Source organism: Delphinus delphis, chromosome 7 (assembly GCF_949987515.2).
Source record: "Delphinus delphis chromosome 7, mDelDel1.2, whole genome shotgun sequence".
Taxonomy (NCBI): Eukaryota; Metazoa; Chordata; class Mammalia; order Artiodactyla; family Delphinidae; genus Delphinus; species Delphinus delphis.
In genome coordinates this window covers 22,490,726-22,634,904 of record NC_082689.1, presented here as the reverse complement: position 1 = coordinate 22,634,904, position 144,179 = coordinate 22,490,726, and the positions used below count along the sequence as shown (strand labels likewise).

The window sequence follows — 144,179 nt, the reverse complement described above, 5'->3', positions numbered from 1 at the left end:
AGAGGAGAGTCTCATCTAAGGTACCATAATCATAGCTTATTGTCACTGAGAAATTACTATCTGTGAAGCCTTGTGGTAAGCAGTTTACAAACATTATTTCTATTGCCCATAAGAACCCTCATTGGTAGGTTCTATTATAATTCCCTTTGCCAGATGAAAAGGTCAAGACACAGAAGGGTTAGGTAGGTAAATTTCACAGCTAATCAACAGAGGAAGCAGAATTTGAATCGTGCTGTTTGAACCCTGCCTTTACCCTTAAGCACTGACCATCAACAAGTTCAACCACCCAGTCATGGTCAAGAAGAAAGTATTAAAATATGCCACTGAATAATGTCTCTCCTATACCTTCTCATTTAACTCATGGAACATGTGTTTTCAGTTCATCCTTGCTTGGAACCATCAGGTTGAATGGATGACATTATATTTTAAGGGTCTAAACAACCAATTAAAAAAACTAAAAGCATCACATACATTTAAAGGTAAAGCTCCAAGTTTGATAGCAGCTGAGCATAGACTCATATCTTCATGGGGACAAAGCAGATATACTGTCTTTTTCATCTTTGGGTCCTTAACACAGTAACTAGTACTACAGATGAGGAAGTCAACAGTGTTTGTTGCATAAGTGATTGAACGAACAAATAAACTAATGAAAGAACAAATTAAATAGCTGTTGAATAGAAAAAGTAACAGTCACAGAAGAGAAACAAGGACATCTCATGATGCAAACAAAAACAAGTAGTGACTTGATTATCCCAAATGATACAAAAATTATATGAAGATCATAGTTCACAATCTTACATTAAGCATATCATATTGTTTGAATTCTAGAATATTCTATTTCCAAGAGACATAGAAGATATCTAGTCTGACTCAATTTGGACCTAACAGGATGTCATTAGACTTTCATTGGAATACATCCAATGGTAAAAAGCTGCTTGTGACCAGCTTAAATCACTTAATATAAAAAACTCTTCCCTATCTTGACCCAATATCTGCTTTTTGGTCCTAGTTCTACTACTGGAAACCTCATAGAACAATCTAATCCTTCTAGCTCATGATAACCCATCAAATATTTGAAGACATTAATCATGTTTTCTTGTTCACACTCACATACCTTTTCTGTTTTCCTAAAGTACCATTTTTTCCTATAGATTTTATGACATGCTCATGTGTGTTTCAACAGAATAGTGACATGATGAATGGAAAGTAGCCACAATTTTGGTTAGAAGCTTGAGAAGTCCTTTAACAGCATATATTTAAAAATTTATAGAGACAAAATTATGTGCTCCTGGAGATAGAGCTTTCCAGGTCTCCAAATTTCTGCATGGAAGTAACAGGTGTGAATACCACCTACCCCTTTTCTCAGAGTGAGGATTCTCCCAAGCATATAAGCTCATTTTTGCATTTTCCTGGGGAAACTTTATGTCCTCATGGCCTCTTCTCAACCTGCCTGTGATGGAATCTTTGTTTATATACTCAACAGGTGCAAAGAAATAGTGTAGCATGAGCCTAAGTGTTTACTGTGTTTACTAAGTGTTTACTGTGAGACTGACTTTTAAAAAGTCAAGTTTCCAGGAACATTCCCCAGCAAGCCTAGGATTCGGGCCTGGCTAAATTTCATTCCTGCATACCCAGATTTTTTTCTCACATTCTGATTTTCCTCCTCTGGTCTTAAGTTTTCCAATATCCAATATCCAGTTTTCCAGTTATCCAACATCCAGTTTTCCTCCTCTGGTCTTAAGTTTTCCAATATCCAGTTTTCCATTCCGGGAGAATAAATGGCCCCAACATGATATGCTAAATCAATACTGTTATAGAAAAAAAATCAATTAGGGCTAAGAATATAAAAACAGGACTTCGCGGGCTTCCCTGGTGGCGTAGTGGTTGGGAGTCCGCCTGCCGATGCGGGGGATGCGGGTTCGTGCCCCGGTCCGGGAGGATACCACATGCCGCAGAGCAGCTGGGCCCGTGAGCCACGGCTGTTGAGCCTGCGCGTCCAGAGCCTGTGCTCCGCAACAGGAGAGGCCACAACAGTGAGAGGCCCGCGTACCGCAAAAAAAGAAAAAAAGACAAAAATAGGACTTCGCTATTTATACAAACTGTCCTGCAGGAAGTAAAGAGCACTCAAAGAATGAACCAACATATCCAGTTTCCTAACACATCTACCTGATAGGCTTTGGTTGGTACCTGACTACAGGCTAAGACCCTCCAAGATTTGCTTTGTAGTCAGCAGGGCAGGGAGGTGACATGATATTCGGTTAAAAAAAGATGAGAAACCATGGCATTCAATAGGAAAGGATGCAGTGTGTACTTAAAAGTGAGCACAGAACACAAAAGCTTTATGAAAGGGGTACCAAAAGCATACATCAGAAGGAGGTCACAGGATTGTACAAGAGGACATTTAGGATTGACAAAGGGTCACCGTGTTTGTCCAGGACAAGAGGACATTGCAGATTTATAAAAGGGTCTCAATATCTGTCCAGGAGGATAAAATATTAATGATCTCTGTTAGCTGAGAATTTTTTCTTTCTGAAACTGACAGAGTTTTGTGGCTTGTAAATCCTGCTTCCCTCTTCAGTACAGAAGAGGCCGAGAGTCTCATTTTTTCTAAAGGGCAGCATGTTCCTTTCCCTCTCCTGAGAGGAGGCTTCCCGCTGTTCACCACGACCAGAGCGGTTTTGCTCATCCTGTCTCCTGCTCTCACTCACCCTTCAGCCACTGGGGACTTTTAATGTCTTAAATGTGGGCAGAGAGTAGTTTCAAACTGTCATTACTGAACTAAAACCCCGAGAAAAAAAAGAAAAAACAATTCTCTATCTGGCTCTTTACATTGAAATTATGTTAAGGAATTACTTCTCTTTTTTAAAGAGTCATTTGTTGCCACTTAGTAATGAAACATAATTGCACAAATCCACGTTAATTTATGACAATGAAATAATAAAATATTGATGAAATAAAAATCCCTAGGCTTCAGTAATGAGAACAGGCATTAAATCAATTCTCCACACCGGCACCAAAGCAGTCTTTCCAAAATACTAACAAGTTTGTGTTTCCTGCTTAAAATACTTTACTAACTTCCTGCCATTTATAAAAAGAGGCCCAAACTCATCAGTAACATAAAATGTTTCCTTCTTGTTGACTCTTGCTTTTTGCTCATATCCCACCACTGATTCCAATCTCTTGTTTCATACTACATCAATTCTAAACTACTTACATTCTCCAAATATAATCATTAAATTCTTCAAGTATTTAAAGGAACAGCTTTATTGAGGCATAACAGACAAATAATGAATGGCACACACTTAACTTTTCAAATTGATTGTTTTTGATATATGTTTATACCCATGAACTGATCATAAAAATCGAGCCAGTGAATGTTCCATCACTCTTGAAAGTTTGCTGGTGGTCTTTGTAATCCCTTTCTCCCATCCTTCCTTGGCCCCCATCCCTAAGCAACCACTGATTTCCTCTTTGTCACTATAGATTAGTTTGCATTTCCTACAGCAGAGTTTCTCAACCTCAGCACTATCCACATTTTGGACCAGATCGTTCCTTGGTGTAGAGGGCTGTCATCTGCATTGCAGGGGCTTTATCAGCATCCTTAGTCTCTACCCATCAGATGTGTGTGTAGTACCTGTGCTCCAGTTATAACCACCAGAGATGTAACCAGACATTGCCTAATGTCTCCTAAGGGCAAAATGGGCTCTGATTGAGAACCACTGTCCTAGAGTTTTATATAAAGGAAATCACATGGTGTATGCATACGCTTTCTTGTCTGGCTTCTTTCCCTCACATAATTATTTTGACATGTATCCCACAGGGATCTTTTTCATCAGGCTACCTGAACAGAAGAGTCTCTGAGAGTGAATGTTTTATTGTCCAGAGGTAGCATACAGAGGATTAGACAATGCAGGGGTCGAAAGTCTTGGGTTCTGAGTCTAGCATTTTCACTCACTGGCTGTTCTATATTAATGACATGAAAATTTTTGTCTAGTTCACTTTGCAAGATTACCATGAAGGTCAAGTCTGTATAACATTAAAATACTAGTATGTGCATTCATTTTGCAAAATCTATGAAAATATATAGTACATGTTTATTGAGTAATCTAAACCGTGTCATCTAATTTATATTTTTTATAGAGTCCTTGTATCTATAGAGTGTTATATGTACTGTGACACAAAAATTAGTTTGTTCCCAAAGAGCTCACAAGACACTGTGGTTAAATGAAACAGTAGAAATAGGAGAATGACAATGACAAATGACAATGACAAAAAAGTCCCTATGGTATGAGACGAAGTGTCTACAATCCTCTCTAACTCAAAAATATCACGCTTGTGAGAGGGGCCATAATCAAGCTTTAGGATGTCATGATCTCTTTGATAATCAACATTTCCTTTCCAAGCATAATCCCTGGCAGGGCATGATATATCACCACTTAAGATGGAAAATAATATAGTAGAATTATATGGAAGATTCAGAGTCCAAGTTCTGAGGGTTTGATACAAGGCACAAGGTGCTTCTTTATATTTCAAACAAACCAAAGCAGTACAGAGATGATGAACATAAACTTCATCCATCTATCATCAGGGGAAAAGTCTGCTGTTCAAACTAAGGACCTAGTAAGTGCCCATCAGTGTGAATGGGTTTTCTGGATCCTAGAGAGCCACCTCCAAGAAACGCCCAGTTGTGAGAGTACTGGCTTTCGCCTGCCCCCTTTCATTGGTCAGGACTGGAACAGTTAGACAACTGGGTAGAATGCTTAATGAGAACAGGTGGTAAATCTCAACAAAATTCATACAATTCTCTTGTGTGTGGTCCAGCCCATTTGTGGTAGCCAGACTCTAAGATGGCCCCCAATGATCCCACCTCTTTGTATTGATGTCCTTATATAGTCTTCTTTCATATTATACCAGCGTTAATCTGTATGAACAATAAAATACAGCAGAAATTTGGCATGTCATTTCCAATATTGATTATAACAGACACTTCTGTTTATATCTTGATCTCTCTATTTCTCTCTCTCTCTCTCTCTGACTCTGGTGTAAGCCAGCTGCCACATAATGACCAGCCCTATGGAGAACCCCACGTGGTAAGGAAATGAGACAGCTGACCAACAGCCAGCAAGAAACGGAGGCCTGCCAACAGCCAGGTGAGCGAGGTACTCCAGCCCATCAAGCCTTGCGATGACAACTTATCGGCAACCTCATGAAAGATCCTGAGCCACGACCACTCAGCTAAGCCATTTCTGAATTTCTAACCCTCAGAAATTGAGTGAGATAATAATAAATGTCTGTTGTTTTAAGCTGCTGAATTGTGGGGTAATTTGTTATACAGCAATAGGGTAACTAATACACCTACCTACTCCTGAAACGTGGGAGTCAGACATTGCCTACATTTCGTACATACATGGTCTTAGGATATCCACACCCCAACATGAGAACTACTTCTGGGATGGCATCCCAGAGCCTAAAGATGATCCAGTATGCTCTTTGGATGATTGAAGAAAAGGAAGAAGGATGTGGGGTGGGCAAAAGTGCAGATGTAACTCGATCGGGACTCTCCGGGTCTGTATAAAGATTCTGCGTAAGGGAAGGACACCCCTCTGATCCAGAACAAATACCTGAAGCTGGTTGAGAAGCACAACATGTAGACTTTAACAGAGGTCTTTCTTACATATTTGTTCCAAGCAAACAGACTGAGGGCTGGAACACGATTCACGAGTTAAGTAGAGACTTATTACCAAATAATTCACTTAAAATCTGTACCATTAGACCCACAGCTTTGGATAGAAATAAGATATTGTCTCCAGAAGACTCCAGTTGAAATGCACATACCACGTGGGAGAGGAGCAAGAACACCCTTCCATTAATCTTATGGCGGAAGTAGGGTGGGGTTGGTAATAAGGTTAACTTCCTTTTTTTTTTTTGCAAAAGGCACAAAGAGGGCTTCCCTGGTGGCGCAGTGGTTGAGAGTCCGCCTGCCGATGCAGGGGACACGGGTTCGTGCCCTGTTCCGGGAAGATCCCACATGCCGCAGAGCAGCTGGGCCCGTGAGCCATGGCCGCTGAGCTTGAGCGTCCGGAGCCTGTGCTCCGCAACGGGAGAGACCACAACAGTGAGAGGCCCGCATACCGCAAAAAAACAAACAAGCAAAATAAAAAGGCACAAAGAGAAGAGAAAAAAACTAGAATAAAGACCAAGGTGGTTTTAACTGAAATGCTATCCGGGGCAGCTGATTTAACAATGAACAAGCAACGATAACAAAAACAAAACCACATAAGTGTCTCACAACCTTAGCTGCAGATGGGAATCATGTAGGGGACTTTTAAAAATCCTGTTGCCCAGAACACACCCTAGATCTATTACCTCAATGTCTTTAAGCATAAGAAGCAAGAACCATGTTATTTTTTTAATTTTTTTTGCATTTTATTTATTTTTTTATACAGCAGGTTATTAGTTATCCATTTTATACATTTTAATGTATATATGTCAATCCCAATCTCCCAATTCATCCCACCACCACCACTCCCCCCCCGCCACTTTCCCCTCTTGGTGTCCATATGTTTGTTCTCTACATCTGTGTCTCTGTTTCTGCCCTGCAAACTGGTTCATCTGTACCATTTTTCTAGAGAACCATCTTATTTTTAAAAGCTCACTGAGTGATTCCTATAGGTAGCCAAGTTTGAGAAGCACTGAGCTGTGAGATATGAGACATCCAAGAAAAACAAAGAAGGAGCAAAGAGGCAAAAAAAACCAAATCACTGAATTCAGCAAATTTGTCCTGTCCCTTTCATGCGGATAACCTAAGTGCTCGAGCTGCTGCTGTTTACTTGACAACATAAGCTCATCAAGCTATCTCAGCATTGTAGTCCTCATTTCCCACAGCACCAAGCATGCTGTTGACATTCTATAAATGCTAAATGATAACAATGGTTTGCTGTCAGTTTTTTTTTTTTTTAAATAGTTGTCATTACTGTAAAGCTGGGTATCAGGGGAGAGGTTTTGTTCAGCAAGTTCCAATTATTTGAACACCACAGTGCTAGTCAAATCAGAGTTTACCATAGACCCCAGGGCAGTGAAGGTACAAGTGGAATGTCAACAGAAGCGGTTCCTGGAGTGTCACATTATTTTTCCCACAACTGCATGGCTCCATTGGCTTTCCAGAAAATCTGGGTCTCTCTCCTGTCCCATCTTGCAGGCACCCTCTATCCCTCCCCAATGCTAACACACGCTGTGACCTGAACGAATAACCCAGCAGACTGTCTCCCGAAGAAATCGTCCTCTGGCTCTTCTCCCTCCTAACAAGACTTTTCTAAGATCACCTGCTCTGAACATTTTGGGTAGTTGTTGTAAAAGGAACACTCTGAAGTATGCAAGGTCTGGGGAACCCTCCAGGTGCTGATAAAGAAAAAACAATTAAGGATCAAAGCCTCAAGAAAATTACATTTCCAGTGTCTTACCAAATGACCTTTAATTGGGAATAGTTTAGAATTATTCCCCGTCTAGGCTCCCATGTGTCTATCTAGAACCTTTACATTACAAAATCCAACCTTCTGCTTTGTTTTAGGCTTCCACTGCGAATTTCTTCAATACACAAAGATATTAATTGGTGAACAAGAAACCTATTTGAAGGACTTCATGCCCTACAATTATTTTGGGGGAGACTTGGGGTTTTCATTAACATATGAAAAAATAGTTGTGCCTCATCTTCTCAGTGATAACTTGCTGTAGCCATAATTCTATCTGCACGAGGCTATCGTGTGTTTTAGAATTGCAAAAAAGAGTTTCCTCTGTCAGAGGTAGCATCCCAAGACAACGTAATGAGAAAATAAAGCAAGAAACATGCAGTTCTCTTGTGACTGCAAACAGCTAATTTAATGAATTACACAGTAGACAAAAATGAAAATGAAAACAAGATTGACTCGATTTATGTGAAACCCCCTCTCTTTTTTTTGCACACACACACAAAAGGCTCAGAGTTTCAAATTTGTTTCTTTCTAATCCAGAGACCAAAGAAGTGGAAGCATGTAATTTTTTTCTTAGTAAAAAAGACTTTTACCACACTAACACCATGTATTATGACACAGAGTCCATTGAGAAGAGGCAGAGGTGTATTACAAAGTAGTGTTCACATTTTGTGGAAATTTGTGCACCTAAATTTCCTTATTAGAATAATCTGAACTGGGGATATGCAATTATTATGCAGCAATAAAAGACTATTGTACTGAAGGCTTACTTGTTCATTACTTGGTTTGGGGTACATTTTTATTGCTGCTTTGTACAATCATATGATGGAATCTGTGGCACATGAAAGCACAATGACATACATGCAAGGCTTTTGATTATAGCACTGTTTGTACCCAAAAATAAACGGGGAAAAACTAAATATCTATCACCAGGAAATATTTTAAATAAATTATGACATATCTGTTTAATGAAATCTAGGTAAACGTTAAAATAATGAAGTGATTTATGAAATTCTCCTTAACAGATCTAATTACATGAAATTAAAAAGGCGCAGTTTACTGTGTATAATACACAATCATTTGTGGGACAAAAGAGGGATTAGATATTTATATATAACTTGTCTATGCATAAGTTAGTAATAAAAAATAATAATCATGCAGAAAAGAATTGAGAGAAAGAATTAGGGGCAGAAAGAAGAATTTTTACCTTTTCTGTGTTGGATGTTGTCTGTACTTTTCTCTAAAAGACTTTAACATAGATAGTGTGGTATACATGTGCACATTCAATATTTTAAACTTATCCCTGTACCCTGGGGGGTTAGTTAATATTTCAAGTGCCTTAATCAGGAATACACACTTAAATAATTATTAATAGTAACTATTATTATTAATCACTTGTATTTTAAAGTATTTAATCAAAAGCCCTCATTCCACAAATAGGCTAATATATCACATCATCAATCTTGCTTTCTGATTAATAGCAAAGGTCATGCTAGTTTAAAAAAATAGTTTGTATTGATTTATTTATGTATTTAAGAAATATTTATTGAGCAACTACATGATAAAAGGCATTTTCAGCACTTGGTCCAAATTAGTGAACAACAACAACAATTAAAAAAAGAGAGATTTATATTCTTGTAGGGATCTAATATACTTTTTGAAAAATGTTTTTCTTGGTAAGATTAGTGGATTTGACTTCTGCTTCCAGCCATGATGGATTAAATAGTACCTGATTTGCCCTGCCCCCAGCACAATCTGAAAACTAAACAATACAAATAAGTGTTTAAAGACACTGAAAAACAGGCAGCCCAGGACAGTGAACCCTAAGGGAAGGTAAACAAATAAAGTGAACCCTACATGTTTCCCTCGCTTTCTGCCTGGAGTCACATTCCAGCCAGTAGCACAGAAACTGGGGACCCCTAAAAAACCACAGTGGTCTTGCTGACTAGAAAACACAAAGATCAGAGTCATGGAGGCAGCTGAAATTTGCAGGGCAGAGCACTGGAGAGAAAGTTTCTACACAGAGAAAGAACTCAAAGAAACCTGCTTAGGCATCCTCTTGAGTCAGAAAACCTATAAGCTGTAAGCTGAATAACTTTCACTGCTCACACAGGGCTGGGAGACATCCAAGTTCCAGGGAGCCAAAGTGGAGACATCACTGAAGCATCTACACATTCAACAGAGACTCCAGAAGGGCCGTGCTTTCAGTAATGGGGCTAAACCAGTCCTATAGTAGGGGCTACACAAGACTCGCTCAAACAAACTTAAGAACAAGCCTCCAAAGCATCACACTATCTCAACTGCCTGCCAAACAAAATTCAAGATTCTTTCTTAAAAAGACAACAAAATCTTGATTCTCAATAATTTAACACGATAATGTCTGACATCCAATTAAAATTTATTATACATGCAAAGAAGCAGAAAAATGTGATCTATAACCCAGGAAAAAAATCAATCAAAAGGAAAAGTCACACAGTGTCAGAGATAATGAAACTAGTACACAAAGACTCTAAAACAGCTACTATAAATATGTTCTCGGATTTAAAGGAAAACACAAGCAAAACGAAGAAAGAAATGGAACCTGTAAAGAAGAAGTAATAAGAACTTCTAGAAATGAAAAGTATGAAATGAAAATTCACCATATGTGCTTAATATCAGATAAGACACATACACTGACTTGAAGTTATGGCAAAAGAAACCATCCAAACTGAATCACAGAAAGAACAAAAAAAACAAAAAACGTTAAAATTAGCAAACAGTGAGTTATGGGACAGTATCAAGACTTTAACTATACATGAAATTTAAATATTGAAATTGAGGAATCAGCAGGGGGCAAAGGAAGAGAAATTAAAGAACTAAGGTCCAAACTTTTAAAAAATTTATTGAAAAACAAAAACCTACAGAAATCCAATATACTCAACAAACCCCAAGTAGGCACATCATAATCAAATTGCTGAAATCCCGTGATAAGAAGGCAGTCTTAAAAGCAACCAGAGAAAAACGACACATCACTTTAAGGAAAACATTCCAAAAGACAATAGAATGACATCTTTAAACTGATGGAAAAGAAACTACCAACCTCAAATTCTATGTCCAGTGAAAGTATACTTTAAAAATGAAGGGAAAATAAAGGCTTTTATCAGACAACAAAAAAAGGGAGAGAATTATCACTAGCATACCTGTGTGCAAGAAACACTAAAGGAAGTTCTTCAAATTGAAATAAAAGGATATCTCATGGAAATGCAAATGTACATAATGGAATGAAGAGACCTAGACACAGTTAATGTGTAGATAATATATGACTTGTATTTTCCAAATTTTTGACTTATTAAAAAAATAATAATATATTGTGGGATTTATAACACATGAAAAAATATAATGAAACAATGATAGCAAAAGGGACAGTAGAGAGAAATGGACATAACTCTGTTAAAGACTCTTACATATGAAGTACTATAATATTATTTTAAGTTAGACTCTGATAAGTTAAAAATAGGTATTATAAATTCTATAATAGGGAGACTGGTTCAAGATGGAAGAGTAGAAGGATGTGCTCTCACTCCCTCTTGCGAGAGCACTGGAATCACAACTAACTGCTGAACAATCATCGACAGGAAGACACTGGAACTCACCAAAAAAGATACCCCACATCCAAAGACAAAGAAGAAGCCACAGTGAGACGGTAGGAGGGGCGCAATCCAACAAAATCAAATCCCATAACTGCTGGGCGGGTGACTCACAAACTGGAGAACACTTACACCACAGAAGTCCACCCACTGGAGTGAAGGTTCTGAGCCACATGTCAGGCTTCCCAACCTGGGGGTCCGGCAACGGGAGGGGGAATTCCTAGAGAATCAGACTTTGAAGGCTAGCAGGATTTGATTGCAGAACTTCGACAGGACTGGGGGAAACAGAGACTCCACTCCTGGAGGGCACACACAAAGTAGTGTGTGCATTGAGACCCATGGGAAGGAGCAGTGACCCCACAGGAGACTGAACCAGACCTACCTGCTAGTGTTGGAAGGTCTCCTGCAGAGGCAGGGGGTGGCTGTGTCTCACCATGAGGACACGGACACTGGAAGCAGGAGTTCTGGGAAGTACTCTTTGGTGTGAGCCCTCCCAGAGTCTGCCATTAGCTCCACCAAAGAGCCCGGGTAGGCTCCAGTGTTGGGTTGCCTCAGGCCAAACAACCAACAGGGAGGGAACTCAGCCCCACCCATCAGCAGACAAGGGGATTAAAGTTTTACTGAGCCCTGCCCACCAGAGCAACACCCAGCTCTACCCACCACCAGTCCCTCCCATCAGGAAACTTGCACAAGTCTCTTAGATAGCCTCATCCACCAGAGGGCAGACAGCAGAAGCAAGAAGAACTACAATCCTACAGCTTGTGGAACAAAAACCACATTCACAAAAAGATAGACAAGATGAAAACGCAGAGGGCTATGTACCAGATGAAGGAACAAGATAAAATCCCAGAAAATGAAGTGGAGATAGGCAACTTTCCAGAAAAAGAATTCAGAATAATGATACTGAAGATGATCCAGGACCTCGGAAAAGGAATGGAGGCAAAGATCGAGAAAATGCAAGAAATGTTTAACAAAGACCTAGCAGAATTAAAGAACAAACAAACAGAGATGAACAATACAGTAACTGAAATGAAAAATACACTAGAGGACAGGTTTTTTTAAGAGCGACTGGTGGGACTTCCCTGGCAGTCCAGTGGTTAAAACTCTGTGCTTCCACTGCAGGGGGCTCGGGTTCAACCCCTGCCTGAGGAACTAAGATCCCACATGCCGTTCAGGTGTAGCCAAAAAAAAAAAAAAAAAAAAAAAGAGAGAGAGAGAGAGATTGGTGAAAAATGGCTTCAAATATGAAGAAAAATAAAGCAGAATTCCTACCTTACAACTCAGAGAGGAACTCCACATGAATTCAAGATATAAGTATAAAAAAACTAGGAAGCTAATGAAAGAAAATGTTGGGGAATAGTTGTGATATAGTGGTGAGGAAAGGCTAAACCCCCACATATCAAAAGGTTAGAAAATGTAATGAATTTAAGTATAACAAAATGAAGAATTTCTGCTCAATGCAGGATAGATTATAAACTTGAAAAACATAATTGCAATATTTAAAGTTGACAAGAAAAAAACATACAAAAAAAATACACTAGAAGGAATCAATAGCAGAACAACTGAGGCAGAAGAATGGATAAGTGACCCGGAAGACAGAGTGGTGGAATTCAATGCTGCAGAACAAAATAATCAAAAAAGAATGAAAAGAAATGAAGATAGCCTAAAAGACTTTTGGGACAACATTAAACGCAACAACATTCACATTATAGGGGTCCCAGAAGGAGAAGAGAGAGAGAAAGGCCCCGAGAAAATATTTGAAGAGATTATAGTCAAAACTGCCCTAACATGGGAAAGGAAATAGTCACCAAAGTCCAGGAAGTGCAGAGAGTACCATACAGGATAAACATGAGGAGAAACAGGCCGAGACACATAGTAATCAAGTTGGCAAAAATTAATGACAAAGAAAAATTACTGAAAGCAGCAAGGGAAAAATGACAAATAAAATATGGCATGACATATTTAAAGTGATGAAAGGGAAGAACCTAAAACCAAGATTACTCTACTTGACAAGGATCTCATTCAGATTCGATGGAGAAATCAAAAGCTTTACAGACAAGCAAAAGCTAAGAGAACTCAGCACAACCAAACCAGCTCTACAACAAATGCTAAAAGAACACCTCTAAGTGGGAAACACAAGAAAAGAAAAGGACCTACAAAAACAAACCCAAAACAATTAAGAAAATGGTAATGGAACATACATATCGATAATTACCTTAAATATGAATGGATTAAATGCTCCAACTAAAAGACACAGGCATGCTGAATGGATACAAAAACAAGACCCATATATATGCTGTCCACAAGAGACCCACTTCAGACCTAGGGACACATACAACTGGAAGTGAGGGGATGGAAAAAGATATTCCATGCAAATGGAAATCAATAGAAAGCTGGAGTAGCAATACACATATCAGATAAAACAGACTTTAAAGTAAAGAATGTTACAAGAGACAAGGAAGGACACTACGTAATGATCAAGGGATCAATCCAAGACGAAGATATAACAATTATATATATATATACACCCAACATAGGAGCACCTCAATACATAAGGCAACTGCTAACATCTACAAAATAGGAAATCAACAGTAACACGATAATAGTGGGGGACTTTAACACCTCGCTTACACCAATGGACAGATCATCCAAAAAGAAAATTAATAAGGAAACACAAGCTTTAAATGAAACAATAGACCAGATAGATTTAATTGATATTTATAGGACATTCCATCCAAAAACAGCAGATTACACTTTCTTCTCAAGTGCACACAGAACATTCTCCAGGATAGATCACATCTTGGGTCACAAATCAAGCCTCAGTAAATTTAAGAAAATTGAAATTATATCAAGCATCTTTTCTGACCATGATGCTATGAGATTAGAAACCAATTACAGTGAAAAAAAATGTAAAAAGCACAAACACATAGAGGCTAAACAATACATTACTAAATAACCAAGAGATCACTGAAGAAATCAAATGGGAAATCAAAAAATACCTAGAGACAGATGACAATGAAAACACCGCAATCCAAAACCTAGGGGATGCAGCAAAAGCAGTTCTCAGAAGGAAGTTTATAGCAATACAATCCTACCTCAAGAAACAACAAACATCTCAAATAAACAATCTCACCTTATACCTAAAGGAACTAGAGAAAGAAGAACAAACAAAACCCAAAGGTAGCAGAAGGAAAGTAATCATAAAGATCAGAGCAGAAATAAATGAAATAGAAACAAAGAAAACAATAACAAAGATCAATGAGACTAAAAGCTGGTTCTCTGAGAAGATAAACAAAATTGATAAACCATTAGCCAGACTCATCAAGAAAAAGAGGGAGAGGACTCAAATCAATAAAATTAGAAATGAAAAAGGAGAAGTTATAACAGACACCGCAGAAATACAAAGCATCTAAGAGACTACTACAAGCAACTCTATACCAATAAAATGGACAACCTGGAAGAAATGGACAAATTCTTAGAAAGGTATAACCTTCCAAGACTGAACCAGGAAGAAATAGAAAATATGAACAGACAAATCACAGGTAATGAAATTGAAACTGTGATTAAAAGTCTTCCAACAAACAAAAGTCCAGGACCAGATGGCTTCACAGCTGAATTCTATGAAGGTAACATTCATCCTTCACAAACTCTTCCAAAAAATTGCAGAGGAAGGAACACTCCCAAACTCATTCTAAGAGGCCACCATCACCCTAATTCCAAAACCAGACAAAGATACTACAAAAAAAGAAAATTACAGACCAATATCACTGATGAATAGAGATGCAAAAATCCTCAACAAAATACTAGCAAACAGAATCTAACAACACATTAAAAGGATCATACACCATGATCAAGTGGGATTTATCCCAGGGATGCAAGGATTCTTCAAAATACGTAAATCAATCAATGTGGTACACCATATTAACAAATTGAAGAATAAAAACCATATGATCATCTCAATAGATGCAGAGAAAGCTTTTGACAAAATTCAACACCCATTTATGATAAAAACTCTCCAAAAAGTGGGCATAGAGGGAACCTACCTTAATATAATAAAGGCCATATATGACAAACCCACAGCAAACATCATTCTCAATGGTGAAAAACTGAAAGCATTTCCTCTAAGATCACGAACAAGACAAGGATGGTGTGATGAATTGGGAGATTGGGATTGACATATATACACTAATATGTATAAAATGGATAACTAATAAGAACCTGCTGTATTAAAAAAATAAATTAAATATTCAACAATTCAAAAATAAATAAGTAAATACATTCTATAATAGCCATTAAAAATTCAGCAGACATAAATCTAAAAAGCGAAATACTATTAATTTAAATAATTTATATTTTATATACTTACATAACATAAATTTATATACGAAGAAATGTCCAAAGAGTCAGGCAGAATATTATATTATTTGCCTGAATTTTTTACTGTTTGTGATACCTGTCAGCTCCACAAAAACTGAATAATTTTTTTTGTGTGATTTCTTTTCTCTTTCTAAATATATACTTATTTTTACCTGTAGTTTTGAATTTGGAGTTTTGTACTATTTTTTTCTTAAAAAGCGCTCTCAGGGACTTCCCTGGTGAGGCAGTGGTTAAGAATCCGCCTGCCAATGCAGGGGACACAGGTCCGAGCCCTGGTCTAAGAGGATCCCACATGTTGCGGAGCAACTAAGCCTGTGCACCACAACTGCTGAGCCTGCACTCTAGAGCCTGTGAGCCACAACTACTGAGCCCGTGTGCCACAACTACTGAAGCCCGTGTGCCTAGAAGTCTGTGCTCTGCAACAGCAGAAGCCACCACAACGAGAAGCCCACGCACCACAACGAAGAGTAGCCCCTGCTCGCAGCAAGTAGAGAAAGCTCACGCGCAGCAGCGAAGACACAACGCAGCCAAAAATTAAATAAATAAAATTGTAAAACAGAGCTTTCAGAAGTATTTAAGCTTTGGGCCACACATGATCTTTAAGCAAGGTGCTGCCCGAGGGCCTGTAAGAACAGAGATGGCTCTCGATCAAGCTTTCAGAACAGGCTGCATGACTGTTTTTGTGCCTGCTTGCTAATAAAAGTTTTTATATGTGACAGAATTGGGCCCAAGACTTGTTTCCAATATAATATACTACCTGGTAAGGAGATTGTTGGGGAGGAGACTAAAGCAGGGTAACCATATAATTTATCATCCAAGCAGGGCACTTTTAATAGTGCTAAACTACTAAACTGAATGGGTCACTAGAATATCAGGCACTAACGGAATCTGGTCCAAGCAAACTGAACGAATAGCCCCTCACCTTCTTTTATCTACTGGATGCCACAGATAACTTCCAAAAAGGACTTTTGACAGATCAAGTGGGCTTAGGTCAGTTCACGACCTAAGTTTGAGTGTATATATGTATGTGTAAATACAGATAAATGTACATATACTTATATATGCATATATGTCTATACAGGTATATATGTACATATGCATATGCATCTATACGTGCATACATGTATGCCTACGTGTATATATGTATACACGTATACACATGTATATATGTATTTTTTTTAGTAACGATCATCATTTCAGATACATAGTCTCTTTGGGAACAATTTAAGATGTGTTTTTAATGTCACTTTGTACTCAAAATACACAGCTATCCAAGAACAAAGTGAGGTACTTTTTTAAGGGCGAATAATTCTGCTACTTGCGTTATTTGTCTTCCTTATGCAGTCCAGTTCTTCATTATGAGGGACAGTAAGAAAACCCCAGATGTCAATGCTTTCTCAGAACCCCATTAAGGCAGAAGTGAGAGGGCGAAATATTTAAAGGCCTCTGAAAGCAGGAGCTACACTAAGTGTTTCTGGGTGTCTGCTCTCTACGTATCTGGTCCCCAAACCTCCCTCTTTATATGTAACTATCCTTAAAAGAAATATGCTACAGGAGCTGTATGAAGTTCCTGTCATTATAATCTCGTGAAATAAGTAAATATAACTAGAATTCTCACAGTCTTCTATTTTGGTCTGACTCCCTTAGACTCTAGAATTTGAAGCCAAACAACTGTGTAAAAAATCATCAGATTTTTGCCATGTTGTTTTCTTTTTGAAAATCTCAAATATTTTCAACTGATGCTCTTTGTCTATTTCCTATTTGGAAAGAAATCTACCATCTCACATTTCCCAAAACAGTCGCCAATAGGCTTTCACCAGAAGAGGTTGTGAGCACATGTCAGTCAATACCCAAGTTTCCAAATTCAAGGTGATGGCAGGGTCCTTAGGAGAAAATACACTTGGTGTGACTTCACACTCGAGTGACTTTTCAGTTTCTCATTTGATAGCACATTAAAGACAGTGAAAAGTGAAGATGGGCAACACAGAGAAAATAAAACACCCATTCTTGGTGCCCATGATTAAATCAACATTTAGATTAAGAACAGTTTTTAGAAAATAGATTCTTCTGCCTATGACTTTAATTTAAAAAAATTCAAAAACAGTACACTTCTAATAGAAGTTGGAATATAGTCAGCAGAATTGTATGATTTTTTTTTTAGCGGCTTTAGTAAAAAGGGTATTGTATTTATTTCCTGTTTTGTCAATATCTCTAATGCTGTTTGTACCAAGTGTACTTGTTGTCATTGTCCCCAGTTTCATCAACAACAAACTTGAAGGAAATTTCTTATGGATTGAATGAATTAATTAAAAGGACTGTAGAAGTTTAGGGAATTATAAACTGATGATTTGCTTGGCCAGTCAGTGCAGTATCTGGATTTTGACTCAAAGTCCCCACTCCACAAGGTCCCTTCATGCTGTTTCACTCTCTCTCCTGCTCTTCTGCTCTTCTTGTCTTTTCTCTTTATTTTCCTTTTTTTTTTTGTCTTTATTTCCTTTATCTTAGGTACACACAATAAAGATAATGAGGCTCTCCTCATGGCCCACCATCATCACTAGCTATTCACTTTGTTTCATTTTATTTTATTACATATCTGCTTTGTCTCTGTCCCCATCCCATTCCCTTTCTCGTCTCTAGTCACCTACTTTACTGTATTTAAAATATACCCCTAATATACCATATTTATGTATATTAGATAAACAGGTACCCTTAAAATATTTTTGTGTTTTGTAAAATTTCATAAATAATATTAGATTTAAATCTTAGTATTTGTTAAATTTTTCTGGTTACACTTTTCTTGAGTTCTAACCCACACTGTTGTTAATCTAGTTAATTAATTGTGACGGTAGTATAATATTGCACCATGTGGTTTTACCACAGTTCGAGTCTGATTCCCCTAAAGACCATCATGTATCAAGGACCAAATTTTGCCCAATAAAAATGCAGCTGTAAGCTTCGTCAAACACATTCCCTCATGGGTCTGGGCCAGTTTCTCTGAGGTATATACACTGGAATGGGCCTGTGGGGTCTACAAGTACATCTGTATTTAATGTCACTAAGCACAGGCAGGACATTTCCCAAATGACTGTATGTGATGCTTCCCTTGAACAGGGCCTCCCTACTCTCATCATGACTTCCTCAATTTTGACGTTTGTCAAAGTAGTGTTATTCATAAATTTAAGTTGCATCTCTCTATTTACTGAAAAAAAGTGAACATCTTTTCATATACTTCTTAGCCATTTGGTTTCCCTTTCTCTGAATTACCTATTCATTGTCTTTGCCCAATTTTTGATTGGGTTTCCTTCCTTTTCCTTGTTAATTTGCAGACATTTCCTCTATGTTCTAGGTTTTAATCCCTTCTTATATTTTAGAAATTGAAAATATCTTCTCTCAATCTACCATCATATTTTAACTTCATTATGGTAAACTTTGTTAAACAAAAAAAAGGTGATTTATGATAAAAGTCAAACATGAAGTTTTACCTGATGGTTAATGCTTTGAGGAATCTGATTTTTTCAAAAATCCTTCCATAATCCAAAGTCATAAAGATGTTCTCATATGTTTTGTTTTATTAACTTTAAAATTTTATCTTTACAGCTAAGGTAACTATCAACAAAATGAGAAGGCTACCTACTGAACAGGAGAAGATATTTACAAATGATATATCCAATGGATTAATATCCAAAATATACAAAAACTCATGCAACTCAACACTAGAAAAAATAAACAAACAACCTGATTAAAAACTGGCCAGAGGATCTGAATATTTTTTTAAAAAAGACATACAGATGGCCAAAAGGCACATAAAAAGATGCTCAACATCACTAATCATCAGGGAAATACAAATCATAACCACAATGAGATATCACCGCACACTTGTCAGAATGGCTATTATCAAAAAGACAACAAATAACAGGTGTTGGCAAGGATGTGGAGAAAAGGGAACCCTCGGGCACTGTTGGTGGGAATGTAAATTGGAAAGCCACTATGGAAAGCAGTATGGAGGTTCCTCAAAAATATTAAAAATAGAACTACCATATGATCCAGCAATTCCACTCTTGGGTATTTATCCTAAGAAAATGAAAACACTAATTAGAAAAGATATATGCACCCCTATGTTCACTGCAGCATGATTTACAATAACCAAGACATGGAAGCAACCTAAGTGCCCATCAATAGGTGAATGGATAAAGAAGATGTGTGTATACACACACACATACGTGCATGTATGCGCACTATGGAATATTACTCAGCCATAAAAAAAGAATGAAATCTTGTTGTTTTAGACAACATGGTTGGACCTAGAGGGTATTATGCTAAGTGAAATAAGTCAGACAAAGACAAATACTGGATAATTTCACTTATATGTGGAATCTAAAAAACAATTGGACAAAGATAACAAAACAGAAACAGAGTTATAGATACACGGAATAAACAGGTGGTTGCCAGAGGTGAGGTAAGAAGAGGAAAGAAATAGGTGAAATTAAAAATAGGAAATTAAGAGGTACAAACTTCCAGGTGCAAAATAAATGAGTCACAGATATGAAATGTACAGTGTAGGGAACACAGTCAACAATTATGTAATGTCTTTGTATGGTGACATAATTAGACATATTGTGGTGATCATTTTGAAACCTACAGACATATGGAATCACTATGTTATGCATCAGGAACTAACATGGTGTTGTATGTCAGTTATATTTCAAAAACAAACTTGAAGAAAAAGAGATCAGATTTGTGGTTACCAGAGGCAGGGGGTAGGAGGAGGGGAATTGGATGAAGGCAGTCAAAAGGTACAGACTCCCAGTTATAAGATAAGTAAGTACTATGGAGGTAACATATAATATGATAAATACAATTAAAACTGCTCTATGTTATATATTAAAGTTGTCAAAAGAGTAAATCCTAAGTTCTCATCACAAGAAAAAATTTTTTCTATTTCTTTAATTTTGTATCTCTGTGAGATGACAGACGTTCACTAAACTTATTGTGATAATTATTTCATGATGTACGTGAGCCAAATCATTATGCTGTATACCTTAAACTTATACAGTGCTGTATGTCAATTATATCTCAATAAAACTGGAAGAAAAAAATAAATACATTTGAAAACAAAAAAGCTGGTGATTTCAATAATAAGGATTGGAAAAAAAATTATCTTTACCAGTTTAAATCTTTAACTCATCTGAGGTTCATATGGTATTAAGTAGTAATCCAATTTTATGTTTTCTCTCTATAGAAGAAGAGTTTCTCCAAGATCATCTATTAATAATCCACCCTATACCTACTGTCATATACCGAATACCCATAAATATGTGGATCTAACCCTGGGATATTTACACTCTTCCATTAGTCAATTCTCTTTTCCTGAACCAGTGCCATCTTGTTTCTATTTCTTTGCACTAGATCCCAAGGGTTAATAGTTCATAGTCCTCAATTTTGTTCTTAAAAAGAGTTTGTTTATTCGTAGACTTATTTTTCCATATAAATTTTAGAAAGCCAGCTTCTCAAATTTCATAAAAGAGTCCTCTAGGAATTCTAATTGGAATTACATTGAATTTAAGATTAACTTGGGGAGAAACTAGGTCTTCACTATATCATATAATCTCATCTTTGAATACATTATATCTATTGACTTATTTGTCTTCTTTAACTAACTTTACAAGCTTAAAAAATTATTTTTACTGAAGATGTTGTGCATTCTGTTAGTTTTATTCCTCAGTATTTCATAGTTTCTGTTGCTCTAATGAAAGGCATTTTGTTTTCTTATATTTTCTACTTAGTTTTTATTCTCTTTTGCAGAAGAAAGTTATTGACTTTTGTATGTGAAACTTGTATCCATCATTATTTACTTAGATATTTTCTCCCCTTTTTTTTCTTTTTGAGATTAATATTAAAGAAGTGTTGGCATTTCTACATCTAGCCTTCATACCTCTTTTCTTTCATTCTTTCCATTTTTTAAAAACCCTTTTCTGATGCCTTAAAACAAAGTCCCTCAACCAGATCTTCCAACTGACTAATTCCTACTTCGATTGCGTTTTCTCTTCACTTCATCTCATTCATCGAGTTATTTCAACAGCTTAAATGTTAACTGAGGACCACTGATTCACCCTCACTGATGCCACATGGTGTAAAAGAATCACCTGGGTGAGCTCTGACCTAATCCCTGATGCACAAGATTGTGAGATATAATAAAATTTGCTCTTAAAAATGCCACTAATTTTGGCCCGGTTCACTGCACAGCAACTGATAACCAGATCGTCAAGAGATGGTGGTAAATGAGGATGCAGCTTTGAGAGACAGATGAATCAAATTCCAGTCTAGATTTTGAAAAGAAAACAAAAATAATCTAAAACTGGTTTAATCTAGACTTTAAAAGGAAAATAAAAGCTGCCCAGATTGGTCCCAGTGCAGACAGTCTTTTCCCTGCTCTTACCTCTTAGTGGTGTCATGGGAGTCCCGGCCCAGTAGAAATGTCGAGCTCTCAGGGGGCTTTCGCATCACTAGATTCATCTGCGTGGACCACTGTGGGGGCGCTTCTATTCATAGTGCTGTGGCCTGTTTATTAACTGAAGTAGCTCACCTCATTACGAATACATCAAAATGTGCTTGTGTTTGCTGTTTGCATTCTCAGAGTGATTTTTAAAACAGCATTTTTACATGCTGAGAGCCTCTAATGAGGAAAACATCAATTCCAAAAAACATTAGGTTTCAAAAGGAACAGCTAACTAACCTTTCTGCTGGTAGCTTACAGCCCACGCATACGGGCTGAACAATAGATTGTCATTCATCTAAAGAAGACAACCTACCACAGATCTTGAAAAAACATGTATTTACCTTTAATTTGCCTCAAGTATGTAAAATTCTAAAGTCACTTGTCCAAGAGAGAACACTGAGTGGCTGTGTGAGGGGAGAAGAGTTGTTACATACAATAAACCCAGTGTACCACGTGGAAAGAGTAGAAAGGTCCTCGGGAAAGTTGTTTTTTTGTTCTTGTCTTTGCTTTTCCTACTTAGCCTCAGTTTTCTCACCCATAAAAGGAAGATAATAGTACTCATTCTCAGGGCCAATGTAAGAATTTAGTGAGAATTTATATCTAAATTGCCTGAGAAGCACTCAATAAATGGTAGCTGTCACTTTTATTGTTATCATCATCATTATCATTAAAAAGGGAGGAATGAACCTCAGTAATTCAGAGCAGGGTTAAAACCTAGAGATCATGGAAAGAAAGTATTTTGTCAAGATGTCACTCCAAAACCAGTGAAGCTTTAGATTAGCTAGAAAACCAGCAGAAGCCCCACAATTACGTCACTTGGGGGTGCTGGACCAGAACCCAAAAAGTCAGTTTAGACAGAGTACTCAAATGGAATCAAGGGAATGAAGACCTCATGTAGAAAGAAAATTTTTGACCCATATAGCCCATCCCACTCTCTATGCCATTTTTAAAGGGCAATATGCCTTGATCAATTCCCATCATAATGTTCAAGAGCAGGGAAGTCTGGTGGCGCAGTGGTTGAGAGTCCGCCTGCCGATGCAGGGGACACGGGTTCGTGCCCCGGTCCAGGAAGATTCCACATGCCGCGGAGCGGCTGGGCCCGTGAGCCATGGCCATTGAGCCTGCACGTCCAGAGCCTGTGCTCCGCGATGGGAGAGGCCACAGCAGTGAGAGGCCCGCGTACCACAAAAAAAAAAAAAAAAAAAAAAAGCAGGGAAGTCTTCTGGTGAAGGGCAATAAGGATAAAATAGGAGAGAAAGATGTCATCAAGAATTCCTCTTGGAAAGGGCAGTCACTATTTGGAAAGAATACTTTGATAGGGTAGCAGACACTGTCGGTGCACAGCCTACATCTTCTTGGGTCCCTCATTCTGTTTCTTTGTGCACCTTCACCCCAGCTTCCACGTGCACTTGCCCCTCAAGGCCCATGGTACTACCTCTTCTTTGAGGGACTGCACTTAGGCTCCTGGAGTCCTTTGCCTGCACATACAGAGAGCCTCAAATACATGACAGTTTATTACCCTTAGGTTGGCCCTTGGCCAATGACCGATGGTGCCTGCGCATGGAAGCCCAGTCTTCTTGCCTTAAGTCACAAACTATGAGGTGTAATTTGTATCACACAGCATCATGTCAAGGGTAAGGTTTCGCCTGAGGTTACACCTTTGCTTGGCTTCTTCCTGTTCTATGTTCTGCTTCCCTCACTTCTCCAATTTCTCCTGGGAGCATCTGAAATAAATCACTTGCACTTGACTTCTCATCTGAGGGTTTGCTTCTGAGAACCCAACCTAAGACAGTGAGCCACTTCAGTGTTGGCTGCAACAAAAAAAGGATGCATAAGTAACAAAAGGCAATCTTCCCTCGGAAACTGGCAGAGCCTATTAATTGGAGAGCCCTTTGTTTCAGTGGATTTGAGAATTTAAATTTTGCTGAGACACAGCTGGTATTTGTGTGATATAACCACTCCCCCACATACACACATATTCAAGTCATCTCCTCTGTAAAATATCAAGTAATGTCTATGTCACACACTAAGATATTCACACACACATGTGGATTCTTTTGAAGAACTGACCACGTGCTGAGTTCCTCATTAGGAGAGGCAAAAAACAAATGCCGAAATTGCTCTTGTGAACCTACACAGGTCCAGAGATTTAGGGTGCATTTCACTCTGGTTACACATATAAAATACAAGAATTTAAGTTGTAACAAACAAACAGAATGGAAAAACAACAGCAATATATTAGTCTTATCCTAATCTATTTGTTCTCCTCTTTCCTTAACACTTTAGTTATATAAAATGCTTAACTCATCTGTGCCAAATTTCCCATTCTGTTATCAAAAGTCGAACATAATTATAACATTTGCTTCCCTCCTTCCTTCAGTGATCAAACACTACTCTTCACCCTCTCAACTCCTCAGCAGATCTTTTCCCACCTTTCCCTGTCTCCTTCCTCTGGGTGTCCTCCCACCTTCCTGTAATAGAAGAGTGATGTCATCCTGAAGGAACACGCAGTCTCTATTTTCAAGGGCTCTGTCATCATTGCAGCCGTCTGACATCCTGTCATTGCCCATCTCTGTCAGTTAATACAGAAACACAAACCTTCAGTGACATTATGCAAATGTGTCACCTTCCCTGGAGAAATTCTGCCTGGATGTCATTGTCTAGGTATAACTGAAATAACACATTGTCTACTTAGACAGCTGTAACCTACTCTACTGTGTCAGAAAAACAAATAAAAATTATCTTGACCTCATTTGCTAAGGGAATCTACAATTTCTAGCATGGAGTAGCCTTCTAGACCAAAGCTCCCACAAGGAAAAAATGCTTTAGCAATCCATAATCCACGTCATCTGGGAGGAGCCCTCAATAGAAGTCGAATTTAAAACTCACTGAGTAAAATTTCTTCTCCTGGGATCCAACAGGCAATGTAGGCTTTTCAGAATCCATACCACACCCAAACGGAAGGGGATGTCACTCCGTTTTAATCGTGTTCTCCTCTCCTTCAGGTTCATCAGGCCAATGCAAGTAACCTACATGCACTAACCTTTCAAGACACTAAAGCATATAAACTCTTGTTATTTAAGCATCCTAATCGACCGGCTCACCGACAATTGCTTCTCATGACCATTTCAGCCACTGACATCCTTAGTCTTCCCTTTCACTCAACAAATAGTCCTTAACTATTAACTGTGTTCACACGCTCAGTAAGTTCTGGGAAAAACACAGCACTCAATCACCAACAGCCTGTTGTCAATGAGCTTGGAACCCAGAAGGGGAACTAAGAAATATATACACACAAAATCAATGAGAGATTGTGCATTGTTTTGAAAACCCAGAAGTGCTTCAAGAAGGTAACATTTATAAGCAAATATAGAAAAGAAGGTTACAGTGATTTTCTAGTTGCAGCTGTAACAAATGACCACAAGCTTAGTGGCTTAAAACAAAACAAATATTGTCTCATAGGAAATACAGTTGTGGAAGTCAGCAATCTACCATAAGTATCAGAGAGCTAAACCCAAGGTTGTCGATAGGACTGGTTTCTTTTTGAGGCCCCAGAGGAGAATCCAGTCCTTGCCTCTTCCAGCTTTTAAAGGCTACCTTGGCATTTTAAAACTCGTAATAGCATCATTCCAATCTCTGCTTCTGTCTTCACATCACCTTCTCCCAATGTGATCTTCCGTGTCTCCCTTATAAGGACCCTGTGCATATATGGGGCACACCTGGATAATACAGAATAATCTTCCCATCCCAAAATTCTTAACTAAACCACATCTGCAAAGTTCCCTTTTCCATATGAGGTAACATATTCACAGGTTTCAGAGATCAGGATGTGGATATCTTTCGGGGCAGGGGAGACATTATTCAGCCTACCACGGAAGTGTTCCAGGCCACAGACGTTTTCCCGACGAAAGGCATGGAAGCAGGTGGGGATACCACCACTGGAGGAATGGTGAGGTAAGGGTTTATGCAATGGAGGTAGGAAATCTCCATTTAAATGGTAGGACAAAATGCTACTACGGAGGCTGAAAACTATTTAAAGACAACTAGAAGAAATCAAAAGTGTAGAACAGAAGAGTATTTTTAAAAATCAATATGACAGTATTGTACAGAATGATTTGGAATAGGAGTCTCAAATATAAATGGTCTAGGGGCCAGTTACCTTAAGTGAATGAAATGCTCAGAGTGTAAAGAGAACCCAGCTGTGGGAGGAAAGGAGCCCACAGGATCCCTTCTAAAAAGCCCAGCACTGGGCAGCCCGAGCCAGTTGCGGCCCTGACGGATGCAGACCCAGTGGTGTCATAGCATCAGATCTTTCAAAAGAAGTGAGAAATCAGGATTTTATATAACATCTCTCAATTTGTAAATATTAATAACTATTCAGAAAATTTTTTTCAAAAACATTGTAATATTGAAACAAAGCATGTCTGTGAACTTGACACACCCACAGCTGGCAGTCTGCAGCCCCTGAATGAGAAGGCAAAAGGAGTCATTCAGTGCTCAGGGCCAATCTCTGGTCTGTACATGGAAGTGTGACTAGTATTAGGAACAAGGTTATAACCTTAAACCCTAAATTGTCCTTTTGCTGATTTCCACATGTCAAAATATTATCCACCACCATTATCTAGTTGGGGAAACAGAACGTAGACATGAGAGGATAATTAACTCCAAAAGTTCAGATATGCTAAGTGTCAGTGAGTATTATATCAACTGTTGCTTCAGAGATCAAAAGGACACTGGTGGTTTGGCCTGACAGAAAGCCTCTTGGACAGAATATTTCCTCAAGTCGGATCTCAGTTATTTGGTTCCAGTCATTACATGTTCAGTCAAATATCTTCATTCCTATAGCAGTTGTACTTGTGGCCTAATCAACAGCCAATCTCATCTCTGACTTCTTGCTAATGAAGTCTTGATTCTGTGCAAGAATCTGTATCCTCATCTTTAGTGGAAGCTGGGCCCCTCCCCAGATCTGTGGGAAAATCTTGTTTAGTATAAGTCTATCATGGCAATTCCATTCCTCTCCCAAGTGACTGGTTTCAGAATTGGTCCAACAATTCAGTTCTGACCACTGAGATGAGAAAGCAATTCTGTTGATGTAACTTGTAGGGGAGTCTTCTTTGCTCTTATAAAGGCACAGACACTCTTCTAGACATAGAAGATTGCTGTGTGATGTCTGGAGCTGCTGCAGCCATCTTGTGTCCATGCTGGGGCAAGCATGAAGCAAGATCCGTCATGTTGAAAGTGGTATGGCCAAAAGATGAACCAGTATCATTCGTGATATTTGCTGCTAAAGTTAAACATGGGAACACCACAAAAGATGACATGTGGCTGGCTGGTTCAAGAACCATAAGGAAGGAAATCCACAAACACTTATAGCAATGGTTAAAATCAGGCCTTTTCAACACCAAAGCCAGATGGGTGGGAAGAACAACGTGAAAAGTAAGAAAGAAGAAAACAGATGAACACAGTAAAGGGTCAAGGGAGCAATTAAGAGCAGAGCTGACTGTAGAGATTCCAGGTATAATAATACAGTGACAGCAGGAAGATACCAAGGAGGGCAGCAGGGGAAAGAGACAAGCTACACCCACTTCGGACCCTGTGGCCTTCACTAAGAGCATGGGTGTCCAGCCAGCCCAGCAATCTAGAGAGTGTTTAGTAAAAAAGAAATAATTTTTAAAGAAAAATTTCAATAACTGCATAAAGAATCTTAAATGGTACCACTCTGAAACCCTACTACACAGTAACAAAACTTGCGGGCAGTGAATGGGCAGTTTAATTTCTACTCATTTAGTAGCAAACTCAATTTTATCAACTCAAACTGAAATAACTGAGATTATAGGGGCTAATATGTGCAATATGATAAGTTAAATGATAAGGAAGTAAGAGGAAAACAATTGGGTGTATAAGTAAATGCACAAAGCAAAAGAAGCAGAAGAATGAAGACAGAAGCAGAAAAAGCTATAGTCATCCTAAAAGAGGAAACATGAGATTGTTATGCAATTTAAATAATGTTATTAGAAAAGAATTATCAATAAAATATAACTCTATGGAAGTATGACCTAAAGATCAGAAAACAAAAGCTAAACTTATGAAAATTATGAAAACTATGAAAATTAAGGCAATTACGGTCAAGTAAAGCTAATAATTTAGCTGTTAGAAACAATTTGAGCATCTTGACATTTTTTGAATGAATCTCAGTAAAAAAGTAGAGAGTAATTCTCTATCCCTGATTTTTGATAAATACACAAATTAATTTTTAGTAATAAATGTATTATTTCTGAGTCATATGTATTTCCTGAAGGTGCTGATATTGTTGGAAAACCCAATATAGCTTTAAGAAGCTACATGTATTTTAAGAGGGAGAGTCAGCAAACTATACCTGTTAAACAATTTTCCAAATTCAAAGATATTTATTAATATTTATAAACATTATTAATATTTAATACTATTTCACAGGTTGGAATGCAATCCATTTCTTTTTTACATCTTTATTGGTTTATAATTCCTTTACAATGGTGTGTTACTTTCTGCTTTATAACAAAGTGAATCAGCTATACATATACATATATCTCCTATCTCTTCCCTCTTGTGTCTCCCTCCCTCCCACCCTCCCTATCCCACCCCTCTAGGTGGTCACAAAGCACGGAGCTGATCTCCCTGTGCCATACAGCTGCTTCCCACTAACTATCTATTTTACATTTGGTAGTGTATATATGTCCATGCCACTCTCTTTCTTCATCCCAGCTTACCCTTCCTCCTCCCTGTGTCCTCAATCCACTCTGTACGTCTGTGTCTTTATTCCTGTCCTGTCCCTAGGTTGTTCAGAACCATTTTCTTTTTTTTAAGATTCCATATATATGTGTTAGCATATGGTATTTGTTTTTCTCTTTCTGACTTACTTCACTCTGTATGACAGTCTCTAGGTCCATCCACCTCACTACAAATAACTCAGTTTCATTTCTTTTTATGGCTGAGTAATATTCCATTGTATATATGTGCCACACCTTTTTTTTTTTTTTTTGCGGTACACAGGCCTCTCACTCTTGTAGCCTCTCCCGTTGCAGAGCACAGGCTCTGGACGCGCAGGCTCAGTGGCCACGGCTCACGGGCCCAGCCGCTCCGCGGCATGTTGGATCTTCCTGGGCCAGGGCATGAACCCATGTCCCCTGCATTGGCAGGCGGACTCTCAACCACTGCGCCACCAGGGAAGCCCATGCCACACCTTTATCCATTCATCTGTTGATGGACACTTAGGTTGCTTCCATGTCCTGGCTATTGTAAATAGAGCTGCAATGAACATCGTGGTACATGACTCTTTTTGAATTATGGTTTTCTCAGGGTATATGCCCAGTAGTGGGATTGCTGGGTCATATGATAGTTCTATTTGTAGTCTTTTGAGGAACCTCCTTACTGTTCTCCATAGTGGCTGTATCAATTTACATTCCCCCCAACAGTGCAAGAGGGTTCCCTTTTCTCCACACCCTCTCCAGCATTTGTTGTTTGTAGGTTTTTTGATGATGGCCATTCTGACCAGTGTGAAGTGACACCTCACTGCAGTTTTGATTTGCATTTCTCTAATGATTAGTGATGTTGAGCATTCTTTCATGTGCTTCTTGGCCATCTGTATATCTTCTTTGGTGAAATGTCTGTTTAAGTCTTTTGCCCATTTTTGGATTGGGTTGTTTGTTTTTTTGATATTGAGCTCCTAAATACCAATGCTTCAAGTGTCTCATAAAATATAGACTTATACATGTATAAGTTTTTTTCTAATGTAAAAGTTATATTCATGTCCCCAGATATGTTTTTTAAAGTATAGCTAATTTACAATGTTGTGTTAGTTTCGAGTATACAGCAAAGTGATTCAGTTATACCTATATATGTATAACCTATATATAAATATAGGATATACATGTATGTGTTTTAGCCTAATTGCCTACATTAGTGGTTCTCAACACTTTTTTTTTCAGCTTTAACATATGTAATGGACAATGTTCACAAATTCCATTCCCTTGGTTACACAGATTTTGCTGACACAAAGAAAGAAATAGCTGGGACCTCTGGATGTAATGTAGAGTTATAATTCACATTTTTATTCATACTTTCTTTATCCTTACGGTCTTCCTTACTGGTAAAACTAAATAATAATAATTGCAATTTATTAGGATTTAAATGATTCATAATCTCTCACATATTATCAGTACATAAGTAGCAGTTGCATTTCAAGGACAAGGCTGTGAAATATGAACATTTACCACTTAGCTAATGAATTACAACTCAACCCCTTTCCTCCCATATCAGAAAGCATGTAAGAGAGAGAGTCTTGGGTATATCTTAATTTTTTTTTTTTTTTTTGCGGTAACTGGGCCTCTCACTGTTGTGGCCTCTCCCGTCGCGGAGCACAGGCTCCGGGCGCACAGGCTCAGCGGCCATGGCTCACGGGCCTAGCCACTCCGCGGCATGTGGGATCCTCCCGGACCGGGGCACGAACCCGCATCCCCTGCATCAGCAGGCAGACTCTTAACCACTGCGCCACCAGGGAAGCCCTATATCTTAATTTTTAACAAAAGGTAACTAACTCACTTATAAACTTTGGTACTCTTGTTAGTAACAAACTACCTATACCTGGGTTCACAACCCATTTTTATCACAGGTGCGTAAGTGTGGCTTGACATCATTTTGGGGAACTGTTAGCCTGTTAAATGCAAACTAAAGTGTTTGTAAAGAAAAAATTCAATTTCATATGTTGTGTCTGCAGAGGGAAAAAAAAAGACATAGTAACTCTGGATCATTATAGAACATGAATTTGGAGAACAGGGTCAGTGTATATTAATAATTTTTATTATTTTCTATCTCCCAAGGTCACAGCCTTCATTCTACCTATGGACCAGAGTTTAATGAAAATACGAAATGTTATTATAAAAGAAACAGCATAAGAAAATTCATCATCATGCAGATCCTATGCATATTTTCAAAATCTCATTATGACCTTAATATGCAATTTCTAATGTTCCTTGTGCCTGGTGTGACATGATGGTGAGGGGGGAGCAGCAGGGAAGAAGTGGCTTAAAGTATTTAGGAGTCTGAGTTGATAGTAAAGCTCAGAATGAGTCAACAGTGGCAGGAGGCAATCAAAACTCTCACACATTCTTTATTAGAAACATAGTATTCAGAATGAGTTCCCTGCCTCACAGACTATGCCTAGATTAATATGTGCTATTTGGACCTCACCTTCTTGAATGGGATGTGGAAAAAGAAGAGAAAATTAAAAGAAAAGTGACTGGGATGGGTTTGAAATCCTGTATAAAAGAACTGCCTTGGGCTTCCCTGGTGGCGCAGTGGTTGAGAGTCCGCCTGCCAATGCAGGGGACACGGGTTCGTGCCCTGGTCTGGGAAGATCCCACATGCTGCGGAGCGGCTGAGCCCGTGAGCCATGGCCGCTGAGCCTGCGCGTCCGGAGCCTGTGCTCCGCAACAGGAGAGGCCACAACAGTGAGAGGTCCGCATACCACAAAACAACAACAACAACAACAAAAAAAAAAAGAACTGCTTTGAGGACATGCTAGGTAAGATAAGCCAGTCACAAAAATGTTATGATTCCACTTCTGTGAGGGTCTTAGAGGAGTCAAATTCATTGCGACAGGGACTCAGGGGAAGGTGGCATGTGGAGTTGCCATTTTATTTTATTTTATTTTTTGCCCACACTGCACGGCTTGTGGGATCTGAGTTCCCCGACCAGGGATTGAACCCGCGCCACGCAGTGAAAGCCCGCAATCCTAACCACTAGGCCACAGGGAACTATGGAGCTGTCATTTTCAATGGGTATACAGTTTCAGCTTTGTGTGATGAAAAAGAGCTTTGGAGATTGGTTGCACAACAATGTGAATGTACTTAATACTATGGAACAGTTGACTTAAAAATAGTTAAGATGGTAAATTTTATGTTATGTGCATTTTACCACAATTAAAAGCTTAAAAGGAAATCTGCTGAAAGAACAAAGATTGTTTAATCAGGAAAAGAGAAAGACTCGGGGTCAAAAGATAGAAGAGGTCAAATCTATTAATGAAGAGTCAGTACATGGGAAAAAAAAACCCAAAAAACACAACTTATTCTTGTGACCTTAAGAAAAAGCCAGCACCAACTGGTACTAGCTACTGGGCTACAAATTTTAGCTCAACATACATAAGAACAATTCAACAGTCAGAATGTAGGACAGAAAGATAGAATAAATGATTGATACCTATGATTCATGATATTAGCGACCCTGAATAATTCACACCCCAGGAACCAGTTAGGAGCAGTGATGTAGTATAAAGAGCATTGGGGAAGGAGTCAGACGATCTACGTGTATGTAAGTCCACCTTTGTTACTAAATAGCTGTTACTATCATAACATACTTTAATGTACCTTAATGTCTTATCTGTAAATTAAGGTCTTGGAAAGAACTTCCAAGTCAAATGGCAACTGAGGTGGGCATTTAACTCCACACCACACCGATTTCTACTCAAATAATCAAAAGAGGAAAAAATTGTCAGAAACGAGGAGATGTGGGGCAGATATAGTGCACATAGGTCAGACGAAAAGCAGACACCAAGATGCTATCTGCAACTCTTACCAGTGAGAGAGCATCTAAAGAGTAGAAAGGACCTTGGAGCATCACGTTACCAACCTGATTATCAATATAATTTAGAGGAGTCAGAAATCAATTCATGGCTGAGCCTGGGGAGAGATGAAAAACATCCCTTTGAATCACTTTGACACTGCAGAGCATCAGCTGATCACTGTTCTAGACTGCGGTTTGACTTTGTCTCCTCTCTTTATTGAACCTCCTTCAAAAGATAGTAAAGGATAAAAGTCCTCTAAGACTAGATGGAGGCCTTCAGCAGATGGGCTGTTTCAACATATTTCTAGAAGAGAAAAAGCAGACAGAAGAGTGCTGACAAATGAGATAAAATTGTGGAAGCTGTAGTCTAGAGTTCAAACAAAGTAGGATTCAGGGCAGTAGAGAGATAATCAAGTCTCCAACTTAAGACCAAGAACAGGTAAGACAAAGGACAGGAGGGGAGAGGGAGCAGACAATAGGGTAGTTGATTGCCTGTCTGTGCGCACCACCGAGAAGTTGATTCACTGCCCACTCTACCCCCCCATCCCACACTTGCATGTAGAGTATAGGTAACTGGTATTTACCTCCAAGGGAAAAAAGTAAAAGCTGATTAAATTCCTAGACAATTTTTTTTGAGATGGGGGGATAACTAAGGTAGCTAGTGAATGTGTGTGTGCCCTCCTGATTCTGACACTTGGCAATAATAGATTGCTCCCTCAGCACTCCTTTTTTTTTTTGTGGTACGTGGGCCTCTCACTGTTGTGGCCTCTCCCGTCGTGGAGCACAGGCTCCAGACACGCAGGCTCAGCGGCCATGGCTCACGGGCCCAGCCACCCCGCGGCACGCAGGACCCTCCCGGACCGGGGCACAAACCCGCGTCCCCTGCATCGGCAGATGGACCCTCAACCACTGCGCCACCAGGGAAGCCCAGCACTCCCTTTGAAGACAAAAAAGGGAAGTTCTTCTTCTTCTCTTAGTTCTTCTCCATGTGGAGGAGAACTAAGACACAAGGAGGTTGTGCAACCAATAACGACTGCCTATCATGTGAGTGACCCATACTGAATGGTCCAACCCAGTCAAAGCTACAGATGTCTGCAGTCCCAGCTGATACCAGGTAGAACGGAACCATCCAGGTGAATCCAATCAAGCCAGAGGCTCATGAAATATAACTTTTAAGCCACTAAGTCTTGTTATACAGTAATATATAACTGACACACACACCCTCCCATGTTAGATTGATGATAAAATATACAATTTGTTTTCATCTGACTTAGACTTAAAATATTTGTTGTCTTTTTAAAATAATGATGCTTAAACTTGTTAAATCATCAGGAAAGGACAATTTCTCCTCATGAATCAAAAACTATGTCTTATCTTTAAGTCCATACTGTCTTGACCAGTAGTACACCTGGTCATTTTGTAAATATTTATTTAAGATATGATGCTTTTCAAGAGATATACATTTATAATGTCAAAACTAAATGGGAGGGGTGGGATAGGGAGGGTGGGAGGGAGGGAGATGCAAGAGGGACGAGATATGGGGATATATGTATATGTATAACTGATTCACTTTGTTATAAAGCAGAAACTAACACACCATTGTAAAGCAGTTATACTCCAATAAAGATGTTAAAAAAAAAAAGACTAAATAGGGTGTAAAGAATGAAAAGTTTTTGATAAGCAGCATAAAAATTTCAATAAAAGACATTCTTTTGGAAATTATTTTGAGCATTTAAGGGAGAATGACATTAACAGATGGAATGCTTTCCTTCAAAAAAATAACCAAAAAAAAAATAGGAAGGAAAAAAAAATAACGTCTAGTAATCTCTCTGTTGGTCATATTGAATTGACCTTTGATTTTTGATTACTTTTGAGAACATATTTCCTGTACTGTCACGTAGAGTTTTGCAAGTTTTTAAGTTCAAAGCCAAATTTCAAATTCACATATTTTTACTACACCATAAAGAACAAAAATACATGCATTTTTTTAGATACCTCTCATGTGATTACTTTGCGATTTCAATAGTCTATGCCACTAAAGTTCCCCTTTTTAATTCTTGAAGGTGATATTGAATATATGCGTGACTGAGAATCCAATGTAAACATTAATCTTGGTTGCAATTTGATTATTTGATCCCAGTGAGTGTATGTAATTATGAAGAATAGCTCAAGAAGATATACTTTCTATTCTGTAAGGTTAAAAAAAAAATGAGATGGGCTTCCCTGGTGGCGCAGTGGTTGAGGGTCCGCCTGCCGATGCAGGGGACACGGGTTCGTGCCCCCGGCCGGGAGGATCCCACATGTCGTGGAGCGGCTAGGCCCGTGAGCCATGGCCGCTGAGCCTGCGTGTCCGGAGCCTGTGCTCCGCAACAGGAGAGGCCTCAACAGTGAGAGGCCCACGTACCGTTAAAAAAAAAAAAAAAAATGAGAATTAGGAATAAAACATTTTTATTTGAGAATATCTCCTCACTTAAGAATGTAATTAACCTTTTCCAAGAAATAACTTAGTACCTTAAATATGAAGGAAGGATAATAAATAATCTGAACTGAATTATTATCAGAACTGCATGATAATTGTATCTGGGTAACAACTAATGTATCTGTGATTTTGATAGAGTGTAAACCATTTATTTGAAAATATCATTGATTTTATTTACCTTAATTACATAACATCTATAAAATATTTCAAATTTAGATAGGTGGCTAATATTCTGACAATAATATTATAATTATTGCAATCCTGTATCTTGAAACTAGAGAGCATCTGGAGGTGTTATCCATCTCTAAAATATCATACCTGTTTGATGTCAAAAACTTCTGATTTCTCCTGACAGCCAATAACTTTGCCTGCCTGGATCAAGTACATCAGCAAATTTCTTCCCTTGATAGAATAAACCCTGAATTTAGAAAGGCTAGTATGGCGTTAAAAGGCTCTTAAATTATAATTTCTTATATCTATAAAGGACCTAACAATTTACACGCACATTATTACTTGATGTGCAAAGCAACCCCGTGGGATAGCCAAAGATGATTATTCTTGTGGTACAGGTCAAAAAAAAGGAGACTGTGAAAAGCCTTGTCCGAGTTGACAGTTAGTAAATGGCGCAGTGGGGACTCAATCCAGGACATGCCTGGTTTAATGCACTTGCTACTGTATCATGCTGTTTCCAACCACACAATATACTTTAACTTGAGGGACTGATAGCAGAACCTACAACTGTTGACTTAAAAAGGAAAGTGTACATTTATTTTATGTTGTATTAGAAATTACAGAATATTGTAAAGGACAGGGACATAACGTGTGGTTATTGTCAAGAAGAGCCCTTGCAAAAACAGCGCCTCAGCAGAACATGTATTTCCTCCGCATGTGTCTTCTGATTCACGTCTGCTTAGCTTACTCAGAAAAAATAAATTTTTTACTACCACCCCTTCTGAGGAAGCAATCTTGCTACAGAAGAGCAAAATGCATGTTATTCTGTACTCATAAATCAAAAATATAGCTGGCTGAATTCTGATTTCAGAGTCACCATTGTTGGCAATGATATATAAGCCAAAAGAAACTTTCTTTATAAAAAAAAAATGGTTTCAGTGCTATGTTCTTAATATGTAAAATAAATACAAATATTTGGCAAAATGTTATATTTGAACCCTGTTTCAGAAATACTTGAATTTGTCCTGATAGAGGCAGAAATTCTTGACATCTTAATTTCTGGATGTGAGAGTGCGCTCTGATGTAAGAGTGGCAGTTGCAGATCTTATTATCAGGAGATGGTGATTTAATTTCATAAATCCTTGACTTTTGTGTGGCAGAAATATGGAGCAAAGCTCCAAGAAATTGAGAAACACTGTACTGGCCCAATCATGCCTAGCAGTGATGTGAAATTAGGTAAAGCAGAATCCTTCAAGCCAGAGAGAGTATATCGACATAAGTAACAGGAGATTCTGTGTGATTGCATCAGCTCTTATCTTTACAATGGCAAACACAGAGCAGCTGAAGCCAGCAAACTCCATCAATGCCACAATGAAATGGGCTTAACTCATAACTGCAGGACACAAATATGCCTATCCTCCTCCAAGGGCGATGACGACTCTTAAACACTAAAGGCTCAGTTCTGGATTTTCTGGTAAGATCCCAAGACAGCCCAGCACTTAATTATTTCTCCAATTTTTTAAATGTTTCTTTTTCACTAGATCGGACAAATTTTGCCTCTTTTCTGCATTCTTTTGTTACTAGTACATTTTGCCTAATAAGCAAGAATCTTCTCTGAAATAGCCTATCTTATGAAAGGGTAAAAATGAATTTTATCGGACCAGAGGCGACAGAAATGTATACGGGTCACTGTCCTCTCTCAAATGCAGGCATATTAAAATCACATTACCTTCATATTTTAAAGCACATAGGGGAAAAAAATCATAGTTATCTTTTTCAGCCAGGCTGTTTCCCAGCTTTACTATATAAGAAATTCACCATTAACAGTGAACCTGGGCATTATTCTTCATGGGTTATATTTCTATCTGTTCCATCCATCTTGCATTGGCACTCTTGAAGATTCCTTTATTTAACCCATTACATATATGGCTAAAGAAATGTATATACCTGTTGTTTATCATCTTAGCTATTAAATATTGCCAACTGAATTATTTGAGTGAAACTCAGTATCACTAAAATTATTACCGTTTTATAGTTACAATTCCCTTGTTTTAAATCAACCTCAGAAATGTGCTTGGCATAACTGTATCTGCATTTACCCTCAGATGAACTTAAGCCTCGTCAAATGAAAAGACACCAAAATGTCATCTAAATGTAATCTGATCATGTATCCACGGTTAAATTAACCTTTGATTATATAATTGTTTGAGCAATGGAGCCTCAGCACTGAAAGTCTTTATTTTTCATTACAGATCAATAAGGCTAATGAAATCAACCATTTGCAGGGCAAATGTCAATCCACTGGACCATGTTGGTAAGGAGACCTCCAATGTGAAAATGTCACTCTAGAAAAGAATACAGTGTGCAGTGGGCTGATGACAAATGGGCCCCTTCTGATGGCTGCAAAGCCCCAAGCCAACCATGTGGCTTCAATCACCACAGACCACCTCTTGTCCTTTAGAGCAAAGATGATGCTATCAGTTCATTATCTACTGAGTGGATGTTTTGTGGTTTGGGTTTGCTTTCCCCATGGGAGACAAGATAGGTTGAAAAAAATCTACATTCATTACTGTCTGGACTATACTCATTTATGAGAAGGTTGGCCAAGGACAGACAATAAGGGGACAGGTAATTAATCTCTGTGGAGTTCAAGCCCAATACAGAGGCTTTGTGATAACTCTGCCTAACCAATTAAGGTAACTTCTTAAGATGTGAATGTGACCTTTATACATATATAAAATGGCATCTGCACACCATTCTTTTGCAAGGGTCAAGCTCATTTTTTTCTGTCTTAATATTTTAATGTTTGTAGCAGGAACATCCTTTCATTCCCTCTCTAACTTATTTCCCCCAGCTTCTACGAGTTGTTGCTGCTTCTTACGTTCGCTGCTGGCTATAGCTTCAACTGCTCCAATTCTTCCCTAGTTTTGTGGTAGTTTGTTCTTTCTGCTATGGCTTCTGGTACATAACACACACATGTAATCGCCATGTATAAATACACATGCACACTCACATACCTATGTTGGCTAGCTCCTGCTTCATTGCTAACAGTTCCATTTTCTTTTGTTGTTGTTAAGGGTCAACACTTTGCAGATGGGGTGATCATGTGACTTTCTGATCAATGAGACAGAAGCAGCAGATTTTAGGTGTGGTTGACAGAGCTGGTAGCTCTCTGGCTCTCTCCTTCCAGTCTAAAATGCAGATGAGATGGCCAAAGCTATAGTGAACAATGCTGTGAGGTGGAGAATGGGACCCACTGTACCAGCCTTGGACCACTTGCCTCTAGATTTTTTTGTTACATAAGATAAAAATAATTCCCTACCTCATTTAGACCGCTGCCTTTCAGATCCATGTGACTGATGTATTCCTAAGACAGATTCCATGTATAATTATTACTCTATTCATGCCAAGCACTTTATATGTATTAATTTAATCTTCATGACCCTTCAAGACATTTTTGTCCCCATTTTACAGATGATGAAACTGAGTGTCAGACACGAATCATTTAAGTTAACTTTATAGTTTAAAGTTAGTCCATTATTAACCACGACACTATGTCCTCTTTCACACTGCTTTTCTGAGTTCATCCTCTTTAGAGCTGTTGCTTCAGTGAGCTTAGGGACTGATTCTTTGCACTAAAAACTCTTCTGGAGCTACACGTGGCTTCCAAGATGTTGTGGAGGGCTGAGGTAGTAAATAGTTCACGCCCTTGAGTGAGATTATCTGGATTCAAGTCTCAGCAGGACTAAAGCTATCTGTAAGGCTTTGGCCAAAGTACTTAAACTTTCAAATCCTGTTTTCTTATCTTTAAAATGGGACAAAAATTGTACCAAGGAAATGAAAGCCATTAAGAATTATTTAACACTTGTAAAACCAATGAAAATGATGTCTAATCATGGTAGGCACGCAACAAGAAAGCATTCCCTGCTTTGATTACTATATAGTCCTGACTTTTAAGGAGCTTATACAAATTAGGTCATGGTTTCTTTAGTAAGAGCCAAAAGACCATTGACTTTCACCAGTAACTGGAAATAAAAGTTTTGGTAATTTTCTGATAGCTACACTGAGTCAATGTTGAAGTAAAACCCAAATTCTGGAGAGAAAAAAAGAGAGAAAGAAAAAAAGCTAATAATTCATAAGGCAAAAAAACCCAAAAAGTAGTGTTTTATTTACTGAAGTGGGTGAACCTCTGATGGCTTTATAAAAGTAGACAATTCCAAGAATCCTGTGGAACCTTGTTTCCTCTTGGATGACAAAGCTAGAAAATCACTGGGGAGCATGGAAACAGACTTTTTGAGACTGAATGCCATTGAACAGTCAATGAGAGGTAAAAATACAGAGAAGGCAGGAGAATGGTGATATGGGGGGAATGGAAGTCTAGCTGAAGCCAAAAAAAAAAAAAAAGTAAACCAAAGACAATGTAATCAGTCTTCTGTTCAAGATGTAGATGTAGGGCAGAGGTAGAGGCAGAGACCTTTCTATTAAGGAAGAATGTATTAAAAATATCTGGTGGTAGAACTGGCAATAAGAAAACACTCAAATATAAAGTGGAGAAAAATGGGGGGAAAAAAAACCCCTTAGGTCCAATTCTGTAGCCTTTTAGTTTATACGTGATGTAACATTTTAAACAAGACAACTGAAGCGACATGCTATTTTTAGTGATCCTTAGATCACCTACAAATGGAAATGATTTATAATGGAACAAAATTTTGGAAAAGGTTCAAAACAAGAGAAGAAAATGGCTCAGATTCTAATTCACAATTTCCTGAAACCCAGCACAAGTTGACAGTATTACTAGGGATGATCCCATCAAGGACATGTTGAACTCTGAATTTTTTTTTGTTGTTCTATGGATTCCTTTCCCTCAAAAATTATTATATAATATTAAGATATTCTCCAGAGATAACCACCTGAATATGATATTTCTATGGATTATTTACCACTCATAGCAGGGTAAGAGGTTTATTGCCCTAAACTCCCACAATGTACAGATATATTGAGAATTGAATGACTATATTTTCTTACAGATGAAAAGCCACAAAACCACAAGCTTACCTTTGAATGAAGAGGTGTAGCTTACCTGCCAATTCTTAAGAAATTATAGTGTAATTTGTGTATTTATTAAAGGAATTATTATGTATGCTTCATTTTGTTTATTCTTTCTTCCTCTTTCCTCAACCATAGTTCTAGGAGATTGATAGACTTTCTACTTGGTATTCCACCCTCCAAAATGTCCAATTGGTCATCATCAACTGGCCTTATCTTTTTGTGTCAGCATTACCTGATAGCTTTCTCTTCTTATGCCCTTTTAAAATCCCCATCACCTCCCCTACATCTAGATGACTTTCATTTCATCTCAGCAGATCTCCTGTGAATACTGCCTTTACTTTTAGGCTCTAAGATTTATAAATCTCAATAGTACTACCTAAAGAAAAACATGCCTGGTCAGAAAACATTAGGTGGGAAGGCTTGCTGCTAAAAAGATTAACCATGAATATCATGATAGTTTGTATACAGAATACTACAGATGGAATCAGTGGGCTTTTCTGGGCAAAGAATGATTCAGCCATTTAAAATCACCATTCAAGGGCCCAAATCTCATTTGGAACTGTTTAACTAAGTTCAGTTAGCAAGTTGCTCCAAGCCCCACATGACTAGCCTGCCTTATTTTGTCAAACATTACTCTAAGAGGGCCAGAGAACACCATTTTAAACAAATTATGCCCAGTTATTTCCAAATGACAAAGTAGTCCAAAGCACCGTTTTATTAACTATATATAAAAGGTAAAATTTTCTGGTTTTCAGAAGAATGAGTACAGATGTTAAAGGCATTGTTCCATTGCTTGCCCCTTTCTTGGCCTGGAAACCACACTGCAAAACCCAATATACGGTGGATGAAAACAGTATACAGTAGATGAAAATGACTTCGTAGATGGGAGGAAGGTCAGACCCCAGTGCCTGCAGAGGGAACACAGACGAGGAGAAAGAAGTTGACTCACCCATTAAAATCCCACTCTGAGGGAAAACCATTACCACCTAAGAATTATTTACCAAGCCAAATGTCAGTGGTGATGGGAGAATAAAAACATTTTTCAGACAAAATACTTAGAGACTGTATTGCTTCTCATGAAGCTACTGGAGGATATCTCCATCAAAATATCGGTATAAAGCAGAAAACAGGGATTCCAATAGAGAAGAGAAGCAGAGGGGTTTCCAGGACCTGGGAGAGAAGAGAAGTCGCAGGATGAAAGCTATGCAGCAGATATTACCAGTGAGCAGTCCACACTGGAGAGGGGAAACCAGAGGGCTTAGGAGGGAAGTGTCCAGAAAAACACTGAAACCAGTCTATTACCCGAACAGGTTCATCTTGGAGAAAAATTATATTGTGAGACCTTTCTCAAAGATGTCAGGAAGGGGCTTCCCTGGTGGCGCAGTTGTTGAGAATCTGCCTGCTAATTCAGGGGACACGGGTTCGAGCCCTGGTCTGGGAAGATCCCACATGCCGCGGAGCAACTACGCCTGTGAGCCACAACTACTGAGCCTGTGTGTCTGGAACCTGTGCTCTGCAACAAGAGAGGCCGCGATAGTGAGAGGCCCGCACACCACGATGAAGAGTGGCCCCCGCTTGCCACAATTAGAGGAAGCCCTCGCACAGAAACTAAGACCCAACACAGCCAAAATTAAATTAATTTAAAAAAAAAAAAGTCAGGAAGTAGTGGAAGATGTAGACATACGTTCAAACATTTGAACGTAAATTTTAAAAACTAACAAAAATTCAAGAAAAACAAAAAGGTTTGCAGAAAGGAAATGCAATCACTGCAAATAACTTGAAAGAGCAGGGAATATTTCCATAGTCATCACGGTGAAAACCCTGAAGAGAGATTTAAGTCACTTATTAGGAAGATTTGGAGAGGAAAGGAGACAGAATGTCAGACTGCCAAGATGACCATGTACCATAAGAGGAAATCAGTAGGTGTCTAGAATGGATGAATCAAGAGAATGCAGGGCACACATACATACTAACGGAGAAGGCAAATACCAAAGTAAACTGCTGAAAGGGTGCAAAATGATTGTTTCTGGGGAGAGGCTAAGAGAGAGATTCAGGAGACTGATGCTTTTTCATCTAAATCTTTTAGTATTATTTGACTTTTTAGACTATGTACACAAATTACTTTGCTACAAAATGGAAATTATTTTAAACGCCAACAATCCATATAAAAAGTCTTTCTTACATTAAAAAAAATCCCTTCTTAATGACTACATCTGAATTCATAGGAAACCAGCATGAATATTAAAAACATGCATTTTTTTGGAAAAAAGGTAGATGACATAATCTGTATAGCTTTAACTACTGTTTAAATTATCTTTAGATTAAATGTGATAACTTAGCAAATTAAACACTGATAGCCAAAAAAAACCCACCTCATTTCCTATTCATGGCTTCAGCAAGATACATTTCCTATTTCTGACTTGACTTTCTAATTAAAAAAAAAAACCTAATAACATATTGACAAAATGTCATTCTTAGAAATATCACTCAAGGGAAATCAAAAAATGTTCTATGGTGAATATTAATTCATCTGGTCCTAAGAATGAGTCCTAGAAACCTTTTCAAAACATACCTGTCTATCCAGAGCAAACGCTGGTTGGTCCTTCTGCCAAGTCAGTCACGTATGGCTGTGTGTGAGGAAGTCTTCTTGATGCCCCGACACAGAAATGCCCACTAGGGTACAGGTCTCCACCAAGGCGTTCTTCCTGCACAGGTGACAGGTGCCAGCCTTGCCAGAAACAATACCACCTGTGCAGTCATCTCTCTACTTGCTGGCTCTCCTGCTGGAGTGTAAGCCCCTTGAGGGCTACGGCCATGTTTCACCTTCGTTGTTCCAAGTGAGCAACAAAGCCTGATATCCAACAGTTTCCAGATAAATATTTGATGAATCAATGTACAAAGTAGTGAGGGAATCAGTATCAGACTCTTGTTCAACCTCCTTTGAAAAGGAGATCTATATTTTTCAAATGGAAAAGCATAAAATGCTATATGTAATTACTAGTGAATCTTTGCATAGCACTTGAAGAGGATACTTACTGAAAAAGTCAATTGCCTGCCCTTTGTGCTTCTGTCATATCTGCAAAAAAAAAAAAGGTCAATGAAAAATAGCTTCACACTTCATTTGCTTTTCACAATGTATTAATTCCTTTTTAAAATAAACATGATATTTATGAATCATTACTTCCACAGCCCAGAAAAATAATATGAATTTACCACGAGGTATCAGAACTCCAGAACTCACAGAAAAAAGAAATGATTATTATAGTGAGAATGATGATTTTAAGGCACATGCATCAACCACATTCTATAGCAAAAACCGCATACCTTAGCTTTAGAAATGCATGTCTTGAGGAATCAGATATATTACATACACAATATAGAGTTACATCTAGTCAAATACAGGCACATTTTGCATTGCAATAGGTGCATGAATCAGAATACAATCTCTAAATGGTGTGACCACATCACAAATAAATTTCCAACAATAAATAGTACCAAAGATGTAACTTGCACTGTGGGAAGTACAGGCATTAAAATCACCTAGAGAGCTTTTTCAAACCATATTCCTCCTTCCCAATTTCTCCCTGTCTTTGAGCTTTTATCCCCCTTCAACCCTCAACTAGGAGGGCATGGCCTCCCAGTTGAGAATTACTTCTATACTGAGCCACAATTAGTGACTGGAATAGCTCCTATACTTCCCATATACTGTGGGGAAAGCAATGCACATATAAGGATTTCTTAAGTTTTTCAAGCATGGCTCAGTTTAGTGATGGTAAATACATCCAAACTGATAAACCAACTTGACCAGTTGGTTGTGGCTGCCTGAAGTAAGAGTTGAGGAAGATTTTAAGACCTTTTTGGTCTCACAAACAGAAGTAATGATTAGTAACCTCTGCTGAGGTAGAGGCTGGTGGGGGTCACAGCATGCAGCGGATGGATGCCATCTACTCTTCTAGATGCTCTACATCAGCTTAATAAGTTCTTTTAAGTAAAAGTCAGATTATAGGCTCTATAACAGCGAGTGCTTTGGATTTCTTAAAGAAGCAACGTACCCTGGAAGGTGACATGGCAGAAATAGAAAAATGCATGCTTTTAATCTGGGCCCAGCCAATAACGAGGTATGTGATCTAAAGGTCCCCAGGCCCGTTTCCTCATCTTAACACAAGAGCTCCTCACTGGCAAGATGACCCGTAAGATCTCTACCAAACAGCCTAAAATTCCTTTTCCGCTTCTTTTTCTAATTAGCTTCTAACCCATAAGAGTTGGAGTGTTCTGAACCTTACATGTAAAGCCTCATCAACTCATGAAAATCATAGCAATCAACGAAGGCTCATTTTCTAATTTTTATATTTTAAGCATAACTATAGGTCTTAATTTAAATATGTAGGGTGTGCACTGCATTTTATAGAGATGGTAACGGTAGATACTGACTTGGCTTGACATTTTAAAGAAAATCTCTCCCTTCCCCCAGGACCAAAACGTATTATAAAGATGTTTATACAGCTTTATCTGTAATGGAAATAACCCCAATATTCAACAGCACAGATTTGATAAATTATACTACATGTTGTTGATAGGCTACTATACAACTACAGGAAATTACATTTAGGAATATTTAATTACATGGAAAAATATGGGAAGTATTTTCAGGGTTTAAATCCTTAGTTATAAAAGCTATATGTGTGTGTGCTTGCATAGAAGAAAAGATAAGAATGTTAATAGTTGTTATTCTGAGTTGTGGATTAACTCAACATTTCCAAGGCCCAAGTAAGTGAATAAAGTGGAAGCAGGGTAAGACAGTAAGGAGTGATGGGGACTGTGGAAAACTGAAGCATACATGACCTTTCAATTAGCATTCAATCTATTTTTTTACATTACGAAAGCCAAAAACCAATTTGTCAGTTTATGGTCCCTGAATTTGGCTATTATTTTCTTCCTTGTGTTTTTGTATGTTGCAAATTTTCTACAGTAACTATGTAATACTTCTGTAAGAAGAGTTATTAAAAAACTTGAAGGTAGCCACACTGGTAAAATTTAGAAAAAGACCTCTATACTTCACTGACGGAAGAATATTTTGGCAACATTATTTTAGCCAGCAGGCAATGGGGAGTGGTTTTGAAAATTTTGTAGTATTAATAATGAAAATATGAGTCTCACAAGTTATAAACCAAAGGCAGCCAAAAATCAACCTCTTTTTTTTTTTTTTTAAGAGATGTGTAAAGTAAGTTTATCCCAAAGTCATACAGCAGAAGGGTTGAGGTGCCCAAAAGGGATTATGACACAATGCTGACAGAAGTTTGGCCAGTGCTTTCTAAGGGGCATATGTTAAGTATGGAAGGCAAGTAGTCTTGGTACCCAAAGTACATGCATTCAGGGGATGAAAGCCAAACAAAATCTTACCTGAATGGGTAGGAGAGGCTACATAGCTGGGGAAACTTCACTCATAGCTGGGGGGAGAAGTCAGACATGAGAAATTAGCCAGACAAGCCAGATCCTGGATGTTGTTAAGGCTAATGTCAGTAAAGTGAAGATAGGACAGCCAGCAGTTGAGCTGGGGATGGGGACAATAGCCAGGATGATTCAGGACCAAGATGAGCTGTGCTACCTAAAGCCACTTTTGAAGAGCTGCTTTTAGAGATGTCTCTGATCCATCTTGCTCATTCAGGAATGAAAGGTGATCCTGTGAGTGCCTACAAGGTGCTAGTGCTTTCATCCACCTTGACATCCAACTGAGACAGACAGTATTATCCCAACTTTATGACTGTACACACAGGTTAATTAAACTAGTAAAAAGATGGTAAACAAACCCAAGTCCAATCTACTTCAAAGCTTGTGCAGGAGGCATGCCCTTCCTGGGTCTTCAATCCAATCTTCAAGCCTGACGTTAGGCTCACTGACCTTCTCAGAGTGGCTCGCGCAGGCAAACTGGAGCACTGGGACCAAAGGAATCCTTGTGAGTGCTGGGGTGTTAATCACAAACCCTTTAAGCCAGGTCAGAGTCAGAACAGTTTAGTGTTTTCCTCACTTCTCCCATATCACCACTCTAATAGACACTTCCAGGTATAGACAGGTGCACTCAGAGACTTAGAAAGCTACACCAATAACCAACAATCCCTAATTCATAAGAGAGTATGCAGCTAAGCAGCCAAACATACCTATCAGCTGACTGGGAAAAAATTAGAGCTGCTTAGTTTTCATTTATTGGTTGCTTTGATGTGCATATTCTTGAAAAGGGCTGACTTATAACGATATACATTAAGTTCACAACTTGTAGTTCACTCCGTCTTCAAATAAAATAGTGGCTCATCGTTATCAAATAAAAACATTATTTCCTGCCACATTTAGAGAATAGACATTTGTGACTATGATGAGGTCCACAAACCTTTAGAACATCATTGACTCTTTTTTCTACCCCAACTCATGGAGGCAGTAAGAGCTAACGTGTAATGTGGTTCCCCTCTCTGCATCTTATTTCCACAGGAAACATCAAACCTTGCGAAACACAATCTTCATCTATGCAGAGGTCACTTAATTGCTGAATTCACAAAGAAGGCTCAAAAGAAAACAAGAAAGATGAAATAAACGATAAGTCTTACCTATGAAAATTTAAGTATCTAACTCAGGTGAATCATTAAAACTCTCACACATTGTTTATTTATCCTTATTTCATCCATAATTCTAATATGCTTCCTATCTGGTTTCCATTTCCCAGAAAGTCAAAAGAAAAAAAAATTAACAAATTAGATAGGGTAATGTATTTATGGAAATAGCTAAGTAGCTATAAAGTAGCAGCTGTCAAGGGGAAAACTGCAAAATACAGGTAGAACTAGAACTAGAAAACAGCCATGTGTAACACTGTAGAAAAGCTCCCAACCCTCTGACTTCAGTAGAACCCTAAGACTCTGACAGAGGTGATTCAAGATGGCTGCATAGGAAGAGGCTGAACTTACCTCCTCCCACAAACATGACAAATACAAAACTACATTTGGATCAATTCCGTCTGAATAGAACCTGAGAACTAACTGAATACTTGCTCTACAAGAAAAGATAAAAGGAGATCAAGATGGGTAGGAGTGGCAGAGAAACACTCTTGCCAAAAATCCCACCCACACCTGGTGGCACACAATAAGGAGGGATTTCACCAGGCAGGTGCTTCTCCTGGAGGAGTGTGGGGTTGGTGCCCCACATCAGGCACCCCATCCCCTAGGATCTATACCAAAGAGACCAGCCTCAAAAATGTCTGGCTTAGGGCTTCCCTGGTGGTGCAGTGGTTGAGAGTCCGCCTGCCGATGCAGGGGACACGTGTTCGTGCCCCGGTCCAGGAAGATCCCACATGCCACAGAGCAGCTGGCCCGTGAGCCATGGCCACTGAGCCTGCACGTCCAGAGCCTGTGCTCCGCAACAGGAGACGCCACAACAGTGAGAGGCCCGCGTACGGCAAAAATAAATAAATAATAAATAAATAAATAAATTAGGCAGTATAGACAACCACAAAGACCCAAGAGACAACCAAGAGCTAGTGCAGGGTTGAATAAGAAGAATCAGCACCTATACGAGGCCACTCCTTCAAGACTGAGAGAATAGTTTTGCCTAATACATAGAAAAAATACAGAGAGCCAAGAAGAGTGAGGAAACAGAGAAATATGTTCCAACTGGAAGAACAAGACAAGACCTCAGAAAAAGACCTTCATGATACAGAAATAAGTAATCTACCTGATAAAACATTAAAAGTAATGGTCAGAAATATGCTCAGTGAATTCAAGAGAATGAACACAGTGAGAACTTCAACAGAGTTAGAAAATATGAGGGAACCACTCAGACTTGAAGAATACCATAACTGAAATTAAAACTACACAGATCAGCAAAAGAAAAAGAACAGCAAAAAGAAAAAACGAATTAAAAAAAAAAATGAGAATAGCTTAAGGGGCTCTAGAACAACATCGAGTGTGCTAACGTTCACATTATAGGGGTTCCAGAAGGAGAAAAGAGAATGGGGCAGAAAATTTATTTGAAGAAATGATGGCTGAAAACTTCCCTAGCATGGGGAAGAAAAGAGACATCCAGGTCCAGGAAGGACAGAGTCCCAAAGAGGATGAACCCAAAGAGGTCCACACCAAGACACATTATAATTAAAATGTCAAAAATTAAAGAGAGAATTTTAAAAGCAGGAAGAAAAAAACATCTAATTACATATAAGAGAACCCCCACAAGACTATCAGCAGACTTTTCAGCAGAAATTTTGCAGGCCAGAAAGGAGTGGCATGCAATATTCAAAACACTGAAAGGAAAAATCTTACAACCAAGAACACTCTGACAAGGGTGTCATTCCGAATATAAAGAGAGAGAAAGAGTTTTGCAGATAAGCAAAAATTAAAGGAAGTCATCACTACTAAACTGGCCTTATAAGAAATGTTAAAGGGAATTCTTTAAGCAGAAAAGACCATAAATAGAAATAAGAAAATATTAATATATGAAAAACATAAATCTCACTGGTAAAGGCAAATATATAGTAAAGGTAGTGAATTAACCACTTACAAAGCTAGTATGAAGATAAAAAGACAAAAGTAGTAAATCAACTACAATAAGTAATAAATGAATAAGCACCAAAAAGATGTAAAATATGATGTAAAAAACATAAACCTTGGGGGGGGACGTGGTGTTTTTATTTTTATAAATTTATTTATTTTTGGCTGCATTGGGTCTTCGTTGGTGTGCACGGGCTTTCTCTACTTGCGGTGAGTGGGGGGCTACTCTCCGTTGAGGTGCGCAGGCTTCTCATCGCAGTGGCTTCTCTTGTTGTGGAGCATGGGCTCTAGGCACACAGGCTCAGTAGTTGTGTCTCACGGGCTCTAGAGCACATGCTCAGTAATTGTGGCACATGGGCTTAGCTGTCCCGCAGCATGTGGGATCTTCCTGGACCAGGGATTGAACCCATGTCCCCTGCAGTGGCAGGTGGATTCTTAACCACTATGCCACCAGGGAAGTCCCTAGTGTTTTAAACTGTGCTCAAACTTAAGCAACTATCCACTTAAAATAGATTGCTTTATATATAGACTGTTATATATGAACCTCATGGTAACTATAAACCAAAATTTCTAATAGGTATATCAAAAAATAAAGAGAAAGGAATCCAAACATAACATTAAAGAAAATCATTAAACCACAAGGAAAAAGAATAGGAAAAGAAAATAGGAACAGAGAATTACAAAAAACCCAGAAAACAATTGACCAAATGGCAGTAAGTTCCTAATTATTAACAATTACTTTAAATGTAAATTAACTAAATGCTCCAATCAAAAGACATAGGGTGAGTGAATGGATTTAAAAAAAAAAAAAAGACCTATCTATATGCTGCCTACAAGATACTCACTTCAGATCTAAGGACACAAACAGGATGAGAATGAAGGGATGGAAAAAGGTATTCCATGCAGATGAAAACAAAAAGAAAGCTTGGGTAGCAATACTTGTATCAGATGAAACAGACTTTAACCAAAACTGTAACAAAAGACAAAGAAGGACAATACATTATGATAAAGGGGTCAACCCAACAAGAGGATATGACATTTGAAAATATTTATGCATTCAACAGAGGAGCACCTAGATACATAAAGCAAAAATTAGCAAACATAAAGGGAGGAATTGACAGTAACACAATAATAGTAGGGGACTTTAATACCACACTTACATCAATGACTAGATCACCCAGACAGAAAGTTAATAAGGAAATGTTGACCTTAAATGACACATTAGACCAGATGAACTTAAGAGATATAGACAAAACATCCCATCTAAAAACTGCAGAACACACATTCTTTTCAAGTGCATATGAAACATTCTCCAGGACAGATCACATGTTATGCCACAAAGCAAGTCTCAATAAATTTTAATAGGACTGAAATCATCATCAAACATCTTTTCCAACTACAACAGTATGAAACTAGAAATCAATTACAAAAAGAAAACTGGAAAAAACACAAACACGTGGAGACTAAACAACATACTACTAAACAATCAGCCAATGAAGAAATCAAAGAGGAAATCAAAATATATCTTGAACAAATAAAAACGGAAACACAACTTTCCCAAATCTGTGGAATGTAGCAAAAGTAACTCTAAGAGGGAAGTTCAGAGAGACAAGACTATGTGAATAAGAAAATTTACACCTGAAACTAACACAATATTATACATCAACAATACCTTAATAAATTAAAAAAAAATTTAAAAAAAGAAATAAGAAAATTTACAAATAAACAATCTAACTTTACACCTAAAGAAACTAGAAAAAGAAGAACAAACAAAGCTTAAAGTTAGTAGAAGGAAGGAACCAATAAAGATCAGAACAAAAATAACTGAAACAGAGACTAGAAAAATAAAACACAATAGAAAAGTTCAATGAAAGTAAGAGCTGGTTCTTTGAAAAGATAAACAAAATTGATAAATCATTAACCAGACTCATAAGGATGTGTGTGGGGGGGTGGGGGTGGAGTGGAGAGAGAAAGAGAAGCCAAATAAAGTCAGAAATGAAAGAGAAGTTACAACTGATACCATAGAAATGCCAAGGATAAGAAATTACTATGAACAATCATATGCCGAAAAATCAGACAACCTAGAACAAATGGCTAAATTCCTAGAAACACACAATCTTCCAAAACTGAATCATGAAGAAAGATAAAATCTGAATAGATTAATTACTAGTAGTGAAATTGAAACAGGAATTTAAAAACTCCCAGGGGAATTCTACCAAAATTTTTTAAAGTTAATATTTATCCTTCTCAAACTGTTCCCAAAAGTTGAAAAGGAAGGAACACTTCCAAACTCATTTTACGAAGCCAGCATTACCCTGACACCAAAACCAGACACCAAAACAAAACAAAACAAGGCAAACCAAAGTCATCAACAATACACTGAAGGATCATACATCATGATGAAGCATAATGAAATAGGATTCACTCCAGGAATGCAAGGAGGGTTCAATACCTGCAAATCCATCAGTGTGATATACCACATTAACATTAACAAAAACAAAGGATAAAAATCATATGATCAATTCAACAGATGCAGAAAAAAACATCTGACAACATTCAACATCCATTCTTGATAAAAACTCAATAATGTGGGTGTACGAAATGTACCTCAACATAATAAAAACTATATATGACAAATACACAGCTAACATCATACTCACTGGGGAAAAGTTAAAAGCTTTTCCTCTAAGATCAGGAACAAGACAAAGATGCCCACTCTCACTACTTTCATTCAATGTAGTATTGAAAGCCATAGCCACAGCAATCTGACAAAAAAAGAAATAAAAGGAATCCAAACTGGAAAAGAAGTAAAAATGTCCCTGCTTGCAGATGACATGATACTATATACAGAAAATCCAACACGCCATGAAAAAACTACTGGAATACATAAATTTAGTAAAATTGCAGGATACAAACTTTATAGAAATCAGTTGCATTTCTATATACCAAAAACAAGCTATCAGAAAGTTAAGAAAACAGTCTCATTTACAATTGCATAAAAAGAGAATAAAACACCTAGGAATAAATTTAACCAATGAGGTGGAAGACCTGTACTCTGAAAGAATTTGAAGACAACACAAATAAATGGAAAAATACACCTTACTCATAGATTGGAAGAATTACCACTGTTAAAATGTCTACACTACCCCAGGCAATCTACAGATACTATGCAATCCCTATCAAAATACCAATGGCATTTTTCACTGACCTAGAGCAAAGAATTCTAAACTTTGTATGGAATCACAAATAGCCAAAACAATCTCGAGAAAGAACAAAGCTGGAGGCAAACCATAAAACTCCTAGAAGAAAACATAGGCAGTAAGCTCTTTGACATTGGTCAAAAGCATTTTAGTTTGATGAACCTGTCTCTCCAGGCAAGGAAGGGACACAAAAGCAAAACTAAACAAATGGGACTACATCAAACTAAAAGCCTTTTGCATAGCAAAAGAAACCATCAACAAAATAAAAAGGTAAACTACTGAATTCATAAATCATATATTCCATAAGATGCTAATATCAAAACTATATAAAGAACTTTTATAATATCCAAAATTAAAACAAAAAAAAACACCAAAAAACAAAAAAAAACCCAGAACAACCCTATTTAAAAATGGACAGAGGACCTGAAGAGACATTTTTCCAAAGACATACAGATGGCCGACAAGCACATGAAAAGATGCTCGACATCACTAATCATCAGGGAAATGCAAATCAGAAGTGTTTATCACCTTACACCTGTCAGAATGGCAATGATCAAAAAGACAAAAAATAACAAGTGTTGGAGGGAATGTGAAGAAAAAGAAACCCTTGTACACTGTTGGTGGGAAGGTAATTCATGCAGCCACTATGGAAAACAATATGGAGTTTCCTCAAAAAGTGAAAAATAGAACTACCATATGATCCAGCAATTCTACTTCTGGGTATTTACCTGAAGAAAACAAAAACCCTAACTTGAAAAGATATATGCACCCCGATGTTCACTGCGGCATTATTTACAATAGCCAAGATACAGAAACAACCTAAGAGCCCATCAAGAGAAAGTGGAAAAAGATGTGACTTATATGTACAATGTTTATATACAATATCAACAAATTCAGCCATAAAAAATAATGAAATCTTGCCATTTGCGACAACATGGAGGGACATAAAGGATATTATGCTAAGTGAAATAAGACAGAGAAATATGATTTCACTTATATGTGGAATCTAAAAAACAAAACAGAAGCAGTCTCACAGATACAGAAAACAAACTGGTGGCTGCCAGAGGGGAAAGGGGTTGGCGGGTTGGGTTCAGGCAGAATCAGTGAAGGGGATTAAGAGGTACAGACTTCCAGTTATAAAATAAAGTCATGGGGATGTAATGCGAAGCATAGGAAATATAGTCAATAATATTGTAATAACTTTGTGTGGTGATAAATGGTAACTAGTTAACAAGGTGACCATTTTGAAATGTATATAAAATATTGAATCACTATGACACACATATGAGACTGATACAGTACTACATCTATTACACTTCAGTTTAAAAAAAAATGAACCACAAGGGAATCACTGTGTAATAAATGACAGTCTCGATGATTCCAAGCTACCAAGGTTACACTGTATTCAAAAAAGTTTATTTAAGTAATAAAGTACCTAATATACTTTAGAAATGCAGCGCTCAAAAAGACAAGCTTTTGTCAGCTGAAAGATTTCCTCACAAGTCTTGCAGAGGATCGTTCTTCAACAGTGCAGAGTAAGTCACCTCTATAGAAGAAACAGAGATGTGGAAACACAAAGAACTTTAGTGATTTATGGCAAATAAAAAGGAAGCTTGAGGGGCTTCCCTGGTGGCGCAGTGGTTGAGAATCCGCCTGCCAATGCAGGGGACACGGGTTCGAGACCTGGTCTGGGAGGATCCCACATGCCACGGAGCAACTAAGCCCGTGAGCCACAACTACTGAGCCTGCGCGTCTGGAGCCCGTGCTCCGCAATGGGAGAGGCCGTGACAGTGAGAGGCCCGCGCACTGCGATGAAGAGCGGCCCCCGCTCTCCGCAACTGGAGAAAGCCCTCGCACAGAAACGAAGACCCAACACAGCCAAAAATAAATAAATTAATTAAAAAAAAAAAAAGGAAGCTTGAATCTATGACTGAAAAATGAAAATAATTACAAGTATATCTATACAGAAAATACAAGTTTCAAGAGCTTAACATCAACTAACTGCTGCCAAAATAAATATTTAAAGAAACCAAAAACAAAACTGCTTAATAGTGGGACACAAAATACAACAAAGAGGGAGGAGGACAAACCAAGAAAGTGAATGAAGGAAAGCGAGTAGCAACTCCCCAAAGTGTTTTTACAAACGGGGATTCAGATCAGAGGAACAAACACAAACCTGTCTAGGAATATGACCAATGAGGCAATAGAAAGTGACTAGAAGTCAGTTATAAATCAAAAATGACAACCAAAATCCCAGAGTCTTAAATTATTTAATCCAGACATTATCTAACCCCTCAGATTTGCTTGGTGCTATGTTGTTTATCATTCTCCATTTGAATGAAATGTGGAACAAACACAATACTGGTTGGAGAGAGTGTTTCAGAGCTAATTCACCCTTGAAGGTCAGGGTCAGCTGTATTATTGTGTTCACATAATTTATTTCTTCATATAGAAAAATAACATGTCAAAGAAGGGATTAAAGTAAATTTTATTTTGAAATAATCAGCTGAATCTCAAACTTCAAATAAATGGATCTTAAAATGTTCATGAACTTCAGAATCTCAGTATTCTAATCTAATGGTTACCAAACTATTCCCTTTGGCCCAAAAGGGACCAAACTGGCAAGTCTCAACAGTAACACCCTTTCCAAATCTTTAATATTATAAGTACATTAAATTTCAGAAAGACTTATTAAAGAATCTACTTCTAGAAAATATTTTAAAATGATCTAATCTACCTTATTGATTCACAAATAAGAAATACTCAGACCAGAGTAACCTTCCCAGGTCTCCCCATTCTCAGGTGACATCCTGTCTACTATTCTGCAGCCTTGATGGTCCTGGTCCTGGTATTATGAATAAGTCCTTTTCACTACTACCATTAAACTTACTGTCATAGCCTTTTGTATCACCTGCACAAAAATCTGTTCTAAATCAAGTAATCACCAACTTCTGCCTCCCCAGCAATCCAAAAGTGAAAAACAATTTATGAAGAAAGAAATTAAGACCTACAAAAAAATTATTTTAGCAATACATAAGGTCTACCAGAAAGACTGCTCCCTAATTTATTTACATTTGACTAACAATGTCTCTAAAATGTGTTAGAGAAAATGTCCTACACATTTATATATATATTAACACAGTTATAAGTTGATTAACAATAAGCAAATATATACAATAAAAATATATATCATGAGCCCAATGTTGACTTTCACCACCAGAGAACAGTAATGTTGAGATTCAAATCATGATTTCCTGATTAAGAGACAAGATTTTTTTAAAAAGGGAACAAAAATGTAGGAACAGGTAAATTATAAGTAGCAAAATAAATACAACTGTAGACAGGAGAAGAATTTAACACCTATGGTGGCAAATTTAGACCACGTAATCTATTTTCATTATAACAAAGCCAGAATAAATTATTTGACAATATTATTTGCTTACTAAACGAAGGCAAGTATTTTTGCTGGTGGCAGGTGTGGATTTTTTTCATCAAAGAACATTAAAAGGGTGAGACATAATGACACCACTTGTATGTTTAACCAACAGTTCTGATCCCCTCTCATTAATCTCTGACAGCTGATAATGTGAATAGAAAGACATGATGAATCAACACATATGCCAGTTTTAAAAAGAAATATCCCTTAAAGCAATCTCCACATCTAAATGGTAAACACAGAATGAATTCATAATCTGGCAATTTGGTTTTTTTTAATTCAAGGCAAAAAAATGTATGAATGAGTCTACCTATTTGTAAAAATGTGAATGATCAAAACAGTGCAGTCACTGGGCTCTCACACTGTGTAAGTTCAATTTGAAATGTACATCTGGTATAGGATTCAGTTGTCAAGAGGGATCAACTCAAAGGACATCACACAATCTATAAACCAGCTGGAAGAAGCCATCCAGACTTTGCCCTGCCTAACTCTCTCTGGGCGATGATTAGACAAATCCTCATAGATGATATACTGTGTGCAGAAGTGCTGATCAGAATCAGGTTTGGCATGGTACGCGACTGTATTGATGGTTTGAGTCACGTCACTGTCTGGCTTGGGCTTTCTGCTGAGGATCTGTCCCCCAGATGCAGTGACAAGCTTAATAAGGCTGTCCTTTGGATGGTGTTTGAAGGTTCCCCCAAAATAGAAATAGCATCCATCAAACAGCTTTGGCAACTGAAAAAACAAAAAAAAAAGCTCATTAAAAGCAGACCAAAATATTTAAAAACACTGCATATGAATAGGGAAATAAAAAGAAAAGTCACAAGCAGTTAAGAAGCTACTTAATGAGGTGTTAGGACAAGCTGTATTTCAAATAAACCATTTAGGTAAAAAAAAAAAAAATACTCATGCAAATAAAGGTTTCCTATACAATTTTTTCCTTAAGACTCTGGTGCTTTTCACTCTTCTCACATTTTAGGTGTGCTCTGTGTGTGTGTGTCTGTGTGTGTGTATGGTATACATCCACATAAAACCTGTTCATCAAGCGTCTTATATCAGAATATTTATTCATTTATTTCGTGGGACTTAAAGCCCCAAGAATTCCTTCCTAGGGTAACTGAAACATGCTTCACGGATACCAAGCTAAACTTAATTGTAAGAGTAACAGCTTTTCTATGGAGTTTTCCAATTCTGCCCATCCATATTTAGGTTCCTATATACTAACAATCTAAGGTCCCCAAGGCAGTGACGTGGGAGTGTGGCCTCCAGGATTCTAGAGACGTTTTCCTTAGAACACAATACATTATATGGCCATGGCTAGGGATCCAATTAGATATGAAACACACTTCTGTGAGCTTTACAGAAAAAGTTTCACAAGTCCCTTCTACAAAAACTTTTCTTTGGCATTTTTAATATACCTATATGTCAACAAGGTAATGGAATTTTATCCATTAAAACTACAATATATGGTAATAAAGACATGGTTAACTAAATCCGAGCAGTAGCTCTAAGTCTTCTCTCAAGCTACTTCCTGTATCTGAGACTCACCTCAGATTCTGAAAGGTTTATGGGAATGTTCAAGATGCCCAAAATCTAGTAACAGTATGAAATTATTACATGCTGGTTTTTACTGCTCATTGTAATCATCTCTCAGAATCAAGTGCTTGAAATAAGCACAATTAAAGTTTTAATCAGTCACCTGGACTTGTTGAAAGGGCAGGAGAAGTTTTTCCTGACAGTAATAATAGTATTAAGTTATAATAAGAACAATAAAAGTAGTATCAAAAGGAAAATACCAGCTGTTCTCTGTTGAGCCTGCTTCTATGTGGTCCTTCAGGAATTTCATACTTTTCTTCCTGTTCATATTCTTTTCTTTGTAGACATGCTTTCACCCCTGGGAAAAAAAACGAGGATAAAAGCAAAATAAATATCAAGTGAGCATTATTTCTTTCACATTGAAATTATGCCATTTACCTAAGTGATTTTTCTTCTTCATGGTTAAATATTGTTCTGAAACAGAAAAAGAAACTTTACTTATGCCAAAACAAAATGTAATAAAACTGGTTTTCCAGGGCTTCCACGGTGGCACAGTGGTTGAGAGTCCGCCTGCCGATGCAGGGGACACGGGTTCGTGCCCCGGTCCGGGAAGATGCCACATGCCGCGGAGCGGCTGGGCCCGTGAGCCATGGCCGCTGAGCCTGCGCGTCCAGAGCCTGTGCTCCACAACGGGAGAGGCCACAGCAGTGAGAGGACCACGCACCGCAAAAAAAACAAAACAAAACTGGTTTTCCATATAAAGAAAATGTAAGAAATCTTTTCTTCAGAGGACTGAGCAATGAAGTAGTACTGAATATAAATTTTAGTTTTCTTTCTGAAAAACCTAAATCAGTACATTATTTCATGTGCAAAAATAAAAATCTAAATTTTAATTTATAACCATTATCAAAATTAAAGTAATAAAAAGTCCCTCATTTAGTTCAGCCCACAATGATCTGACCCTGAGGTCTTATCATCTGCCCCACTCATTCTGGTGGTCCTATGCCTAACCTCCTGTTAGACTATAAGTGATCTGACATTAAGGAAAGTACTTGAGTCCAGAACACCTCGCTTATTAAGCTGGTCAAATAACAGGGGCTCTACAGCTCTTGTTAAAATAAACAGTAAAGCAGAGTCTGGGACGTGTTTGGAATTGACAGGTAGTCAATGAAGTCACCAGTCTAGAGATGACTTGGTGAATATTTCAAATGTTTTAGAGCTGCTTCAACTGAGATATTCCAAGACATTGCATAATATATAAAAGTTAGAATATTTTAATGACTGAATACATCTATCTCACCAAAAGCAGAGCTTTGTCAAGGGACTGAATTTTTTCTTAACTTGGGACTATGAATGCATATTCCAGTTGAACACTCAACCCTGACATATCTATAATTCCCTATCATGTGATTCTTAATTTTTTGCTAGTTTTGCCTGGGGACTAAAACATCCCCAGTGTTTTCAATACAAGGATCATTTTTTTTTTTTTTTTTTTCCGGTACGAGGGCCTCTCACTGTTGTGGCCTTTCCCGTTGCGGAGCACAGGCTCCGGATGCGCAGGCTCAGCAGCCATGGCTCACGGGCCCAGCCGCTCCGCGGCATGTGGGATCTTCCCGGACCGGGGCACGAACCAGTGTCCCCTGCATCGGCAGGCGGACTCTCAACCACTGCGCCACCAGGGAAGTCCAAGGATCATATTTAGCTAAGTTTGCTATGCTGAATTCTACTCTTCTCACTAACTTATCATAAATACGATGTTTTTTTATTAAAAATTGTTTTTTTGCATGTAGTAAAAATCATATTTTAAAAATAGAATTTTTAATAACTACCCACAGGGTATAAAAAACTATCTTTCCAATGAAGCTAATACTAAAATATTAACATTACTGTATACTAAAAATAAGCCTCAAAATAAAATTTTTGACTACGTCAAAATCATAGGAGAAACACTGACAGTGTGCTTACATGACATCATATATTGGTTCTACATTAAACACCAATGCAAAAAAATTACCAATCTACCCAAATCACTGACTTACCTCAAACTCATTATTTCACATATAAATTATTACTTTTACTTTTTATCACTTAAGCATGTTACCCCCTTCCTAAACCTCCTTTCCTGATGATATTTGAAGAGCATTTATACCAGTATCTTTAGATGAACTGTATATGCTAGCATATAAAGCCAAGGACTGAACACTGAATACTCCTATAATGTCAAGTAACTGTAACAAGTAAAGAGCTAATGTGTAACTACAGAAATAAAAAAATGGGCTGTGCCTATGCTGGCTGCTTATGCATTTTATGGGTTTATTTGACTGGTTATTTAAACTATCAAAAAAGCATACTAAAATGGTTTCAATTGATCCAGGCAATATGCCAGCGTTAGTCAATCAACAGAATGTAGTCTTAACAGATACTAGAATGAGATAATGGCATCAAGAGAAATGAGATGGCAGACACCAAGAGGGCAGCATGGCACTACCAGAGGAAGATGCCAGTACTCTTTCAGTGTAAATATGCCTCAAGTCACAAAACTTTCAGCCTTATAGCAATTGTTCAGTAAATTTCTGTAAAGGCAGGCAGAAAAATCCAATGCTCTAATTACAATTACTGAGCTAAATGAAGAATGTGTTCCTCTGATATCCTTTTATTCCAAGTAACAATTTGCCAACTCTCTCTACCACTTAATATCAGCTAAAGAAGGAAAATATAGCTTCCCTGTGAAAACTAAGGAACAGTTTCTAGGTCTATAACAATCTGTTAGGATTGCCGTTGTAGAACAGAAAACATGGAGAATTTTTTGAAATTCGGGTGTGACATCTAGTCCAAAGACTGTAACTCGAACACCTACAAGGGCCGCTCAAATTATATAATCATGTGGGGAACCTTGTGTTAAGTGGTAGGGAGTTATGGAGACTGTAACAAATAGGAAAATGTACATCATACCTAAAGACACAAAAATTAAATGATTATGCTGAACTTAAACCACATAAATTTTATCTGTTTTGGACTTAGATTGCCAATTTGACTTGATGCTTGTTTAATCAACCTCTTCATTTCATAGATAAGGAAACTTAAATCCTAAGAGATTTAAGCAGCTTTCCCAGTGATACACGTGAGATAAGAACTCAGATATCCTCCAACTTCTAGATCAGTGTTTCTTTATCTTTATTTTGTAAAAAAAAATAAAGCATCTTAGGAAATGCCAGGTACTCTCTACTCAGATTTAATATACTGTATCTCAAAATAAATGACACAACCACTTAACAGATGACCAAATAGGAGGATCCTTATTTTTAAGAGATTAGCCAAAAGGTATACCAAAGCGTCAAAACCTGCTGACTACCTGGGAGGGGGGGGTTGGAGGGGGGAGAACAATGCATTTGGCTTTGTCTTCAGTGAATCAATGAGTTTGTTTAATCTGACTGATGCCAAAGCTGTCACTCTCTCATTTGTACCCTATGAGTTTCAGAATGTTCATACTTCTCAGTAGACATTTACGATAATTACATTTAATATCAACTTCCTAGTAGATTTCTTTTGAGATAAACCAATTGAACTGATTTACCAAAACAAGAATGAAATGCTTTAAACTTTCAGCAACCTAAATGCTGATATATTAACATCATCAATGAAATGGAAGAATCTACAAGCCATAATACTACCTAATTAACAAACCTAAATAATAGATAATATTTTAAGGTTTTAATTACTCAACGTAAGTTAGTTAAGCAAACTGCAGCAAGAAGTGTTATATCTATTTTCCATGTTAAAAAAACTATCAGAACTTTCACATTCCTAGTCATAAACTCATCTAAAGTATAATATATACTGTAATCCTTAATCTCTATAAAGATTTTAAAACAGGTCTTTTTCCAGCAATTTAAAGATACTTCCTTACTGTATAGCACACAGAACTATATCCAATATCCTATGATAAACTATAATGGAAAATATAAAAAAGAATGTATATATATATGTATAACTGAATCGCTTTGCTGTATAGCACTAATTAATACATTGTAAATCAACTATACTTCAATAAAAAATACATCCTAAAACTCAACCAAATTATATTTTGTATTTGTACTTAATAAAGTCCATATTATTCCATTACCTGCCAATAAAATAGTTCAGCAGAAATTGATTCTTGTGAAGAAATACGCATATGCAAGATCACTAGTTAACTTTCTCAGCTAAATAGGAGGATCTGAATCCAAACTGAAATGACTATACATGAATAATTTATATTGTTTATGTAAACACAGATTTCTGAATATGCCAGAATGATATATACTTTAAAATGTGTCAAGCCACTATCCTTGTAAAATGTATGCTTTATATCGTCTTTCTTACTTTTCACACGTTCTATTATATTTTAAGATTCTGACCAAAGCTATCATTTTTCAGAAGTACAGGAATCAACTACCTATCTTATTAAAACTAAGATTCTTTTCAGCACAGATGTATTCCGGATCATGTGTATACCATTTCAGGTAAGCTTTCCTTTTGCCCTGATTTTATTACTTTTTTATATAGAGGTAAGCAGCCCAATTCCCAAAGTACTGCTTAACTCAAAGTCATTAACTCGAAGTCATTAAAGTAGCTCTGGCTACCTAAGCAAAGTCTAGAATCTGTATACTAATGCAGCTTATGAATTCTGGGATATGATTTTTTTTTTAAAAGAAGCCTGTACCATCCAGAAATGTATTCCTTTATTCTGAATCTCGAGGAGCCACTCTTGCTGCCTACCTCATAAAAGCACATATATCCATGGATGTATATTTTCATTTCAGCTGCATGAACCACTGATGATGTTCATTAATCTATATTAAGTTTAGTCACTTTTCCTAGTTTTAGAAAGAAAAAAAGGATTGCACAAGTGGGAGGGAGTAGAAAAAAGGGTTTCTGAATCTACAGCTACATACAAATGATTATAGAATACAATGAAGACAGAATAAAGCGTTCAAATGGAGATCTGTTAAATGTCCAAAGAGGAAAGTATCCCTCCACGAAGACCACAGAATGTGCTTACTCTCTTCAAAAGCTAGAGCAATAAATAAATTCCTAATTTAAAGAACTGTTATTCTCCTGAAGCCACTGGCTATTTGTAACTGAAATAGCACTGAAAATCAGAATTAAATATTACTCTTAGCCAACACTAAATGTTATCCTAAAAAACAAGAAAATACAGAATCAAATATTTTATGTCAAAATCAAAAATCCTAATAAATATGTCATTAGATCCAAACTGGGCACTTACGTAACTCAAGAAAACTGCATTATTAGTAAAATAAACACTGAAGAATTTCCTTTCTGATTGTATTGAAAATGAACACCCAAGTTGTAAAAACAACAAAAAATTATTTTTAGATGCTTTTCTAGTAGGCTTTTTAGTCAAATAGGCTATGATATCACTAAATTTCAGACAAAAGGAAATGGTTTTTAAGAGGAAACTTTTTACAACAATGACAAAAATGGAAAAACTCTCACTGAAATTTTTAAAAAATAGGATGGCAAGTAAAAGAAGAGCTAAGCCCAATACTATGAAATTCCACAGTGAAGAGTGGAAGGACAATAAAATGAAGGCTGAAAATGTAAACTAAAAGGTAAATGCTCCTCTCGTGCCATCATAAACATTTAGATTTAGGAAATCAACTGCCACAGATCATTAGATTTTGTGTTTTCATATAAATACCATTGAACAACTTTATTTTTGGCTACTTTTTAAGCCAATATTCTAATTATAAGCATATTTATACATAAAAATACATTTCCTCATAGGATAGTTTGCTAAATTTATTTATTTTACTTAATGCATATTGAGAAGCAGGTCAAATTCTATCACAAAAATATATTACTGTATCATAAAATTTGCTTGGGCAAAATCTGGGTATCAATTCTAAAACCTTGTATTATGAATAATAATATCAAAACAATCCTCAATAATTTAAAAACTCATACTTGGTGTCCTTTGTTAGTCATATATTTAAAACTGAAATATTTATGTAAGACTTCCATTTTTATTGGACAATAACCATATTAAAATTTATCTGCTAGGTCTGCACAACAGGTATCAACAATCTGGTGTACCAGATTGGAGCAATACACATACACAGGTTCTAATTTCCCTGACTAAGAATGAAACCCTCTGGTGGCGCGGTGGTTGAAAGTCCGCCTGCCCATGCAGGGGACGCGGGTTCGTGCCCCGGTCCGGGAAGATCCCACATGCTGCGGAGCGGCTAGGCCCGTGAGCCATGGCCGCTGAGCTTGCGCGTCTGGAACCTGTGCTCCACAACAGGAGAGGCCACAACAGTGAGAGGCCCGCGTACCACAAAAAAAAAACAATGAAACCCTCACCTACCCAATTAATTTTTAGAAAAGATCAAAAAGAAGATCTAATTGTTATTAGAACTTGAGAATTTGAACTTCTTCATAAAAAACTTGAATTTAAGAGACATACATTGATTTTGAAACTGTTATAAACTAACAGACCTCTACCTACCAATCTACAACTGTTTTGATTGTTTCTTTCCCTGTACATATTCACACATTTATATATTGACAGTGAAGATATAATTGTTTTATGTTCTTTAAAAAATTTAAACAAACTTGTTTTTTCATATTCAGTCCTACTAATTATCATATAAAAATAAAATTTTTTTCAGAAAACACCTTTAAGCATTCCAGAATGTTCTCAATTTTCTCATATTCCGGTTATTCCCCCCTACTTCTTGTTATAAGAAATAACAATGCAAATAGTTTTTTTTCTTTCTTTTGTATTACTTGCTTGGAGTATATTCTCAGAAGTAGGACTATTATATCAACAGATGTTAATTTTTTTTTATTCTTAGACAATCTTTGTAAAATATTTCTCTAAGCATGAAGTTGCCTAATCAATCTTAGCTGACAGAAATGCTTTGGTATATTTATTTTTTGATAATTAGCAAAATATGACTAGTAAAAACTACCTGTATTTTTAAAATTCCACAGCTCACTCAACATCAACTTGAAGAAATAAATTTTAATAGAAAAGTATAAATTTATTAATCTGATTATGAAGCTATTTATAAAATGATGATATAATGATTGCCTCTTAGGATCAATCTTCCTCATCTAAAACAAAAACAAAGAAACACCGTATCTGGCCCTTTCTCTCTTCACAGACACAAGTCCAGTGCAAAATGTCTGGCACATTCCCACAGCAATTCCCTTAGGTGCTAAGGCCTTTCAGAACTTCTATAGCAGCAATTTTATTTAAACTTAGATGAGAGTGGGGAAGAGGAAGAGATTATGAAAGAAAAGAGGACAACCATTTGCTCTCCCCATCACAATGAGATGAGAAATGAAGAGGCAGAATTAAATTTTTTTTTTAAAAAGGTTAGGCTAGATGAGATTTTGAAAGCAGTGTACTGAAAGAACACGTCAGTAAAATACATTTTCACTTTCTGAAGGCTAGTTTACATCCTTAGGATGCAATTCCACTTTTTTCATTCTCTAAGAGATGAATAAAATGGCATATTTATATATCTTCTAATCTTCATTCTAGTCACCTCTTTCATTACCAAAATTCACCCTGTACGGGGATGGTTATTAGTTGCCTGTGAGGAATTAGCACCAAAACTAGGACTAAAGCAGAATCTCAGGCACAAATTTAACCTTGAAGAAGGAACTTTCCTAGCTGTATCTCCCGTTTCTGTAAAATAAAGATAAATACCATTTGATAAAATATCTGTAAAATAAATATGATGAGACAGAATGGCTAGTACAATAGTATAATGATGCCCTATTCTTAGAATGTTCATTCAAAGTTCATTAACTATGACACTGTAAGATGCTCTCTCTATATATATAATATAAAGAAATAAAAGATATGGACCAATTAAGACAAAATAAGTTTCAACAGAAGCCTTCCAATAGTTAAATTTGGATCCAATGGATCCAGACTGCTTTGTATAATTCTTTTTGTTAATTTGTTTAAATTTGCTTAAGTTTTTAAATAAGACAGATCTCTGCAGAGAAAGTTTCGATGAAATTTCCTCTTTAATCTACTTGGTTTGTGGAAAATGCCATAAAACGATGATACTAAACTTTCTATATAGTTCAGCCAGTAAAGCTTCTGTCTACCAGGCAAGCTGGTGGATAACCTCAAACATAAGATCTAGTTTTAATAAGTCATAAATCTTTATGATTAATTTTGAAAGCTTTGGTCCACCACATCTTTCCTTAATATAGATGGTTTTCAACTAGTTTTGAATAGCTGTGAACATTTTTAAAAAAATCACACTAAGTTGCCTGACATTAGGAACAACACAGAGACTTCCGGGAAGATGGCGGAAAAGTAAGACGCGGAGATCACCTTCCTCCCCACAGATACACCAGAAATACATCTACACGTGGAACAACTCCTACAGAACACCTACTGAACGCTGGCAGAAGACCTCAGGCCTCCCAAAAGGCAAGAAACTCCCCCACGTACCTGGGCAGGGCAAAAGAAAAAAGAAAAAACAGAGACAAAAGAATAGGGATGGGACCTGCACCAGTGGGACGGAGCTGTGAAGGAGGAAAGGTTTCCACACAGTAGGAAGCCCCTTCGCGGGCAGAGACTGCGGGTGGCGGAGGGGGAAGCTTCGGAGCCGCGGGGGAGAGCACAGCAACAGGGGTGCAGGGGGCAAAGCAGACAGATTCCCGCACAGAGGATCGGTGCCGACTGGCACTCACCAGCCCGAAAGACTTGTCTGCTCACCCGCCGGAACGGGCAGGCCTGGGAGCTGAGGATCGGGCTTCGGTTGGAGCGCAGGGAGAGGACTGGGGTTGGCGGCGTGAACATAGCCTGCAGGGGGTTACTGCGCCACGGCTGGCCGGGAGGGAGTCGGGGGAAAAGTCTGGACCTGCCGAAGAGGCAAGAGACTTTTTCTTCCCTCTTTGTTTCCTGGTGCGCGAGGAGAGGGGATTCAGAGTGTTGCTTAAAGGAGCTCCAGAGACGGGCGCGAGCCACGGCTAAAAGTGCGGACCCCAGAGACAGGCATGAGACGGTAAGGCTGCTGCTGCCGCCACCAAGAAGCCTGTGTGCAAGCACAGGTCACTCTCCACACCCCCCTTCCGGGGAGCCTGTGCAGCCCGCCACTGCCAGGGTCCCGGGATCCAGGGACAACTTCCCCGAGAGAACGCACGGCGCGCCTCAGGCTACTGCAACGTCATGCTGGCCTCTGCCGCCGCAGGCCCGCCCTGCACTCCGTGCCCCCCTACCCCCCCGCCTGAGTGAGCCAGAGTCCCCGAATCAGCGGCTCCTTTAACCCAGTCCTGTCTGAGCAAAGAACAAACGCCCTCCAGCGACCTACACGCAGAGGTGGGGCCAAATCCAAAGCTGAGCCCCTGGGAGCTGTGAGAACAGAGAAGAGAAAGGGAAGTCTCTCCCAGCAGCCTCAGAAGCAGCGGATTAAAGCTCCACAATCAACTTGATGTACCCTGCATCTGTGGAATACATGAATAGACAACGAGTCATCCTAAATTAAGGAGGTGGACTTTGAGAGCAAGATTTATGATTTTTTCCCATTTTCCTCTTTTTGTGAGGGTGTAAGTGTATGCTTCTCTGTGAGATTTTGTCTGTATAGCTTTGCTTCCACCATTTGTCCCAGGATTCTATCCGTCCGTTTTTGTTTGTTTTTTTCTCTTAATAATTATTTTTTTATTTAAATAACTTTATTGTATTTTATCTTATTTTATTTTACTTTATCTTTTCTTTCTTTTTTTCCTTCCTTCCCTCCTTCTTTCCCTCCTTCCTTCCCTCCCTCCCTCCCTTCTTTCTTCCTTCTTCCTTTCTTGCTTCCTTCCTTCCTTCCTTCCTTTCTACTTCTACTAATACTTTCTTTCTAATTTTTCTTCTCAGCCATGTGGATGAAAGGCTCTTGGTGCTGCAGCCAGGAGTCAGTACTTTGCCTCTGAGGTGGGAGAGCCAACTTCAGGACACTGGTCCACAAGAGACCTCCCAGCTCCACATAATATCAAATGGCGAAAATCTCCCGGAGATCTCCATCTCAACACCAGCACTCAGCTTCACTCAACGACCAGCAAGCTACAGTGCTGGACACCCTATGCCAAACAACTAGCAAGACAGGAACACAACCCCACCCATTAGCAGAGAGGCTGCCCAAAATCATAATAAGTCCATAGACACCCCAAAACACACCACCAGATGTGGACCTGCCCACCAGAAAGACAAGACCCAGCTTCTCTAGGCAAGAAACACAAAAGAAGGAAAAGACCTACAAAACGAACCCAAAACAATTAAGAAAATGGGAATGGGAACATACACATCGATAATTACCTTAAATGTAAATGGACTAAATGCTCCCACCAAAAGACACAGATTGGCTGAATGGATACAAAAACAAGATGCATATATTTGCTATCTACAAGAGACCCACTTCAGACCTAGAGACACATACAGACTGAAAGTAAAGGGATGGAAAAAGGTATTTCATGCAAATGGAAACCAAAAGAAAGCTGGAGTAGCAATTCTCATATCAGACAAAATAGACTTTAAAATAAAGACTATTAGAAGAGACAAAGAAGGACACTACATACTGATCAAGGGATTGATCCAAGAAGAAGATATAACAATTGTAAATATTTATGCATCCAACATAGGAGCACCTCAATACATAAGGCAAATACTAACAGCCATAAAAGGGGAAATCGACAGTAACACATTCATAGTAGGGGACTTTAACACCCCACTTTCACTAATGGACAGATCATCCAAAATGAAAATAAATAAGGAAGCACAAGCTTTAAATGATACGTTAAACAAGATGGACTTAATTGATATTTATAGGACATTCCATCCAAAAACAACAGAATACACATTTTTCTCTACTGCTCATGGAACATTCTCCAGGATAGATCATATCTTGGGTCACAAATCAAGCCTTGGTAACTTTCAGAAAATTGAAATTGTATCAAGTATCTTTTCCGACCACAACGCTATGAGACTAGATATCAATTACAGGAAAAGATATGTAAAAAATACAAACACATGGAGGCTAAACAATACACTACTTAATAACGAAGTGATCACTGAAGAAATCAAAGAGGAAATTAAAAAAATACCTAGAAACAAATGACAATGGAGACACGACAACCCAAAATCTATGGGATGCAGCAATAATAGTACTAAGAGGGAAGGTTATAGCAATACAATCCTATCTTAAGAAACAGGAAACACCTCGAATAAACAACCTAACCCTGCAACTAAAGCAATTAGAGAAAGAAGAACAAAAAAGCCCCAAGGTTAGCAGAAGGAAAGAAATCATAAAAATCAGATCAGAAATAAATGAAAAAGAAATGAAGGAAATTATAGCAAAGATCAATAAAACTAAAAGCTGCTTCTTTGAAAGGATAAACAAAATTGATAAACCATTAGCCAGACTCATCAAGAAAAAAAGGGAGAAGACTCAAATCAATAGAATTAGAAATGAAAAAGGAGAAGTAACAACTGACACTGTAGAAAAACAAAAGATCATGAGAGATTACTACAAGCAACTCTATGCCAATAAAATGGACAACCTGGAAGAAATGGACAAATTCTTAGAAATGCACAACCTGCCAAGACTGAATCAGGAAGAAATAGAAAATATGAGTAGACCAATCACAAGCACTGAAATTGAAACTGTGATTAAAAATCTTCCAACAAACAAAAGCCCAGGACCAGATGGCTTCACAGGCGAATTCTATCAAACATTTAGAGAAGAGCTAACACCTATCCTTCTCAAACTCTTCCAAAATATAGCAGAAGGAGGAACACTCCCAAACTCATTCCACGAGGCCACCATCACCCTGATACCAAAACCAGACAAGGATGTCACAAAGAAAGAAAACTACAGGCCAATATCACTAATGAACATAGATGCAAAAATCCTCAACAAAATACTAGCAAACAGAATCCAACAGCACATTAAACAGATCATACACCATGATCAACTGGGGTTTATTCCAGGAATGCAAGGATTCTTCAATATACGCAAATCAATCAACGTGATACACCATATTAACAAAGTGAAGGAGAAAAACGATATGATCATCTCAATAGATGCAGAGAAAAGTTTCGACAAAATTCCACACCCATTTATGATAAAAACCCTGCAGAAAGCAGGCATAGAGGAAACTTTCCTCAACATAATAAACGCCATATATGACAAACCCACAGCCAACATTGTCCTCAATGGTGAAAAACTGAAAGCATTTCCACTAAGATCAGGAACACAACAAGGTTGCCCACTCTCACCACTCTTATTCAACATAGTTTTGGAAGTTTTAGCCACAGCAATCAGAGAAGAAAAAGAAATAAAAGGAATCCAAATCAGAAAAGAAGTAAGGCTGTCACTATTTGCAGATGACATGATACTATACATAGACAATCCTAAAGATGCTACAAGAAAACTACTAGAGCTAATCAATGAATTTGGTAAAGTAGCCAGATACAAAATTAATGCACAGAAATCTCTGGCATTCCTAAACACTAATGATGAAAAATCTGAAAGTGAAATCAAGAAAACACTCCCATTTACCACTGCAACAAAAAGAATAAAATATCTAGGAATAAACCTACCTAAGGAGACAAAAGACCTGTATGCAGAAAATTATAAGACACGGATGAAAGAAATTAAAGATGATACAAATAGATGGAGAGATATACCATGTTCTTGGATTGGAAGAATCAACATTGTGAAAATGACTCTACTACCCAAAGCAATCTACAGATTCAATGCAATCCCTATCCAACTACCACTGGCATTTTTCACAGAAGTAGAACAAAAAATTTCACAATTTGTATGGAAACACAAAAGACCCTGAATAGCCAAAGCAATCTTGAGAATGAAAAACGGAGCTGGAGGAATCAGGCTCCCTGACTTCAGACTATACCACAAAGCTACAGTAATCAAGACAGTATGGTACTGGCACAAAGAAAGATAGATCAATGGAACAGTATAGAAAGCCCAGAGGTAAACCCACGCACATGTGGCCACCTTATCTTTGATAAAGGAGGCAGGAATATACAGTGGAGAAAGGACAGCCTCTTCAACAAGTGGTGCTGGGAAAACTGGACAGGCACATGTAAAAGTATGAGATTAGATCACTCCCTAACACCATACACAAAAATAAGCTCAAAATGGATTAAAGACCTAAATGTAAGACCAGACACTATAAAACTCTTAGAGGAATATATAGGCAGGACACTCTATGACATAAATCACAGCAAGATCCTTTTTGACCCACCTCCTAGAGAAACGGAAGTAAAAACAAAAATAAACAAATGGGACCTAACGAAACTTCAAAGCTTTTTCACAGCAAAGGAAACCATAAACAAGACCAAAAGACAACCCTCAGAATGGGAGAAAATATTTGCAAATGAAGCAACTGACAATGGATCAATCTCCAAAATTTATAAGCAGCTCATGCAGCTTAATAACAAAATAGCAAATAACCCAATCCAAAAATGGGCAGAAGACCTAAATAGACATTTCTCCAAAGAAGATATACAGACTGCCAACAAACACATGAAAGAATGCTCAACATCACTAGAGAAATGCAAATCAAAACTACAATGAGATATCATCTCACACCAGTCAGAATGGCCATCAACAAAAAATCTAGAAACAATAAATGCTGGAGAGGGTGTGGAGAAAAGGGAACCCTCTTGCACTGTTGGTGGGAATGTAAATTGATACAGCCACTGTGGAGAACAGTATGGAGGTTCCTTAAAAAACTACAAATAGAGCTACCATATCACCCAGCAATCCCACTACTGGGCATATACCCTAAGAAAACCATAATTCAAAAAGAGTCATGTACGAAAATGTTCATTGCAGCTCTATTTACAGTAGCCCGGAGATGGAAACAAGTGTCCATCATCGGATGAATAGATAAAGAAGATGTGGCACATATATACAATGGAATATTACTCAGCCATAAAAAGAAACGAAATTGAGCTATTTGTAATGAGGTGGATAGACCTAGAGTCTGTCATACCGAGTGAAGTAAGTCAGAAAGAGAGAGACAAATACCGTATGCTAACACATATATATGGAATTTAAGGGAAAAAAATGTCATGAAGAACCTAGGGGTAAAACAGGAATAAAGACACAGACCTACTAGAGAATGGACTTGAGGATATGGGGAGGGGGAAGGGTAAGCTGGGACAAAGTGAGAGAGAGGCATGGATATATATACACTACCAAAGGTAAGGTAGATAGCTAGTGGGAAGCAGCCACATAGCACAGGGAGATCAGATTGGTGCTTTGTGACCGCCTGGAGGCGTGGGATAGGGAGGGTGGGAGGGAGGGAGACGCAAGAGGGAAGAGATATGGGAACATATGTATATATATATAACTGATTCATTTTGTTGTAAAGCAGAAACTAACACACCATTGTAAAGCAATTATACTCCAATAAAGATGTTTAAAAAATAAAGAAAGAAAGAAAGAACAACACAGAAACCATAGAAAAATGTATTAGGATAGAAAGTATTTGAGGGTTCTTGCTTTCTTTTTATAAACCCAGCGGCTATTTAAAGTAATTGTCTCAAAGTCTAAACCTATTTCTCAAACCTATTTGAACTTTGTATTAGACAATATGGGGATATGAACTTCAGTAAGAGATTCCATCCATCTTTTATCCTAAAAGAACGATTGATATTAGAGTATATTATTCACTACTGTGAAAATCACCAAGCAGCACGCTATTAGGTCAGCTTGAATCCATCAGTGATTCTATAAAAATGACATGACCAAGCCACTAAAGTGACAAAACTTCCATTTCTTAAAGAAGGCAGATATTTGGAAATGAATCATGTAGTCTGTATACATAGATGCAAGTCTGGCAAATTCACAAGAACTAGACTTACTGGGTAAGTGGTAAATGTCTTAATATTCAAAATTTCACATGGCTTCTTTATTACTGAGACCTTATTATTATGAAAATCCATTCCTTCCTATAACCACAGGCAAGGTTTCTGGCACAAGTTCAGTACAAAAACATCTATAATCATGGATCCATTTTAAGTCATTTTTTAAAATACTGAGGCCCAATAAGACTTGCCCCTTGATTAGAAAGGGAACTGAAAGTTCAAAAATAAGAGACATAAAGAGAAACTTTTTTTTCTATGTAAATGGCCAATCAGTCCAATTGTTTATCATACTTGTTTAACTGGTTGACTGGCAGAGGCTAGTGACAGATATTGTCGAGAACAGATAGAGTAGCATTACTAGTCACAGCCGACTCAGACCAAATCAGTGGAGACTACCATCACAAGAAAAGTGGTAGCTGTATTTTATAAAGACATGAATATCAGTTGCTAAAAGGAAACTTTTTTACAAACCAAGTTAATTTCAAACAACAGATTAAATTAATAATATAAAGATTTTGATTAAATCAAGCATCTCTGCCATAAAACCTTCAAAACACAAAGCTATAAAACAAAAGATTTTTCAAAACGAATCCATCATTTGCTTCTTAAAAGGAAAGGTTCATTAAAAATACTCACTATTCTTTTTTAAATTTTTAATTTGAAATAATTATAGATTCACAGGTGGTTGCAAAGAAACATACAGGGAGGTTCCATGCACCCTGTCTCCAATGTTAACATCTTACACAACAATAGCACAATTATCAAAAGCAAGAATTTGACACCGATACAATCCAAAGAACTTATTCAGATTTCATCAATTATACATGCTCTCTTTTGTGTGTATGTGTGCACACATGCGCACGTACACCTGACATTTAATCACATGTGTAGACTGTGTAACATAACTACCACTAGGATCAAGATACTCAACTGCATCATAACAAGATTCCCTGTGTACCCCCTTTATAGCCACTATTCTTTTATAAACAATTAGTTAGCAAAAAAGATCATTTCACTGTCCTATATTAGCTGTCATATCACAAGTAGATACATTAGTGACTGAGGAGTAGAAAATAACCTTGCATGAGCTTTCTTTTTATTTTGTTAAGTCCTAGGTGAATCCAAGGTTAAGAAAAACAAACAAGTGAGAGCTGGGAAGGTGAGAGGCAGCTCCAAAGGTAGTGGTGTTTGACTACGTAACTAGAAAGGGGTAATGGGGACACATTTTCATCAGAGGTTTAGAGACTACCTAGTATATTCGCCCCAAACGAGGTAGTACAGCACAGTCTAAATCGCCAAACAGCTTCCTAAAATATACCATATTAGCTAAGAGAGCAAAAGAGAGAGTTATACAGGTAAGTTTTTAGGAATCAAAAAGGGAAAGCAACAAACTACTTTCATTTCATAGTTGTATATTTAAAACATGCATTTATTAAGTTAAATATATCACGTAATAGTAATACAGATTGTTTAAGCTTACAGGTCTATTACATAATCCATTTACTCTTAATTAAAATAGTTGGTACTGTAGAATAAAAGATTTTGAAACATACTTGTGGATATTTACTAAGAACATCTAAATGATACCATTAATATGAGATGCTTTTTCAAAATGCAGTGACTAACCAGAGGTAAAAAAAAAATTAGCATAAGGTCCTTAAATAATTATTGGCAGTAGTGTATTATAAAAATGAAATTAGTCAATTTCATTTTATTTCATTACTTAATTCCTTTTGTAATTTTCCCAAATCCAATACTTACATTCAAATTTTAGGATCCAGCAACCACTGAGAATCCCAAGCATACATTTCAGGGTGCTTTGAACTGTATCACCAGGAACAATGACATGAGTTACTGGAAAACAAAAAAAGCAATAAGAGAAACAGAAATATAAACCGAAATAATTTTTTAACCAGTCTGCTTTTTATAACCAGTTAGTCTACATTTTATAAACTTATACCTGAATTTTCTTGAAAGGCAACAATTTTTATACTTAGGTATAAGACTTCTTTTATTTAGTTTCATTCTCTATTCTGGCTACCAACATGAAAAACCAGATCATAAACCATATATCTTAAAGCCACAGTAGCCAACACAAATTTTTCTTTTCTATTTCAAATTATAACTAAGGAAGTAAAGCATTACGCTGCATTACAATTTATTTGTCATTAGCAAACTCATAAAGTTGCTCTGATGTATTGTTCTGTCTTAAAATAGGTGCAAAGCTTTAAACTTTATATTTCCTAACTAAATTAAGACTTGTAAGTAAGTAGTTTATAACTGTAAAACCATTTTAGAATTATTACCAGATTCAAAGTATATAGTCAGATCCCAATGGTTAAAACATATAAATTATCAAAGGGAGCTCTACAATGGAATTACCCATTTAAAAATTTCTTCAACCAAAAATAAATAAATAAATAATCCTCACCTGTACTGTCAAACTCAGCACATTTTTTAGCCTTAAGAATTGCTGCAAGCTCACTGAGCATTTGCTGTTGTTCTGAAGAAAGTCCACTGCCTATAAGTACAAGAGGCCCATCCCTGCGCTGACCAGTGTTTACCTGTCAATGGAAGAGGAGATGCCAGTGTTAAAAACATTTAAAGATTAGAGAAAAATTAAACTGACTTTCAATTGATACAAGCTTGGATTTCATTCCTTAGTTTATCTAGTAATTTCCCAAAATTTCCATTGAACCTTAATGCTCAATGCATTTGAATAACTGTTTTTCTATTTCTTTACCCCCTTCTCCCAATAAAACACTACTTGGGCTAGCTGTCTATATCCAGAATGTCTTGTTTCCTTGATTCTACTTTTTTTTAATAAATTTATTTTATTTTTTATTTATTTGTTTTTGGCTGCATTGGGTCTTCGTTGATGCGTGGGGGCTTTCTCTAGTTGCAGCGAGCGGGGGGCTACTCTTTACTGCAGTACGTATGCTTCTCATTGCGGTGGCTTCTCTTGTTGCGGGGCACGGGCTCTAGGCACACGGGTTTCAGTAGTTGCGGTGTGCGGGCTCAGTAGTTGCGGCTCATGGGCTCTAGAATGCAGGCTCAGTAGCTGTGGCGCACAAGCTCAGTTGCTCTGCACGGCATGTGGGATCTTCCCGGACCAGGGATCGAACCTGTGTCCTCTGCACTGGCAGGCGGATTCTTAACCACTGTGCCACTAGGAAGTCCCTCCTTGATGCTAAATTGGGTCTCTCTAGGGTTTTACAACTTCATTCTGTCACCAGTAAGCACTCCCCCCTTTTTTAAAGTAACCCAAAATACCCACTTAAAATGATCAATTCTCTATCCCCCCCCCCACTAACTTATTCCAATAGAGTTAAACTCAACTTGGTCTTTTTAATTTAAACTGAGATTACATAAAAAATTAAAGAAAACTAAGACTTCTAGAACAGCACTGATCTCAAAGACAGAAAACAAAATTTTAACACTATAACAGTTACCTCTCGAAACCAAGAAAGTGAAAACAGACAAAGGAATACCAAAGTTACATCAGACCCACCAACAGTAGTAAGTCAATGCAGCTTATGAAAAGGGAAGTGATCTAACAAAGACTAATATTTTCATTTTAATAGAAAGACTTAGAACTTACAGAAGACAAAAAAGACAAGAATAAAAAGGAGGCACCAATGGATACCGTTAAAGATTAAACATGAAAGATTCAAAGAAGCAATGGGACAGTGTTTTCAATAGCAGCCAACAGAAATTTAATAAATGAAATTGGAGTGAGAGTTAGCCAAAAGCTACCTGATAGAAAAGCAATGACCCAGCAGATAAGAAAGAAAACGTAAATCAGGACTACTGTATTACAAGATAAAAAGCCAAACATAATACTTTAATTTTCAAACACCATACAAAGGGTCCTCCTAAATGTATGAGTGTATATGTATTCTGGACATCTGGGCTCTCAAAAGTTCCACAGAACATGAGTGAAACACTGCAGGTATAATTACCAGTATAGTTCAGCAAGTAGATTGGAGAAAACTGATATTTAAATATTCATTTCACATATCTGAGTAGTGATAACAATTTATCCAGTCTGATGCTGTACAATATTACACATAAATTGTTGGCTACAACTGTAAACAGACTGATCTCAATAATTTATTCACTCAAAATACATTAAGTAATATTCTACTATGTATTTAAGTGTGTATTGTAGACATTTTTAAAAAGATTTCTATAAAAAGTTTTTTTAATGGCAATATTCAACACTTAAAAGTCTGGCTTACTGAATTACTTCTTTCTCTAAGGTTCAAGTTGCAAAGGTTTTCCTGGATATGCTGTGCACACACCACACACATACTGACATCACATTTCTGTCCACTTACCTTTCCTATTCACTAAATTATAAGATGAGGTAACCATGCCTAACCTAAACACTGTAAACACTCCGTAAGATGAAAATAGTTGTCTACTTTATCAATCATTCAATTGCTATACAATGATAATATTAAAAAACAGCATTTCAAATATTCTTGTCAGTTATACAAATAAGTGCCATAAAATAGCTCTGAACGGAACACATTACTTTTCAATTTATATAACTCCACTTCAGCTAAAGTAGTTCTCTGCACGAAATAACAAATGAAAGGATATCAATTCTAAATATAGCATATGATACTATTTCCACCAACCTCAGGAAAGCACCAAAGTGGGTCAAGCATTTTCCTATCCAGTTTCTAAATTAGAATAAAAAATAGAAACTGGCACTAATTTTTCATAGTTAAGGAAAGCTCTTTAAAAAATGAATATAATTGGGCTTCCCTGGTGGCGCAGTGGTTGAGAGTCCGCCTGCCGATACAGGGGACACGGGTTCGTGCCCTGGTCCGGGAAGATCCCACATGCCGCGGAGTGGCTGGGCCCGTGAGCCATGGCCACTGAGCCTGCGCGTCCGGAGCCTGTGCTCCGCAGCGGGAGAGGCCACAACAGTGAGAGGCCCATGTACCGCATATAAAAAAAAAAAAGAATAAAATAAAGCAAACAGCTATCAAAGCCACATGTCTGATATGGGGTGGGAGTGGGGAAGGCATCTGATTTGAGAGTAAGCAGAGGTCTCAGAACCAGGAGGTTCAAAAGATGTTCAGAAAACATCCAAAAGTTTCAATACTCTGCTTTTAGAGAGATTAGATATTATGTACACTGGCATTAAATACACTTTTATTTAAGGAATAATTAGATATGAAACTTTTTCTTAGAAAAATTAGTTATTCTGAATTTATCCAAATTAATGAGTTTATCAATAATAGGACCTGAAAAACTATACAAGGAGTCTAAGGGAGTGAGGAAGCATATGCCATGTGTACATCTGGCTCCCTACATTTGTTCCCGGTGGAGAAAACAGCTCATGCTAAGGACCTGAAATGGGACCGTGTTTGGGGGGGATTCAAGAAACAGCAAGGCAGCCTATGCGGCTGAAAAAGATGAGTGAAAGGGAGTCTGATAGTGGCTGGGGAAGCAGATCCCAGAGCTTGATTTTAATGAGTACACGTAAAGAGACAACCCTTTCAGGGGCTTCCCGGGTGGTGCAGTGGTTGAGAGTCTGCCTACTGATACAGGGGACACGGGTTCGTGCCCTGGTCTGGGAGGATCCCACATGCCGCGGAGCGGCTGGGCCCGTGAGCCATGGCCGCTGAGCCTGCGCGACCGGAGCCTGTGCTCCACAACAGGAGAGGCCACAGCAGTGAGAGGCCCGCGTACCGCAAAAAAAAAAAAAAAAAAAAAAAAGAAACAACCCTTTCAACTTAAGGACATTTTACCATTCATTGTCGTTTCCTTAGCCAACGATCTACCATTAAGATAGTAAATAACGATATTCACAGGCTATGTCCATGTGACATAAAGAAAGTATAGGTTTCTTACATTTAATAAAAACAGGATCATAATTGGATAGCTGAATTAAAAGGAAGATTGCCACTCTCAGATTCCGATAATACCATAAAGATATCTTTATTTTTGACATATCTAAAATAATCCTTTCCCAGGTTTTACATAAAAGAAACATTGGCAAATGACAACTTATTTATGTTCTGCCAGCAGAGTTCAAGTCCAAATGAATAAAGTGCCAATTTATACTTAAGTATGATGGGACTGAATGAATACTGACCTAAGATTTAAGAAATTTAAGTTCTAATTGATCCATTAAAAAAGTTTTTTTTTTCCTATGGCTGGTTAACTCTGGGCAAATCACACTACATCTCAGTTTTCTCATTTATAAAATGAGGAAATTAAACTGCTAATTTCTAGGTCTTCCAGTTCTATAGATGGGGCACACTTAAAAGGCTTAAGTCTAGAGCAGGACATTAAGAGTTTTCAAAGTATAAGGGTAACCAGCCTGTGACAGCACCTATGACCACCTCAAATTATAAACACTTTCGGTGACCTCCTTATCTTAAACAATGGGGTCAATCACTATTCCACTGCCCTCACTAGACAAGAAGTCTTCTCTGAACAGTTCTAGATCTCAGCTCATCCTTTTCTCTCATTTTCCCCCATCTGAGCAGTTGCTAAGATACAGTGCGTCCACCATCCCTGTCTCTCTAAAAGCCCTCATCTCCTCTCCACACACCTCCTCCTTCCCCCACCACTTGTAGTTCCAGTCCTCACCATTTCACACCTGGATCCCACTTCAATAGCCTCCTAACCAGTCTTCAGTCCCGGCCTGCCCCCAACTACCCCCTGCAGAGTCCCATTCCACTTAGAGACACGCTGAAGGCGCCCCACTAACCGGGGAATAAAGTCTAAACTCCTCCACAGGGAACTCAAGGTCTTTCACAATCTCTTTACCTCCAACTGCTCTTTAACACACCTCATGCTCCTCTAACACCGAACTCTAGTTTCTCAAATTTCTAAGGTCCTTCGTGTCTCTGTTTCTCTGACCAGCTGTCCCTTAGATTTGGCCTGCCATCCCTGCTTCGTACACCTGATTGCAGCAAGCAGTCAAAAGCCATTCCTCACTCCCTCCACACTAAGAGAATCCTAATTTTGTTCAGACACCCACTCTTCAAGGACTGACCCTATCTTCAACCGTGATGTATGCCAAAAACAATTGTGTGACCAGTCCTGACCAGTAAGACATAAAGGGCAAGTCCACTGGAAGGCTTCTGGGAAAGGTTTTGGTCCTAACGCTGGACACTGTCACATCTGGAATTGTGGCAATTATCCTGCAGCCACTAGGAGGGAGATTAGTGAGGACAAAGCCACCAAGCGGAGGATGGCGAAGTAGAACAACAGAAATAATTTGGGTCTTTGGTGCAGCCACGTAATTGCTAAACTAACCAAATTGAGAGCTATCCTATATTGGGATTATCGTTATGTAAGATAATACGCTGTCTTTAAGCATTTGCGTGAACGTTTTCGTTATGTGCAGCCACTAGCACTCTATTAGATACCCTGCTAAAAGTTGTACCTTTAAAGGCTTACTTAAACACCTTGTCACCTTCTCTTCTCATCCCTCCTAAAGTCAGCTTCTTCCTTCATGATTCTACTGTACATTTTCTATGGCATGTATTACAAATTCACTGCAGTGTGTAATAATTTTTTTTACATCCACATTCCCCACCAAACTAGAGGTTCCTAAGGAACAGGCATTCTTTCCACAAGGCAGTAAATGGCACCACCATCTTCTCCACTATTAATTCTACTCCTTCTCCACACTTTGTATGTAATCCATCCAAAAGTTCTGGTGGCATTAACTCAAGAATACATACTAATCTCATTACTTCTCATAATCTCCACTGCTGTTACCTTAATCCAGGACGGTATCTTTCTCCTGTCACAAAGAAACAGTCCTAAGTGATCTCCCTGCTTCCACTCTTGCTGCCACACCATGTTCCTTGATTAGAAAGCAGCTAGAGTGAACTTTCTAAAGCATAAATCAAATCATACCATTCGTTGCTTTAAATCCTATCAATGGTTTCCCATTACTCTTAGACATGCCCTATTCACTAGCAATAATGACCCTCTCTCTAATCTTCAAATACACCAGGGTCATCCACTGAAGGGCCTACATCCTTGCTGTCCCCTCTGTTTGGACACTTGTCCTCCAGATATTCACCTGGATGCCCGCTCATCGTCATTCAGGTTTCAGACCAAGTATCGGTTCTTTAAAGGCCCTCCTCGATGACCCAGCTAAAACAGTGCCTTTTTTGGAGCCCCCATTCTCCACTCTCTTACACTCTATAAGATCTGCTTCAAAGCACTCATTTATAAGTTTCCGAAATTATTTTATTAGTTTACATATTTACAGTCTTTTTCTTTCCTAGCTCTCACTAGAATGTAAGCTTCTTGAGAATAAGAGTTCTATCAGTCATATTTATTGCTGTATGAGTGCTGCCTAAAATATAGAGGGGGCAGGTTAATAAACATTTGTTGATTTATTCTGATTATGCCTTTGAACTTGAATTCACAATAGCTACTACACAGAAAGTGCTCAATAATTGGTGAATGAAAGCAGTTCGCTAACTGGAAATTTTGTCATTATGTTCGTTTTATAACTGATTTCAATAAAATACATAAATTTCCCAAAGCTAAAACCATACTCACTACTGAACAATGGCTAGTTGATGATGATTCATTCTTCTCTGGTAGCAGCAACAGCGATTTCATATTTTCACTGTCTGTATAATCCACAGGCCGCAGACCAAATATGTTACTGGTAAAATAAGTGCAGATGGGTTTAAGTAAATAAAATGTGTGATTTGATTCTTAACTAAATGAATACACTAGTGGAACAACTTTTTCAACTTCCTTAATAATATCCAATTTTTACTAAAATAAATGACTCAAGAATTCACATAAGGCATAAGGATCAAGTACCACAAGCTGCTGAATAGAAAAAAGATATAAAATTTCAATTTGACACCAGACCATTATAGGGAGTATTTCTAACTGAATTTATTGTTACTTACACACGAAGTTTTTCACAACTCTGTATTCTTGTGTATTCATATTCATATTTTAAAATATAGCTTCATAATCATTAATCACTATGGGGTGAGATGCTTTCAAATGCAAGTAAAAATCATTTACTGTAGCTATTATAGGCTCCATAGTCTATATAAACAAATACAGAAATTAGATAAATTCACAAGATAGGAATTTAGATCCACTAGAAGGAAAACTATGGCCACATGACAAACAATTTAATAAAGTAGTAAACAGGGCACTTTTTAAATTAATTTTACTATGTATGTACACTATAATCTACAATAATCACAGCCATCACGGAGCAAACTGACGTGCTGCAGAGAACATGCTGACGCAGAATTCCCAGCATGCACTAATTCACGAGCCACAGAATATTATACTGGAAGAGACCTCAGAAACATGGTACAATGGTTATTTCATAGATTAGAAAACAGAGAGAAAGCTTCCAATGACTTGACAAGGTCACATTTTCCTTCCATTCATTCCAACAATATTCCATATTGCCCATGACTAGTCTTCCAATCATAAATAAATTGCACCATGTCTATTATTCCACTTCTTTACATATGGTTTCAAAATGATTTTAATTTATTATACCATGGCAGAAAAATTTTCTAAAATGAACATTTCTTTTAAAATTTTCTGTTTTTTTAAGATTACATGGTATCTATATAATGGTCATTAATATTCATGTAAAAAAATGCAGTGTGGGGACTTCCCTGGTGGCGCAGTGGTTGAGAGTCCGCCTGCCGATGCAGGGGACACGGGTCCGTGCCCCGGTCCGGAAAGATCCCACTTGCCGCGGAGTGGCTGGGCCCGTGAGCCATGGCCACTGAGCCTGCGCGTCCGGAGCCTGTGCTCCCGTAAGAACCAATGAGATATAAGGTCTGCACAGAGCTCAGTGGGGCAAAAGCAGAGGAAAGAAAATAGGAAGAACTTAAAAGCCTGGTGAAGCTGCTTAAATGTGAAAGGAGAAAGAACAAAAGGAGGTACAGAAGTAGAATGAGTCTCCCAGCAGAGAGCAGCGAAGGCCTTGTGCGAAGGCATTGAAGTGAGCTAGTGTGGCAAATGAGAAACATCAAAAAATTTAAAAACAAAGAGAAGAGCAAGAAAGACAGAAGAGAAGAAGGAGGAGAAAGACAGAGAGAGAAGAGAGAGAATGCACAGAAGAATGGGGTGTTCTGGAAATGTAAGCTGTGACCAGAAACAAAAAGGATGGTACTGAAGAGGTAGACTGTCTCCTTAGGGCACAAGAAACCCTGAACAGCTCCCTAGACGGTTGTAAGCAGAAGGGATATCATCAATAGAGCAGGGTAGCTAAGAGCTAGAGTTACACAATCAGACGGCCTGAATTTAGATTCCAGCTCTGCCACTCAATAGTTGTATGACTTTAGAGGTATTTAACCTCCTATGCCTCTGTTTCCTCATCCGTAAAATGAGAATACAACCTACTTCGTCAGATTAATATATGTAAGGACCAAGTGAATTAATGTATATGTAAGGACCAAATGAATTAATGTATCAAAAGCACTTAAAACAGTGCCCGGCAGATAGTAAGTGCTCAATAATTGCTTGCTATTAATATTAACAGATTGGCATTTTGGGGGAGACAGATACAAAATGAAGATACAGGAACATAAGTTACATCTCCAGTGTTGACCTCTTCTCTTTATTTTCTCCAATTTTATGACATACTTCATGTATGCTTTGTAATGACAATTTAGATATACACTAAAGGGAAGGACAGAAACCTGGTTTCTTAGCAACATTAAAATAGGAGTAGATTTATGTTTTCCTATATGGTATAACATAAAAGATAAAAAGTATGAATGTACAATGTAAAGATAAAAAGTATAAACTAGATGACTCTGAAAAGTCCTTTCCTCACTAGGATTCTTTTTAATCACTAAGGCTAATAAAAAGGAAGTTTAACACTTCAGCTTTTTTTCAGGAGTTTAACATTTTGGCTTTACCCCAAAGGTAGAGTTCAGAATATAGTATGGCACTTCAATGTCCTCTTCCCCTCAAGAATGATAGAATAGACACCCACCTACAACTGTGCCCAAGATGAGTTTTACCACCAGTAGAAGGGGAGAAGGAGAGATGGGCAAATTTAAACTTGCACTTGCACATATAGATCATTCAATCCCAAACACACATGCAAAAAGGCTTTTTTTACTAATGCTAAACCTATCATGCATGACAGAATACAAAGATGGTCCATGATGAAATCCTTTATGAACAACTATGAAATTGCAAACATAGATTTTAAGTTTTCAAGTCACTTGAATTGCAGTGAAGCAAGAAAAAGCAGAGAAATTCAAAAGAGCAACATGTTTTTTTAAAAGCTATAAAACATAAATTATCTGTTACAGATTAATTTTTTAAACATTAACTAGGGCAGTGGAATAATTAATAAGTCCAATGGTCTATATACTAATCTCTAATTAAGAATTCTACATCCTTGCAAGGAAAACTCTGTTAATAGCAGACCAAGTAACAAATCCTAAACTCTGTATTTCTGTTAAAAAAAAAAAAAAAAAAAAAAGCATATGATATTCTCCAAACACTCAAAATAGTTCTGATGTGACTGGAATAGCTTTGGTTTTAAGTTCACACTGGGATGCACAGAAGGCAGTGCAAATGGATAGCCAACGAGGTTTTGAACAGTTATCAATATAAATATTCTTGAGCAACAAAGAAGTATAGAAGATATGAACCTTATTCTCACATCTGAAGTTAATATAGAACAAATTTTCCTTCTTAGGTAATGGACTCTCATTTTAGTCCTTAAGAAGTAAATTTCTCATGCAAAACACAAGTAAATTCAGAGTTAAATGAATTAACACTGTATTCAAATGTAAGAGGCATTTAAAAAACGCCAAAGTTTGCACAGCAAAAGCTCAAAGCACAGAAGAAAGTACTCTAAGCAAAATGTGACTTTAAGAAAACAGTAAAGTATTAGAATATTAAAATTAAATTAAAATAAAAGATAAAGTCAGAAGTACACATATGGCCTCAGATAAAACTATAAAATAGGTAAACTTTGTATAATAGTCCACAGGGACGATTTCAGAATAAATTTAATGGGATAACAAAAAGTCCGTTTCTCTTTAGTTCCTGCACTCTATTATTAATACATTAGTATTTCAGAGTGATAACAACTAGTAACCAAATTGAGAGAGATCTCCAAATATTATACAGTATGAAAGTTATCAAAATAAATAATATTATATCAGGTTGGAGACAAGGGACAGGGGATGGAAAACAGGAGGCAGGGTGGGAATTATTTCTGTAAGATACTCCATTCACATCCCCCAGACCAGAGAAGGTGGAAAGCATCCTGATTATTTTTAAGAAGCTGTAAGTATGATTTTCATATCAAAACCTGAGGGCAAAAAATGAAACCTAAAAAACAAACCATTCTAACTTACACCTATAGATGCAAAAGTCTTAAATAAAACCCTAGCAAACTAATGTAAAGTATTTGTTTAAAGAATAACAATACACTAAGTCAAGTTTATCCCAGGCATGTAACATGGTGTAATATTTTAAAATATGTTAATGACATCAACAGGCAAAAAGTCTAAGATCATCTCAAAATCACTTAGTAAAATAAAATACAGTCTTGTTTAAAAATGGTAAAATAACTGGGAGGAAGATTTTTTTTTTAATTGAAGCATAGTTGATTTACAATGTTGTGCTATTTTCTGGTATATAGCAAAGTGATTCAGTTATACGTACATATATACACATATATATATTTTTTTCATACTCTTTTCCACCATGGTTTATTATAGGATACTGAATACAGTTCCCTGTGCTATACAGTAGGACTTTGTTGCTTATCTATTTTATTTATAGTGGTTTGTATCTGTTAATCCCAAACTCCTAATTTATCCCTCCCCCATCCCCTTTCCCCTTTGGTAACTATAAGTTTGTTTTCTATGTCTGTGGGTCTGTTTCAGTTTTGTAAATAAGTTCATTTGCATCATATTTTAGCTTCCATATAAAAGTGATATTATATGGTATTTGTCTTTCTCTGTCTGACTTACTTCACTTAGTATGATAATCTCTAGGTCCATCCATGTTGTTGCAAATGGCATTATTTCATTATTTTTCATGGCTGAGTAATATTCCATTGTATTTATACGTATACCACCTCTTCTTTATCAATTCCTGTCAATGGACGTTTAGGTTGATTCCATGTCTTGGCTATTGTAAGCAGTGCTGCAATGAACATCAGGGTGCATGCAGCCTTTCAAATTATGGTTTTCTCCAGGTGTATGCCCAGGAGTGGGATTCCTGGATCATATGGCAGCTCTATTTTTAGTTTTTTAAGGAGTCTCCATACTGTTTTCCATAGCAGCTGCACCAATTTACATTCCCATCTACAGTGTAGGAGGGTTCCCTTTTCTCTACACCCTCTCCAGCATTTATTACTTGTAGACTTTTTGATGGTGGCCATTCTGACCAGTGTGAGGTAGCAGGTACCTCACTGTGGTTTTGATCTGCATTTCTCTAATAATTAGTGATATGGGTACCTTTTCATGTGCCTGTTGGCCATCTGTATGAGAAGATCTTTTTTTTTTTTTTTTTTTACGGTACGCAGGCCTCTCACTGTTGTGGTGGCCTCTCCCGTTGCAGAGCACAGGCTCCGGACGCGCAGGCTCAGCGGCCATGGCTCACGGACCCAGCCGCTCTGCGGCATGTGGGATCTTCCCGGACCGGGGCACGAACCCGTGTCCCCTGCATCGGCAGGCCGACTCTCAACCACTGCGCCACCAGGGAAGCCCGTTATTTTTAATATTGATTTTAATAGTGACTTATAAACCTACAATCACTATTTTTTTAAAATGAGAATAAAACAAGCATGCCAACTATCAATATTATTTTATAATATTGTTCTGGAAACTGTGACAAAGGCAGTAAGAAATAAAAGTTAATAAATGACCATTAAATCCTTCAAGTTAGGTGTTGGCTAGGTATAAGAGAAACACACTAAAATCAACAGCTTTCCTCTATATCAGGAATAACAAGTTTTATTTATTAACAGAATATCCACTTCACCAGGGCAACAAAAGGCTCAAATACCTAGGAAAATCTCAATAAATAGTTAGTTCCATGTGTATACAAACACACATATATAAAACAGATTAAAAACTTGACTAAGATGTATAACAGAAGACTTAAACAGAGAAACATACCATGGTCCTGTGAGAAATCAACTTTATTAATCCACTATTATCTATACACTTACCCAATTTTAATCAAAATCATAATAGGATATTCTTGAAACTTAACATAGTAAACCAAACTTCATGTGAAGGAATAAATTGATAAAAACAGCCAATTCCCCCTCCACCCCCCACTGCTACTGTCACTTTAATTCAGACTCTCATCACTTGTCCCCTAGATTATTAGAAACACCTCTTCACTGAACTTCCTGCCCAGTGTGAAGGTGAAAGTTTTCAACTTAAAATTTGAACTCTAGGGCTTCCCTGGTGGCACAGTGGTTGGGAGTCCGCCTGCCGATGCAGGGGACGCGGGTTCGTGCCCCGGTCCGGGAAGATCCCACATGCCGCGGAGTAGCTGGGCCCGTGAGCAATGGCCGCTGAGCCTGCGCGTCCAGAGCCTGTGCTCTGCAACGGGAGAGGCCACAGCAGTGAGAGGCCCGCGTACCGCAAAAAAAAAAAAAAAAAAATGAACTCTTTAGCACACAAGGCCTTTCACCGCTTCTGCCCACCTTCTCTGGCCTCTCATCTCATCCTCCTCCCTCCCTTCATTCCATTCTTGTATTAGCTCCTAGAAGTGAACCAACAAGCAGTCTGGCCGTAGTACCTTAGCACCCATCATCCTCTTTCTGAAGAGCCCATCCTCCTATTCTTTTTCTTCAAATTCAGCTGAAGTGCTACTTCCTCTAGAAAGCCTTTCATGACATCCTCTAGTCATATTTCTAGCCCCTACCCTGGATTTTCATAGAATCTTGGGGCATTGAGCTATGAAGGCCTGTATCATACTGTTCTGTAACCACTAATATAACTGTATAACTGTATAACCACTAATATAACTGTATAACGAACCGGGTTCGTGCCCCGGTCCGGGAGGATCCCACATGCCGCGGACCGGCTAGGCCCGTGGGCCATGGCCGCTGAGCCTGCGCGTCCAGAGCCTGCGCGTCCGGAGCCTGTGCTCTGCGACGGGAGAGGCCCACATACTGCAAAAAAAAAAAAAAAAAGAGTAACAGAGAAAAAAAAGAAAAGCGTGTTTGCCAACTCAGAGTCTGGAGTCTGAGATATTAATGGCTTAAAAGGAACAAGAACTTCAGGCAAAAAAAAAAAAAAAGAGTAGTAAGAACCCCATATAGTCCCCATGCCCCGCTCCCCATGCTCTGCTTAAGGGATGGAGGAAGGCACAGGAACAAACTTCACCTATTCTCACCTGCCAAGTATTTAACTCTAGAAAGACAATAGACAGAACACTGGCAGAAAGAAAAATAGACCTTAAAAATGCCAAGGCTGGAGGAATTACTTTGGGAAATTATTTTGTGATCCCAAAAAAGGTAACATGGGTGCCTAATGGGCAAGAGACTAACAATTCTGCTCAGGGAGCACATATCATTTACTCTGGCATCTACCAGGAACCCATTCTACCAGCCTAGACAAGGTGCAGCTTACGGAAACTTAGTTTTAGACATTCTCTTCACAATTATAGTCAAGTTGGGAGCAGAAGGAAGCAATTCCTATTTTCAGCTCATCAGCCCCTTTTATCAAGAGAGGAAAAAATATACCGTCTTTTTATGCATTCGAACACTTACTAATTCACTCTACAAATAAATGTGGGTACAGACTACATTAGGCACTCGGCAGGGCCTGGGAGAGCAGGCACGATCCCTGGTACCTAGAGCATACTACCTAATGAGAAGATAGTAAGAGGCAGGTGCACTACCACCTCTGGTCTATGACTGGGAGGAAGCGTCACATACGGACAAAGGATTCGGGAAAGCCAGCCAGAAAGAAATGATACCTAAGATGAAACCCAAAGAATGAGAAACTGACCACCAAAAACGAGTACTCCAGACAAAGGGAAAGCATATTTAAAGGTTAGGAAGCAAAACAGCTTGGCACATTTTAAGGAAATAAAAATTTAGAAATGCTAGTGCAAAAAAAAGGCTGAAGGAGAAGGGGGACAGGAGGAACTGTGGAGAGACGGGGCTGGAAGGATGAGGAGAGCCAGACCATCTGGGGCCCTACAAACCATGTTCTAAAGTCTGACTTTTATTTTAAAAACATTAAGAGGTGCCAGTGAAGGGTTTTAAGCAAGTAAGTCATTTGACCAGAATTACATATTTTTAAAGTTCTTGGGCTGCTTTATGAAAAGTAATCTGAAAAGGAAACCAGTTAGTAAATGGCAAAGCCAATCACGTCAACAACAACTACCACAAAATAAAACAGAAAGCAGAAAACACAGAAAATACTTAAGTATAATGACCAGTAGTCCACAAAATAAGGATGTTTAGAAACAGCTCCCAACCTGTTATACCCTAGATTAAATCGACTCTTGCATTTGCCCTATAGTTGCCTTACTATCCTCTATCCAACATCATTCCCAACTTCTGTCACCAAATAAACCTTCCTTCCCTACTATCCTAATTATATCAACCAGCTCTCTGGAATACAGTAGCCACTTGGCATATGTGACTATTTAAATTAATTAAAATACATTTTAAAATTTATTTCCTCAGTAGCAATAGCCACATTTCAAGTGTTGAACAGTAACAGATGTCTAGTAGCTACTGAGTGCCCAGCACAGATACGGAGCATTTTCATGAGTGCAGAAAGATCTACTGGACAGTGCTGGGCTATCGATGTGCCTAAAACTGCCACTTCACTACGTAAGCCTATTGAGAACAACACAGCTATCTGAGAAGGCACCTGTGAAAGCACACCCGCTCACGGTCTCAGGCCCTCACCTTGTGTATTAATGGGCTTCACGATGTAGTGAAGAATCATGCTGCACACACCATAAGACAGGCCCTGTGTTTTGGCTCATTAATCCTCACTATGCTCTAAGGAAACAGAAAAGCAGCCGGCATCACCCATGTTTTATAGGTGAGGACACCAAGGCACAGAAACTAACCTGCCTGAGGCTATAAAGTCAATAATGGAGTCACAAATAAAAGCTGGAATCCCTAATGTCCTGACTAGTCCTCCATTCATTAGAGTAGTCATGGCTGATTTAAGAACCCATGAATAGAAACTGTTCTGTTTCACCTGACCCAAGCAACCACTTGCTCTATCAAATGGATTGCTATGCCCACAGGAGGGTCATATCTGTTAGATATGTATATATATGTATATACACACACACACACACATACATGAATACATACTGTGTATGTGTGTGTATGTAAAAAAACAGAAAAATTGAAAAATATAAGATATGTATTCCCTGAGCTTGCCCTATCTTATTACATATGATGGGAAATAAAGGATATTAAAAACATCTACAGGGGCTTCCCTGGTGGCGCAGTGGTTGAGAGTCTGCCTGCCAATGCAGGGGACATGGGTTCGTGCCCCGGTCCGGGAAGATCCCACATGCCGTGAAGCGGCTGGGCCCGTGAACCATGGCCGCTGGGTCTGCGCGTCCGGAGCCTGTGCTCCGCAACAGGAGAGGCCACACAGTGAGAGGTCCATGTACCGAAAAAAAAAAAACACTTATCAAAACTAACAGCACCAAGGTATGGTATATTCCTGTGTTATTAACTTGTTTTTCAATTACATTATATGATTACCTATAAAAAAAATTACAACCTAGAAGCTCTGCATTTTGTAATCCTTATTTGCCTCTGTAACCAGCGTTAAGTTCTGATTTTTGTGTGCTCCTTCCAAACCTGTAGAAGTAATGCTGGCACAGAGAGGCAATTCTTGCATTTTCATTTCAACTACCTCATTAACTGAAAAGAGTAAAATAATATATAGGGAGACATGAACCAAGTTAGAGATTAAAGATATAAAATCCACATACAGCATTTGCTTGTGACACTCTTGAAAACAGCAATTTTAAAATGCAGCCGCCAGCATCCACTAATGTGTCTCTCTGCCCTAACACTGCAAAACAATTTACCCAGAGCTCATTTGAATGATGTAAAAAAATCTAAGAAATAATTTGACTGCACTTGCCTAACATCTGAATTCTTACATATTTTAACCGTGGTTACACTAAATATGCGGAAAAAAAAAAGGAGAAAAGGAATAGAATATTTAAAACAATTCTAAAGTATTGGGAAGCATACAAAGTAGTTATATGCTTCTAATTCTTGCCTTATTAATAAGTATGAATCACTTTATATAATATAGAAACTAAGTGAATTTTGCCAGAAAGTCAAAGCTTCCAAAGTTAACTTGACAACTCTTTCTGAATTAAAAGAGCAAATCTCCCTCAAATATGTAAGTATCATAAAGGAAAAGGGCATGAATGCTGATTTTAAATCCAGAATATAATGGTCACATCTAAATTTAGTTGTGAAAGAAAACAGAGCCATCAACTTGGGTAGTAAAGTCTCTGTTTCATCACAGACCTTGATTCAAGAATAAGTCCGCGAAAAAAACAGTTTTTAAGTTGAACTACTTACACCGCGCTCCTGGAGGCTCCATAGGAGAGTAACAGCTTGACTATATCCACGTGCCCATTCTTGGCTGCGTCATGAAGAGGTGAGTCATTCTGATACCCAGTGGTGTTCACCAACGCCTTGTGCTGGAGCAGCAATTCCACCACCTTCAGGTGCCCGTGATTGCAGGCTTCGTGCTAATTAAAGAAAAAGAAGAGTGATGAGGAAGAGCAATGAACAGCATCATAACAAAACCACACTTCAGAAAAATAAATGTGAACCTCAATCAGTAAATTGGTTCTTACCTAAATACTCGTACTAAACCATAAGTTGTTGACAGAGTAAAAGCCACTATTAATAGTCTTTATGGTAAGATGCATGGCGATCAAGATTTATGCAATTCATGGAAAAAGATTTTTTTCATTTGAGCCTTGGGTCAAGCTCTCTTAATTTGGAAGAAAATATAGCTTTGGGCCAATTATGGCTCCTAAATTGTTCTACAGTAAGAAATCTAAAACAAGAAAAAAAAAAAAACACAGAAAATATTTAACAACCAGATCATGCATAAAATCTGAAATCCTCCAAGGCTGAAGAGAACTCACCAAATCAGGGGCTTAGCCATAAGCTAAGCGGTGCACCTGCATGTATACATAAGCGCCCAACAAAGTGGATATCCTAGAATGAGTATTTATAAGAAAAGCCTCTCCAACTGCTGAAGCTACAGATACTGTATGGTTGGTGCCAATGATAACAGAAAAAACACAGAGTAGGCACTCAAAAAGAGCTTACTGAATGAATGTTCAAAGATGCTTTACATGCACATCTTTCCTTATGTTTAACGATCTGCTAAAAATGCCACTATGCTGTAGTATTCTAATAAACCTCTGGCATGCCATACTTTTTAAGTACATACTTTGAAATCTTAATAGGCGATACACCACATTAAATGTCTGTAGGTCTATTTCTAGGAGAAAGGGATCCAAATAAGGCATTAGGTCCTCTAAATCACTCACCAACTTCTACTACAGTTTGCCTGAGTGGCTTAAAAGAAAAATTAACCATTCTTTGAAAAGGTTTGCCAGGCTGTGGAGTCCAAACAACAAAGTGACTCTGATCCAGAATAAACACTCCCAGCTTAAAAAATTGGCAAGAAGTCATTATATACAACTTTAAAACCCTATGTGCACCTATTCTAATGAGACTCTCTCAATTTCTGTGAATTTACAGTTCACAGAATAAGGGCATCCACCTCATCTCTTAACACTTCTATGGCTGCATTCAAGCCACATGTTACTGTCCTAATGTAATTAGCCGATATAGCACTTGTTCCCATGTATTTGTACCATTCTTTTCCCAGACTATCCTTCACATTTTTTTTTTAGTAATAATAAGCAAAGACTTTAAAAAATGTTTAACATGAGCAAAGATTTCTACTGCCTCTGTGTGTCATACCCTACATAGGGTATAAGTGAGACTAAGACAGATCCTCGATAAGAATCACTGCCTTGTGATACATCGCTACACCCAGTTCCTCCGACCCCTCTTTGTTCCAAGAAATGTGGTTCCAATGACATGCAATGCTGCAGAATGGAGCCGGATGTCAGCTGTAGCAGTTACCTCTCCATAAATGAGCTAAATTCAGCAATATGGTGTAACTGGATTCTTAAATCTAAATGTAGTCAGTCAAAAGGTAGCCAATTTTTCGCCCGTCACAACAGAAAAGCTAGATAAAACATAATCATTTACTCTTATTTGTTGAAAATATAAGTTCTTCAGATTAAAAAGAGATTGTATATGTGGTAGAGGATGATATATAGGTGACTATATAACTATAAACTATAATAACTATAAAACATAAACAGAATGATAATAAAAAAACAAACAACTAGAAACTACCAATGGTGTCCATCCAGCATGGTCTTTAACATTCGGGTCACTTCCATTTTGTAAGAGGTATTCAACAGAAGGTATGTCGCCCTAGTAGAAAAATGAAAAGGTAGAAAGAAGTTAAAAATCATCAAGGACAGAAAAAAAATATTAAGATTTAAGATTTTACCTTCTTCAAGGTAAAATTTAAATCTCTTCTTTTCTATGCCTATTGCTCGTGAGTCAATAAATGGTAAGCTATGTATGCATGGGTTGTTCTGAGGTACCAACTCATCAAAGCCATGTGGTCCATCACTGAATACAGAGTACAAAATCTCTGCTATTAACAACCTGTATCAAAATTCATTTCAAAATACGAAGGACACTAGCCAAAGATCACCTGATCAAAATGAAGTTTTTAAAGTCACCATTTCGTTTGTGAAAAACATCCTTTCTGAGCACACATGAAAATGGTTTCTGATTTCTGTTTAAAACAAAATTAAAGCCAAGAGGGCTGCTCAGGGAAACCAATGTTAGAAAGCCAAAAACTGTTGTCTTATTGGCAGTTAATCCACTTATCCTCGAAATATTTAGTTTATATTTACCTTATTTGCTCAAAGATATTTTTTAGGCAAAAGCAAAGCTTATTTTCTCCAAAATAACTGACAGCTTACTCTGAAAAAGGCTGAATAAATAAAAGTCACATATGACAAAAGTTATACATGCTAATGTTGTGTGTTGAGAAGAGCTTCTTTAGGGAGAAGGACATCTCTCTCCTACCACTCCCAGCCCCAGCACTCTTCTGAAATGAGTTTTTCTCTATTGGTTTGAAAATGTAGAAGTCACTAAGTCCCCTAAATACAGTAACATTTGCTTTTATTGGATTGTTTCGGACTACCTCTCAAATACAGCAAATCTTAAGATGGTAGCTTACTCAGTTTTCTAAAAAAAACAAACCTGCATACAACATATATTTTTAAGATCCTAAATTAGCAAAATGACCTTAAATATTAAATGGGCCTAAAAAACAAGTATTCTGTAGGTTTCAAATCAATTGCCCCACTTCCAATAAAAAAAATATTTCCTATAGTTCCTTAGAGGTACAAATTCTATACCTCTAGCACAAGTTAACATACACTTAGCACCTTTTGCACTATATTCAAGTCAGTTCCAAATGAGCTCAGGAAAATCTGTCAAGATACAAATTTGGTTTTTTTTAAACGAACCCATGAATATTGGGGCAGATGAACTGCCAGAACCACATGCATTCCTGACCTTCAAAATGAAAGTATCCACAAAAAAATATATGTAAACCTTCTCAAAAATGTCCTCAGTCTAATTCTACATGGCAATCACAAAAACATATTAACCTAAAGAAGCCTGTAAAATAATATAAACAGAACTGTGGAATGGAAGAGTCCCATAGACAATTAGTGACAATTCAGAAGCTAAAAGCAGAATCTCTTTTCAGGTTGCTAGCCAGTGGTATTTTTCTTTCATGTCACCTCTTCATATAATCAAAGGTGTCTTCTGTTAACATTTTACCACTATACTTCCCTGAAATGTATAGCTGATTTGCAAATTGCTTGCTTTTTATATCCGATCTGCTTTTTCCTCCCTAGTACTTAAAAGCTCGTCATATTTTCTCCTTCTACTTTATGTAAATTTAATGTCATGCACATAAATAAAATTACGATAATTAGATAGGGTCCACAGTAACTGCGTAAGCTTGAACCAATATAAAGTTTCCAGGAAACAAATTAACTTCCGCTTCTGATTTCTTTAAATTACTTTCTTCTCAAACAGAATATTTTCTGAGTAATAAGCACTCACTTTTAGGCTTCTCACAACTTAAAAGAATAATTGAGATTCTCTTAAAACCACAGGGGGGGAAAACCATCTAAGAAAGAAGTATTTACCAAAGCTTATAAAAAATTTTAAACAGACTTGGTGTTTTCAAATAAAACCTTAAAGGCTGAAAACAAGGGAACATGAGTGTCATATTGAATTTTCTTATTGCTAACCTTTCATTCATAGGAAATATTCCTCATACATGCATATGGCAGTAGTATACGTTAACTTTCCAAAAACAAATACACACACACAAATAAAACTTTTTCCTTATAAAGGTTAGCTCTTCTAAAATACTATTAAGAATAAATATTTTTATAAAAATAGTACAGGACATTACAATTAAGTACAATAATGATGACTTAGCCAAATGGTTAAGCTTTTCCACATAAATGAACTAACCAGGTACCTATAATTTCTCCTTTTAGCAACTAGGTGTTGTTAAAAAAAAAAAAAAGTTTAGTCATCTGGAATGGAGCTCTAAAGTTTATTAAACATTTTCTGGGTGTCTTAGTTATTTACTGAATAAAATAATTTCACAGATGACTCGGACAACCTAGCCATCGTGACAGTAAGTTACTGGTATTACAAAGATGCTGGGTGACAAAGGGAAAAATGGAGACTGACTCCAAGAGGTGCTCTAGAAATTGAAATCTTGAAAATATCACAGATGCCAGTTTGCTTTTGAGTCCTTTGTTATTGTCTGAGGAAGCCAGTATGGAGGATAAGTAATAACATGATTTTACACACAATATAACATGACTGCCTTAAGGTATAATGAATGGTTACAAAGTCAAACCCTAAAGGAGATGCCTCACAAGGGATTTTCTCTCTACCTAAGAAATCCTCATCACCTTTGTTATGTTAGGCATACCATCCCTTGTAAGTTGCCTGCAAAATATTATCTATTATGTCTGCACCTTAAATACATCATGGCATGTCAACTTCAAGCCATTCTTCTATTTCTAATACATTCACTGCCATGGCATGAATTATGAGTAATCATTACCATTTGAAGAATCTGTGCTAGAGAACTTTGGGGCAGTTTATTCCAGCATCAACAAATTCTAAAGCAAAGGTGAAAAAACAGAATAACAAATCAAATTTTTCTCTCTGTATAATGAAATGTCAAATACTAAGATTTTTCTTATTAAATCAGAAGAATAAACAATGAGTGTTTATCTTAGTTTCTAGTAGGCATAATGCTTCCTCATAAAATCTCTTGTTTATAACATAATGTTCTCAAAATCACTTTAGCCATAGGTGACATAGATATTCAAGTACAAACATGGGGGCATGAAGAGAGCACAGTGAATCTCAACTTTTGTTCTGGTTGAATAAGGATACTCACAACATCCCAGACACAGTATTAATAAATATTCTGCTTGAAATTCCATAGTGTAAGAAAATAAATGTATAAAGAAAGAATTCAAGAATAATCCTGTCTAAGGTATGCATGCAAATGGCACTGAATGTCCAAAAACTAGTTGGCTGGCCTATAAGCCCATGATCCTGAGGAGAAAAGGATCTGAGATCTGAGAACATAAACATTATCTGCTGATGATATAGTAACTGTCTACATTCAGGCAGCCTGAATATTTAGGCAGTCTGGATATTTAATAAGAGACTTCTACTGCCAAGTACGGAGCGTTTCAAGATAAATAAGGTTAACAGATGCTTTACATTAACCCAAAAGTCCCACTTCTAGGAACTTATCCTAAGGATATGCCTGCTCACATATGAAACAAAGATTGCTCACTGCAGCACAGTTTATAAAAGCAGAACAATGGAAACACAGGCATCCATCAGTAAGGAACCAGTAAAATAATAAAAATTCATGGAACGCTATGCTACAATAGAATGTACAGAAAAGTGTGTACTAATATGGAAAGCATTTGCTTATATTTGTATAAAGAAATTCACAAGAAAGGGCTTGTCAGCAAGAGGGTGGCTGAGGACAGAAATGGGAGTGAGGCTTTCCACTGTAAATACTTTTATTCTTATTTTTGAAGCATGAAGTTATTACTCACATTTTGAAATTACATTTTAAATGGGCAATAAACTCCACATAACCACAAAGTCAAATTGAGGAGTCATATAATAAACAGAAAGCTAAAAACATATAAATGCAAACAAAACAATGTCACCATAGAGGAAAAACCAACTCTGGGAATTCTGTAAAAGACTGATTCAGAAGGCAGGCTATAAGCTAGATTTCGAACGTTAGATACAAAGGATCATGAGGGAAAAGGGAAAGATTCAGAGGAAAGGATATAAGCGGCAGAAAAAAGAACATGTGCCAAGTATTCGTAGCATTAAAGTTCAGTGTCAGAAGAAGAGGGTTCAGATCATGGCTAAGTGGGAAAATCGCTCAATTATTCAACAAATATCAATCTATTACATACCAGGCAGTGTTCTAGACACTGAAGACAGAACGCTGAACAAACAACTCTTGCTCTCATTCTGAAGAGAAAGACAGGAAACAAAAAGATCTCTAATAATGATGTCAAGAAATAATAATAGGAAGAAAAACAAAACAAGCTAAGCATATGGCAGAGACTGCTATTTTATGTACGTTCAGAAAAGTCTCTCTGAAGAGGTGGCGTCTGAGCAGAGGTCTGTAGAGGCCATAAGGACGACTGTGGATTTTATTTTAAGTGAGCCGGGAAGTTATTGGTAGGGCAGCACAGAAAAGACAAGTTATGGCTTTGGTCAGATGACTTTGGCTGTTATACGAAGAACTGAGTGCACTAAGTACAGAGGAAAAGCAGAGAAGGTAGTTCAGTGATGTGGATGAAAACTGACAACACCCACACTGCCACCAACAATGTCCACGTTCTAATCCCCAGGGACGTGTGACTATGTTACCTTACACAACAAAAGGAACTCTGCAATGTGATTAAGTGTACAGACCTGGAGGTGGGGAAGATTTATCCTGCACTGTCCGAGTGGCTCCCATCTAATCACATGAGTCCTTAAAAGCAGTGAACTCTTCCCGGCTGGGGTAGAAGGATGGAATACCAGGACTCCACCTGCTGCTGTCAGCTCTGAATACAGAGGAAGAGGTCCACACACCAAGGAATGTGACAGCCTCTAGAACCTGAGAAGGGCCCTCAGCTATAAGCCAGCCAGAAAACAGGATCTCAGTCCTACAACCAGAAGGAAGTACACAGTTCCTGCCAACAACCCAAGTAAGCAAGGAAACGGGTTCTCTCCTAGTGTCTCCAGAGAGTAGCATAGCCAACGAACTGATTTTAGTATGGTGAGACTCATACCAGGCTTCTGGCCTACAAAACTGTAAGAAAATAAATTTGCCTTGTTTTAACTCACTACATTTGTGGAAATTTGTTATGACAGCAATAGGAAACTATTTCAAGTGGTTAGGACAAGAAAATACAGGTAGCTTCCACTAGGGTGATATCTATGGCCAACAAAGATGCCCAGAGGTAGGTCTGGGGCAAGCTATTAAAGAATTTTATTAATCATGTGACTAAGTTCAAAGATCATTCTATAAAGCCATCACTGTAGCAAGGGAAGCTAACTAGCCCAACAGAAGAGTAAAACTACTGTGGGGTTCTCTGCCCTCAGTGTATCCACCAGGCATGCACAGTGCCACAGTGCACACTTAGGATCTGGGGGAAACATGGAAAATGTGGACACTGCATGTCTATAAGATGTTTCAGGGGAAAATAACAACTACAATAACAACAACAAAATCTATCTTTGACAGCAAAAAACCTCATTTGTTCCGGCTACCTGCAAAGTCATCAGGTCTGTATTCATGACTCAGCTGCAGTAACTCTTTCCTTTTCCCTGCTCCTCATTCCATGTTATAGTACAGCTGACCCTTGAACAACACAGATTTGAACTGTGCGGGTCTGCTTATACACACATTTTTTTCAATAAATATACTGGAAAGTTTTTGGAATATTTGTGACAATTTAAAAAACCTTGCAGACAATCCAGGTAGCACAGAACTATCAAAAAAATTAAGAAAAGTTAGGTATGTCATAAATGCATAAAATATATGTAGATAACAGTTTATCCTTACATAGACATAAGGTGATATTTAATATAAAATTAATAATGTGTTAGTCTTCTTACTGTTTTATAACTTTGCTCTCAAAGAATTACATTACCATACAAGATGCCTCTCTGTACAGCGTGCCTCTCTCTTGTAATTGGAGAAACTGCCCATTAGCCTATCATCACAGGTAAGTGGTTTTTAAAAAAACGTAATGATGTTTCCAATACTGTAATATGAATATGACTGTAATACTTAGGCCATAAAATTTTATGATTCATTTATAGTATATAGCTAGGCTACAGTGATGCAACTCTATCAATTACACTAGTCTACCATAAAGCAATCATATTGCTGCTTCTTATCAATGCATGAATCATTATACATGTAAATAAATACGAATTTCTTCTTCACAATATCTTTTCATTTTTGATGTCTAGTGTTAGTAATACATATACCAACTACAGTGTTTTGTATCATATAAGACAACGTTGATGCATGTACTGACAGACGATTCATCTTATAAACAGATGACGTAAACTTATGCTATCTAAATGCAGTACAGTACCATAAATGTATTTTCTCCTCCTTATGATTTTCTTGATAACATTTTTCTCTAGCTTCCTTTACTGTAAGAATACAGTATATAATACATATAATATACAAAATATGTGTTAATCGACTTTGTTTTATCAATAATGCTTCCAGTCAACAGTAGGCTATTAGTAGTTAACTTTTAAGAGTCAAAAGTTATACGAAGATTTCGACCATGTGGCGGTCAGCCCTCCTGACCCCTGCCCTGTTCAAAGGCCAACTGTAGCTTTAACTTTAGAGCCACCTCAAATCCTTTTCTGAAGGAGGTGGACACAAAGCATAAACAAGACAGCAGGATTGCAGCATTTGGTTTTCAAGTATGCACAGATTATTCATTCTCGGTTGTAAACAAAAAAATTAGGATAGAAAATGAAATGAATACTATTTATAACAGGATAAATATACTGATAAATCCTTTGATTTTTCTTCAAGTATTTGTTTGATTATTAAAATCCAGCTGAGACGGGGACATGCATTCAACTTATAATAAATTTGTAAAAGAGGACATTATTGTTAAATAGGCATTTTAAAAAACAATAGAAATCAATTAACTTTTCTTAAATGTACTATATCAGAATCTGCCAATGAATGACAGTATAGTATTTGATAAGTTCAAGAGAATCAAAATGAGTAATTCTAATTCTGGCAAGACAATTGCTAAGTAAAATGACAATCTGACAAATCTTGTATTGAAGCAATCTTGAACATATCAATGGAGAAAATTCACCAAGATGGCATCATGCCACCATTTTTTCCTGTCTTAAGATTCCACTGGGCTTTTTTCCACAGCCTACGCCAAGCACAGATTAACTATGGACTGTAGGCCCGACACCTAATTTCATGTGTAAAGTTTTATTGGTTTACATATTATCTATGACTACTTTTGCACTAAAACAGAGTTGAATAGTTAAGACTATATTCCTACAAAGCCGAAAATATTTACTCTAATTGCCCCTTTAAGAAAGATGTGCCAAACCATGGCCTAGACTCTAGGTCCTAGAGATCCTCACTAATAAAGATAAATGATTCTTACGACTGAGTGAAAAATTCTCTACCAATGAAAGCAGATGCTTAACTGCTGCTCTGAAAATAATTCCCAGTAAGCAAAATGTAGAAACTAAAGCAGTCTACATGTATGTATTAGCCAGAAAAATGAACAAAAAATATTTATTATTATGCTAGCTACTTATATCTATGAAGCATTAATAACATGTTAGGATTATTATACATTATATATTATATAATACACACACAAACACATAGATATAAGTAAAACAAAGAGGACAAAAAATATAGTCTGCTTTTTAAAATCATGCTTTGAAAAAAATCAGACTAAAACGTAACCAGAGCCAACTCCAAAAATTCAAGTTGTTCATAGGATACGAAATGCCTAGAAAGTAGTCATGTTGCAGGTTCTCCCCTTACTGGCATCAGGCGTAGAGATCCTACGTTCATCATTTATTGGAAGATAAAGCAAGAAAAAAAAAAGCGTTGGAAGAAACTCACTTTTGTGCTTTTCCCTTTCTCCACAGAAAAATACAGGAATCCCTGGACTCAATGCCTACTCCATGTTCTTCCCAGACATTTTATGTTGCTCACCAGCTTCATGTTCAGGGTCCCAAGGGGCTCTTTCCAGACCTCCCAAAGTTCCCCATCCATGCAAAGGACCCAAGGGTTTCCCAGTAAATTTACTGAAAGATCATAAAAGTTACGCTAATTTAGTACTAATCTCTCCCATATTGTATTTTCATAACACTTGCATGAATTCACAGACCAAAGTCTATAAAGCTACGATGCTAACTGCTCCCCTCTACGTGCAGCACTTGCATCAATTTCAAAGATTAACCACTACAAGTACATACACCACATGCTCAGCAAACTAGCCAGGTTCCAAAAAACGAACACTGCCGCATCCCAGGTGTAGAGGCAATAAAGGTAACTCAGTGAATAGGCTAGGAAAAGGAATGGGCTGACTGTGGGCTCCAGAGAAGCCCCTTTGTGGTGAACCACAGGAGCCATTTCTGACAATCAAATTTTCAGGTCATTGGAGAAATGTACAGACCACGTCTCGCAACCTCCCAGATCCCGGCAGTACCCACTAGGAGTGTCAACATACAGAAGCTCATCCCCTCTCACACTGCCCCTGAGCTCTGAAGTTAGGTAATAAAGATGTGTTGCCAGCAGTAACTTGGCAAGTGTCTGTCTATATCCATAAAGCATGAGAAGAATGGGTAAACAAAATGGTGAAAACTGACAAAAAACATTATGGAATAGACAAAAATGAAAGCACTTGGCAAAGCTGAAGCTGAAATACGGAAATATTGGTTTTGTCCTGCAAGATCAAGCTCCTCAGGACTAGGGGCCACTGCTCTGACGTAGGGATACAGTCCCTATGAATTTCTGCTTCTCTGGTTCACAGGAAGTATCACATCTGCTTAGGTTAATTAGCCTAGTAATCTTATATCATTTTCCACAAACTCCAAAGAAGCTGTTTTATACTGGGTCTCATTCTGAAGTTGTATTTTCGAGTAAGCATCCTACCTTAATTGAAGCAATATGGAGCAAAGTCTCTCCTCGATGATTTCTTTTCATAGCCATAAGACTACTGGGCGATAGCTTCATTGCTGAGGGACTACACATCATTCGTCTGTAACTTGGACTATTCAGTGTAGAAGGGGGCGTACCTGGTGAAGGGCTAATGGATTCATCTAATATATTACTGCTTTTCCTCCTCACTGTGTCACCAACTTTAAGTTTCTTTGAAGGTGGTGAAGAACATCCAGGCAATGGCATGTTTTTTGAGAGCACTGTTTGCTTAATAGAATTTCCACTGGTGCTCGGACTGCTGCTTCTACGTCTCTTAGAAACAGAACTGGAAAGTCTCTTGCGACGCCCACGTTTCCCATTATGACCTGATGGCAAGGATTTCTTAGATGTAAGATCGTTTTCACAGAGAGTCTTCTCAGGAGTCACTACTTCATTCCTGCTCTCAATTTCTGGAGACTCAATGTGCTCAGCCAATGGTAAAGAGACTTCAGTTAAGCTTCTAGAACATTCAGATTTTGTTATGGAGCCACTCACTAGTAAGTCTATTTTAGCATTTATCTGCGGACTAGCAATAACAGATGGTTGGCTACAGAAGGATACTAGCTTTTCCTTAAATTCCTCTTCGGAGTCAGGTTTACCGTCTTCTTTTTCTGCCTGTAAATTCCATTTTTGGTTGATTTCAGCCAAAGTTTTCTTTTTCTTTTTTTTTCCAGATTTTGTGGAAGTCTTCTTAGCTCTCTCAGAAACATCCACTGGAGGGCTTGTAGAGACAAATTCGTACATGGAGGCCTGCTGAGCATTTTCATCGTTTATCACAGGAGGATGGGTTTGCACTGAAACTTTACTCACAACATACCTGACCTTCTTACTTCGAGGACTAAACCACATTTTTATTGAATTCTTCTTATATTCTGCATCACTAAATAAACTTTTCCTAGATGTTTCTTCTTTCACATCTGATAGGAAAAAGGAAAAGAAATCTGTTACACGACAATCTCTCCCATCTTGAGCTCCCAAAGAATTTTGTTGATAGTTCTCCTAAGGTGTATCACCTTTTATTTGTGTACTTCTTCCTTCCCTCCTAGATTTTGAACTCCCTGAAAGCAGATATCCTCGTTCAACAAATATTTACAGAATCCTACTTTATTTCAGACAATGTTCTAGTGGCTGGAGACACAGCAGGGAACAAAACACGGGAAAGACAAAATATACAAATAAATAAGTAGAACATACAGTCTGCTGTATGGTAGTGTTAAGAGCCACGGAGAAAAGCTATACTAAATAAATAAACAGACTGATAGGCAGGTATGAGATTTAATAAGCAGTAGTCAAAAAAAAATTAAGACTTATTAACTGATGCTTAATTTAAAAAAAGACTTTTGAAAATCAATCAATATAATTCACTGTATCAACAAACTAAAAGAAAACCATGTGACTTTTCTCAACAGATATAGAAAAAAGCAAAATCCAACATCCATCATTATTTTTAGAAAGGTTCAGCATTAGGGATAAAAGGAAACTTCTTCGACCTGATAAAGGACATCTACAAAACTACACACCGCTAGTACCATCCTTAATGAAGAAAGACTGGAACTACTGTTTTGTTCCTATTATCTTGTTCCTGTCATCAAGAACAAGGTGAAGATGTCTGCTCTCACCATCCCTATTCAGCGTCATACTGAAAGTCCTGGATAGCACACCAAGGTAAGAAAAAGATAATAAAAGGCACACAGATTGTAAAGGAAGATATAAAACTGTATCTATTCACAGCTGACTTGATTGGCTATATAGAATATCCCAGAGAATCTTTTTAAAAAAACAAAACAGGTGACTGTAACAAGGTCACAGAATACAAGGTCAATGTACCAAGTTCAACTGCAACTGTATTTCTGTATACTAACAATGAACATGTAAACTGAAATTTTTAAAAAATCTGGTACTGTTTATAATAGTACCAAAAAAATACTTAAGTACAAGTCTAACAAAATATGTACAAGCTCTGATTGCTGAAAATTAACAATATTTATGAAAGAAATCCTATACAATTGGAAAGACATACCGTGTTCATGAACTGGAATACTCATTATTGTTAAGATGTCAATTCTCCCAGACAGATTTATAGACTGTAACATAATCCCAAGAAAATTCCAGTATGTTTTAAAAAAAAATAATAGACAAGCTAATCCTAAAATTTACATGGAAGAGCAAAGTAACTATAATGTGGAAAAGCAAAAGACCTGGATGGCCAACACAACACTGAAGAAGAACAAAGTTGAAAGGACTACGCTACCTGATTTCAACTTACTTCAGACAAAATGAATCTCGGGAATTAAAGATAATAGTCACAACTCTTCAGGTACCATCTAATGTAACCTCGAGCTATATAAACAAAAAACTAACGAGAATGAATGAACTATAACTATATACTCAAACATGCTCTTGAGCAAAAGAAGCCAGATATAAAAGAGTACATAGAAACGGCTGTAACTAATCTAACGTGTTAAGTCAGAACAGTGATCATCCCCATGGGGAAAGGAGTCAGTGACTGGAAACAGGCAATGAGAGGGGCTTCTAGAGTACTGTTTATTCTTCTGGGTAAGTTCAGTTTGTGAAAATTCATCAAGTTATACATTTACGATGTATGTGTTATATACTATATAAGAAAGTTTTTTTAAAAAAATACGTATTTATAATCAGGAAATAAAACACAAAGATTCGTTAGAACTTTAAAAAAGAAAATAATCATTGTCCCTAATGACATTTTGTGAGTGAGCACTCTTTACACAAACACCTTGCTGCTTCAGCTAAGGTCATGAAGAAAGGCCTCTCTGAGGAGCTCACTTTTAAGTTGAGACCTAAATGACAAGAGGGAAGCAGTCACTTACGGATCTAGGAAAGTGTTTCCCAGGCAGAAGGCAGAGTAAGTGCCAAGGTCCTAAGATGGGAACCAGTTTAGCATATTCCATGGATAGCATGCCATTGTGGCTGGAACTTGGAGAAGGAGCAGAAAATGGAGGGAAATGAAGTCAGGCAGGTAAGCAGAAGCATTCTATAAAAAGCTCAGTCTCGGGGTTTTTTGCTGCTACTCCTCATTCCACTCACTTCTGAGGTGGGAGGGATCAGGACTTTATCTGCAGTCTCTCCCTTAATAATCATATATATACATAACATACACGCAGTTATTTATGTATACGCTGGCAACTCCAAATGTGTAAGTGCAGCCCAGACCTCTCCCCTGGACTCCAGGCTCCACTATTCAACTGCCTACTTAACGACTCTACCTGCATGTCTACTCCTAGTAAGTATCTCACACCAAGTATGACCAAAACTTGCTCCTCCTAAAATTTTCCCATCTCAGTAAATGGCACATCCATCAGTTTGGCTGCCTTAGGACAAAACCCTTAAGAGTCAAACCTGTCTCTGTTCTCTCTCTCACATTCCATATATAAATTACAAGTTCTACCAGTTCTACCTGAAAAATACATCCAAAATCTGACTACTTTTTGCACCTCCACTCTTACCACCACAGTACCATACTGTCTCACTAGATTACTGCCCCACCCTCCTTTGTCCTCTCCCTGACGATGTCTTTGCCTCCTCCGTTCTAAGTCGATTCTCAACACAGCAGTCAGTGGTCCTTTTATAACTGGTCAGATCCTGTCACTAAAACCCACCAAGGCTGTCAATCTGACTCTTAATAAAAGCCACAATTTTAGTCTAAAAGGCCAGAAATAACCAGACCCTCCATTTCCTTCCTGATCTCACCTGTTCTTTCCTTCCTCACCATTCCAGCCACTGGGCCTCCCTATTGTTCCTCAAACACAAGAGGTATGCTTCTGCCTCAAAGCCTTCACATTTGCTGACCCTTTGCTTAGAGACCTCTTCCCCAAATATCTGCATGGTTCACTCTCTCACCAACTACAGGTCATTGCTCAAAGGTCACATTTTTTTGTGAGATCATCCCTGACACTCTATTTAAATTTACAAATTCTCACCTCCTACTTATTTTACACCTCTTTTTGTGTCTTGTCTGTCTCATCCCATCAGAATATAAGCCCCAGAAAGGCAGAAGTTTGTATCTTTACCCTGCCATTCCCCAATGTCTACTCAATGTCTAACACATAGTAGATGTTCAACCAATGCCTCCTGCTAAATAAATGAACTTAATGGGATCATACAACCCAGCTAAAGCAAGCTGGATCTCATTCAGACTCAATTCAGGAAGAAGAATGTTTTATGCTTTAGAATGACCACTCTGGCTGCTACTGAGAAGGAACTTTAGAAGAAAAGAATGGACACAGTGACCAGTTACATAGCTATCATCCACTAGAAAGATCACAGTGGCTCTGACGAGCACTGTAGCAGTAGAAATGGTAAAATACAAAACCTAAAAGGCTACTAATTAAACAAATAGGCAGGGGAGAGATGATAAAATGCTTAAAGCCCAGTAGCAAGAGGGTGTATGATACATTTCAGTAACTAAAAGACAACCAGTACACTTGCCTTGCAGAGAGAGCAAGGAATAAAGTGGTTTAAAGATGAAGACTATAAAGCGATAGTCAGACCGTGCAGATTCTAGCTGGCAATGTTAAAGACTTCGATACCTATGCTAAGAGCAATACAAAACCAATAAACTGCTTTATATGAATCAGGTGGCATGACTACACCTGTGTTTTTAAAAGATCCCTCTTGGCTTGAGTGTGGGAGAATAGGTCGGAAGAAGGCAAGAGTGGATGCAAGAATAATTATTAAGAGGCCGAAAGAGGAGTCTAAGTAGAAGACGACAGCCTGGGGAGGTGATAGTAGAAAAAGAAAGAAGTAGAATTATTTGAAAAATATTTAGGAGATAAGATTTACAGGATTTGGTGATGAAATGAATAAAGGAGAAGGTGACAAAAACAATTCATATGTTTCTGGCTTGCACCACTGAAGGCACCTAGAGAAAAAACACTGATGCTGGAAGAGACAGGCCGCCCGGGCTCCTGAACATCCCTACACACTCTTGCAGGATGTACCAAGAAGGCAAGGCCCTGGCTGCTTTGTACCCAGGCCATTGCTCAGGGCTGTGTTTGCAGCAAGCCACCGTGAGGGATGCAGTAGTGTCTCCCCAGGGGAAGAAAAGCTCCCCTATTTCTGCTTATTATAAAAACAGTCAGTTCCCCAAAGCTCAGAGCTCCTTTCCTATATCGCAACCCCCTGTACGTGCAGGAAGCCATGACAGGCCCTTTGCCAAGTATCATCAAAGATGCAGCACTGCACTGAGGAACTTCAGGGACAATGTGATAAAATATTTGCAAATTTTACACGTACATGCTCTTTCACAAAGCAACTTTACCTCCAGTAACCTATCTTACAAAATATACAAAATATTCATACATGTGCCTGAAAACATAGATGTGTTCATTGCAGCCATATTTGTAATAGCCCAAATTAGGAAAAAAGTCAGTGTTCACTCACCGGAAATCAGTTAACTATTGTTCATCAATTGGAAATCAGTTAACTATGCAGCATTTATATTACAAAATCTTATGTAGCCGTGATACATGTCAATTAACATGCAAACATCCTCAAGACACTTTAAGTGTAGCACAACCCTATTTACATTTTTAAAATTCTATTGTGTTTATGTCCAAATATTTTCATAAATTCATAAAAGAAAGACTAGGAAGGTTAAACAATGAAAACAGTACCTCTGAAAAAGATGTTGGGTTTTTTGGTTGGGGATAAAGGGTGAAGGGGGGACTTTCACACTTTACACACTTTTATATTGCTTAATCAGTTACTAAGAGAATGTTCTCTTATATTTCTTAGGTAAATTAAACAAATAGAAAATAAAATACATGAAGTTATATACCTAATTGGTGATAGAGCTGGCATTTGAATTCATGTTGCCACTAAGTAAACATCAAAAGTTTCACTAAGTACACACTATATGTGATATTGTGATTTACAAGAAATATGTATTTGGTCTTTGTCCACTGTCCCAGGCACATAGTTCCTAAAACCCTTGTAATTTCCTGTATGAACCACAGGGGCATCTTTTGTTATATTTAGTTGTGTTCCCAGTTCCCAAAATAGCTCCAATGAAAAAGGTGAAATGGGTGTCTTTTATTATTCATAACAAGCCCCATTTCAACCACACCTGAGTTTATGTTAATGAGGTGACTTTTGCAAAGCCCCTAATGATGGGGGCTTGTTGCCAAGGGAACCAACCTGGATTATAGGGCTAGAAATTTTAGTCCCACCCCCTGACCTCCAGGAAGAGAGGAGGGATTGAGGTTGAGCCAATCACCAATGGCCAATGATTTAATCAATCATACCTATGTAAAGAAGTCTCCATTAAAAAACCCCCAAAACAGGGTTAGAGAGCTTCCAGGTTGATGAACGTGTGAAGCTGCTGGGAGAGCGGCACACCCAGAGGGGGCATGGAAGCCCCTTACCCCTTCAACATACCTAGCCCTATGTATCTCTTCTGTCTGGCTGTTCCTGAGGTATATCCTTTTATAATAAACCAGTAATCTGGTAAGTAAAATGTTTTCCTGAATTCTGTGAGACACTTAGCAAATTATTCAAACCTGAGGAGTTGACGGGAGCTTCCAATCTATAGCCAGTTGGTCAGAAGCACAATCTGGACTTGAGACTGGCACCTGGGGTGGGGGGGGGAGTGGAGGCTGGGTAGGAGGGGCAGTCTTGTGGGACTCTTAACCTGTAAGATCTGACACTATCCCCAAGTGGACAGTGTCAGAACTGAGTAAACTGTAGACACCCAGCTGATGTCACAGGATGGCATGATGTGTGGAAAACCCACACATCTGGTGTCATAAGTGAAACAGTACTGTATGTAACACAGTAGTGTGAGTAGAGGAGACACAGTGGAGAAGTGAGCCTTTTTCTACACACATATAGTATAATCTTTGTACGTATTGTATTTTTTCAGACCTACTGATCTTGCCTGTTAACAGATGCTCCAGAAAGAGTCAGTGATGAACTGTACAGTTTTCCCTTTCTGATTCTGGCAGTGATCCCTCTTCGGGCTCTCTTGCTTTGTTTTTGCCTTTAAGCCCATTCACTTTTCTTTAAAAAATATTCCCTTGAAATTCTCTTCTCTCGCCCCACACAGGCAGGTGAAACCCAGGTCAGCCCAGCACAGAGGTGTGCACATAAATCGTGCTCAGAAAACATTGATGAATTGATGAATAAATTATCTGATATCCTCTCTTAAATCCTGACAGGTATTGATACAAGGGAGGTTAGAATTCAATTTAAGGGCTAGAAGAAATCTGGAGGATCACCTGTCCAATTCTCTCATTTTAAATATGAGGCATTAAAGTTAAAAAGGAGAGGAAGGGAGTCTCCTAACTCCCAATTCAGTGCTCTTCTCTCCACACAAACTGGATTATCAAGAGGACATTTCAGGTATAAAAAAGAACACCAGAAAGGCAGGGAAACTAGAAAAAACACCATCACCATGACCACCACCACCTGACAGGATTGACAGTGGCTAACAAATAATTTCATATTGCCTGATACTCATTCTCCAAATTAACACAGACTGAATCTCCTATAACCAACTAGGACAACTGAAACATGTTTTGTCTTATTTTTTTAAAAAGAAGGAAAAAGGACATTATTTGAATCATGTTTTTCTCCTGAGAGGTCACTCCTCATTCAAGCTGAAGAGAACTCTGTATAACAGTTTTCTTACATTATGGAATCAAGAGAAAAATTTTAATGAACCAAGTTCTAACACTAAGTTACTTTAAGAAGAAAACCAACAGCCACCGGTACATCTTTCGCCTAAGGACTGGTAACAGCCACTGTGTAGGGAATAAGCGTGTCTGACATTACTACAGTGTTATAAAACATTGTCAAGTGTGCTCTTCCTACAAAGCTTTCATAGTTAAAAGAGACAACGTAATTTTAATTTCATTTTTCTTATTGTTTCTGGGAATACATTTCAACATTTCTCATGTCTTAAAATATTAGCAAAAGAAAAGGAAGTTATGAAATATCATTTTTTGAATTCCTTTTAGGTATTCTTTATTCACACAGAACACTTTATCAGTTTAAAATTATTAATACACAAGAGGATTAATAAACTAAAAGCTCAGATCTTCTCTAAAGTTCAAAATCTCTTTTGCCTATTCTTTCACCTCATGTTTCTTAAGTACAAAAGTCCTATCCTTATAAATAGATCTACCAAGTAAAAGACAGCACTTTAAACAGATAAGAAAAAATGAAACAGTGGATTTTGAAAAACAATTAGCATTTATCTCTGTAGAAATTTCAGAGATATGATCCCTGCCAAGCAAAAGAATTCAGTCAAACTCCACTCCACTCCAAAGAAGCTATCCCTTCCTTCTGGAAATGGAAAAGGAATGCACTGCACTGAAAAGTCAGTAAATGATAAACCCAGCTGGAAGGAGGAGTGGGTATCCGAATAAGAGCAGACCCTCTGACACCCTTTTACATCCGAACTGAACATCACCTGCTCAGAAAAGTGCTGTTAGGACAGGATCTTGGAAATAAAAACAATCAGAATGAGGATCCATTCACACAGACTTTATGTCTAAATTCAACAAGGTCTTTTCTCTGCAGTGACAAGTAGATTTCAAAACCAAGTCCTTTCCGACATAATCTCGAGACTAGAGAAAAGGTCAAAATGAAATGTTATCAAGATTACTTTTTAAGAAAGACTCAGGATTACAAAGTCTTAAAGGTTAATCCTCTGGTAGCCTGTAAAAACTCGTACTTGAGTTTTTAAAATTTATTATTAAACATAGATGATGACATTTTCAATTAAAAACAATGTCAAATTCTGAAGTCCTCAACACTTATAAAACTTCCAAAATGTAGAATTAGGCATTTTAAAGGAAAATTGAGGCTTGTAGGTAGTAACAACACACTCAATCAACTAAAAAATCTAAATCTAAAAAGACAACAAAACTTCAAACTCAGGAGCACATACTTCCTAACGTATAAAGGAGTAAATGCAGAGAGCATATATTTATGTAGTTTACATTGTACACAATAATCTCACTAGTCATCCAGTAATAAATTTACTTAAGAAGATTTTGATTATGCATCTTGTCCTAACTAAGCAAGAACCAGTACAGCAAGCATGATTTTAAGTTCTGGATTTTACACAGTATAACTAAGTTAAGGCTATAAAAAGCAAAATCACCACCACTGCTGGCATAAATCATACTACTAACAGCTACAACAGTTTTTACGGGTGAATGCTTCTAAGCATGATAAATTATCATACTCATTTCATGAAGAAAAATATTGGTCCTTCCTCTACATAGTAAATTTCCTAATGATGACATTTTTAAAAGAATTCTATTCTCTGAATTTAAATATTTCTGAGTACACCACAAAATCTCGAGGAACAGACAACACACATGTTGCTAAGGAGCTGCTTAGCCAAGTGTTTTTCTTAAAATTTAGTAATAAACTAAAGAAAAGGGAGGCAATTAGAAAATGTGATTTAGCTATCATTAATCTACATCAAAGGATTATAATGATGTACACTGTGTGCCTTTCAAATTATTCTCTATTATAGGTTTCACAGCAGAAGTTGAGAAAACTCTTTGACAAACTAGCCCCTTATTAAAAATCAAAGGAAAGTACTTTGCTACCATCTGTGCAACATTAACACCTTCACTAAAGAGTGATTATTTTGTAAGTTAAGAAGTATTCAGTTCTATTTAAAACAAAACAACAGCGACACAGCTATTCAAATGCTCATCTTCATCTATTATAAAAAAGTCATAGCATATATGAAACACTATGTAATTTGCTACAGAAAGACCAGGATCTCTCCCAAACCAGAAAACAGAAGGGAAAGTTGGGATCCTATGAAAGCATAATCAAAGCATTTTTTTTAATGTCACCAACACCAACATATGCTTCACAAAACCTAACCAGCACCTGCAAGGTCTGATTTAATATGATAGGGGGCAAGAGAAAATAAAAACTTTTAAATTTAACGCCACTGGTAGAAAGCACACTACATTTTAAAGAGTAAGGTAAAATTATCCATAAATGGTTGTCAGAAAAATTTATGACAGACAACCTCTTCTCTTTAAAGTACACTGAACCAAGAAAAATTTCTTCAAGTATTTAGAAGTTCATTTGAGAAAGTATTACTGTAAATCAAGCTTCTTTATCTCCAGTACACTATATACTATGTCCACCATTTAACAAGTTCTCCCTAATTACCCATCTTAATGATAGTAATTATATATTTTATAGTAAATGAAAGTAACAAGGTTCATTTGGAAGATGAATTGTGAACTACAGGTTTAAAAAAATAAATATAGAAAATGTGGGAGATGTCCAACCATTCCGCTTAATTCATCATCTTCAGCACTTGACTGTTTAACAGAACCATATGATTTTGGAGCTAGAACTCAGGAATCACTTAATCTAATACCTTTATTTTATAATGATATCATTTTCCAATTTCCTCATTATAAAGAGGATCAACCATTACTCGTCCCCAACTATTAGCTCCCTCTACGCACTCACCTAGTTTGCCTTATACTTTAGTTTTAGAAGTACTTGCTAGATAATAAACTAACATAAAGGTATATATACATGAAATATATTGAATAGATAAACTATAAGGAACCAAGGGATATACCGAGAGAAAACACCTCAAATGCCCTTCAAGGCTAAATTTGTTTTGGGGGACCTTAGGAGGAAAAGTTGATAACAATGCAACTTACAATAAGTAGAAAACACTTTGTACCATGGAAATTACAGATCCAGATAGAAAAGTATATGTTTATACTCTAGACTTATTTCATCTTCTCTAAATGTAGCAAAGGAGGATGTCACCATTATAAAATGGATTATTGAAATCAAAACCTAAGAGTTTGTTTTAAAAATTGTTTTAATTAAGTCTAGTCTCTAGGATATGAATTAGTCTTAACGCTGCCAATTTTTCTCCAACACAATTCAACAAGTAAAACAAATGCCCACACTTCTAACAAAAGCACCGTCTTAAATGATAAAACAATAAGCAAGAAACTGACAGCATGACCACCCTGCTTAACCTAGGCCCTCAATTTCCTCACCCACAGAATAAAGATCCTAAAATTCTGATTATAGGTTAGGCAATCAGTGAAATTTCAATTCATCTTAAAATAAGTAAACTATTAAAGCCAGCACAGCTAAAGTCTGGTAATGACTAAATGTAATTATTATTCATTATAATAAGGAAAATGAACACAAAATGGCCTTTGGAAAGTGAATCACCATAATTCTCTCCCCAAACTCCACCTCTCCTCTGAGATGAGAAAGACAGCATTCCAAAAGGCCTCAGGTCCCACACAAAAACTTGTTCTCAACTCAGCAATTTTCCTAAATATCTTTTTTAATGATGAAATCTTAAGGCATTTCATATTCCATGGTCCACAAAATATGAAAACCATACTGATAATTCAAACATCACTAACTACAGTAAAATTTCTTGAGGAGTCATCTAATTCTTTGCACCACATGGTACGCAGTACCCCGGCATGCGATAACTGACTACAATCAACCCACTGAAGGTTATTCTGCTCCCCCATTATCACCATTAAAAATGTCACATTACTTGTTTATGGGTTAAACTATGTCCCTCCCAAAATTCATATATTGAAGTCCTAATCCCATTACCTCAGAACATAACCTTATTTGGAAACAGGGTCATTGCAGATATAATTGGTAAAGATGAGGAAAGTGGGGCTCTATGCAATATGAATGGTGTCCCTACAAAAAAGGGAAATTTGACACAAACATGCATACATGCATACCATGTGAACATGAAGACCGCCTTCTACAAGCCAAGGAGAGGCCTGGAACACACACCTCCCTCACAGACCTCAAAGTAACCAAACTCACCTAGCCCTTGATTTAGAACTTTCGCCTTCAGAACTGTGAGACAATAAATGTCTGTTGATAAGCTACCCAGTCTGTGGTACTTGCTTACAGCAGCCCTAGCAAGCTAATATATTACTCTACAGCAACTGAAGAAGAATGAAACATCATGACAGCCACAGACAAAATATAGATAGCACCCAAATTTCAATGCATGGCCAACATTCCTAACAGACCACACATCTTAAAGAATCTGAGGAAAGCCACTTTCACATAGACATGAACCTTTTTCATATTGTACACTTAATTCAAGAGACTCGCTAATTCACCCCGGCCCCAAGCCCCAACACTGCTAAAAATGCATGGACTCTTTTTTTTTTTTTTTTTTTTTTGCGGTACGCGGGCCTCTCACTGTTGTGGCCTCTCCTGTTGCGGAGCACAGGCTCAGCGGCCATAGCTCACGGGCCTAGCCGCTCCGCGGCATGTGGGATCTTCCCAGACCGGGGCACGAACCCGTGTCCCCTGCATCAGCAGGCGGACTCTCAACCACTGTGCCAACAGGGAAGCCCTAAAAATGCATGGACTCTTAATTAACAACTCCTGTTTTAATCAATGGTAAGGGGGTGGGGGGAGGGGTAACAGATCATACACTAATCTGTTTTAAACAGAAAATAAAACACTGTCAGCACTGGCTTTGATAAAGAAGGAAAACATTACAGATGAACTAATAAAACTTTTCTTCACTGTGCTCTTAAAGAGGTTTACTACATATTATTTTTTTAAAGTACTTTTTAAAACATGTGCATTTATAATTACATCTGAAAAATCAGTAAAACTTTATCACCATAGCACATTTTGTCATGAAAGGATGGGGTCTAATACAAAAATCAGAAAACTAGACGAAGAAAACTTTTCTTAGGTAAACTGCAATTTAAATTCTTCTCAGAAATATGGACCTGGTCAATACGACTCAAAGTAGTTGCCTTATTTATTTTGCCCAATCAACTTCACCTTTAGTAGCTGACAATAACACATCATGTTGGAAAACTAAGATCAAAAGTTTTCAAAACAGAAATTCAACCATTTTATATGAGCTTTATCAATCTTTCATGGTATCCTGCCAGTCAAGAAAAGGTTCTCCCATAAACACAAGCTAAAATGATGGTATCTGGCCAATAAAAAGACAATTTCAATCTGATTATGAAGATTCAAAAAAACTTTACTTGCTTTCCACAGCTAATTAGTTCTCAGCGGAAAGCACAATGGGAAAATATATAGTTAATACACAGAGTGTAAGAACAATTTGAAAAACATTAACCTCCATTTAAATAGAAAAGAAAATGGATATTAGAGTTTTGCTCTTTCAAAACTGTGCAAAATTAATCTAACTAATTTGTAGAAAAGTGATACCCAAAAGGTTGTGTTCTATCTTGTGAAATAATAGTTAACTGAGTTTAAGGACAAAATCACTATTCCATATATATTATACAGAAATTATTATAACTGTAAAAAGCAAGTAGTATAGATGGTGAAAAAGTCTCTGGACTGACAATCAGAAGAAACGGGCTCTATTTCTCCTGCTCCGGGTACTAACTGCATGTGTGACTTCAGGCAAGATCATTTAACCTCTCTGGACCCTGGTTTCTCATCTATAAAATAAGGGAGTCAGACCTAATTACCTCTAAGGTATCTGTCACCTCTCAAAATGATTCCTAACACTATAAATCTTAACATCTGAAATATGTCATTCATATTTTACATACTTTATGAAATCAATATGAATTTATCAGTTATTTAACTAAGAGAGACAGTGAAATTTCTCACCTGAAAAATCAGTGTCATGTAGCAAATTTCGAAGCTTACTACAAAGCTGGATCATGTTGTCCAATTGTCTATTTATCTTCACATCTTGTATCCAGGCTGGGGTGTAACACACTGGACATGCGGTTCCAATGCAGTCACTTACACAATTACTTAAAAAGGATCAAAAAATATATAGATATCAATACATTCAGCAGGATCTGAATTGAAAAAAATGAAGTTTGAACTGAAGTAAATGAAGCAGAGGCTGTTCTAATAAACAATGGTCAATTATAAAATATTAGTTAAAACAGTGTTTTTGAAAGAGTATGACACTGACACACAAGCACACACACACCACATCTAAATCTAAAGTTGCTTATGTAGTTTGCTATGTAGACACTACACTTGGCCAGACAATAGTCTGCATACTTTTTCCCTGCAAATAAATCTATAGTTTCTAAAGAGTAAGAGTACAGAGGGAGATATAAAAAAATATTTAGTACCTAATGCATGTAAGCCGTGCATCTCAACCTTTCCTACTCTAAAGCTAACACTGTGCTTCATGGAGATACCTAAAATTACTGCAAAGAAATGGGGAAAGGTGTTTTTTCTTTTATTTTTGTACAAGTATCCAAAGGCTTTAGTTTTTGAGAAAAGATGTTTGGTTCTTTCAGGTACTTTTACAACCTGTAAACTCAATTAAATTACCTCGGGTTATATGTCCAAGAGTTAGTCTCATAGTTAGAAAGGTTTTTCCTAACTTTGGGGGTTACAAACCCTTTGTGACTCTGACGAAGATGTGCACAAGCGTTGGTTCACAATCCCCCCTGAAGCCTATCTGTGAATCCTGAAATAAGAAAGCTCTAAATCCACACCTCCCTTAGCTTCACCAGATGGGCTCTAGCAGGACTGGGTAATATAACAGTCGTAAAAGCCACATCTCCTCCAAACACTACATCCCTTTTCATGTAACCCTCTCGTTTGTAGGGCCAGAGGATTCTTACAGTGGAGCCCCCTTCAAAATACGTAACCTGTCTTCTACTCAGCAAAATAAAGAAAGCTGCAAAAATGTAAAAGCAGTGCCACTCTTCTATTTTTTCTTTAGTTTGCAAAATAGTTATTTCTCCTTAAAAAGTGTTATTTATGTTATTATGTAATGGGTTTTTTATTGTTGTTTTTAAATGAATTAGTATTTTTTAAATGTCTCAGTTTTATATGGGAAACCCTAATTCTTGGCATCATATAATAAAAATGAACCAAACTACACTGAATCAATTCTTTCCTCTGTTCACATACAGATGACCATTTTCTCTTTTAAGATGTTCTCATGCCTCCCTTAATCTTTCTTTTGCCATTTGAAGTCACAGACCCCTTTAGAATCCAATTAAATGTATGGAACACACACACATACACAAGCTTTACATACAATTTCATTACATACAATTTCAAGTTTGTTATGCTCCAGATTTGTCACTAATCTATTATATACAGTGAGTACAACCCCTGAAACAAATCTGCTTGCTTCAGAGTGGAGACAGGGAGCGGCCAAAATTTTATACAGGAATAATGGGAGGCCTCTTGGAGGAGGTAATATCTGAGCTGAAATGGAACTGATGAAAAGCTAGCCTCACAAAAATCTGGCAGAAGTACATTCTAGATGGAAGAAATAATAAGTGCAAAAGTCCTGGGGCAGGAGTGAGTCTGATGTGTTTAATACACTAAAAGGAGAAGGTGGCTGAACAGTGTGAGCCAGAGGGATGTGCGGTCCGAGAGGCAGGCAAGGACTGGGCCCTGCACAGGGTCTCGTGGGCCTCAGAGCAGAGTCTGGATTTCATTCTAATTGTAATAGGAAGTCACTGAAGGACTTTAAGAGCCGTAATGATACAAACGTGATTTACATTTTCAAAAGATCTCCTGTGAGATCACCCACAAGAACGTAGAAAATGGGGAAGCGAACCAGCTATGAACTAGTCTGAGGAGAAATAATTTGATGGTGGCTTGGACCAAAGTATAAACAGTAGTAAATATAGAGAAAAGTGGGAAAGTTCAAGATTTAGGGCACATTTTGAGGTGAAACTGACAGAACTTAATGACGTGGGATAAGGAAGTAAAATAGCAACCAGGTATGACTACTGGTTTTCGCTTTGAGCAACTTTGATACCATTTATTCCAGTGGCACCAGTTACTGCTATGAAGATTACCGAGGCAGGAACAGGGTAAAGGGGAGGACGATCAACAGATCTGCTCTGAACATATCAAGTCTGAAATCCCATTTCGTCATCCAGATGGAGACGTCAGGTAGGCAATAGATACTATTTCCTACCCCATCCTCCTGCTGGATATGCCCTATGTAACAGACCTATGTTTCTAGAAACAAAATTGGGACCCCAAGCATAGGTGCCCTCCACACACCCCCAGCCCACTGAAGTCATACAGTAAATTACTTCCACATGTGCTTAAACTTCATATTGCAGTCTGTGCATGCCGGATAATCACAGTCATAACTTGAAATAATTAAAAGATTGATTCAAAGGAGGATATATTAACCCTGTCTCAGACAATTGAACTATGACATTCACTCCTTTAATTGATTCCTACTGAGTAAGAAATAAGATGAAATGAAAACCTAATATACTAACCTCTCAGCCAGGGCTTTAATGGGTATAATTTTATAATAACTGTTATGGCTTAAATTGTGTCCCAGCAAAAGATGCTGAAGTCTTAAACCCGAAGACCTGTGAATGTGATCTTATTTGGAAATAGGGTCTTTGTAAATGATCAAGTTAAGATGAGACCATCAGGGTGAGTACCCTAATCCAATATAATGGGTATTTTATAAAAAGAGGAAATTTGGACACAAAGACAAACACGCACACAAGGGAGACTGCCATGTGGACATGAAGGCTAAGATGAGAGTGATGTATCTATATAAGCCAAGGAAAATGTCAGAATCCAAAGATTCTCCGCCAGAAGGTAGGAGAGAGGCATGGCACAGATTTTCCCTCATCGCCCTCAGAAGGAACCAACCTACCTGACACCTCGCTGTCACACTTCTAGCCTCCAGAACTGTGAGACAATAATTTCTGTTGCTCTAAGCCACCCAGTTTTTGGTACTTTGTTATGGCAGCCCTAGGAAACTAATCCAGTAACGATAAGAACTAAAGTTTCACAATTTGCAAAGTCTGGATTCAAAACTAACTGGAAAAATAAGAGAGACATATTTGAATTATACAACAGATATTAATTTTTCCCCAAAACTTAGCAAAGTCACTTACTAAGCTTTGTAACTGTCAACAAGTCATCCTCTTTGAGCTTTTAGTTTCTGATTTGTAAATTAAGACAGTTGAAAGGACCAAAATGAGATAATGTACAGTAAGTCACTGCAATCTATGAGAGTTACACAACATAAGGTAATACTAGTATCAACATGATTGCATGACTATTACCTAGTAAAAAACATAGTTACACTAAATGTGTGTGTATGTGTGTATAGCTATCATAAACCATAATTACTTACCTACAGAAGATGTGCTCACATCCTCCTAAACACACAGGGTCCCTCAGAATATTAGTGCTGTTTGAAGAAAGAAAAATAATCAAGACTTAGGTCGTTGTTAGATAAACATTTTTTACTCAACATTTCACAAGTCCAAGGCCCAACACGACCATATTTCTTTCTCAAAACAGAAGATATTAAGGGTGTATTCATTTGAAAGGTTGCTACTCCCTGATTAAATATGGTCTCATCACACACCTGCTGAATTCAAATAGCAACTACCAAACTCAGTACAAATTATAACACTTTTTATAATGCATATACTGTGAAATCATAGAAAGAAGCAACTTTGTTCAGTGTCTCTGAACCTCTTACAGGCAAAACCAACCACTGGCTGCTTCTTTCAACTAATGATTCAAAGTGTAGACCATAAATCTCAAAATCAGACCCACAAGTAGAATGACTATGTAGTGTATTGTCCAAATGAGAACACTTCTGAGAGCGAAGGGGATAACTAGATAGAACAGCAGGACTGCCACAGAAAAATAGGACATCTGGTCACTTTGACCATAAGAATTTATCGTTTCCCATTAAAAAAAAAAAAATTTGGTTTCCGGTTGTTGTCAAGTACCCACCAATTTTCTACAGATGTCTTATCAAAAATGCAGCCATTCTTTCACTTTACAGGAAGTTGTTTGTTTTCTTTAAAGCAACTGCAAATGGGAATCATTAGGCTGGCTGTCTGCAGACAATTAAGTATTGCCAACGTTTCCATCAAAAAACACCTGCTAAGTTTGATAATCCTAAGAAGGTAATGCTACTTAACTAATAAACACATATCAAGTCATTATATTCAGAGGGCGTAATGAGGCACGAGCAAACAGGAGAAGTAAAGCTTTTAAAGAACGAACATCTTTTGTGCTTGGTTTATTATACTAACCCTAGGACCTGTAGGTATTTACACCAATATTATCCAATTACCTCTGTACACATACCATATATCAATAAAAACAGTTTTCCACACTTCTTGAAAGATCAAAAGTATCACACTGCACATTTTAATAGATATGAACATTAAAGTGAAATTGAGCTTTCAGAAAGAGTGCTAAAAACAGAGCACACCCACAATGTTATACTCAAAATATCAAAAATGGGGCTCACTGACATTATAAAACCCATCACTTTTTAAAAACCCAGAATATCTGATTTTTCTATCACACTACATAGAACACGGTGATAAAAATATGACTTGTGATGTGCCAGCCACTTCTGTGATTCTGGCAGTTCAGATGACCCTTACTACAATGTGTATGCTGGTCCTGTAATTTTTGTTCATTACTTGACCTACCAAACCTAACCCCTGATCTCGAATCAAGTGTGCTGAATTCTACTTCATTACGAGCTCTGCCTCTAAGATCCCAAAAGTGGTGTGATCTCACTCCCTCCTATCATAATATCCCGCTTCTCTTTTATCCCATCACCCTGACCAAACCTCCATATTCAGGTTGTTTTCCACATGGAAAGACTTCCATTCAGTATTAGCTCCTTGGATTCCCTACCAGCCCAGGCCACAGAGCTAACTTGTTCTGGGCCATCTTCACCACCACCCTAATTCTACTAACCTCTTAGACACTCAAGGATGCCAATCTATTGATACAATGCTAGACAGGCTCCCCAGTCCACTCCCGTGCCTGCTCTCAGGCTCTGAATAACCATTACAAAAAGACAGGAAGATATACACACTTGTCTCTATAAACTCATTTGGTAGTTTCCTCACCTTTGTATCTCTACCAAAGTGATGCAGTAGACATTCTGTGGGTAAACAAATGAATAGACGGCTATACAAAACAATCCCCAGGCTCTAAATCCCATTAACCTTACTGAAGGCAAGCAGTGTGAGCTTTTCACCACCAGACTCATTCCTACCTCTCCACCCATAATCTTACCCCTCCCTCCAGGCTCAGAGGAAAAGAACTCCTTCAGTCATTCTTCCTTCGTAAAATGTGCTGCTCTATTGTCCTTAGATCCCTTAACTTCTCTGCTTTCTAACAGTCTATTCTCATCACTACAGTCACCTTTCATCTTTCATCTGTATCCAAACATGCAAAGGTAATCTCTCCTGCAAACTAAAACAAACAAAAAACCCTTTAGACCAGCAGTCCCCAACCTTTTTGGCATCAGGGACTGGTTTCATGGAAGACAATTTTTCCATGGACGGGGGGCGGGGTGGGCACGGCAGGACAGAATCAGGCAGTAATGCCAGGGATGGTTCAGGTGGTAACGCAGGTGATGGGGAGCGGCAGATGAAGACTTGCTCCTGCTGTGCGGCCTGGCTCCTAACAGGCCACGGACCGGGGCTTGGGGACCCCAGCGTTATACCGTGCCCCCCACTGTACCGTCTGCCCCAACTCCTCCCTTTCTTGCTGATGTAAGTTCTGGTAAGTCCTCTGTAGGTGCTCTGTACCAGCTAACTCCATCTCCTTTCCTTCCTAGCTTTAATTCCCACACTCTGCTCAAACTGCTCACCAAAGCATCTTTTGGTCCTCTTTCTCCCTGACCCTCTGTGAAATAACATCGACCTCACCTTCTTTCCTAAAACCTTCCCTTCCACTGAGTTTTAATTTCCTTATAGCACATTTATGTGCTGATTTCAGCTCGTTCTTAGCTGCTTCTTTTCCCATCTCTCCATGTAGGTTTACCCCCAGGATGCAGTCCACAGCCTTCTGGCTTTCTCTGCCAATACCTGACTCAGTGCCTTGATTCTATTTCTAAACTTAAATTTCCATCCTAAGATGACTCTGTACCCCTTGATCTATAGTTCTTACCCTTCACCCTAGCAACAAGATGCTACAGTGCAAGTAGCAATGAATCTAGTACTACAAATAATTGATCAACTGTACTAATTATTCTAATTAGTGACCTAGAAAATACTTTTTATTGCTGTTAATAGATGAGAAAAGACACTGGGAGAGTGAATGAAAAGTATGTGCACACACGTGCTGGGAGAAGGAGCAGAGAGAGGAGTGTTATAGCCAAAGCTGGGAGACGGTAGTGCCAAGTTCAGAAGAATTTTAATGGAAGAGCTCAAAGGATAGGTACACTGCACAGAGGGTGGCACAAATCTTTGTCAAAGCGAGACTTTCTGAAAATGTCTAGAGCTTAGCTGAGAAGACACTCTGGAATAAAAGAATTCTTATTACAACCAGACAGTATCTATCAAAATTTTAAATGTACCAAACTTTAACTCAACTATCCTACTACAAGGAATTTATTCTTCAGATAATCTCAGATGCTTGAAAAATTGAAATTTCAAAACACTAAAGATATCTATCTAAACAAAATACCAAAAGCTTCCAGGAACTAAGAAATAATAAAATGTCAAATACATGTGTGTGTGTGTATAAATATATATATATATTTTTTTTTTTTTAAGGATTCAGAATAGCGTAAGACATCTCACGGGTGACAAGGAAAAAACATTTGGCCTTCACAGTAATGAATGAAAATTATTTTGTACTTTGAATTCTATATCCAGTCATCTTCCATAGTAGAAAGTTGATCACTGGTAATAAAAAAAAAAACTCACCTTTCAGAGTAGGAAGTTAACAAAAAATGTCTAAAATGGAAAAAAAAATCTAGAACTAGCAATAGAAACACATTTCGTAATCTGGAAATTAAAGAATAAAAAGAGATGAAAGAGGTTGTATCTGGAGTATAGAACTCAAGGGTGATAAGGGATGAGGCAAAATAATGTTTTCGTTATAATATTTGTCCTATTGACTTTGTCAACTGTGTTCACGTATAATTCTAATAAAAAAATTTTTAATGTAAAGGCACATGGACAAGGATATTCACTCCAGCATAAGTCTTGTGTTTATTACAGCACAAGACTGGAAATGATCTAAATTTCTACCAAGGAAATGGTTAAATAAATCATGATACGTCTACCTGATGACCGGTACCCTCTCATCTGAGGTACAAACATAGAGAACCTCTTAAAGGATACACAAGAAACTGATCAGAGTGGGTTCTTGAAGAAGATTCAGACATACCTGTCATTCATTTAACAAATATTTAACAACCGTATATCATGTTATTTTAATTCTTTGGCATATACATGTATTACTTTCAATTTTTAAAAACTTAAAAAGTTCTTCACAGTCTGGTTACTCCAAAGCCAGGCAACCTTTGTTCTCACTGCTCCTCAACAAAAACTGCTCTTATCAGGCCAGTCAGTGTCTGTAACATTTATCAAACACCTTATGACCAATTCCAAGTCTAGTGCTGCTCAGACTGTCCCCAGCCTAGAATATACTTCCTCCTCCCACAAAACTATTCAAGCCGAACACATTTTCCAAATACCATCCAGGATGATACAATAAAAATGACACTAAACAAAGAAGCACAATTTCTTAGAATTTAGTTTCCATGCCATCACTCGTGCAGAATCTGTACCCTGCAGCAGACACATATAAAGGACACAAAATTGACTGCATTACAGTCTTTCCTAAGGGGCTTACAATCTAGCTGGGTAGTTTTATAAGCCAAGTTAACATACGACTTAAGTACAAAATGCTCTAAAGTTCCAGAGATGGCATCAAGCTGGGGCTCTGGAAATCAATGTTGAAAACTAAGTATTTTGTATTTTATCTGCCTGATTCTTTCTTTCCTTCTTCTTCTTTTTTTTTTAAGTCTCCAAATAGATTGTAGTCCTACAGACAAGAGATCCTGACTTTCACTTCTTCAGAGCTCCCCAACACACCATTACCTACCTAGCATGGTGCTATGCGAACAGCAGGATTTCAATAAATCCTTAGTGAACGAACTAAGTGGAAGACTACATACAAAATGCATTTATATTAACAATTCTATTTTATCCTTACCCTATTTTTTGTTTGATATACATATATATTAGAAGGAAAAAAAATCCAGAAGAATAACAAAAGACATTTACATGGTAACAGGACTTCTGTACCTTGAAAATTCAGCTACTTTATTTTTTTCCATCTGCAGTCATACTTCTGTTACTTTACATGTAGTTCATTTGGAAAGACCGGTACAGTCAGAGGATTATAACTTAGGGAAGAACTAAATAGGGAAAACAAACTTTTTTTTTCTTTTTAAAGGTCCTATTGAGAGAAAATTTTCTTTGCAAAGAAGAAAAGGAAAGTAAATTCAGTTGCGATTACAATACAGAGGGAGACCTATTTCTTAACTGAATGACTCCCTAAGCTTCCATGAGATATCAACTGCTATTTAATTTTAGGCAAGATAGCTACTACAACGCTCTTGCGTTTTAGAAAATTCCCATGCTATTTTTAGGTGTGGACCAACACATTTAACACCAAAATGCAGAGGCTCCCCAAGCCAATTAAACAATTGGCTTTATTTTTCTTGAGGAGAATAAATAAAATTGTTAACAAGTCAGGGATATGGATAATGACATGAAAGCATCTTATTTTGTATAGTTATTCTGTATGCCATATTAAAGTAAATCATATGAGAAAAACAGTAACTCATGTCTAATTGTTCAGTGTCAATAAATACTGAATAAATCAATGAGTCAAATATTCCCAAAATCAAAGGGGTAATAGAATTCTATCTATTAATGACTATAATAGAATCTACTATTAGGAGACAGATAAGCCACAGAGAATATCATGTATACCCAGCTCAAACAGTTTAGGTTATTTTGTCTTCTATATTCCCTTTCCTCCAAAGCAAAACAGTATCTAAGTAATTGCTGATATTCCTGTCCTTAAAGCATCACTTCCTCCACCCGATGTTCAAATATTGAGTTTCCAGGCTCAGACATAGGCATTCACCTTTATACCCTCTTCCCAGCCCACTTCCAGAAGTATGCCTTCAATTGCCACATATAGGTAGATAACTTTCAAATTTGCCCTCCACCCTGAAAACTGTCCTCTGGGCCCCCAGACCTGCATAACAGTAACTTCACTTGTAATTCCATCTCCTCTGCTATGGAGGACAGTACTAAAGGGTGCTCAGTGTGTCTGTCTGGTAAGTCTCCCTGGCAGTCCCAAGCCCTATATAACACCAGGCATGTGTAGCCTGTAACAGGACTGTGCATGTCGTGGTTCTAGCTCTAAATCCCAGGGGGAAAGACCTGCACCTTCTACATCTCCCCTGAAAATTTAGTCACTGTTTACTACCAGGAACCTGTGGAGGATTCTTGGCAATTCAAATGAATTAACCAGGTCCTCTGGTATTTCCACCTGCAATGTGACCCTAACTTAACCTAAATTTTCATGTCTTAATTTAACAAACACTAAGAAACTATGTGTCCAGCACTGTGACTGCAAATGTGAACCTGTCTTTATGAAATGTGCAGTATAACTGAAGGAGACAGGTGTCAATCAAAGAATAAAAATACCACAAAAGTAAATAAATCCCATAATTTGGAGGGACATATGATACGTGAACACTAATGATTTGTGCCCTTTTCTATGTGTATGTCAAACTTCACTAAAAAGTTTTGGGGTTTTTTTTGCGGTACGTGGGCCTCTCACTGCCGTGGCCCCTTCCGTTGCGGAGCACAGGCTCCGGATGCGCAGGCTCAGCGGCCATGGCTCACGGGCCCAGCCGCTCCGCGGCCTGTGAGATCTTCCCGGACCGGGGCACGAACCCATGTCCCCTGCATCGGCAGGCAGACTCTCAACCACTGCGCCACCAGGGAAGCCCTAAAAAGTTTTAAACAATGTTCTGCATCCAAAAGACACTAATAATTCCAGAGTCTGTGAATTGGACAGAGCCTGAAAGATCAATTCATCCATTTTCCTCATTTTACATATGAGGACACCGGCGTCCCAGGAAAGTTACACAAATTGCTCTCCTCAGGTAGTAACTATGTGAAACAATGTTAAGCTTCTAATCCCTAGGATCTGACCTTGTCTTTAACACTGCCCACCTGACTCACTCCCCCTCTATTCTACATACTTTTTAGCATATTTTTATTTGCTATAATCCTCTACCCGGCTCACCTATAAAAATCTCTCCAAGCCCCAATTCAAAAGTCCAGGAATCTTTTCTCCACTGATCCCACCCAAGTACTCTTCTCTGCATCCCCTTGGCCTTCATCCTAATTTACCCTGAACTGTGTGTACACTTCATCCCTTATAACTAAGGATAGCGCCTTAAGGGTAGAAAGCCTCACTGCATCACCACTTACCCAACTTCCAGTGCCTCAGGGATTGTTTCCTAACAATGAAGGGAGTAATCGTTCCGTCAAAGGATGAATGGCCTATAAGAATGCCTCTCAACATTCCAAACTAATGAAGAAAGGCAAAGGCTAATGCTGGAGTCAGGGAATCTACCCTTTATTTTACAAGCATTCATATAGCACTTAGAACATAACACACACTGCTCTGAGTACCTTACAAATTAACTCATTTAATTCCCCTAACAAACTTAAAAAGTAGAAACTACTACTAACTCATCGGCAGGTCAAGAAAAGGAAGCATACAAAGATGAAATAATTTGTCCAAAATCACTGAGCCAGGATTTGATGCCAGGGTCCAAAATCCATTCTCTTAACCACTAAGCTATGCAGCCTCAAAATAGAAGAGAAAACAATCTCAATCACCTTTACTAAAACGACAAGAGATAATTTAGAAAATTAAAATCACCTATCTTAAAAATCACAAGACTGTTTTTTGACTTTTTACTAAAAGTTGATTAAAAAATCACTAGAGGGCTTCCCTGGTGGTGCAGTGGTTGAGAGTCCGCCTGCCAATGCAGGGGACACGGGTTCGTGCCCCGGTCCGGGAAGATCCCACATGCCGCGGAGCGGCTGGGCCCGTGAGCCATGGCCGCTGAGCCTGTGCGTCCGGAGCCTGTGCTCCGCAACAGGAGAGGCCCGTGTACCACAAAAAAAAAAAAAAAAAAAAGAAAAGAAAAAAATCACTAGAACAACAAGGTCCTATAGTATAGCACAGAGAATATTCAATATCCTGTAATAAACCATAATGGAAAACAACATAAGAAAATGTACATATATGTATAACTGAATCACTTTGCTGTACACCAGAAGCTAACACAACATTGTAAATCAACTACAATTTTAAAAGTCACTAGAGGACTTCCCTAGTGGTGCAGTGGTTAAGAATCCGCCTGCCAATGCAGGGGACACGGGTCTGATCCCTGGTCCAGAAGATTCCACATGCCACGGAGCAACTAAGCCCGTGCGCCACAACTGCTGAGCCTGCGCGCCTAGAGCCCATGCTCTGCAACAAAAGAGGCCACTGCAATGAGAAGCCCGTGCGCCACAAGGAAGAGTAGCCCCCGCTCACCACAACTAGAGAAAGCCCACACGCAGCAAGGAGGACCCAATGCAGCCAAAAATAAATAAATAAATAAAAGGAAAATAATAATAAAAAATAAATAAAAGTCACCAGAACTCCGAATTAAAATTGTGGTAGATGATAAACCCCAGCCCCCACCAAAAAACAGATCAAGAGGTATCTAGTTATTTAAATTCCCAAAACAGTGTCATAAGACACCTGGGCTTTTTCACTACAGCTCCCATTTCCTGCTTCCTTTAGGAACCCATTATTCTCATGCTTCCTGTCTCATTTTCCCAAATCTTTAAATAGCTTCTATCTGGTTGAGAGGCTTGGACCTAACACATATGTCACATCTGGCCTCTTGAACAATTTCATCAGCTTCACCCTGGAGTCATACTTATGTTAAAGGTGAAGAAAAGATGCTCTGTAATGTAGCCAATCCACCCTCACTCACAAGTAATGCTTGCCGCAAAACAGATCCAATATGCTACACAGGACAGGTGACAGCTGGGAGCACGAGATGGATGACAGCTGCAAGCTGAATGTGAGGGTAATTGGGGTAATCACTAGCCCACTGGGTAAAACTTTGAAGCTCTGTAAAAAGGACAGACACACCGACACACAATTTCAAATAATATGACACTGTTTTGAATGATGGGTAGCAAAAGCAAGAAGCAGGCCATCCTGAGTTGCTCCTTTGGAGTCATGATGTCAGGCAGCTACTAGGCAAAGCACAGGAGGGAAGAATGCGTTGGTTTTTTCCTATGCTTTACTCACTACAGACAGTGCCAAACGTGCAGTGACAGGGAGAGGAACACTAATCATTTCTAAACACTAAACCCCATGTGACATTAAATTTTACACCAAAAAGGATTTTTAACCTTAAGATGTTTTACCTGTTAAAACAGTTTTGCAAACTACTGTCTATGCACCAAATCAAGCCAGTAGCCTGTTTTTGTAAAGCCCTTGAGGTAAGAATTATTTTTTTATGTTTTTAAGGGTTGTAAAAAAAAAAAAGAACAGACACTGTTTGTGACAGCAAAGCCTAAAATATATACTATATGACCCTTAACAGAGAAAGTTTGCAGAGCCCTATGTTAAAATATGCACCAAAAGAAACAGCTGAGATTTAGTTAATCCATCAGTGGTTCGTATATTAATTTTTTTTTTTTTTAAATCACTGGAGGGGATTCCCTGGCAGGCCAATAGTTAGGACTCCTCGCATTCACTGCCAAGGGCCCGGATTCAATCCCTGGTTGGGGGACTAAGATCCCACAAGCCGCATGGCGAGCTGCGGACCAAAAAAAAAAAAATGTTTTTTCATGAATAAACAAATCACTGGAGTTCAGTATCATTAACCATCCACGACGGGTTGTATTAAAAGTCTGGACCTAGTTACTGATGTCTACTTTCAGTCTTTTGGCTCCTACTGTCTGCTCACTTCAGTTAGAAACTGGAAAAATACTGGTAGGGGATAAAAGTGAAACTGGCTTTATTAGATTTCAGGACAACCTATAGATTATTCCTCTTTTATTCCTCTTTTGTCTCCCCCAAACCATTCAGCAAGCAGACTGTATTTTTGTATTTTCATAAAACACCTGCTGTTAATCACTTATTCTATAACAATCACCACATTCACCACTTTACATGTATAATTTCATTTAGTTTCTTCCCTCCCATAGAATGTTAGCTTCATAAGGGTTGGGGTTTCTGTCTGCTTTGCTTACTAATGAATCTCCAATGCCTAGAGTAGTCTGGCACTTGGTAGGTGTTCAATAATATATTTTTTTATTATTAATGAATCCTCACAGGAGGATGAGCTGAGCACCATCGTCACTCAGATAAGGAAACTGAGGCACAGAGATGTTGAATGACTAGGGCCATTCAGCAGTATCAAAGCTGGAACCTGACCCCAGCAGTCTGACTCTACGGTCCGAGTGAGGCATCACGCTGCCGCCCTAGTGCCTTCCGTACAGAAATGTGCCATCTGAATGTCTAACTTTCGTTGACTTATGAAGGTGTGACTACAATTGCTTATAGCAACCAGCAGAGCCAGTTTTAAATTTTTTAGTCTCTGATGGATGACCCTTGTGCTATGGGAAAACACACACAACATCAGAATGTCTTCATGTACAAAAGTACCACTTTTCTAAGGAGGGTAATGATGTCATTTTGTCACAAGGTTTAAAGATTTTGTAAAACAAAATATAAGTGCGAAACTCTGACAGTTACGTCCTTTCCATTTTTAAAGAAAGAGTTGCTATGTTACTTATGCTTTACGTACAACAAAGTTCTGCAAGTTGGACATCAGAGGGGGAAAAAAAAAGTCAAAACAAAGTCCCAAAAAAGAAATAGGGTAGAACAGCTACAAGCAGAGAGAAAACCTGCCAGAGTGATACGGATGCAGAAATACTGAGCTGTGCACACAGCAGGCGCTCAATAAACGCTTTTGGAAGAAATGAAAAGTGAGATAAGCCCTTCTTGGGTTTTATAAACCTTCTTTATTTCTATACTAGGAGGAGCCACAGGAAAAGAAGAAGCAAGGAGTACCAGTCAAGAAAGTGATGTCTTCAGATGGAATGAAAACTTTGAACTTAAAGGATTCCCATGGTATAACAGCAGGAAGGAAAATAAGCAAAAATAATAAACAGCATCTCTTAAGAGCTGGAACCCCAAGCCATACAGTCTTTGATCAAACCAAGGAAATGTGATATTGAAAGAGAAATTGGCGATGTCCATCACCCGGCCATCTTCAATCTACCCCTCAAAAAAGTCCCCAAAACTCTCCTCCCTCCCCAAACAAGGCTGCGACGGAGAAAAGGTCAACGGGGCCAGCTCAGCAAACGGTGACAGCTGCTTCTAATTTAGTGGGCCTCTTCAAACCTAACAGCCCTCGGCCTAAGGTTCTGGTATTACCCTGGTCACAAGAATCACGGGCCCGGTAAACAGTGCAGATGCCTCAGCACTACAGATTCAAACTCTGGAGGCGGGAACAGAGATCCGCATCTTTAGCCACGCCTCTAGACTCTCAGGCCCGCTAAAGTTTGAAAACTACCATCTTAGTTGGGTTTGGTGCAAGAAAGGCTAGAAAGCCGCCCAGAAAGGGTTGAATGGGGGCCCGGAGTGGGGATAAATAACACCAGATCCCTGGTACTAACTCTGCTCGGCGGCCCAACTGCTGGGGGGAGGTGGGGAGACGGGAATGAACGGAGGAAACCGGAGGTTTGAAAAGACGCCTGCCCCCCGCCGAGGCCCTCCCGGCAGCCCCCTCGAGGGTCGGTCTTTACCAACGCGAGCAGCGCAGCAGCTTCTCCAGCCGGTAGAGCGCGGCGCGGCTGTGGGCCCAGGCGCCGCGACCAGCCGGCTCCATGGCGGGCGCAGGATGAGGCTCGTTCCCGGAGCGGACCCTCGGCTGCCTGTTCCCCTGCATCGCCCCGCCCTCGCGGAGAAGCCTCCTGGGAGAGCGGGAGGCTGGGCGAACTCGGGCAACCACCCAGACAGCGCAAGCCTGCGACCTGACAGCCGACCCCCTGCCCCAGCTGTTCCCACTTCTGTGCCGGCGGGACGCCTAGGGCACCAGGAGCGCGGGGTGGGCGGGGCATGGCCAAAACGCGCCAAAAGTCCCGGCGCGCGGGACGGGGGGCGGGGCCTCGGCGAGGGGCGGGGCGCGGCCTTGGTAGGACTCCTGCTGTCGTTGGGAAAGGGGGCGGGGCCACAGGCTGCCCTGAGGCGTAAAGGCAAGAAAGCTAGCAAGTCCTTGCTTTCCCATAGTGAGGATTCTAGGGACCCTTAGCCGAATTTAATCAATGGAAAGTCACAAACCGAGAAACTTTTTAGTTGAGCATGGTCTGTGCTGTTTCGACTACTGCTGAGCTTGGAAACGCTTTGCTTGTAACACTGACACTCTTTTAATTCCTAAGAAGGTAACTTTCTTTTCTCTCCCCACCCCCACCCCCGGCTTTTCATTGATGGCCATATATACAGATAAACCTACTACGCACCCCTTCACCCTCCCCATCCAGTCCGCTGCCAAACCCTTGCATTTTTTTCCCCTTACTCTCAAATCTTCCCACTTCTGTCTTCACAACAGGCCCAGTTGTATCATTTTCACCTGGAGTGTTCCCATAGCCTTCTAGCTGATAACCCGGTGTCCACCCAAGTCCCGCTCAGTCTTTAAGCTACACGGCAGCCATCTAAAACATTTCCAAATAAACACGTGGTTAGTAGACGCAGAACGAGTAAAACTAAATACGGTCTTATAGGGTGTTCTACCTGACCTATGATAACATATGAAATTAACCAAATATATATAAATATATATATTTAACCTCACAGGTAGCCAAGAAGTTAATCCTTGATTTTTTTAAGCCATTGCTTACCCTTTGCAGAGAAATCAAACTCTAGAGAACTTAAAATGTTAAATGAACTTGGAGAGATGCTATGGTGTATAATGGAGTTAGTTGGAGACCTCAGGAGCAGGGAAGTCCTACTTCTAATCCCACTTCCTCCACTGAATAATTGTGTGATTTAAGTCAAGCCTTAAGTTCTCTGAGCATTTGTTTCCTTATCTGCAAAACGGGGATAATAGTATTTATCCTGTAGATTTCTGGGATTACAGTACATGTAAAAGCACCTACATCATAAGTACTCAAAACTAATGTGAAGATGATCAGTACTGTGAATGCTTTACTTACCACAGCATGACACTGAATATTTTTATCAGATGCTTTTTTTTATTAGGGCATAATTTAACTGTGATCAGAGTAAATGAAAATTTCAGATTTTGGTCAAATGCTTTGAGGACCAAACAATTGTTACTGGCCTGTTCCTACAGTGCTATTAAATGAATTATGATGCAGGTGCAATGACTTCTTTCTCCTATGAGTTTCCTCTTCCTTCTACCACTGCTCCATTACCTCTCCCCAAACTCACAAAATTCTTGGCAGCTGTTTCATGGTGGCCATAGTACACGTCAAGAGAATAAGCAAGCTTACTCTTCCATCTGCCACTTCCCCTTCCATTTGCTTCCTCCCAGCCCTGCAGTGCTACAGCTCAGGTGACTGATGCTTAGCTTTTAGTGGAGATGGGATATGTGGGGGGGGGGGGGGGGTTCTGCTTTTATTTATTTATTTGTGTGTGTGTGGTACGCGGGCCTCTCACTGTTGTGGCCTCTCCCGTTGCGGAGCACAGGCTCCGGACGCGCAGGCTCAGCGGCCATGGCTCACGGGCCCAGCCGCTCCGCGGCATGTGGGACCTTCCCGGACCGGGGCACGAACCCGTGTCCCCTGCATCGGCTGGCGGACTCTCAACCACTGTGCCACCAGGGAAGCCCGGAATATGTGTTTTTGAACCAACTCTTCCTCTCAGGCCTGGATCCTGAATTTCAAGAGCCAGTTCTTTCTCCCATGTCCATTATGTGTGCAGGTGGAAGACGGGTGACCTACCCAGGATGAGGTACACCAACAGTGTGTGAAATCCTGAAATTCTGTTCCCAGAAAAAACTTCCCCAGGCAAATGCAGTCCAGCTATAGGGTCCTTGGTAAAGCCTTAGCTTAGGGCATTAACAGTATCCCCTCTCCACTTTAAAAAGGGATAAATGGTATCTTATTTCCCTTTCCGTTTCCCTGCAAGGACCCCCTGAGTCCATCAAGTTTAGGTTTGTTGCTCCATTTCACTCCTAGTCTATCCTCCTCTCCTTCCAGTTAAGCAGTATTCCCCAGAACCTTAGAACCTTCAACCCTTCCAAAATTATTCATCCTACCCCAGTGTAACTCTCCAGTCCCAGGGGGGATTCTGAGGCATACAAATTCGCTTGCTTTAGCCCATTTACCCATTCTCTTTCCATGCCCTGCCCCACATCACTTTGATTACCATCTGTAATTCTACTGTACTCCAAAGGCATCTCCAGCCTGGATCTCTTTCGCAATCTTCAGGCTCAATATAACAGTTCGTTGAAAACAGTCTAAATGCTAATTTTTTTCTTCTGTTGTGTTGTGAAGTATTTTACAAGTAGTAAATCTTACTCATATTCACTTGGATAAACATATATAACAAGTAAAATGGGACAAGCGTAACACCCAGACTCTCAGCCCGTGGAATGTGAAGCTATCTCACAAATTCAGCACGTACACTAATTCTTCTCTGGCTTTGAATTATGGTGTCATGCAGTGAAATCGACCACCTCAATTCTTTTGAGTGCACTCTCTGACAGATATAAATTTTGTTTGCAAGAACCTCTATGAAACCTAGAGTTACCCCCAGAAAATGCAGTTTGAAAACAATTGATAAAGAACAATTGAATGTGGTAATTGATGGAGTGGAACAAACCTCCCCAGCATCTAGGAGTGTGGTGTCTGCTCTCTGCATTTGACTGAGCTAGACTTCCTACGTGAAAATGCCATTAACCTAAGTTAAAGTCATAAGCTCTGTGCCATTTTTTCTGGAATCCAATGTGGCATAATGATTAAGTGCCATAGAGCTCTGGAGTCAAGCAGAACTGGGTTATAAACCGACCCCTGCCATTTCCTAGAATTGAGCCCATGGGCCCATTGTTTAACCTATCTTGGAACTTAGTTTCATCTTTTGTAAATGTCAGATTAATGTGTATCATCTCTCACAGGGTTGCTGTGAGAAAGGAATTACAAACTATGAAACTGTTCTAAACCAGGAATGCAGCACAAGCAATGCAAATCCCTTCACAATGGACTGTCCTGAACTTTAATACATATATTGAAGCTTAAGTCACAGCGCACAACACATTTTCCCATCTTTAGAACTGGTTTTAGCATTGTTGAGTTGCACTAAGCCAGTTATGCTTGCTTTAAAATTCTCTTACGAAAGAGTACATCTTCTGAGCTAGAGGGAGCCACTCAATTCCGCGACTATGGAACAGAGATACTTGCCGTAGCAATTCCTTTGCAAATATGGTGCAATAACTCTGACAGGAAGCTTGAATTTTGCTTAATGACCATAATCTCTCTTAGTATCATCGCAAATGAAGTTATCTACTGAATTCCTAACACCATCCTTGGCATGGTGTTAGGGCCCGTTAACGAAAATCCTTATAGTTTTGTTCAGTTAACTTGGAGATCTGTTATTCATTTTGTTCTTCCTTTAAGAGCAAGGAAACCTCAACAATTAAAAACAGTAATTTTGCCCTATGTACTATAGACAGCTTATATGAAGCAAACAAAACAGTATGGCCAAAACTAATCAGTACCGACCACCCACAGACGCCACATGACGAATGTGGACCCCTACTTGGGCAGTACAGTTGTACGTACATGTATTGATCAAGTTAGTGGTTACAGTCTCTCTGGATTGCACATATAGACACAGTCTCAATGTCATGCAGACCTTGGCATTTACTGAAAAATTACCTAAGTCACTAGAAGCATCTAGATATTTTGAAATGGTTTTGAAAGGATGTTAACCCCATTCTTGTGGGCACCTGCCAAATTTCTGTTACAGAATCAGAAGTATGTAGTCTAAGGACATAGATATATTATTATGTCCCTTCAGCAATGGTTTTAAAGGTTTTGATGTCTTCTGTATTTCCTGATCATTTATCAAATTCAGTCTGACACAGATATTTCACACGTCATTGTTTTTGGTTCAACAGACTTCAGAGTTCAGCTCATTCCACTGCCTTTTATTGCTTGCTGTTTTTAAGGAGAGATCTCAGTAGAAACCCCCTTTTTCTGTACAGTGTAATTACTGAAGCACATAAAGTGGTTATAGCAGGAATTTATCACTTTCAGGTGGAAATATTCGCAGCCAAATAAAAGATAAGAGTAGGAACGCCAGAAGCAATTTATAACAGGCTCACTGACATTTTGTGTTGAGAAGCTCTACCACCGAATAAGTATTAAGTCATAAATCTCTGTAAATGTGATTAAAGCCAGCAAGTTATTCTTTGATGGGACACCATAATGAAAGAATGTTGTGATGCAAAGCAGGAAGATTCTGTTGACAAAAATCACCAAAAACAGCTGTATGTAAAATTTACAAACTGCTTGTTTTAAATTCTGTTGAATTCCAGCAGCTGTTTGTTTGCACATAAAATGTTCATTTAGGAAATGAGCATTGACCCTAGTTTGGGTTCCATTGTGTTTCAAAATTTTGTAATCAGTGCAATCAAAATTCATACAATAATTTAAATTTCTTTCCAAGGACATATAAGAGGTAACCAGTATATTTAAGTATGCCTTGGACACATTATACATTCGATAAATAGGGAAATGAGTGAATGACTGTATACCATTGTTCCCGAAAGCAATGGCCAGTTACCAAGTGCATTTCAGCTTTATTTTTTTTTTCCATTCACATATACTGTTTTGGAAATTATGCTTTGTTCATATTAGATTCATTTTGCTAGTATTAATAATAACCCTTAATAGGCCTTTAGAAATACATTTTGGAGTTTAGAATATTGAATTAAAATTTAGTTACTGTTGTAAAGTCACTCTCTGTGACAGAAAGTTTATTAAATCTCTCCTCAGTATTTTTACATTGCCTTCATTTAGTTGCTTTTCTCGCTATCTCAAAAGATAGCTTATATATTTTTTCATCTGTGAAGTAGGGATAATAGAAAATACCTCATTGTTGTTGAATGGATAAAATAAGCTAATAACCTTAGCAAAGTCCTTGACACACAGTAAGTTCTTAATAAATTCTGTCACTTATCACTCTATAAAAACTCTAGGTTCAAGAATAATAAAATGGGGCTTTCCTGGTGGTGCAGTGGTTAAGAATCTGCTTGCTAATGCAGGGGACACGGGTTCGAGCCCTGGTCCAGGAAGATCCCACATGCCGTGGAGCAACTCAGCCCGTGCGCCACAACTACTGAGCCTGTGCTCTAGAGCCTGCGATCCGCAACTACTGAGCCCGTGAGCCACAACTACTGAAGCCCGCGCGCCTAGAGCTCGTGCTCCACAACAAGAGAAGCCACTGCAGTGAGAAGCCTGCACGCTGCAACGAAGAGTAGCCCCCGCTCACCACAACTAGAGAAAGCCCACGTGCAGCAATGAAGACCCAACACAGCCAAAAATAAATAAATAAACTAAATTTAAAAAAAAAGAATAATAAAATGATAAGAAATTTATTCTTAGATAATAAGAACAATATCCTCTTGGATAGTCAGGTAGATTGCAATCCAGTATATTTCAACTTTTAAAAATATCTGTTACCCCCAGCCTCAAAATAATATATATATATATATAAATTGCATATATATATGTGCAATTTTTAGGTGTTAATTGGGAGATTGGGAAGTTACTTCAATGAATAAACCTTATCTTAAAACTAACTATAACAACACTTTGCATTGTTAAGCCAGACATACACAATGATAGTCTTTCCTTTAGATGAATTAATCAAATCACTGAGAAAAATATACAGTCGTTCCTCAGAATGGGACAGGGGTCAGGGGGGTAGGGAGGGGGTGTTGGTTCCATGACCTATCACGATACCAAAATCCAAGGTTGCTCAAGTCCCATGTAAGCCCTCTGTATCCGGGGTTCCATATCCAAGGGTTAAACCAACCTTAGATCATGTATTAAGTTTGGGATCCACGGTTGGTTGGATCCGTGGATGCCAAAACTACAGATATGGAGGGCCTACTGTGTTTATTGAAAAAAGTCCACGTATAAGTGGACCTGTGAAGTTCAAACCCCTGTTGTTCATGGGTCAACTGTATCCGTTGGTTTTAAATTTCCACGAAGAGTCTATATAATTTAGACTTACCATATAATCCTATCAACCACCTGAAAGTAAAGAGGTCCTTATCTATCCAATTGACAGAAGGGGGAAAGGGGCTTCAGGTTGTTGAGTAACCATCCCAAGGACACGCAGGTTATAAGCGGCAGAGTAGGGAAAATCGATTCAGGTCTGCCTGACTTCAAAGCCCAGGTTTTAAGCACCTGCATAACCTAGTTTTAATTAACTTCCAAGGACTTTAAGTCCAAGTCAGTTTAAACATGAGGGTGTGTACTGATTTTCAGCACAATTATGCATTGTACGATTATAGAAGAAGTTTAACTTATAGTCTTTCCCCTCAGAGAATTTACTGTCTACAGACAAGATTAATATAAGAAACAATACAAATAATATGATATGAGACAGGTTATAATTAAGTGTTCAGTTATGTGGTGCACATGTAAGTATCACAAAAGGTCAGGGAAGAGAATGCTTAAAATTGCTTACAGGGTCCTGTTCGTCCAGTGGTTAGGACTCAGCGCTTTCACTGCTGTGGCCCAGGTTTGATCCCTGGTCGTCAGGGAACTAAGACTCTGCAAGCCTTGTGGCCTGGCCAAAAAAAAAAAAAAAAAAAAAATTGCTTACAGAAGACTGGGGAGGACTTCCCTGGTGGCACAGTGGTTAAGAATCCACCTGCCAATGCAGGGACACAGTTTTGAGCCCTGGTACGGGAAGATCCCACATGCCGTGAAGCAACTAAGCCTGCGTGCCACAACTACTGAGCCTGCGCTCTAGAGCCCACGAGCCACAACTACTGAGCCTGCGTGCTTCAACTACTGAAGCCCACATGCCTAGAGCCTGTGCTCTGCAACAAGACAAGCCACCACAATGAGAAGCCTGCGCAGTTTGACTAGAGCAAAGACATTGAACTGAAGCGTAGGTCAGAAATGGTCAGATAACAGCAATTTCATCTGGCTCAACCTAATGCATATTGGATAGTAGTGATTACATATAGTACATAGCTGAATGCAATAAGGAACTTCTGGAATTTGGGGAGGAATTAGTGAAAAGTCACCTTCTTGAGAGGGAAGCTAGCAGGAATCAACAAATAATGGTTGAGATTATTATTTGCTCATTTATGCATTGTAAGAGAGATTTGGAAATAGGTTGCTTAGAGATTCAAAGAAAAGCCCCAATCCAATCAAAGCAAATAGAGTAAAATTAAAGGACTGAATTTTTTTTTAAACTTGCCCTTTCAGGGCAACTTGAGCCTGAGAATAAAAATTGTCACATTATTAATAATAACAATCTACATTTATATAGTTTTGGCATCTACCAGTGATGTGTGCTAGCTGGTTTGTACAGGCTCATAAGAGCCAACCTTATATTTGTAGGAATTTTACTAGCTATTTGTTAAACATAGCCATTATTAAAAACCATATTGTGTAAACTTAGAATTAAATAATTTCTTAAAACAAAAGTAATAAATATTTAAAACTCATCACTTCCTAAATGTTTTACTACATTTTTTTTATTATCTAACCTCTTAATGTGAATTACATTTTTTAAAAATGTCTATGATGGACATGCCATGGTATATAATGGTATGTCCTTGCACATTCTTGCCAACTCCACATTCAGTAACATGACCTTGGTAGCTTGAAATCTATGTTAATAATACAGATTAATATGTCATATCTATAGCTCTTGTATCGTGAATAGGTACAAAAAATTGATGATTTATTTTTCCAGTATTCAAAATTGACTGAGCAAACAATTCACTCACATCACTGACAAACAAGTTTCACTTTTATCTTACTCATGAATTGAACACAAATATCAGTGAACGTGTGTGGGAATTACTCTCAGAAAGCCAGTTGTTCAACACTTACCCGTACACCAGAGCATCTTCCTGCTGTGTTGGATCTGGTGTCTCCCCCGCACCACCACCCCACCCCCCCCGCCCCCACCCCCCACCCCCCGCCTCCCCGCCCAGTGGAAGTCTTCAGGCTATATTTCATGTTTACTCACAAACACAGTGCTATTGGCTACAGTATTGGCATCTAGATTTTCCCTCTTCCTAGGCTTTGATTCTGAGCCTTGCAGTGACTTCTGCTGCCTCAGCTCAGAAACCTGATATGCTCTGAGATGGTGAGATTCTTACTCCTTTGGACTCCACAACCCCTCCAGCTCAAAATCGTCTCTAGCTGCTGCCTTTGAAAGGTACTCTGGGTCAACACTGCTTTATTAGAATAGGGAGATTTCCTTTTCCCCAATCTTGTACCTACTCTGTACTAATTACGTTGCCTAGTGCCTTCAGTATCTCCCAAAAAGAATGTATGAAGTTGACGCTTCTGGTTTTGCTGTGCTTTTATGTTCACATCGCATGCCTGTGAGGGCATGAGTTTGGATGCCCTCCAGGCATCCAAAGTGGAGGAAGTGGAGGAACACTTCCTACCGTGTTTTACCTTCTCTGTGTGTTCCTGGCGGGTATCACTAGCTAATACATTATATATTTAACTTATATTGATCTAATTTAGTATCTGTGTTTCCTCATGGAATGTAAGCTCCAGGAAAGCAGGGATTTTTGTCTACTCATTGTTATAACCCCAGCACACAGAACCGCACCAGGAGCTTAGTAGGCATTTACATGAATGAGTGAGTGAATGAATGAGGACAAAGTGACAGATATGCTGTAGTCAGAATCAGCTTGGCCCTTTGATCCTGGGGGCATTATTTCTGGACCAAACTTGCTCTACTTTCTCTTTAATTAAGATAAGTTTGTTGTTGTTGTTGTTTTCTCTAGACCTTCCTAAATCATTCGTGCCCTCCAAGTTCTCTAAAGATGATTCAATTCTCCTTAGTGGGTGTTGCTTAGATTCCGCTCCCCACACCATTCCCTAGTCATACATGAAGCCATAAGTGGAACGTTATAATGTAATCTAACTGAATGAAGAGAAATAAAACCTATGAGCATGTTAAATCAGAATGTTAAAAAAAAAGCCTTTTCTTAATGGTTCAGATCGGAATTTCTTTTGTGAGATGGTTTGGGAAAATTCTTGATAAGGTTCTTGGCTAAAAGGGATATTAGCAAAAGCCAAAGCAGCAATAGGCAGTGTTTAAACTACTTTCCACGGACAAGAGAAATTAGGTTTGGGGCTTGGGAAGGAGGAAGGGGAAGAGAGGGAGAGGGACAGAAGGAGGAAGCAACAAGATCGTCACGAGATGGGAACTGCAACTAGAAAAGGCAGCCAGTGAAGGGTCCCAGGAGTTGCGTGACTGAGAACCTTAAGAACAAGTCCTAAATTATGGAACTCTTTCAGCTGGATATAGGATTACTGTGGAAACGAACCGGAAATCTATGGATTTATGGGGCCTGGCTCCCTGGAAAATGCTATGGATGTTTTCTGTGTACACTGAGTGTAGAGGTGATAATATTTCATGTCTGAACAGGTAGGTCTCTTGTGCAAGTGAACTGGCTGAACACATTATTACTTACAGATCAGAATCAGAACACATCATCATGCGGCCAAAAAAAAAGGTAGGAGCTGGCTGGCAATCCAGGACCTTGAAATGATGAGGAAAGTATGAAATTGTTAGCAAAGATGGTGAGAGCTCAGATTTGCACCAGTCTGGTTTGAAATCTAATCTTTTGTTTTATCTCAGTAGGGCTGGGTAAGAAGCTTCAGGTTTTGTTTTTTTTTTTTTTTTAAATATCAGATACTTCCTGCCCCCAAGGGGAAACGGTTTGCTACCAGAACAAGATGGACAAAGGTCGTGGTGCTGGAAGATGTTTCAGGCTTTTATCGTCTCACTCAAAACTGTCCAAACAGCCCAGCAAATGAAGGCTTATCCTGCCAAAGGCAAGAAACGACAGTCCGTGTGGGTAAAATATATTACCTGAAATTTTTTCTGATCATATTATCTTCTCAATAGAGTTCTATTTTCACACTCGGTGACTTGATGTCAAAGATTTTCACGTCTTTCTGGCTTATTACTTTAGGCGAATGTGGATGCTGTGATAGCAGTAATTATCAAAATCCAGAAAGAACAGGAAAAGGAAAAAAGACCCTTTGTTTTCCAGCTCTTTTTAATGGTTAAGAGTATTTAAAACTAAAAGGAGAAATATACTTTAAAAGTATACATATTTTTAAGAGAATTCATGAGCATCTCTTGGGGGCGGAGCAGGCAGGAAAAAGCAGGAGAGGTGGGAGAACAACTAATGAATAAGCAAAACAAAGACAGGACATTGTTCTTGAAACTATAAGATACATGGTCAAGCCCTGGCCCTGTCATTTGCTAATTTTTTTCCCTAAGCCATTTAATGCATTCTTCCAATTATCTCATGATCAGATGGTTCTTGAGTGCTTACATACCAGTCACTATCTTAGGTGTTGGAAGCCCAACCTGATCCCCTCATCACAGAGTTTACGATCTCTGCTTCCCTTTTATTAACTCTACAATGGGAAAAATAATAATTGCCTTCTCATAGTGTTTCTGTGACGATCAAATGAGAATACCTTACGTAAAAGCAGTTTGTAAACTATACACGTGAATGATTATCATTATATTTCTCTTTATCCAAACTCAAAATAAGAGGTACTCAGCCAACCCTATATTTGTTAAAATTAAAACAAATTTTTTAAACTTCAATCGTCGGTGCACAATGGCCCCTGCCGAAATAACTACCTTCTTTTAAAAAAGTCTATCAAGATTTTGTGCAACTCCCATTATGATCAATAGACAATGTGGCTTGCTTTGAAATGTCTCCTCTTCATTTCATTTCTAAGTAGGAATTAAATTTCTTTTCTTGAATTATAGGGTGCCAGAATAAATGATTGAAGCATTGGGGGAGAATCACAAAATCGCACTCATTCTGTTCTGATATTTGAACCACAGCCAAAAAAATCAATATCCTATAATTTGAATAGAGATATCCTCAGACTTAGGTAGTATTTAATTACACAACATTAGTACAACATAGTTTAAAAAAAAAAATCTAAAGATCATTTTTTAAAATACTGAATTAAAGTAACAATTTAATCTGCTTACTCAGGGAATAGATTTAATATCAAATCAAACAGAACCACAGCCCCACATCCTCTCTTATTCTCATTCATGTGCTATATCTCTTTAAATAAAATTACAGCACTAACATGGTCACAGGTCGAGCAATCTTGACAAGCTCAGCTCTGCTTAAGTGTGTTATAATTATTCAAAAATTGTTAAGTATTACTTGAAATGAGTATTTCTTGTATTTTAAGTATTACTTGCTGACAAGCATACCAGTTTTGAAATAGTGGTAATACCTATTTTCAACAGTATTTGATCCATTGATCTCCTAAATAAAGATGCCACTAACTTTTGAAAATAAAGGTTACCATAAGACAATAAAATAAATACATCACCTTCTTTCCTACAAACTGAACTATGTTTGTAGCCTTTGTCAATAAATCAATATGTGTATTCATTTCTCTGTTGTGCTTTACTTAAATTTACAACCAAGTAAACATAGAACAAACCACTACATAATACAACTAAGATCAAATGCATATAAATGTAATAGTACATACATACAAATATATTATTGTAGTAGGATATAAGATTAAACTTGACTCATTCTTAAATTCATAAGGTTAAAGAGTTGCAGACTCTAGAAATATAGGAAAGAGTTTTTTCTGCAATAAATTATTGCAGACAGTTGGACGTTCCAAAGCGCTAACAACTGGGCCCAACAAGCATAAAGAATAAACAGATCACTAAATTTGGTTTATGTGATGTTTAAGCATAAGCAATGCAGTTTTCGCCTTTATAAGGCAAATGTATTTTTTTTTTAACTAATAAAAAAAATTGTATTTACTTAGAAGCATTCAGAATGTCAACAAAACAGCTGCAACTTTTCTTTTTTTTTTTGCAATTACAGAGTGGTATTCAGTTAACAGAACAACAATTATTTCGTATAAGCTGCATCAGAGACAACTGAAGATGAAAAAACTACCATCCCCATATATAACTAATTTGTGCTATGCACCAACAAGAACCTGCTTTAAATTTCCATGCCAATTTACAACCCCCATACTGTACCAGGCAAGGTTAGTGGCTATTGAAAATACCACCAGGACAGGGCTATCTAAAGACACATTCCGTAGTGTGTTAACTATACAAAAAAAGACACTGTACAGTTTAAAAACAAATCTTACACAGCCTTACATTTCAATTTTTTTCTTTAAAAGGAGTGAGTTGTGTACAGGGGGGTTAAATGCTTTATAGACAAGAAAAAAAAAACTGCGCTAGAACCAACTTATTCATCATCATCATCTTCTTCTTCCTCTTCATCCTCTTCATCCTCCTCCTCCTCCTCATCCTCTTCATCTTCCTCATCTTCCTCCTCTTCCTTCTTTTTCTTGCTTTTTTCAGCCTTGACGACTCCCTTTTTTGCTGCATCAGGCTTCCCTTTAGCTCGGTATGCAGCAATATCCTTTTCGTACTTTTCCTTCAGTTTAGCAGCCTTCTTCTCATAAGGCTGCTTGTCATCTGCAGCAGTGTTATTCCACATCTCTCCCAGTTTCTTTGCAACATCACCAATGGATAGGCCAGGATGTTCTCCTTTGATTTTTGGACGATACTCAGAACAAAACAAGAAAAAGGCCGAAGGAGGCCTCTTGGGTGCATTGGGATCCTTGAACTTCTTTTTTGTCTCCCCTTTAGGAGGGATATAAGTTTTCATTTCTCTTTCATAACGGGCCTTGTCCGCCTTTGCCATGTCTTCAAACTTTCCTTTCTCTTTAGCAGACATGGTCTTCCACCTCTCTGAGCACTTCTTAGAAAACTCTGAGAAGTTGACAGAAGCATCTGGGTGCTTCTTCTTGTGCTCCTCCCGGCAAGTTTGCACAAAGAATGCATATGATGACATTTTGCCTCTCGGCTTCTTAGGATCTCCTTTGCCCATGCTTAATTATTTTTCCTCCGCGAGGCACAGAGTCGCCCAGTGCCCGTCCGGCTCTCACTTGCCCCGGCGCTGTCTCTATGGAGCTCAATGTACTGCAATGGCTGTGAGAGCGGGAGCCAGACGCAGCCTCCTCACTCTCTCCGCTCTGTCAAGGCAAATGTATTTTAAAATCAATTTGTAATGTGACAGAAAGACAATAAAATAGTTTCAGTAGTCGCATGATACACTGTGATGGTTTAGTTCTGTGCAAACATGAATCAAGACACCCATATCCTGTCAAGGCAACAAAGGACCTAACCTTGCTAAGAGAGAGCAATATGAATTCCAAACAATGCACTTCTTAAAGGAAACATTTAAGGAGAAAAAGGGCACCAAGTTCTTTGGAAGAGAAGTACAATCTTATTCCAAGTTGATTGTACTGCAGCCTCTGTATTGTAAAGTAGCTTCACTTGTTATCTTCTTCTTTGTATACTACTTAATACATAAAGTATATTTATTAAAATTCCTAATGAAAATTTGAATACAAATACAGTACTCATTATTTTACAAGGTTTGGCATGTTTTTTTAATATAGTAAAAGTTTAAAATATTCATGTTTGTGAAAATCAATATTTTCACTCACTGAAATGAAGTATAGGAAGAAAAACTTTACAATTGTGAATTTGTTTTTAAAATAATAAACTTTCTTTTGTAGTTTTCCAACATGACTTCAGAGGGGATAACAGCTCCTGTCTATGATATATTATTCATATTCTGCATAAATG

General features: G+C 38.1%; 2 protein-coding genes across 2 annotated transcripts; both read right to left on the bottom strand.

Annotated features, from left to right (window-relative positions):
* Positions 1–54,492: 54,492 nt before the first annotated feature.
* Positions 54,493–130,200, bottom strand: BARD1 (BRCA1 associated RING domain 1). Its single transcript, XM_060015551.1, has 11 exons — positions 130,058–130,200; positions 118,489–118,545; positions 114,993–115,141; positions 101,295–102,256; positions 92,315–92,395; positions 90,443–90,615; positions 80,425–80,533; positions 74,303–74,435; positions 73,633–73,725; positions 57,218–57,315; positions 54,493–56,156 (listed from the first exon to the last, which is right to left on the bottom strand). Exons 1-11 carry the CDS (start codon positions 130,198–130,200, stop codon positions 55,824–55,826), a joined length of 2,331 nt encoding a protein of 776 aa, XP_059871534.1. The 3' UTR covers positions 54,493–55,823.
* A 12,091-nt stretch (positions 130,201–142,291) lies between these two features.
* LOC132428389 (high mobility group protein B1) lies at positions 142,292–143,557 on the bottom strand. The gene has a single exon (XM_060016161.1). The coding sequence runs from the start codon at positions 143,413–143,415 to the stop codon at positions 142,768–142,770; it is 648 nt and encodes a 215-aa protein (XP_059872144.1). The 5' UTR covers positions 143,416–143,557; the 3' UTR covers positions 142,292–142,767.
* Positions 143,558–144,179: the final 622 nt, after the last annotated feature.

Bases quoted from the DNA above. Each gene is read 5' to 3' on its own strand.
- LOC132428389 (XM_060016161.1), bottom strand. From the start codon at position 143,415: ATGGGCAAAGGAGATCCTAAGAAGCCGAGAGGCAAAATGTCATCATAT.
- BARD1 (XM_060015551.1), bottom strand. From the start codon at position 130,200: ATGCAGGGGAACAGGCAGCCGAGGGTCCGCTCCGGGAACGAGCCTCAT. The intron at 118,546-130,057 runs GTAAAGACCGAC...TTCTTCAAACAG, and splicing joins CTGCTGCGCTGCTCGCGTTG to CACTAATATTCTGAGGGACC. The intron at 102,257-114,992 runs GTGAGAAATTTC...TTTTCCTATCAG, and splicing joins ACATGACACTGATTTTTCAG to ATGTGAAAGAAGAAACATCT.